Raw genomic sequence first — 138611 nt, forward strand, 5'->3', positions numbered from 1 at the left:
TGCAAAGAGAACAAGGCTGAGAGATGAAATATTTAATTACCACTAGGTCCACTTTTACGAAAATATATTTACCATTAATGGAAGTGTCACCCTAGGGTTTTAGGATATGACAGGGTTTTATGGTACCCTAAAATCTTAGGGTACCCTAGGATTTTAGGGTACCTTAAGATTTTAGGATTTAGAATACCCTAGGATTTAGGTTTAGGCGTTTTTATAGAGCCCTAGGATTTAGATTTAGACACTTTCACAGGAGCTCACTTGGAGTAAGAGGTGTACGTACCATGTACCTATTTCCTCCCTTGAAGTAGTTGCTCTTTGCTTGGGTACTCCTAATGATTTTGGCAATTGACAAGTTTAGTACCTGCTTATATGCATGCCAAGAAGCGTTCAAAACTTGTAGATCTAAGGAAATTGGCTTTGTTCAAGTCTTTGGGACTTTGGTAAACCCGTGTATCAAGCACAACTTGCACCCTTTGCTTGGGCTCGATCGGGGTAAGAAGATTTGAGCTCTATTTATATTAGGGGATGGAGCCTAACTATGAAAAGAGACCCTAATTACAATCAAATTAGAATCCATTACAAATAAATCGAATAGGTTGGGCTTGTCTCCTTGAACTTGTCCTCTTTGTTTGACTCTTCGCCCCGTTCGGCTAAATAAGTCAACTGGCTTATTTTTTATCCTTATTCAATTTTTTTCGTATTTGTTAGTTTTTCGTCAATTTTTTTGAGGGTTATTGCATCTTCGTAACAAGAGCAATTTAAAAAGTAAAAAATTACGATCGAAACCTAATTTTTTTGAATAAAGGCAAAAATAAGCCAATAAGCCAATTTTTTCGTCTTTATTAAAAAAAATTAGATTTCGATAATAATTTTTTACTTTTTAGATTTCTCTCATCATGACTATGCAATAATCCCAAAAAAATTGATGAAAAACTAATAAATACGAAAAAAAAAAAATGAATAAGGACAAAAACCGAACGGGACCTTTGTGGTGTGTTACTATAGGGTTTCTTTATGTATAGGAGAATCTTTTATTTTTGCTGATCGAAAAAAAATCAAGGAAATCATATAATTCATGATATGATTAAGATATGCTGTGTTTGGTTTGTATTATGAAATTTTTTTTGAAAAATAGTAGAGATAATAAGTGGAGAGAGATAGATAGAGAAATGTTGAAAGTATGGAGAATCTAGGGGGAATTTTGAAAAATTCTTTTCAAAAAGTAAAGAGAACAAGGCAATATGATTACGATATTCTAATACGGGCAATGGGAAGACCTGAAATTTAACATAAGAAGGACAAAAGCATTCAACATTGAGGGTGAGTACGGATAAAATTAATTTTTCCTAAGAAAAAAAGGAGATCACTGTCAGTTAGTGATTTTTATTAAGTAATTTTCTTCTAAATTTTTTTTAGAATAAATCATTCATGTCGACCAGGAAAATTAGAAAAATAAGGTTGTTTCGTCTTAATAAATTTTATAGGATTTTTAGTAATTTTATATATTTTTTAATTTTGTTTTTGCGACAAATTATTTAGATGGGGAGACTTTTGATACTATAGGTAGTCCAAAAATACTCGGAAGATTTCTCCCAGGGGAAAAAAAATACTATGGGGAAGAACCTTTGGTTAGGTGGCATACATATCCGGAAGTGTTCATGGCGGCTCGAGCAGAGGAAATCATGAAATTATCTAGGACTAACAAGTTTTTAAATTTGTAACAGTAAAATTTGCGGACGCGGACACAAAAATACACAAATTTAGAAACAGATGTATCCGTGCGATGTACGTGCTTCTAACACACATCGTATGGTATGTTTCATGTACGTGAATCCCAACAGTAAATGTCAGAATTGCACAGATCGTATAGTTCCAAACACCTTTGTGTCCGGAGGTATTCACTCCTGTGCGTGTACGTAATGGGGGAATATAAAGAGTTCGGATCGGGACAGCCTAAATCTAGATTATACATTAATTACAACTATGAACGATTTAAATTTAAAATGTCTCCTCGAGTCCAACTTATCCCATTCCAATATACAAAGTGCCGGATGCACTAGGTCCGCCACACGATGTACCGGGCTAGTTTTTCACATATGTTAAGGATACCAATCGAGTGATGTATATATTGTGTAAATTGTCGTGTTAATATTATGAATATTATGAACAAATTTTACACAAATAATCTAATCTGTTAATAAATTTTGGATTATGTTTCAATCAGCGACACAAAAAATCAGCTCAATTCAATTTAATATTATGAATACTTAATCCAACCTTTTTAACTTTTCATTCCTGATCGCCATCGGTACCAGTGGTCGGGCTGCTAATTTTTCCCCCGTATAATTTTAGGTAGCCCAAATATCCTCCACGCAATTCCGTATCGATTTTCTCCTCTCTTTCTCTCTCTCTCTCTCTCTCTCTCTCATCTCCGTCGTATTCGTATATCCAGCCACAGTACGTCGTCAATCGGTGCTAGTTCCTTCAATATTCAAAAGATTCATCAATAGACAAAACACACGCTGTCTGTAGAGATACATAAACACCACAGCATCCCGTGAACGGCGGGGAAAGAGGTTGTTGGAAAAGGAAACTTAAAATTGCCTTTTTAATACCCTTTGTGTGGTTGGTTCGATCCAGTTGATTGGTGGATGGCTGCGAGCGCGAACCCTTCTGGGAATAATCAACAAGAAAGCTCACGCAATGGGAACGGGGCCGCGGCCAACGACGGTGGTTCTGCGCCCCACGAGAATTCAGCTGTGGCGGCCACCCAGGCTGCCCTCCGCCACAACCCCGGTATCTCCGTCGAATGGACCGCCGACGAGCAGTCCCTTTTGGAGGAGTTGCTCACCAAGTCAGTAATTCTACCCCTCTCTCTATATATACATACATACTTCCGGGCACACGCAATACTACAACAATAATAACAAAATCCATCTAGTCTCCAAGGTGGAGAGGATTGAAGACAGACTTAACTTTTGGCAATATATGCACAAAGTGTATGCTCTCATAATACCATTGAAATAGTGGCCCCTACCTCCAAGAACAGAAGAGCTGAGGGACGATTTGCTGCGAAACCATGCCCCCAATACATAGCCCAAAGGATTGGGAGAGGGCAGGCTTAGAGACCCAAACCAATTTGTGTTAAGTGTGCAAATTGTACTTTGGGGGAACGAGGAAAATCTTTCAATTGAGAATAGTCTCTAATGAAATTTGAGATGTGAAAGTAGAAGAGAGTGAAAAGGAAATTAGGGTATCAAATTTTTTTCTTCTTGACAGTTCTTTTAGGCAGCTAAAAAGGTAGTTTAGGAAATTAAAAGTGTGAGCCCCAGCTTCGTAACCGCCATTCACACCAAGAGGGTGTTCCCTTTGTAATAGATAGATAAGAGATAATAGATGATGGATATGTATATTTTTTCCCAATAGTTATTCTAGGTACTATCGCATGCAAGGTAGGTTTAGCGGTTTTAGAACCATCAATGATTGGTGAACAAACAGATCCATTTGCAACCCCTTTGGAATATTACCTACACTAGCCTCTCGGGCACATGTGATGCGAGTGTAAATCGTATTATGCAAAAGCTAAAATGGCAAAAATATTGAATTGAGATTAGTTTGAAATCTGGGATGTGAAAGTAGGAAAAAGGGAGGAGAAAATTAGGTTTTTTTTGTGTCTCATCTTGGCAGTTTAAAGGGGTAGTTTGGTAAATTTAAAGTGCGAGCCAGCTTCATAACAACCGTTCCCACCAAGAAAGGTGTTCCTACGCACCCCCACTCTCACTCCCCACATATTTGCACTTGCACGCACGGAGTGAGTGCCCCCAACCCCTAGTTTATATTGAAAGGCTAATCAAATTTTTCCCGATCTTATTAATCTCCAACTTGCTATAGAAGAAAAGATTGAAGTAGATCTACATCAAGTTGGATTTGCTAATGAAACCATTATGCATAAGTGACACAAGATACAGGGATCCTTGTTTTACCCAACCAGTGAGCCCATGAAGCAGATCTATGATCAATCTTTATTGATTTACAGCCTCTATCATCTTTTTGCTAGCAAATGCTCAGTCTACAACATAATTCAGTTCAATGTTTGTGCAAATATCTCTTTCCTGCAAGCAACTTAATTGATTTGGGGCCTTCAGTATGCATCAAACGATTCTACTTCAGGTCCAACATTTTGGGACTTATAGTTGTGAGGTTTCTTTCAGAATAATTACGTTAATTTAAACACTGCAACCTTAAAGGTTCCAAGTATCAGCTTGTGCTCTATTACATGGTCAACTTGGTTTAGCAGCTAAAGAATTGAAGCCTTGTGTATGCCTTTCTTTTTCATTTTTTTCTAGTAGTTCTTAACTTCTTGTTGCTTCCTTTACTAATAATGCACGAGTGTTGTTAATTTATTGGTTTGGGGAATGCGTCCTGTGCAGATATGCTTCAGAGCGGAACATTGTACGGTATGCAAAAATTGCAATGGAGTTAAAAGATAAGACGGTTAGGGATGTGGCGCTTCGTTGTAGATGGATGAATGTAAGTTCTATTTCTGTTAGTTAGATCTTTTTGTTCTCTTGGTCCTTCTATCACTCCCTTTCTATTTTCTTTTCAATTTTTAGCTTCGTTGACATGGTTATTTAATTTTGTTATACCCTTTGGAACTCTTTAAGGCTAAATTGTAGCTATAACTTAAACTTTGTAACTCTTTGGTGATGGTTCTTGCCCCCCTCTCTCCTCTCTCCTTGGAGCTTGTCCATTCGTTGGGTGATTGCCCTAGGTTAAAAGTGTGCACCTTTTTTCCTTTTTTACTCTCTGTGGTTGATGTGGATTGTCTACCTTTCATTCATCTAGGAAGTCCTTGTATAGTTGTATTCAGCTAGTTCAGAAGAATTTATGAAAACCAAAAAAAAAATTGTTCTTAAGCAAGTGGAATGAAATTTAGTTAATATTTGTGCTTATCAGTTGCATCCTCTTCATTGCTTAATAGAGTAGCTTTTTCCTCGGAGTGGCCCCGGGCCTTCCATTTGAAATAAACTGTCCGATTGCATTGTCATATTTGCCCTGTTTTGTTTGTAACTTTCTGGCCAAACATGAGTGCAATAATATGTTGATTTTTCGATATTTTTAACTCTTAATTCAGTGTTGTCCTTACTAAGTTACCGGGTCCTAATCTCTTCTTCTAATGTTTTGATATTTCTTTGATTCGAACATTGTGATGCCAATTCTTTGGTTGATGAAGCACCAAATCCTGCATGTAACTTACCTTTTCGTGGGTACTCTATTCTATTTATTAAAAAGAAATTGGCCTATGCTTGGTGTCGACCGTGTCGTACTTCTAGGTTGTGATCATTGGTGATTTAGGAAACGCGAAAGGTGGTAGGACTGCAAACGAACAGGGCCGCTCGCCAGCGGCTGAAGCTCGGCTCGGCTGGACTTGCGACCTTAATAAACAAGCTCGAGCTAATGTGTCCAGCTCGTTTGTTTAACGAGCTGAGCTCGAGCCAGCCGGAGCTCGGCTCGAGTTGGCTCGCAAGCTAACCTTATAATATGTGATCTTAAATTTTTATATATTACCTCGATTACATTTGTATTTCCCAAGATCTGGACTCGAAATGATAAACTATGGGTAGATAAGGAGAGGAACAAAGGTGTACATAGCCTCCACCAGAGGTTTTATAGAGCTTTGGAAGCCTCTCCAACTTAAATCTGCCGACGTGGGACAAATGGGTAAGCTTCTCTTTCTCCTTTAGTTCCCTTGTTTTAGTCCCACATCGCTTCCTAAAGGAAAGGAGAAGTGCGAACTTCTCTATAAAGCTGGCTTCTGCTCCATCCTTCCCCGCAGCCAACGTGGCTTCTATTCTCGAGCTGTTTGCGAGTCTAGCTCGAGCTGAGGTCTTTTTCCTCGAGCCAAGCTCGAGCCCAGACTGTGCAGCTCGTCACGAGTTCGAGCCGAGCTCGAGCTGGGGTGTTTTCTTGCGAGCCGAGCTTGAACACTTTGAAGCTCGGCTCGACTCGGCTCGTTTGCAGCCCTGCAAGTAGGTAAGTTGCTTCTCATGATGGTGATCCTCGGTGTTGGTAAGTTGCCTCCAGAATTGTGGATTCCTGGATGATGAAATCCTTGTGTTAATAGTGAGTGCATGCTAGATTTGTCTTTTCCACTTTTTAGTGAGACCCAAGATTAGATCTTAACCAGGGGCTGATAACTGCCAAGAAGTAGGGACTGGGGAGAACTGAGGAGCTAGCCTGAACACTATATGTTTGGACTACTGGATTTGATTTGAGCTTTATATCATTTTTATTTAGGTCAAGACTTGAGCTTGGACATGAATCCTGGGCGTTGAGTTTAGTTGAGCTAGCTGTCCCAACTTTAATTGGTAACTTGCTAGTTCAACCTACCCTTAGAGGAAAACTTGGAGTAGCGAAGAGTTCTCTTTCTCTTCCTTTCTTGTGAGCTGTTTCTGCTTCTTCATTCATCTTCAGTGTTGCTTTTTGTTTTGTTGAATAAAAGCTTTTGGAATATAAGCCGTAACTTATCCCATTTGTGTCCAGAAAAAGGAAAATGGTAAGCGAAGGAAGGAGGACCATAGTTCTACAAGGAAAAACAAGGATAAAAAGGTATGCTCCACTGAAATTGCATTTCTTTGTTTTACGCATCTGTATGTCTAGGTTAGGCATGTGCAAATCTACAGTTGTTTGAACTTTGGCTTGTGATTGCTTCTCACTTTTTGGTAGTTGCCCTGTAAATTTCATTAGTACACATTCCAGAGAGCACTCCTTATGGTATTGTATACTTGTTTATGTGTGTGCCCTTGCGCAGAGGACCAGAGGTAACTTGTGCTGGGGGCATGACCCGCTGAATTCTATAATTGTATATGGAATACCAGTAATTGGGAACAAAAGATTCTGCTCCCGCCTCCAAAGGGAAATTTTTTTCCAGTTAGTGATAAGAAGTCAGTTAACTGAAATATGTAATCAGTCTTTTTTTTTTGCTCAGTGGAAGTCAAGATTGTTAGTTATAGATAGTGAGGTTTGAAGCCCTGTAAAATGCACGGGAGTTCATGGTGCATACTACTTGGCTACCACTCCACTTGATTGGTGGGCGACTGGGCGGTTTTTCAAAAGTACTGACGGTAAATTGCCGTGTACTTCTCTATTTGGGCTACTTTGTCATTCACTAGGATCGACAAAATATCTCGTTGTTGTCCACAGTGGGTGCTCCATTGTGATCTACAGACTTTTTTTTGTTTTTTGTTTAAGTTGGGTGGTGAATCATAGTAATGGTCATGTAACATCGACAAGCTTCCTAATAAGTCTTAAGGATTAAGTTATGTCTTAATATCTTGGACCAACTCAGCTATAGGGTGTGTTTCCAGTGTTGTTATTACCAGTCCACCTATTCAGTTTCTACAAGTTCTCTCTCCTAGAATTCTTGTACTACTAGAATTAAGTTTGCTCGTCATGGATAAGTTGCACAGATTGCATTTATGATATGAGCGTATTATGTTGAGCAAAATTTATTTGGTTATGTTAGCAAAGTTTAGTTGGTTATGTTGGATAAACTGCAAAAATTTAACCAAACTAGTCTTTTACAATTTTTGATAACTTTATTTCCAATTATTGCCGAAGATAATATATGTCAAAGTCGACAGTTTCAAGTTTCTATTTGTGCAGCTGAGCTTTGGAACTTCCTACCCTTTTTTCTGTACTTGATTGCACTTGTTTCAAGTTTCTTGCTTATTCAGGAATTTAGCAAATCCCTTTTCTTGTATTTGTTTAATATATATTTCATGATTGTTCATTGAACATAAGAATGTAACACATACACTCTGAGTAGCTAATTTGATTTTTATCATTGTTTTGTTAGGAAAAAGTTGCAGATCCGATGGCAAAGTCAGCACCTCATGCTACAAACCGTTCAAGTGGTCCTCCATATGCCCAACCTGTGATCTCTATGGATAGTGATGATGGGATCTCATACAAAGGTTGGCACACTCTTATCTAATCTAATTGCGGACAGAAGTCCAGGGCAGTTGGTGATGACTTTAGAGGCAACGTGTTATGTTAAAAGTTTAAAACTATATTTGTATGCATATCTGTTCACATTTTTCTGATTTGCAGAACTTCTGGATAAGATTGCAACTGCTATCTCCTTTATTTAAGTTCCCGGCATGTTGGCTTGTCGAGAAATAAAAACGTTCCTGACATGTCATTTCTGTTCTATGCTACTTTCTTTATAATGTTACATATAAACTTTACAAGGATACATTTACAAAATTATGATGTTCTATGCTGGTGTTCTCTGTTTGTGCCTTCTACATTTCCAAATGTGAAATTTGAAGAAATTTGGAATGGTAGTAAACTTGTAGATAATCTATAAACATATGAAAGTATAGGGTTCTGAATAGTAGATAATTTATAAACAGCGTGAGCTGATGAAGATAGAGACGACATTGAGATGAGAAATAAGTTAAGATGGTGTTTGGTAGTATACTCTTTTTTCAGCATGTTGGAGATCATTCAAAGGATATTTGCTCAAGAAAAAGGCATGACATGACTGGCAATATGCTATCATATGGCATCAACACTCTCATCCAAGAAATCATGTTGCTGATCATTTAAAAAACACTGGTGTATTATTCGAGAATATGTGCCAGATTTTTCTGCTTCTACTTGGTGTAGTTATTAATTTGACGAAGAATGGTAGAGTGGGGAGAGATCATAATTCTTTTACTAATAATTATTTCATTTTGATTGTGATGAACTTCCCCTCGCCCATCTTTGCCTTCCAATATCTGTTACTTGTTTAGTTTTTCGGTATGGCCTCAAGTACATATTGAAGTTATGTATCTATTTCCCTCACAGTCTTTCTGCTACTCCTATATAACTACGAAGTCCATTACGTTTGTGGTTTGCAGCCATTGGTGGTGTGACAGGAGAGCTTCTTGAGCAAAATGCCCATGCCTTAGATCAAATTTCTGCCAATTTTGCAGCTTTTAAGGTAACATAAAACTTATCAATAGACACAATGCTTTTCACTTCTGGCTGCATGGATGCAAATATTATAATGATTTGTTAGATGTTATTCGAAGATTTTATCTATTTGTGAATCCTATTTTTTGTGTTAAGCAATTGCATGATGGGAGCTTAATGCTCCATAACGAAATGAGAAGAATAGGCCTACTTTTTTCCCCTCAGAATAGTTTTTGAAGCCAATGCTTATGCAGTTAGCCAGATTTTGCATCAGTTAAGCATGTTTTGAAAGAGTTACAAATATTTCTTAATGAGAAAGTTTGCTTTTGATAATCTAGTGAATACTTTATTGCAGCGTTTGTTTATAATGGAAGTCCCATAAGATTTTTATGTATGACTATTAGTTCACGTGGATTGGTACATTGATATCTGTTCTATTTTTCAAAAATCCCTTAGATGTTTGTGAACGTCTCGTGGTTTCTAATCTTCATTGATGTTAAAATGATTGTCGAGAATTTATATATTCTAGGTGCTACATGTTTTAAAGTGGACAGTTATTGACGATTCATTATGTGAGGAATAATTGTATGCGACTATACAAGGTACCAAAAAATTGATTATATCATTATTGCTATTATTTTAGGCACTTTGAAGAAAATGAAATAGATCTGACCCACCATCTGGTCTGAAGTACTCTGTGTTGTTTGTGAGTCGTTCCAAAGGATTATAAAACGATCCTCACCTTCTAAGAAATTGGCTTCTTACTGCACAAAGCACAACAAACCTTTTATTATGAGCAGATTGATGATGCCTATGTTGTCTTGCTTCTTTCCTTGCAGATGCATGAAAACATCAATCTCTTCTGTCAAGCTCGAAATAACATCCTCACGATCTTGAATGAGTATGTTGGATGCTTTTATGTGCTCTGTAAATTTTGTTTTGTTTTTGTTTGCTTTTTTCATCATCAGCTTGATCTTTTATATGCTTTGCACGTTTGAATCTTTTTCCGAACCTTACTTGGCTGTTAGTATCATCAAGATGTTTATTTGCTGTCAGTGTCATCACCTTTGTCCAGTCTTGCAATATTTAGTCATACTGCTTTCCTGTCCAGTTTCCTCTTCTTTTTTTTGTTCTCTACATCTTCTGCACAGATAACTGTGGGAGCCAAAGAAGTATGAACTCTGTCTGTTTTCACTTCCATGAGATTCTTGAGGTGGTCATTTTCAACATTATTTTAAGATTTGAAGGGTGTGTTTTGCAACCTAAGGAAGACGGCGGACTGCATGCTACATAGCGATATTGAGCAGCTTCAAGGAGTGACGATTTGATTGTCTAAAACCGAACTTCATAGTTCATTGCAGTAAAATTCCATATGTATTTAGCTATTAAAATGCTTTAGTTGGAATGGAACTGAGCTTCTCGAAGCATCTTAATGGACCGTGAACCAGTAAAAAGCCACATGTTTTTTTCTTCTCTTAACGTGCTTTATTTGGAATGGAACTGGTCTTCACGAAACATCTTAATGGACCCTAAATGGCTATGGAGAATTTGTTCTTTATTGTTGATCAGAATTTGTATTTTGCATATTTAATGTCACAAATTTTGCCCAAGATGCACGCATCTTGCATTTGCATTTGTCCATAGCTTTACATTGATAAACCAGGTGATGTGTTTCTCGTTTGTGCTAATTTGAGCACTCTTAGATATTGCAGCTTGAATGACACGCCGGAGATAATGAAGCAGATGCCACCACTTCCGGTGAAGCTAAACGAAGAGCTCGCTAACTCCATCCTTCCTCGGTCATCCTTGCAGAAGAACTCATTATCCTAGCTTCTCAGTTGAGATCAGTTCGATGATGATCAGAAAGTAGCAATCGGACCCAGTTCTTTTTTCCAGTTTGAAATGGAGATTTAACGGTTCATTTCCTTTCTTTTCATCGTTTTGTTATTTTCAGGAAGTAGTTAATGTAAATACCTCTAGTGTAGGCCTGATTCTCGGTTCTGTAAGTTATTTGAAGCTGTTTATCTTAGGCTACCTTAGGCTTTATGTGAATAAGTTCAAATTGTCAACTCTCTGGGCACTCTTGATTCGTGACTTGGATACTTGTATTCTTTTAGCGGAAATTCTTAGAACAAACCTCTGGGGGGTTACCAACTTGGAGGGTTATACGTGAGAGATGTATGAAAATTTGTGAAAGTGCAACGGAATGCGCATAATGTACATCAAGAATCTCGTCTGTTTTGCAGTTTTTTACCTTATTCACGACGTGCTGTGCTATTTATGTCAAAGGCAATTCTTTTGAGAAAGACTGCTTATTTTTATTAAAAAATTGGTCTAGAATTCACTATAGGGAAAATAAGACAACCAAGAAAGATGTTGGCAATTGTAAAATGGGGAATTTTTAAGCTGGCCCTAAAAATTAGATTCGGATTTAATTTAGTCATGCACAATTATTTGTATTTTTTATTCCAATCATGCCGTGCATCAGCTACAGAACTAGATAGCATTTAGAATAGAAAAATTATCCAATGCTCCATGACCATTGGTGCACCATTAAAACATTGTTTAAATTTTAAAAAGTCATATTTTTTGTTGTAGATATTCATTTTTTAAATAAATTATATTTTTGGAATCTACTGGACGATATCTACTAAACAAGATCCATATTGAATATGAAATTATGTAAGATTAAAAAAACATCATTTGCTATGAGAACTCTCTATGAGAACTGTTTGTATGAGAATTGTCTCTATGAGAATTGTCCCTATGAGAACCATCTATGAAAAATATTTCTATGAGAACTGTCCCCATAAGAACTATCATTATGAGAATTGTTTCGGACAAAAATATTATTGTCTATGTGAACTGACTATGAGAACTGTCAATTCTCATAGTCAGTTCTATGAGAACTATGTGAAATGGCTATGTGAACTAAAAAATACACAGTTCAAATAGCCCCAGCATATACTAAAATACACAGTTCTCATAGAAAATACGTAGTTGTCATAGAAAATACACAGTTCTCATAAATAGTTGTCATGGACAATATATAGTTCTCATAGAAAAATACACAGTTCTCATAGAAAAATACACAGTTCTCATAAAAAATACAGTGTTCTCATAAAAAAATACATTGTTCTCATAGAAAATACACAGTTCTCATAGACAGTTCTCATATAAAATACACAATTCTCATAGACAGTTCTGTTAGAAAATACACGGTTCTCATGAAATATACATAGTTCTTATAGATAGTTCTCATGGACAAATACACAAATCTCATAGAAAAAACACAGTTCTCATAAGAAAAAACACAGTTCTCATAGAAAATACACATACAAACAAAAATTGATCAATTTTTGTTCAATTCTCATAGCCCCTCCACACAGTTCTCATAGCCTCACTACACAGTTCTCATAGCTCCACCACACAGTTCTCATAGCCTCACTGCGCACTAAAATACATAGTTCTCATAAATAGTTCACATAAGACTTTGAAAGTTCACGTAGACTCGCTACACACTTCACATAGTCCAACCACACAATTCTCATAGATCCATCACATAGTTATCATAACCCCACCGCACGCTAAAATACATAGTTCTCATAGACAGTTCACATAAGACTTTGAAAGTTCACATAGAGTACTCACTACACACTTCATATAGTTCAACCACACAGTTCTCATAGCCCCACCCATAGTTCAAATAGCCCCACCACACGCTAAAATACATAATTCACATAGTTCACATAAAGCTTTGACAGTTCATATAGACTCACTACACAATTCACATAACCCAACCACACAGTTCTCATAGCCTCACCACACAACATCCTTATAATATGGAGTACAATTTTTCTGTTGAATAGGAGAAAATCTGTACAAAGAGCTGAAATCTACAATAAAGCCTAGTCTCGAAAATTCTAAAATCAAAATACATAACAATGGGAATGATAAAAATAATACGATACTATAAAAATGTTGAGAGCCAATACATGAGTGGATAAAGCTTTGCCTTTTTCCTAGGTTAAAGATAACTTACAACTGTACAAAAATCTGAGCTACCGTGTACTCTTGTCTAGCCTCCTCAATTTTCTCTGTTTTCTTTTTCGAAATTTTCGAAACCCAGGCTAGAAGTTTGTGAAGGGGGAATAGTGGGAGAAGATGGGTCAGGGACTTAGGGGATCACTTCGAAGATGACGACGAGGTGTTTGGCGGCCACTTCGAAGACGATGATGTGTTCGGCCGCAGCAACACCGGCAGCATTGGCGGGAGGGGTTCTCAAGGCTGCGCTGGTCTGGGGAGGCGAGAGAGAGGTCCACGAAGACGGCGATGGTGAAGAGGGAGTTGTATCGTCGGGTGTAGCGCGATATCTATTGTAGAGAGAAAAAGAGTAGAGGAAATGTTCTCAACCTGTCGATTTGGGCAAAAAAGTCAAAATGCAACATAACCGAACCTAAATGGGCTCGGTAATAATATTTAGGATTGGGATCAAACCGAGGCTAAAAAATAGGGGCGGCCTCTAATTTAGTATTGTAAAATTGATCCAGATTTTAGCATTACCGTAACAAACTTTTTCATTTCAGAAATTCCAAAAAAATAGTTTAATTTCAAACAAAATAAAAGTTATTATGATTTCGTTTTATATAAACAAATAAAGAACATGACTTTTGATGATGGTCATCATATTCCAATGTTTATTTATTTTAGAGGTGGTAATCCCAATCCATATTTTTTGGCACCACTATTCGCACCCCTTTATTTTCTCCCATAACCCGTTAAAAATTTTCAATTATAGTCGACAGTTAGTTATCGAAATTGAGATAGATTTTCAGCATCTAATTACCGAAATATAATATTTTTTTCAACAGCTATTTATCGAAAATGTATGCTCGGCAGTTGTTTTCCGAAAGTTGAACATATTTTCGACATGTAGTTACCGAAATATAATCTTGTTTTTAACAGCTACTTACCGAAATGTTATGTATGATTTTCAACAACCATTTACCGAAATATAGTGGGCTATGGGAGAAAATAAAGGGCTGCGAATAGTAGCGCCCATATTTTTTAACTTGCTCAAATTTGTCCACTCATAATTCAACCCAATCCGCCCATATTATATAATGGGTTTAAATGGGTCGGAAATGGGTTCAATATGGGCTTTGTGGTTTTGTTGATTTTCTACGGTATGTAATGAACATGTACAGCAATTGAGATCGACAAGTACTGACCCAAACCGACAGCTCAAAGTAGGGAAATATATCCTAAGCCGTTATTTCCCCATCTTTATTTGCTTTGAATTTATTTACCCTACTTTGCAGAATCTGACAGTTCTCTGCAACAGATTCGAAGTAGAGCCAACCGAGGCAGTTGAAGAAGCACTTGCAAACGACGTTGCTGACGGCGTCCTTGCGCCATTGCTCAGGGTGGCAACCCTCTAAAGGTTATGCCAATCCACATAACTTGACCGTCAATCAATTTGGTGTTTTAATCTACACCATCCACTCCCAAATGGCCCCTTATATAAATGGACCCAAAATGGCTTGAAATGACCCAAATAAGGGTGGAAAAATGGCCCAACAGTCCATTGTTTTGAAAATGGCCCAACTAAGGCCTATTTCGGGGTGGACCGAAATCCCCGAACTCACCTCGAACCGAAATTAATACCGGTCGGGATCAGTCCCAAAATTATATACCCTGAACCTGATCGGTTTCCAGCAAAACCACCCCGAACCAAACCGAACCGACCGAATAACACCCCTAATCGTAAGTAAGAAGTTCCATTTTTTCATGTGATGATCATAACCCAAAGTTATAACAATTTCTGCTATCTTAAATTCTCCGATAAAAGTAGGCTGTCGGCACCATTCTTAAGAGGTTTTTTTTTTTTTTTTTTTAAAGAATGGTTTAGAGAGTGTGGATTCCTCACTTTCTAAGAGTTAGCGTGCCATAAAAAATGTGCTCTCTAAACTTACATTCCTCAAAGCCATTTGTTTCCTTTTTATAGGCACTAGAGGCATGGAAAACACTACGTGTATGCACACTTTTAGAATGGTTGTGGATAGAACTCATTCTTAATAGACGGCTAGGATAATCTTCATCAAACGACTCTCATACTCCCTCTAGAATTCTCGTTAAGAATACTATTTTCTACAAGCCTCCATAATATTCTATAGACAAGAAAAAATAAAGGATTGAAAATTAAGTTAATAGAATAAAATTGGATATATAATTTTGTAAAATAAAATTGACATATAACTGCTACACGAACTAAACTACTTGAGTTCTAGTTTGTGTTCGTCGGTAAAAGTTCTTTCAATATTTTTTGTTGCTTAAAAAAACCAAGTTTGAACCATTTTGAAGCTCATTAGACTTCAAACTAAGCTTTAATGAGTTAGTAGTCTGCTCATTCAATTTGAGATGTTTAAACAATTCAAGCTACTTGACATTTGTTCGTGATCAACTCAATTAAAACTGACAATGCTAGTTGGATAAGTTACCTGGTGTTTGAATTGATCTCATTCATTCATTTGTGTCCTCTCCGATATATGGAAAGATGCATACAATCGTATTAACATTAAGACAGTATCAAACCAATTAAGACTAAGAGTCTGCTATTCGATTTTTCAGGATGTTCTTTGTTGGATCTTTGGATGAATTATGCGTAAACTGAGGCATATGAATGTGTTCCCCACTTCCCACATTGATATCCTATTAATTTAGAAATCTTAGCTCATTCGCCATTTTAAGCATTTCCTCATTCTCCCAGACTAGCACCACAATTACCGCCTTCCGCCTTTATAGGTTGCTCAATCGTTTCCGCCATCTACAATCCTTATCCCTATCTGGGTGCACGGAACTACCCGATTCCGGCTTAACCCAACTGCAACATTACGGCTCAAAGTTGCACACTCTTCTCCTAGATGGTTGTTTCGGCATCACTGATAGTGGACTTTCTTTGGTTGCTTCCAGTTGTCCTTATTCGACACTTATCAGCCTCTACCGGTGCAACGTTACTAACGTGGGGTTATAACTCTTGGCTAAGTCTTGCTATGCTTTGAAAGATGTGAGCCTATGGTTCGCTTATTTCTAACAATGGAATAAGAGCTCTTTCGCAAAACTGTTGTTAACTTCGGGTGGTGAGAATATCTTGTTGTACAAGTGTTAGTGGTGTTGGTTTCCAAGGGGGTTTTGTGCCCCAACTTACTTGGATAGGTGCAGTCATATTTCTTCTACAGCGATGGAGATATTTAAATGTTTAAGGCATGATGTTGAGATCAAAGAAGAAGAAGTAATGTGCATTGCACCTAAACGAGCATTTTGATTGCGACAACAAGCGAAAAAGATCATCTGAGATGACCGAAGAATTTCAAATTCCATGGTTTGTTAAGGCTTGTTCCAAAGGGTTCTAGATTTCTTCAATTTGTGGTATGGTCTTGCTCATCTTAAAGCTTTGTTATGCGTCAATGAACATCCAATCTTTAATCTATAAAGGCGATGCACTTCACATAAGTATCTCTATATCAACTTTCAAGTTTTCTTCTGTTCAAGTAAACAAACTTGTCTCCTTATATCCGATTGTCATACATTATCTTCTCTTCTCTCCCTATTTTAGGTTGAGGACAGTTCCTCTAGGTACTTCTCTAGTTATGGCATGGGCAACAATGGCGTACTTTGATAAAGATGCAGAAAATTTAGAACCACTAATATTGAGAAGATTTATGTCAACGTAAATTAGATGGCTTGCTTCGATGCACCAAAAACTTCTTAGTGTGCTCTAATCAACCGACTCCTTTTGCCAATAAATTTGTCCGTAAGCCCAAGGTTAAACCATTTCTTAGATTTCAGGTTTGTCGTAAGGCTTTGCTTTCCCAGTACCCTAGATGTGTGCATGATCATTCACGTAATAAAGGTTAGGTTCTGTTTAATGCTAATTGACTACTCCAAGATATTGCTGCTTCAGTGACATGCCAGAGCGAATGAAGCAAATGCCACACCACTTCCGGTGAAGCTAAACGAAGAGCTCGCTGCCTCCATTCTTCCTCGTTCATCCTTGTAGAATTAACTCATTATCCTAGCTTCTCGGTTGGGATCCGTTTGATGATAATGAGAAAGCAGAAGAACTGGTTAGTTGGATCCAGTTCATTTTTTTTTTTCAGTGAGGAATGGATGAACTGCTCAAGTGTTGCCAATCTCCACATAAATGACTTACGTTTCAGGAAATAGTTTTGTGGAGTAGTGTATGAATCCGCTAGAGCAGGCATGATTCTTGGCTCTGTAAATGGTTTTAAAGCTGTTTATATTAGGCTACCTTATGCTTGCTATTAGGAGTAGTATTTAAGGAATAAGTTCAAAATTTCTTTCTCTTGGTACTGTGGATTTATGACTTGACATATATAATAAAAATTTGAACTGCAAATACAATAGTGAAATTGTAATCATTTGTGGTAGATTTGCATTTTATATCTTAGAAGTTTGAAGTTACGTTGCTGATAAAAAAAGCTTGAAGCTAAGTTCTATCCAATATTTATTATTGACTTTTGAACATTGGTGTCCATGCTCGATTTTTTTTTTTTTTCATGACGATGACGTGATAGATTTGTTATCACGTCGTTATAAAGAAAATGTCATTCTACGGAGTAACTTCAAGAATCAAGAGCACCAAAATTTAAGTCCGTACTTTGAAATTTCGAATGAGAAGAAAATAGAAGAGGCAGCAACGAAATGAAGTGATATAAGTGTTGTGAAACAAATGCCTTGCTTTTGGTTTGATTTTTGTAAATAAAAGAAAGTAAGTAGAAGGGAAATGGAGTAATTTTTCGCATTTTTTTTGCCGTGCCCCTCTTAAATGTGTCGCGTCTGTGCCAATCCGGTTATATCTGTTTGGTACCTCTAATTATCAACAAATTTTCGCATACCCCTAAAAAGGAGAATGAATTTGCCACTCTTTTTTTTTCTAAAGACACTTCACTTTGTATCTCTATTAAGTGATTTGTTTTGTAAAAGAAGAAAAATGCCGTTATAAAAAAGGAGGGTGACAAAATTAATTAAAAAAAAAAAAAAAAACTAACAAAGCAATCGAACTATTGGGGAATCTCGAAACATAATTGTTGTTTCCCTTTCCCATTAACCAAACTTCGAGTTCCAAAAACGCCCTTAGCCCTACACCCTTCCTCCGCCTAGGAGGGTATAAACTGCACTGAAAATGGCTGATCCGTACGCTACCTACTTCATTTCCGTTTGAAATCCTCAGAGAGAGAGAGAGAGAGAGAGAGAGAGGGTGATGGCGGAGACAGCAGTGTGTAGTTCGTCGGAGCCAACGCCGGACGTAGAGAAGGTAATGATTAGGGACATTTCCTTGGCTGCCGAAGCTCAGACCAAAGAAGGCGATACGTTTTACTTAATCACCCAAAGGTACTTGTACCGAGCCCCATTCCTCTATACATTCTTTCCTGTACATGAAAATCTGTTCAGATCGATGGTTGGAGACGTTGTTCTTCGATGTTTTTGAGGTTCGTCTCGTTGTTAGGTCTCCCGTAGAATAATCGTTATTTGAAGTTCCGACAGTAATTTTTTTTGTATCAATGGTTAGGGTTTTTAGCTATGGGGGCAATTCAGAGTATGTGACCCTTATCTGTTTGGAACTTGTGGAAAGTGAGGGAAGGGAAAATAATTAAGAAGGAAAATGTGAGAAAAGAAATGGGCAAATTTTACTATGCTTACTGCTTAGAACACTATTTTGCCATTTTCTCTTCTCTTTTCTCTCAAACCAAACAAGGGAAGGGAATTTTTTTAAACTTTCCCTTCTTTTGCCTGTACATTTAATGTGGATGAATGCAGGTTAAAATGCTGGCAACTTCCGTAGTTCTGTTTGAAGTGTTTTACCACATATTTGTCTCTGTTTCCTCTCTTCCCCCCCCCCGCCCCCCCCCCCCCGAGGCATTCGTTCTCATATGTGTTGAGTTTTGAACCAGACTGCACGAATAAAAGTAAGTGCAGATCCAGAGGTCTTGTGTTCAGCATGCGCCGAGAATGCCTCGAGTTACCCAGTACCAGTTGCTTGTATGTGGTTGCAGGTATCTAGAATTTACCCTGCACGGGTGTGTACAAAGTGGCCCTGCCTTAGGAGGTGTCCTCGTTACGATAAAAAGCAGTGTAAATGTCCATTCCATGCCCCCCTTACTGGCCTTTCTCAAAGGGTTACCAAGCTTAGACATTCTTGAATTGACAATGAATCAACTACGTAAGTTTGTGTTCCTTGCCTGGGTAGCCCGAATATTGCCTCTGGAATAAGTTGCAGTATCTGTTTTTTTTTTGACGCACTTCACAGTCATTTTAGCAACAGTGCATTGTTCCTGGTCATCAAAGTTACAGGTCATTTATCCAATTTTTTTAACATACAAAAAATAGCCGTGCCCCTATAATCCCCAATTGATGGAGGTGTGGGCGGGAGAGGCCTGAAGAAAAACATATCCTTTGGCAATGTAAGCACAAAGTGGCTGCTCACAAAATCCTTTATAGTCCAATGGACTGTAGGATTGGCTGGCTCTCACCTTCGACTATTCAGTTGCCAACTATCATCAGCAACGCTGGTTGGTGGAAAGTGGAACTTGGTTAGAGTAATGACTTTGTTGTTTAACCAATATTGTGTGCATTTTCATCATCGATTGGGTTCCCTAGGGTTCTTAACATTTTATAAAGTTGAAGTAAAGTCAAAATTAGCTGTAAGATTGATGAAACAGTAATTAGGTCATGATCTGCCCCCCTCAACATGGCTGATTGTTAAATGCTCAGTGAAGATGGAAGATAAACTTCATCTGCATTTCCAATGGTGGAACCCATAATGGCCCAGCCTCGTTGTAAGACAGAAGTTTGTACCTATCAACAAAATCAGAGTGGCTCTCAATGCGAAACCAAATGGGCAATGCTAGTTCCCTCAATCCAACTCCACTGAAATGGTCGTATGTCAATGGGACCTGGATCATGACTGACAGGAGCCAAAGTACTTGGTGTTTAAGTATGACACTCTAGGTCAAGTGTGTTAGAATCCTACTGAGAAAGCCAATAAACATGGCTGTTTTGCTTGTCATCCAAGAATCGATTTCCAACACAGGCTGCCAATTAGTTTGGCATTGCGAAAGTTTGAGACATCAACAGATATATGCTCCACAGCTCCAGTTTTAGTGAGATACTGGTTGGTCTCTGTCCCGCCCTTAGTTTCATGGGAGTAGTTTTAATACTCCTAGCATGAAGTTTTTCTAGACTGCTGGACTTCAACAAAAGTTTGTTATGCATGTTTGTGGACCCAGCTTTATTACCCTATTGGCTATAGAGTCAACTACTTCATTGGCTTTCCCGATAAGATCTCCTTAGCTTACCTAAATTGTTGAAGCTGCTCACGGAAGTTCCCTTTGTATAAAAAGCAACAACCATTTGTAAAGTTTACTAATTGAAGCTCTGCCCTGGGGTGATCCCTGTATTGTTGATCCAGCTAAGTTTTATCTGGGGTACTCAGATTCTATTTGTGAGAGCTCCTCTGACTTAGCTACTATCCCTTCCGTCTGGACTGTCTCCCATTGAGAGTTCATTGCTTCCAGTTCCTTTCCCAGCAAACCCTCCTCAAATCACCATGGAAATAATTTAGAATCAAGAATACACTTGGTTTCTGTTTCGCCAAATTTACGCAGAAATTTCCTCAGCTTGATGTTTCATCATATCATTTCTTGCAGCTGAAAGTAAATATCCAGAAACATTTTTGCAATTTTCCTCTAAAGATTTCTGGAGAATGATTATCGTTATCCAAGTGTCTAGTTGGTTGATGGTAGTTTCATCATGATGTATTAAGAAAAATAGTTCCTCCTGTTTGGGAGTTCAGATGAATTTCTTTAAGATGGGGCAAAAGGGATATGAAATGAATACTCTCTTACAAACTTCAATCCTATCGCGGACGTTCTTTTTCCTAATCTTGTAGATTCCTCTTCACTTTCCTTGCTCACTACTTCTGAATCTGTAACAAAACAATCCCCTGGCCTTGCACATTGTCCCAGGAATTCTTGGATGGAAGAAAACAGATTTTTTGTTTTATCTCCCCAGTAGTGAGTGGAGCAATCTTTGCCTGTATGTCTCACATGAACTTTAGGAGAAGGTTGGGAAAATCTAGCCAATTAAGTTGCAATTCCTTTCTGCATTTGCCTTGTTCTTGGCTGTTTGGAAAAATATTTTGGATAACATAGGCATGTCATTGTCCTGGTCATTTTTGCTGTAATTCAAGATTATGTGCACTCATTAGTAATGGTTTAGCTTTTTGATGGAAAATGAGTATTAAAGACCATGATTCTTTCTACTGTTTGATTACAGGTGGTGGCAAGATTGGCTGGAGTATGTCAACCAGAACCAGGCAACTATTACACTTGATGGTTCCTCTTCTGACCGGCCTGATTCTTGCGGCTTAACTAATTTAAAGAGGCCATCTGCTATTGATAACTCTGATTTGATATATGAAGCAGAATCAGAGGATTCCCCTATTGGTATTGATCTCCATGATACTTTAGTAGAAGGCACCGATTATATATTACTTCCGCAAGAAGTTTGGAATCGGTTATATGCATGGTAAGCTTGCACAATTTATATTTGTTATTTCCTGTTTCTTTTCATCTTTGGAATTCTTGTTTCAGTTCTCTAGTTTTGTGGTTTCTGTACTTTGTAGATTCTGCATGTTTTGAGGTACAGTGATGCAAGAGAGATGAGTTACAAATTTAAACATTGGGAACTCTTGGTAGGCATTGCTATATAAGGTAGCCAGTGTCTCTAGGACAGAGAAACTTTGTTTAGAGAGCTTACCTTTTGGTTTCTTTCACTTCTTTTTTCCTGGGGTTTGTTTGTATAATAATGTGTCAATATTGTACTAACAAAATTCTGAATAAGCTTAGACAACTGTAGCTTCGATTCCATTGTTAAGCATTCAAACTAGAGTTGTTTTAGTTAATGTTTTCTCCACACAAAAAAGAAAAAGAAAAAAGAAGTTTGAGTTGTTTTTTTCCTCTGGAGGGCCTAATTGGATTGTCTAATATGATATGCTCTTGGTTACTCACATCCAGTGTATCTTAGGAAATGGTTTCCTATCCGATAACCATTAGTCTTCTTGGTCTTATCCTTAAGGGCGAGGGGTGAGGGAAAACCCTTCCACAATGTCATTGTGAACACAAAGATGAGATGTTTATTTTTTCCCCCTAAGATGTGGAAGCTGAACACATGGATCAAGCAACTTATTTTTTATGTTCATTGGATTAGATACAAGGAGATCTGGATTTGAGGCAAGTGCTGCAGAAATCCTTGCTCATTTTGAATCAACATGTTCGAAGTTACAAAACTAGATATTGGCATATTTCAAGGGAGTAGGGTTTAAAAGTTCAGCTACATGTTGGTTGCCTCCTATTTCCTTGAAGTGCTCTCCCCTGTGTGTGTGTGTGTGTGTGTGTGTGTGTGTGTGAGAGTGAGTGAAGATGGTTATTTAGCATTTTGGACCATCTGTAGAGGTTGTTACACTACTCTTAAGGAGATCTACAGGTTATATTAAGAAATAAATCTTAATGTTTGTTGGGTTTAGGTATGGAGGGGGTCCCACGTTGGCTCGAAAAGTAATCAATTCTGGTGTATCTCAAACAGAATTAGCTGTAGAAGTCTATCCTTTACGCCTTCAGTTACATCTGATGCCAAAGGGTGACAACTCGAGCATAAGAATAAGCAAAAAGGTATGATGTTAGACTATTTTGTGATGGTGATACTAAATATGCTTCTTTTCCTTTAGATACTTCCTCCCCTTCTTCCCCTTTGCATATATGTGATGTAATTAACTGTTCTTTACAATTCTTTGCCAATTTAATAATTTGGACAGGAAACCATTGGAGAGCTTCACAGAAGAGCTTGTGAGATTTTTGATCTTAATTCAGAGCAAGTAAATAGCCATTTTAATACCTCATTTTTGTTATTATTGGGCTTAATTTCTAGAAAGGTTACTTTTGCTGCTTTGTGACAAGCTTATTTCTCTTAGTTGGTCATTATTTTTTCCCTCTGGTGCAGGTATGGATCTGGGACTATTATGGCCGCCGAAAGTATGCTTTGATGCAAGACATGGGTAAAACACTTGATGATGCCAACATACAAATGGATCAAGATGTGGGTCTTCTTTTGATGTGCTACCTATGGTCTTTCTATGAAATTCCATAGCAAAACAAGTTTAGCATATTAAAGCCAGTTTTACAATTAATAAGTTTTTTTTTTCTTTCTAAAATCTTGGATGCCGTGGCTGTATGCATATCTTATTTGCTGTTAAGAACCCTGTTATATGCTTTAAGCTTTTACCTGCGTTATTTCAATTCTAGGCCCGCATGACCAAAATTGTTAGGAGTTTTAGTTAACTTTGTAATAATCAAGTATTATAGAAGTATAAGCAGAGTAAAAAGCTTTTTTAAGACACTTATTATGCATTGTCACCCTTTAGTGCTCTGTTTTGGAGTTCTACTGGGTGATTCCCCTTCAACTATCATTGTATGCTGACCTTTTGGCATGTGTTAACAGTTACTGAGAAAAAGTCCACATGCTCTTATAATTTACATTTATCTGATTCCAAGAATTGTCGAACAGTACGTTTGGACCTTTGTGCTTCCTTGAACTTTAAATAATCTCTCTCTCTCTCTCTCTCTCTCTGCATGTGTGTGCTCTTAGAGCTATGGAGTATTGATGTTCCTCAATCTCACAAATCATTGCCTAATGGATTGGGTTGACACTTGATACCTGGGTGAAATTTAGAAATTTCATTTACGTCCATTGATGGTGTCATCTATCTTAGTAGTGATATTTTCATTGGCTGCTGCTTTTTTTTCCCCATGACCTTGGCGTCCCCATGCTTACCATTCCAGACTTTCTCTTTTTGTGTATTTCCTTGAAACAGATTTTGGTGGAGCTTGTTGATAATAGTAACTCTGCGTTAGGTGGTTGCATGAGTTCTGTTCTGGAGAATGGATCTGCTGACAAGGAAACCACCTCAGTTCTTGTAGAGCCTTCTAAGTCGGGCTTTTCAATTGCAGGAGGTTTTTCTGCTAGCAAAGGCTTATCAAGAAACTGCAATTCAGAGTCGTCACAATTTCAGAGCCTGACATCCCCTGGTAGAGAGTCAGATAACACCTATGGGATCAGTGGTGTTACCACAAGGGGGTCTTCTTGTGGTCTGACTGGATTGTTGAATCTTGGAAACACGTGCTTTATGAATAGTGCAATACAATGTCTTGTTCATACGCCCGAATTTGCTAGATATTTTCGCGAGGATTACCATAAAGAAATAAATTGGCAGAACCCTTTGGGCATGGTGGTAAGTTATATATTCTAGTATCAGTTAAGTGTTTACGTTTGTTATTGTCCCTGAAGCCTTAGAACAGTTTGGCCTAAAATCTGGAATCTAGTTGGCACGAGGACAATTAGTTCAACGACAGTTCTGGTGAAGTTGATTTAAATTCCTGTAAGCAGTAGAGTATATCCTCCATGGTTAATCAGCATTTTTCTTGAGCTGATTAGTAAGGAACGCATCTTAATTAGCTCAGATTCTTTATTACAAGAGGAACTCATTGTCAGCAATCTTGCTCTCAGCTAGATAGTACCGATGAGAACCAAGCCGAGCTTTCCTCTACCAAGTTTAAGACTGTTACTTTTAATTCTTTTCAACTAAGTGATCCATTTATAATCTTCTTTACCCTTATATGATTTATTACTGGTGTCTTCTTTGGACACAGATAGATGTGTCAAACATATAACTTGGTTGCAGTATTACATTTATCTTGTGATACTCCCTCCATCCCTTTTTAAGTGTCCAACTTCGTAATTTCAACTTATTAAGAACACATCATCATTACACCTTTCACATCAACTTTTACCTTTACTTTGCAAAATTATCCTTCACTTTTACTCATTAAGTCAATACCCATTAACTTTTGAAAAGGACAAAATGATAATTGTACAAACTTTTACTAATTAACTTTTCAAAATGGACACTTATTATGGAACAACCCAATATGGAATACTAGACTCTTATTTGGGACAGAGGGAGTATTTTTTTTTTTCCCAAGAAAGCTGGTGTGACTAAGACTAAAATAGGTGAGCCAGTTAGGTCTTGGTAATTTGATCATCCAGCAGTGAAAGGCAATGCTCACTTTCCACTTCTAACTAAAATCTCAGCCATGTGAACAAGGTTTACTATATATCGTTTGGATTTGTCAGTTTACAGTTAACACTATTCTGTCTGGTGTCACCTTGGCGAATGTGCACTGGTGAGAGTATTCACTAACTATGGAAAGCAACCAGAAGGTCTACAAAGGGCATAATTATCTGCACAAGTCTCGTCCTCTTACTAGATTGACTTCCGTTATGCATAAGTAGCTGTGAATAGACCTAAACTCAACCAATCCGTGTCAAATATACTACAGGAACTCAACCAATCTGTGCATATAAAGTTTTGTCTCCATTACCCCACATGCCACTATTTGCTTCACCTCCTCTACTGGTGTTCTTTCTTGCTATCCTGTCTTGGATAGTCCTTTCATCTTGCTTTTTTTTACCTTTAGCTTCTTGTGAATCCAATGAGAGAGTGTACCCGGTGCACAAGCTCTCGCTTAATTAAGATGCTATAGTTTTGGAGGTCTCTTTGTCTTTGTCATCACAACTTGAGCTGCAAGTGATTGTTAAGTGAATTCAAATAATAGGAAAAGAATTCAACCCTGAATTTCTTGTGATAACCTCTCTTATGTTTTTAAACTTATCCGAAGAAATTTGTTTTTTTCCTAAATCACTCTTTCACGTGTCTAGAGAGGAGGCAAGGGATTCCAAATTGATCAATTGGTCAACTATCATATGGAGTACTGAGGAAGCGATAAATTGTGTGATTAAATCGTGACTTGTCACTTGTATTCCAACAAATAGTAACAGAGCATTGAAGAGCATGTCTCAAGGATCTCTTTGCAGTGTGAAAATAAGATTTGTTAGAGCTTGTCCCACATTAATTAATTATAACCTCCGAACCTAGTATACGAGCTTGGGCGGCCTCTCTCCTCATTGCGAATTGGTTTTAAGTTGGATGCTTTAACATGGTATCAAAGCTAGGGTTTAGAAGGCTTTTGGACAAGACTCTCTTAATTGGTTTCCCGTTGTTTGTGCCATAAGTGCACCTTATTTCATTATGATATGATGTTATGGATCCTTTGTTTACCTCTCCACGTGTTGGCCATTGGTCGCATGTGCAGGGGAGTGTTAGAGCTTGTCCCACATTGGTTAATTATAACCGCCAAAACTAGTATGAGCCTGGGTGGCCTCTCCACTCATTGCCAATTGGTTTTGAGTTGGATGCTTTAACAAGAGTTATGAAGGATATCTAAGTAGATCTGAGTAGATAAAGGTAACAGATTTAGTGTTAGGTAATAAGTTAAAAGTGGGAAAAAAAATTCATTATAGTCGAGTTGCTATGGTACTCTAACTTTTATTTCTATAGGCAAACCACCAATTGTTGTGATTTATTTTAGAAGGTAAACCATAATCATTTGTTACTACTGGAGTTGTTTATTTCAGACAGGTGTTTTTTATTCCAGGATAGGACTATTTCTGTTTGCAATTTTGCATTGTTGAGGGTTGGGGGTTTATGCTAACTCTTTTCTGAGTTTTAAAATCGTCACCAACCACTTTTTGGAGACTGATGGGTCCTATGTTGCACATAGGGGGAGCTTGCTCTAGCGTTTGGTGAGTTACTTCGAAAATTGTGGGCACCTGGACGAACTCCAGTTGCTCCGCGGCCATTTAAGGCGAAGCTTGCTCGCTTTGCACCACAATTTAGTGGATACAATCAGCATGATTCTCAGGTCTGGTCTATCAAAGTAAGTTTCAGGCTGATGGTAGATTTAATGCAGTTGACAGCTAAATGGTTAACTATTTATTCAGGAACTCCTGGCTTTTCTGTTAGATGGGCTTCATGAAGATCTGAATCGTGTCAAACACAAACCATACGTAAAATCGAGAGATGCAGATGGAAGGCTTGATGAAGAGGTTGCTGATGAGTATTGGGCGAATCACATTTCTCGTAATGATTCCATAATTGTGGATGTTTGCCAAGTAAGCACTGCATGGACATCATTTAATTGTTATCATGTAGAAAATCAAACTTGATTTTTAGGGTCCTCATATTGAAATTTCTAGCTTCTGTTGAGATTAAGTTGAGTTACTAGATGCTGGAAAATACATGATGCTATCACCGATTCACCTTTTGCTGTTGTTAGCTGTCTCTAGCGTCCCTGGATGCTGCTTAGCCTTTGAGGTTCTGTGTTCTGTGTTCTTTATACTAGGTCTTCCTGAATGATATTGTTTACAGCTGTACTTGATTATGGATAGGAAAGGCATGGGTAACATGCATTTTTGTGCTTGAGATGTTCACCATGTTACTTGACGTAGTGTCTCAATGTCATGTGAGAAGACTTCACGGTCCTGATGAATCTATCATAATATTTTCGTGATATTGTACTCAACTTTCTATTTTTGGGTGATCCATAATGTACTTATGCTCCGTAGAAGTAGTGTGTTAGTATAATTGAATACAAACATACTGTAGAACAAGACTGGACTATGGCGTAGTGGCTTTTCCGACATACAATTAGGCATGGACTTCTCTGTAACATATACATACCAAAAACATTTTCCTCATATAGGGGACTATATGGGTTCTGTTGTTGTTGTTGTTGTGTGGGAAACATAACTTGGTTATTACTCTTTTCTACCATCTTAAAGTATCTTAAGGGATGTATGTAATACTGTCACTGATGCATATTTGATGAATATTTGTAGTATTGAGACTACTGTAATATAGAAAACCAATTTTATTTAGGTATTGCTTGGATTTAATCACCTGAGCTGGGCTAGATGTTGAAGACTTTCATGAGGAATGAAGATGTTCTGTTTTCCAATCTTATATAGAAATATCACTTTGGCATGTTTTCTGTTATCAATTATATGTGGTTGCGTATTGGTCGGCTAAGATTCTTCTTTATTTATTAGATTAGTAAATTGGCTAAGATATTGCAATCTCATAAGGTTGATGATCCTGGTTTGATGATTGATTTGATTCCTCTCATTTGTCGCTTAGGATCGCTGCAATATTTTTGCTTCTGTTTACTATTTTCCTTTTGGTATATCTGTTTGTTTCCCTTAATTATCTTTTGCTTATCGCCTCTAACGACTTAGCTTTGACCTGTACTGTTAGTTTATGTTTTTGCTTGTACTGCATCTTACAGGGCCAATACAAGTCAACTCTGGTTTGTCCTGCTTGTAATAAAATCTCAGTTACATTTGATCCCTTCATGTACCTTTCCTTGCCACTCCAGTCCACCACCACTCGTACTATGGCGGTGACAGTCTTTACTTGTGATGGAAGTGCACTACCAAATGCTTGCACCATAACTGTTCCAAAACAGGGGCGTTGTAGGGACTTGATCCAAGCCATTAGCAATGCTTGTTCCTTAAAGCATAATGAGAAACTTTTGCTTGCAGAGGTGACTAATTAGCAACTTTCCTGGTCATTAGTTGAGTTCTTTCTGAAGCAAATTCGTTATTGGATGGAAGTAGTGCATTTTTCTTCATTTCAATGGGGTTAAGTTGGTCTAGTGTTTTCTTCACAGATAAGGAGTCACTTGATTCACCGGTTCTTGGAAGATCCTCTAATATTATTGTCTTCAATAAAAGATGATGATCACCTTGCTGCTTACAAGATTCCAAAGTTTGTGAAGAATACAAAATTTCTACAGTTAATACACCGTCGTGAAGAACGGTATGCATCTCAAACCATACCAGTTGAGTGATTAGGGAAAGACAAAAATAGCCAGCTTCGTTCCAATTGGCTTAGTGCCACATCCCCCTTCTACTGCTTCTGATTGATAAGTTTCAGTTTAAACTCTTATACATATCTAAAACTTTCTTTTGAGCATTCCAAAGAGAACAGTTACACACTTACATTCTTTGTATGGGCTATTTGTTCAGGGGTTAGTTTTTTGGTGTCCTGCAATTTTTACTGTTCCTAGAATCCTATTGATCAGAACATGTTGGACATTGCTTGAACTTTATTGTGATAATACTGGACTCGGAGATTCTGGTACCAGTATAAGTCGATTGTTGGTTGTAGGATGGTTTCCTATATGAGCTCACATATTATTTCTAATAGTTTGTATCTTGTGCATCTTTTAGGGAGACTAGTAATGCCCAGAGCACAATTGGGTGGAAGCCATATGGAACCCCTCTCGTTTCACCAATCTCTTGTGACGAAGTTATTACAAGAGGTGACATACAGTCAATGGTTCACACAATGCTCTCTCCGATGCTAAGAACTGAGAGTGTGGGACATCCTGATATTTCTGATACTAACACCTTACTACCAGCTTCGGATCCATCTCAAACCACTAGTTCAAGTGCAGCGTGCAGAGACTCTAATGTAGAAGATTCAGTACAAAGGAATGGTGGCAGCTCAAAATCAGTGACCTTACCAAAACTGCCTCTGCAGTTGGTTGATGAAAACAATGCATGCATTGATCTATCAGTTGGAGAAGATAAAGCCGTTAAATTGTCCTCATCCTCAATGTCAATACTAGTATTTATTGACTGGTCAGGGAAGCTTTTGGAGAAATATGATGCATATTATTTGGAAAACTTGCCAGAAGTATTCAAAAATGGGCCCGTGACGAAGAAAGCTCGTACTGAACCTCTCTCGTTGTACACCTGCCTAGAAGCTTTTCTCCGTGAAGAGCCATTGGTTCCTGAAGACATGTGGTTAGTTTCTTATTTGTGTTTCTCTTTTCCACGGTCATCATGATAAATATATATCAATTTTTTATTCACTCAAAAGAGTGAGACATGTGGTGTTTTCTTGTTTTCAAGTTTTCTCACACTTCTGCAGTATGGTTTAGGACCTTTAGGTTAACTTTTCTAATGCACGGATGTTTAGGTACTGTCCTCAGTGCAAGGAACGAAGGCAAGCAAGCAAGAAGCTAGATCTTTGGAGGCTCCCAGAAGTGCTTGTTATCCATTTAAAGAGGTTCTCATACAGCAGGTCGATGAAGCACAAGCTGGAAACCTTTGTCAATTTTCCTATACACGACTTTGATTTGACGAACTATATAGCCAACAAAAATAATGCAAGCCGCCAACTCTATGAACTCTATGCCTTGACCAATCACTATGGCGGAATGGGAAGTGGGCACTATACTGCCCATATCAAGGTGAGGAAATCCAGTATACTTTCGTGTTTTGTGATCCTTTACTCTTTGATACAGATTTGGAACGTCAATTCTTATTTAGTACAGTCATTGTCTGTTAGGAATCTTGTGGTGGTAGTAGAGATAAACCTTGTGGGATATGATCTACGTGAAGGGAACTCTACTAGTTACCACTTTCTCGTTTGTTTGACATTGTTTTGGGCATTGACAACTCGTTCACGGTTCATGGTTGTCGTGGTCTCCATACTTGACAGACTTAAATGGAGACTTGAATAGTTTGACTATTATGAATAAGTGAATGTTAACTCATTTAACCGATTAATGGCGTGGTAGCTTAATCAAGAAATTATATCCTTAACATAAGTATTACTATTAGCATAAGCTTTCGTTTGAATAAATGATCTTACATAGTATTAGAACTTTTGGTTTTGGATTCAAGTCGCCCTCCTATGGTTGAATATTTTAGTAGAATTGAAGTTGTTATTGAACTCTGAACTCACTCAGTACTTGCATTTCAAAATACATACTACTTTTCTTTTTAATGCTGAAAGTATAAAAAGAAATTTTGATATTAAATTTTAGGTTTCTTTAATTTGCAGCTTCTAGATGAAAACAGGTGGTACAATTTTGACGACAGCCACATATCGCCCATAAACGAAGAAGATGTAAAGTCAGCTGCCGCTTACGTGCTTTTCTACCGGCGGGTGAAAACAGAGGATGCCTCGGTAAGCAATGGAGCACAGTCCTCTGTGGATCACATCATTTATTCACGAAAGTAATCTCTCGGGATTATGTACATTTGTTGTCTGTACATTTGTTTTCTACCTCTGTTTCTCGTCTGAAATATTTGGAAATACGAAGCCTCCAGCCGTATCAGGGGCATTTATAATGCTATTTGATGTCTTATTACTTGTGGGGTTTCTTTTTCCTTTTCCTTTTTTCTTCTTAACCCCAGGATTTGGCCAATTTTTGTCTGAAACCAATGGGCTACTTTCCCCGTTGGTAACTCCTTGTCCTCCCCATGTGGGGAGGCCAAGGTTCGAGCCCCGTCGCGGGCGTTTGGGATTCAGGGCTATGAATAGCCTCTGAAACATCTGTGGACTAACCTACTAATATCCCGCTGACCCCAGATGTATACAATATTGGCGCACAAAAAAAAAAAACTAACTAAATAGTTGATTTGGATGAAAAAAATATGTGAGGACAATGATTTTCGCACTCCAAAATTTACTATCTGCACTTTTGGAGTTCGAAAATCAATTTCCAACATGTAAAGCTCGGTCCAAACACAGTCCAGTTGAGTAAATTTGAGCAGAGGTGAGGTGGGTATGCCTAGAGATTAGATATGAGATGTTTTAAGGGACCCAATTTGAGTAGTGGTGGGTATTCCTTGTAGTGTATCTAATCCTACTAGAGAAATTGGTTGTGCATTCACCTCAGGAGTATCTGAGGGGGGGTTCTAGTGGATGCAGGTTTCGTTTTCATTTCCATTTTCTATTTTGCAGTCTTCAATTTTTTTTTCTGGGTTCGAGAGGCAGGTCAACCTGTAGACCCTTACCTTGATGATTGGTGTCTTTGAAATATTTTATTGTTTTCGAAACAGAAGAAACGAAAAACAAGCAATCCAATCCAAGGTGAATCTTAAGTTCCTGATCAGGTGGGATCGGCTACATAAACTCGTTTTCTCCGTTTCACACCCGTGACCAAAGAAACGAAGATTATCAAATGAGAAATGACTTATTCTTGCTTCCATTCGTTTTATATTCTTTCCTTACAGATGTACAACCCACGAGTTGACCACAACCACAACAACAACGAGCTTTGGCCGAAAATTGTAAACTTGTTTTCACTGTCTCATACTCTTGACCGGAAAAACGAAGATTATCAATGAGAAACGATTTATTCTTGCATCCATTTGTTTTCTATTCTTTCCTTACCGATATGCAACCCGCTAGTGGACAACGACTACAACAATGAGCTTTGGCCGGAAATTGTACTCCATAAAAGAGAAGGGAGCCATTGACATTCTTTTAGAGCTTAAATCAATTGAAGGTCATTGCTTTACAACTATTATTTTTGACTAACTCAATTCTCTGGATTCAAATCATCCTCCATGCCAGCTGCAACGAGGCACTTCACACGTTTGTTCATACATTGTCACAGATAATATTCCCTTCAATTATTCATTTGCTGTCTCTCTAACTAAACGTTTTATTTTGTAATTTTGGTATAAAAAATTGAACTGGGTCAACTCAACTGCTCCCTATAAGTAACTACTGCTTAGATAATCACCCCACCCACCTCCACTTCTTAGACCAGATATCTAGAGAGAGAGAGAGAGAGAGAGTGGAGATGAAGGCATTTTCCATAGTCATTGCGTTGTTCCTCATCTCCAGTTTATGTCCACAGTACGCAAATTCACAAACAGATTCATGTAGCTCTAATCTCGCGGCCGTCAACGGCGCCCAATTCCCATTCGACACTTCTTCTCTCAACTGCGACGCCGTTTGGACTGTTCAAGATTACATCCTCAGAGTAACTCTCTCTCTCTCTCTCTCTCTCTCCAAGTACATATTATGCATGGTGTTCGGACAAATAAGCCAAAGTGGCTTATTTTTTTGTCTTTATTCAAAAAAATTTCGTATCACTTGGCTTATCCTCATTTTTTTGGAGATTATTGCTTCTTCATGACGAGAGGAATCTAAAAAGTATAAAATTGTGATCGAAATCCAATATTTTTTGAATAAAAACGAAAAAAGTTGCTTATTGGCTTATTTTTATTTTTATGTGGGTTTGTTTGGCTTATTTTTGACGGGAAAGCCAATGGCTTTTGGCTTTTTTAGCCGAACAAGCCTTAATGCTGCATGAAATCAGGAATAGCAACAAAAAAGAATACCACTACAAGAGTTCCACCAACAAGATTAGAATCATAAAAAAAGAGGATGTTCTCTGGTCATCTAGATCATGTTGTTGAGTCATTTGTGGACTCTTTCCGAGCCCGCTTCAACGATTAGGATCATTTATATTTTTTTGTAAAAATTCGTTGGTAGCAAATAACACAAGACATCAAATCAGGTCCGGTCAATTCGATCGGACTAAACTGATTTTGAGAAAATATTTAATCTTCGTAACACAAATTTGCCCGCAAGATTGTGCTGCTTTTAGCAGCCCACGGTAAATATTCTGCAATTGCGTACTTATTAATATGCAATTAACATAACCTTAGCGAGCTCTAAAAGATAAACAATTGATACATCGAAGTTAACTCGAGGTGGTGGGCAAAAGACCATTTTGAGTGGAATTTTGGATTATTATCAATTCAGGGGGCGTTTTTACTAAATTATATATAAACCAAATAGGGCTCTTTTTCGAACTTAGAAAAAGAAGGAGAAGATGATTTAGAGGGAAATGAGAGGGAATGTCATAGGAAAATTAAGAGAAAAGTTGAAATTGCATATGGAATTTTTCTCTCTCTTTTTCTAGAACAAAACACGTGTAAGAATTTTTTTAAAATTTTCTCATTCCTTTTCACAAGTTCCAAACGTAACCTTGAAACTTTATTTTTATTTTTATGGAGTTTTATACTGATTATTCTCCTCACATATTGACATACATCAACTAAAATACACTACTATCATTTAGCGAAATAACTTAGCCATTGTCATTAGCCCGATGCAAAAGAAATATAACAGAAATACACCCTAATTGCAGTGTAAATGTGATTTGTTTACATGCAGTATGCACAAGCATCCTCAAACGTGTGGAGCTTCGTTCTCTCAGCTCCAAACATAGACTGTTACGTAGCCATGGGGTTTTCCCCCAGCGGCGAAATGGTGGGTTCGAGCGCGATCGTGGGTTGGGTCAACTCGGGCGTCGTCAGCGGCGTGAAACAGTACTACCTCGGCGGCCAAACGTCGGATCAGGTGCTGCTGAACCAAGGGAACCTTAATATAGTCGAGAATTCAACCTCTATGGTGTCCGTCAGCTCGACCATATACATGGGTTTCCAGCTGAACGCCTCCACGCCTTTGAACCAGCTGATTTATTCCGTCGGGCCCTCCGAAGTGCTCCCTTCTTCCCCGTTGTACCTGTTGACTAAGCACCAAAATATGATCGCCACTACCATTAATTATGTCACAGGTACATCTGATTTCTTTCAAAGAGTAAATCCGGGTCTCTCATGCGATGCACATAAGATTCACGCGCATTGAACGACTTTGATCGAGTCAAACAACGTTTGGACATACGTGTCTCTCAACGTTTTTTTTTTTTATTGTTTTTTTTTTCAATTTAGACAAACGCGTAACGTACAAAAGATCCAATACAAAAGATCGTTTAAAATGCAAGAATTTTGTCTAAAATGAAAGAGTCGGTTAAAAAAATTCAGGGTACTGCACTATTAAATTGGATTCGTAAACTAACCAGTTGACAATATTATTACCTCAAAGCTTGACGACATTTTACTTGCTCTTTGTTTTACTGTTATTCTATACAAATTGGGCGCAAATATTTGCATCCGCATTTTTATTATAACCCGATGTTCGGTTCAGCTTGCGTGCATCTCGACTTATTCCGAAGCCCTGAAAGTTAATGAACGAGCAAACCTTCTGTTGCTCCAAAGTTCGGAATGTTTGATTTTTGTAAAATTCAAACTTGCGACTTCTTGAGTGCAAGTTGCTCTCTAGTATATAATAATACCTACTAGTGTGAATATATAATAATACCTACTAGTGTGAATTGAACCGTTCCTATTTGTCTCAACTTTTCCGAGGTTTCTTAACAACTAATGTTTGTTTGGTCCTACCAAAAGTATAACCATATATCTATGTTAGTTGTCCGCCGGCAAACGTAGAGTGCAAACAGGGGAAGCTACCGTCTCTCTCTCTCTCTCTCTCTCCTCTCTCTCTCTCTCTCTCTCTCTCTCTCTCTTGTGGTGAATTCTATACTATCGTTTCATGTGATTATATATACGTACATATTGCTTGTGCATAAGTTGGTTCGGACAATCTGAGTCTTCAAAAATTACAGTATGTGTACATGTAGTGTGATTGTCAAATGTACACGAAGTTGTCTCACTTTGTCTTGTAATTCTTGCAATCCGATACCAAAAGCTAAACAGTGGCAGACGTAAGATTTCGCAAAACGAAACTTGTAAGCAATAAAAACTGTTTTTTCAACTTTGATTAACCTAACAGATGACTTTCTGAATTTTATTACTACTGATTGCGACAATAGACTCCCCAGGCAGATGTTTGAAGAAAGCTTTATTAATTGCCGCTTAAGCCTGTGTTTGTTTTCTAGGTTTATTTTTTTATTGGTACCATGGTGAATTGATTGATGAAGAGATACTCTATGCCCATTTGTTACCTCCTCCTAGCTAACATCTCTCCACTTCCGGTCAACGTCTTACCTACACACCAAAAGATTCTAAATGGAGTTGACAAAAAATTTGGAGAGAGAGACATTTGAAATAAGATATTGGATTATCTTCGGTTGTTAATTAAGACTGAAATCCGGGTCATACATTGGAATAATTAAGGGTTCGGAGTTAATCGGAGACTCCATAGAGAATCCAGACCTGTAAAAAAAAAAAAAAAAAAACCCATTATCTTGAGCCCCTTTGGATTGTGTGATTTTATGAGAAAAGAAAGGATTATGGTTTCTCACCAAATCTCATTATTTTATTTGAGAAATGGTGAGAAACAAAATAATCCTTTCATTTTTACACATTCCTCGCCATTTCTCATCCATTTAACAGTGGTGAGAATCTCTTCTCTATTCTTTTCTCCAATGAAATCCTTCAAAATATATTTTAGCCCTAAAAACACCTTTTTGACATTAATTCGTCCATTTTGGAGGAAAATAGAGTTTCTACCCATCTTCCATTTGAGAGGGTTGTACTTTCATCCTTTGTAGTCGGAGGACGAAAATAGTTCATACTCTATATTTGAAAGAATTGAGACAAAAAAAAAAGTATCTCGGAGCGAATGGGGGACGGTATTGTGCAGTGGTATGCGCAGCACCGTACTGCGCACCTCCGAACCGTCGGATCGTACATCTGACGGCTCAGATCGCATCTCGGCTATGAAGAGCTCTCAATCGTTGGTTGCCGAGATGAGATCCGAGCCGTCGAACCGAGATGAGACATCCGACGATTTGAAAGTGCGCAACACCAATCCGAAGTCCATCTTGAAGGATGAATTTTGAATAAATTGAGGAGGGATTGTTTTGGAGGATGAGTTGGAGCAACCCCATCCTCCCAAAAAAAACCTTTTTGGAGGGGTAAAAAGTGTTTTGGAGAATTGGTGGAGATGCCCTTTAAAAAGGCAAATTTCATAAAGTTCTTGATGATTTACCTTAATTTATGTCTTAACAGGTCAAACTCAAACGGTAAAAGCTCCATATTCAAATCTGAAAAAGAACCATGGGATCTTGAACATGCTGGGGTGGGGGATCCTACTGCCGATTGGCGCGATCGTCGCTCGTCACTGCAAGGAATGGGATCCAATCTGGTTTTACTCCCACGTCTCAATCCAATCACTTGGTTTTATCTTGGGGGTAGCAGGTATATCTTGTGGTTTTGTCTTGGAACACAAGCTCAGTACTGTCAATGTCAGCCACCACAAAGGCATTGGCATCTTCATTCTCGTACTAGGGTGCCTTCAGGTATATCTCAACTGTCATCAGTTTGATCTCATCTTGAGTATTGTTGTTGCATTCTTAGTACAATTCATCTCTAGTTGCCAAAAAAAATAAGTGAAAACGTTTACGAAAACAGAAATGTGAAATGTAGTCGAACTATATTGTGGGAAAACGGAAAGCAGTGAGAGATGGGAGATTGAACATATAGCACAATTACAAGAAATTTTCTAGGCACTTGATGCATATGTCAATGTTGCACTACCATCTATAGGAAGTAGTATTTTTAGATAAATTGTTGCTGTGAAACTAAATATAGTGCAGTAAAGTAGTAGAAACAATGGGAAGGGCATAGGAAGAAAACATTCATGCAACTTGTCCTAATAGAGTCTGGGTAAATTACATGTCATCAAATCCTACTTCAGCTCCCCAATGACAGATGGTAAATCGGCCCCTCCGCGCACTTTAGGTCAAGTGTTGCTGTGGCCATCTTGTGAGGAATTCTCATTCCTTAATACTTTCATAAGAATTTACTCTTGTTTAGGAAATGAGAATTTACCCTTGTAGATAGGAGACGATATTCAAGAATAATGATGGCGATGTTTGGTCTTATTCTTTACAGATGATGGCAGTTTTGGCTAGGCCTGATAAGGCCTCAAAGCATAGGAAATACTGGAACTGGTACCATCACAATGCGGGAAGGCTGTTGATACTTTTTGCGGTGGGGAATGTTTTCTATGGAATTCATCTGGGCTTGGCTGGGAGGGGATGGGATGTTGGTTATGGTATTGTTCTTGTAGGGTTGTTTATCATTGCTGTTGTTTTGGAGATTAGGATGTGGATGAGGAAATAGATAGATAGTTGTTTTCTGTACACGTAGTTGTATGTATGTTGCTTCCATGTATTTGGTCGTTATTTTTTTGGTGAGCGTTTTGTGCATATGTGAATCTCTCTCTCTCTCTCTCTCTCTCTCTCTCTCTCTCTCTCTCTCATACACAAACACTTTCTTTTTTAGTTGACAGGGAGGAGACGATTTTTTTTTTCTTCGGGAAAAGTCAATATTGTTAGAATAGTTAAATTAGCAGCTTGAAAAATGTGTTGATCAACTCTAGTCCCGACCTCCTTCTCGAAGAGCACCCATGATGCCTTGGGACCAAAGGCCTCGTGGCACGGTTTGTTGGAAAAATATTTTGGATATATTATTTATTTTAAGTGTGAATGGAAATTGGTTTGATTTGGAGTTGCATCTTTTCATTGGCACTTGTTCGTTATGGACGGACGGTACTTTACGAACAAATGTGTCCCTTTTCGTAGTTACTATTTCTAGAGTCACCAGTTGGTCTATATATATATTGCATCTTTCGTTCTTTTTGGGTGATGGATTTTTCCTCCTATTTGAGTTCATATATATGAGAGTACAAAACATGAAAAGGTTCATCAGACCCACCAATTTAGTATTACTTTCGGACGCGCGAGATTGAGCGTCATAAATCTTATTTACGGAAGGCTCCATAAATAAGTTTTTCTGTGGTATGAAACAATTCCTTTTGTGAGCCGTTAATTCCCATTGAGCATTTCATCCGGAATTCATTTCATAGGTAAAAGTCATACGACATCTACTTGATTTCCATCTAATACAAAGATAAGGAATAAACAATAAGCATAAAGAGGAAAACCAATGCCTAAACCCTAAAAACGAACACAAAACTCCCAACATGTTACTGCCGAAATAGACTAACCAGAGGGCGGCGTAGGTGAGGATAAGTGACCCGACATTTAGTCGCCTCAGAATAACATCCCTATCAGAGGCTTCAACATGTGCCAATGGAAATCCGACAAGAAAGCGAGCAGAGGCTACGAATCCATCTTTGGACCACAGTCTAATAAGCACGCCAGCCGGCTCTAAACAATGATACATAAGTCTGAGTCCTCAACTGAAGCAGTGGAGAACAACTCCAAGGCAAGCCCCCGCTAACACGGCAAGCTCCAAGCACACAGACCAAAGCATGAAATCCATAAAAGGCTAAATATCCGATCCTGCGATCACGGCAACCGGTGACTGAACCCTCCCCTCTGCTAAAACTTGTCAACAACGCAACTGGCCGCGGGCCAAGCCCAGGCCTTATACTCCCGCTGCCGTAGCCTCAGATCTAGGGGAACCTAGACCGGAAGCACACAGACACACCAACAAAGCAAAGAAATTACTATTTACCCACCACCTCGACCTCATCAGATCCGAGGAAAACCCGGAATGGTACAAAACCGGATGGGGGAAATCCAGCCGGTAAACAGAGACGGAAAAAACAAACACACACACACAAAAAAAACACCCCAACTCCACACGCCTCACCTTATTGATCACCAACCAACGACCACCATCGTGCAACTGTTTTGTTCACGTCTTTCTTGGTTTGTATTTTTATTTATATATATACAAACTGAACTGGGTATACAAAATTGAAGTGGGTCAACTCAACTGCTCCCTAGATAATCACCCCACCCACCTCCACTTGAGTACCCTTTTCTTTAGAACAGAGATCTACAGAGACAGAAACAGAGGAGAGAGAGAGAGAGAGAGAGAGAGAGAGAGAGAGATGAAGGCATTTTCCATATTCATTGCGTTGTTCCTCATCTCAGGTTCATGTCCAGAGTACGCAAATTCACAGACAGATTCATGTGGCTCCAATCTCACGGCCGTCAACGGCGCTCAATTCCTATTCGACACTTCTTCTCTCAACTGCGACGCCGTTTGGACTGCCCAGGATTACATCCTCAGAGTAACTCTCTCTCTCTCTCTCTCTCTCTCTCTCTCTCTCTCTCTCTCTCTCTCTCTCTCTCTCTCTCTCTCTCTCTCTCCAAGTACATTTGCTTATAAAATGCTGCATGAAAACCATTGTTTTCGTTTTTCAGAGACAGTTGAATACGGCATTGCAATGAGTAGAATATACTTAGATGTTTATGTTCCCACCTCCAAAATTGAAATCTTGGAATTTCTTTGTGTTAACTTTGAATGCTACACTGAATCTCGATGGTGTTTTAGATCGTGTAGTAGAAAATACAAGAGTACTTCCACCTCCAAAATTAGAATCATAATTAAAAAATAGGATGCTTTCTACTCATCTAGATCTTGTTGTTGCGTCATTTGTAAACTCTTTCTGAGCCCACCTCGAGGATCGGAATCATTTATCTTGTTTGTAAAAATTCATAGCAAATAACATACTGATTTCTAAAACGTTATTTAATTTCAAAACACAAATATGCCCACCGGAAGTATTCTGCAATTGCGTGCTTATTAATATGCAATTATCTTAACGAGCTTTAAAAGATGAACCATTAATACATCAAAGTTAACTCCAGGTGATGTACAAAAAGCCGAGTCGAGAGGAATTTTGGACCCTTACCAATTTACCATTGACTAAGTACTAATGGGTGGTTCCGCTAAACTATATTTTTACAAATTTTTAGGTAGGGTATTCTCCTCATATACATTGACTACAGGTAATACCATTTAACGAAATAACATGACTAATGGGATTAGCCTGAAACAAAAGAAATATAGCGGAAATGCACCCTAATTGCAGCATAAATATGATTTGTTTACAGTATGCACAAGCATCCCCGAACGTGTGGAGCTTCGTTCTCTCAGCTCCAAACATTGACTGTTACGTAGCCATGGGATTTTCCCCCAACGGCGACATGGTGGGTTCGAGCGCGATCGTGGGTTGGGTCGACTCCGACGGCGTCGGCGGTGTGAAACAGTACTACCTCGGGGGCCAAACGCCGGCCCAGGTGCTACCGGACCAAGGGAACCTCGTTATAATCGGGAATTCAACCTCTATCGTAGCTGTTGACTCGACTATATACATGGGTTTCCAGTTGAACGCCTCCACGCCGAGGAACCAGCTGATTTATTCCGTCGGACCCGCCGGGATATTACCTTCTTCGCCGTCGTACCGGTTGACTCAGCACCAAAATATGGTCACCACTACAATGAATTATCTCACAGGTACGTACGACCGCAGTAGAATAGAACTCAATTGCGTTTTCTATTTTTCATTTTTGTTGGTGTTTTTAGATTTTGTAGATCTGATTTCCTTGAAATACGGACAAGCTCGTTCAATGCATGCACGTGGGTTTGCATGTCGGATTCGGGATCGGATCCGGTCAAGTTTTTCCCGACTAGTTTTGTCCATTTTTTATATCTGGGTTGTCAAAAAGTAATTGGATGGTCCAGACAGGGCCGACTCTGAGATTCTTAGGGTCTAAGTCGAACTTGTAAAATAGGTCCTATGTTTTCTTTTAAAAAAAATAACCTCAAAAGGAAAATAAAATCATAAGAATGAAAAAAGGTAGCGAGCTGCTTGGTTGAGAATCGAACCTTACTTGAATCGAACCTTACTTCTGCTGTGTAGCAATACTTAGACTTACCACTTCGCCAACTACCTCCTTTGGTCGATGGAAGCACTAATTAAATATATATTACATACATAGGTATACATATTTGGGCCCCAATTTTTGGCCAAATTTCGGGGGCTTAAGTCCACCGCCTTGTCCGCCTTAGCTCAGGGCCGGCCCTGGGTCTAGATTTGTTCCGGGTGTTTTGAATATTTTTTAATAAAAATTTACCCAAACAAATCTGAGTCGCTCAAAAGACTTTTGGACGGCTCCGATTAAAAAATTGAACGAAACTAGTCGAGGAGAAACTTGATAGGATCCGACCCGTAGAATTCATAGGCATCCAACGACTTCAAGTATGGTACTATTTAGATTGAGTTTGTGTTTGGATATACATGTCTTGTGACATTTTTGTTTTTTCAATTTCGACTATGTTTCCATTGACAATTTTGTGTTACGACTTATTATATTTTGACTAGTCACATTTTGACTAGTCGTTCATATTAATCAACAAGTTTTGCATCTCATTGGTCAGCAAAAACAATTTAACAATTTTCAACTCTCTCTCTCTCTCTCTCTCTCTCTCTCTCTCAACAACCTTGAAGTTTTTCAACAACTTATTGATTAGTGGGAATAATTTAACATTTTTCAATAACAAGTGATCCGTAGGTTGTTGGCTACCGGAAACATCGTACCCTAGATGAAATTGTAAAGTACATGTGTTTGGAACACTTTTTGAAAATATTAGTAGGGTAATCAGTGAAGAGAGATAAAGAGAGAAATGATTGGAGGTAGGAGGAATCTTTTCAAAAAGTGTTCCAAACAAGACAAGAAACCAGAAGATCGAATACAAAAGTTTGTTTAAATTTTTACCATAAATTACAAAAATGCAAATATTCTGACGAAAATGAAAAGGTCGATTGAACAAATCCAGGCTTTAGATACCTTAAACGCACGATTGGTTAATTAAGCCTTAAGCCTAAGGGGTCGGCTCACTCATTAAGATTCAAGACTTAGAGTTTACTCCTCTTATCTAAAGTTCGAGATATTTGAGTGCTGTCACTTTTTTCGGGTGCAAATTTTTTTTATAACCGGATGCCCGGGTCAGCTTCCGCACTGCCGCACACATCGACTAATTCTGGAGTCCTGAAGTTAACGACCAGACAAACTTCAACTAGTCCTAAGGTGTGGAATATTTGGCTTTCGTGGGATTTCGAACTTGCTTTTTATTCACATTTGATACTACGTCTTATATTTGTTTATTCTAGTGTAATACGTGGTGTGCATACATACGCATGTAAATACTTTTTGAAATGTCTCACTCTCAGCTGGTCTGAACTTTTCTAAAGTTTATTAACAACTGCTGTTGGTTTGGTCCTACCAAAAGTATATATAACTATATATTGTTCGTGTAATACTATATGCGATTATATATATATATATATATATATATATATGTATATATTGCTTGTGCGTAATCGGTTCATACAAATCTGAGTTATCAAAAGTATATGTACATGTAGCGTCACTGTCAAATGTGACAAGATTGTCCCTAAGTTTTGTAATTTTCGCAACCCAGTACCAAAAAGCTAAAAGAGAAACAGTGGCGGACGTAAAAAAATTTCAAAAGAAAACTTGTATGAGAACTATTTAATATTTTCGGTTGATTGTATAAAAAAATTTCAAAAGAAAACTTATTATGCCTTTAGCTTTTTTTGGGAATAGGGAAGGCAATTAACAAATGTTTTTCAACTTTCATTAACCTAACTGATGACTTTCTGAATTTTATTTCTACTGATTAAGACAATAGACTCCCCTGGCAGACGTTTGAAGAAGGCTTTAATTACTGCTTAAGCCTTTGTTTGTTTTTTTGGATATATTTTTCGAAAAATCTATGAGTACCGACCATTGGGGGAGAGAAAACGTACCGACGGCCGCCGGCGGGCCGTCTCCGGCCACCGGACGGCCGATCCGAGCCGTTCAAAAATTCTAAAAAATAAAACCGAGGGGGTCAACGCGGGAATCAAGGGCATCCGAGGTGTTTAGGGTGCTTGATCAAAGCACCCTTTTTTCGTGTATATATGTACACACACATATATACACGAAAAAAGGGTGCTTTGATCAAGCACCCTAAACACCTCGGATGCCCTTGATTCCCGCGCTGACCCCCTCGGTTTTATTTTTTAGAATTTTTGAACGGCTCGGATCGGCCGTCCGGTGGCCGGAGACGGCCCGCCGGCGGCCGTCGGTACGTTTTCCCTCCCCGTGGTCGGTACATATAGCCTATATTTTTATTGGGACCAAAGTGAATTGATTAATGAAGAGATACTTACTCTCTGTCCATTCTTGTTACCTCCACCTAACATGTCTCCACCTCCAGTCAACGTCTCACCTACACCCCAAAAGATTCTAAATGGAGTTGAAATTTTTTGGAGAGGGATTAAAATCCGGATCATACATTTGAATAATTAATGGCTCGAAGTTAATCAGAGACTTCTCGAGTCCAAACTTGAACTACAGAAAATCTCATCGTTATGAGAAAAAAAGAAAGAGTTATAGTTGCTCACCAAATCTCATCGTTTTATTTGATAAATGGTGAAAAACAAAATAATCCTTTCATTTATACACATTCCCAAGGACGGAACCAGGATTTTACCCTAGCAGTGGCGAAATGTATACTAAAAAAACTTAGTGGTGGCGAAACTATATAAGTTGGGCATAAATTTTTTTTTTACATATAATAATTGCATTTTTTAAAATTCTTGTCGTGGCGGACGCCGCTACTAGACCCCCCCTGATCCCATCCTTGCACATTCCTCATCATTTCTCACCCATTTATCTAAATAGTGCTGAGAATCTCTATTCTTTTCTTTTCTGACCAAATCCCTCAAAAGTTTGCTTAGCAAAAAAATAAATCCCTCAAAAGTTAATTACCTTATCATAGTTGCTGGCTGAGCAAATACATGTGTAAAACGGCCCGCTGGCCCATCAGAAGTCTGCCTCAACATATTGGGCCCAGCTCAGACCACCCCAAATTTGGACCAACTCTGGCCCAGCCCATTACCATGGGTTTTATCTGGGCCACATTAATTATCAAAATACGTCTTTGGCCGTCATTTTCCCTTTCTCTTTTAGTCTGTTATTGGTTCGGGCCAATCATCTTTTTGGGCCTGTTTTTTTGGAGATTTCTTATAAAAATTATGGTTTTCGGACATAATTTTCTACTTTTCCTATTTCCCTCATGGAGATGAAACAATAATCCACACGTTTAGAGCAAAACTAACAAATGAGAAAAAAAAATTAAATTAAAAAACAACGAAGTGGATTTTTTAAACTAACAAATGGAAAAAAAATTGAATTTAAAAAAAAAAAAACAAAGCGGATTTTTTAGGAAAACTTTGCCTAACCTCCAAAATACTTTGCCCTCCAAAACACCTTTTTGACATTAATTTTTATTTTGGAGGGAAATAGTGCTTCTACCCATCCTCCATTTGAGAGGATTGTACTTTCATCCTTGTCAGAGGATGAAAATAGTTCATACTCTATATTTGGAGGAATTGAGACAAAAAGGGAATTTTGAAGGATGAATTTTGAATGAATTGAGAAAAAAAAATGTTTTGGAAGATGAGTCGGAGCAACTCCATTCTCCCAAAAAAACCTTTTTGGAGGGCAAAAAAGTGTTTGGGAGGATTGGTGGATATGCCCTTAAAAAAAGCAGACTTCACAAAGTTCTTGATGATTTCCCTTATTTTTTTGTCTTTTTTCTTAACAGGTCAAACTCAAACGGTAAAAGCTCCATACTCAAACCTGAAAAAGAACCATGGGATCTTGAACATGTTGGGGTGGGGGATCCTACTGCCGATTGGCGCGATCGTCGCTCGTCACTGCAAGGAATGGGATCCAATCTGGTTTTACTCCCACATCTCAATCCAATCACTTGGTTTTATTTTGGGTTTAGCAGGTATATCTTGTGGTTTTGTCTTGGAACACAAGCTCAGTGCCATTGTCAGCCACCACAAAGGCATTGGCATCTTCATTCTCATACTAGGGTGCCTTCAGGTATATATGTCAACTGTCATCATTTTAATCTCATCTCAAGTATTTTTGTTGCATTCTTAGTCCAATTCATCTCTAGTTGCCAATATACATTTCATTCTTACTAATCTCCGAATGATTCCTTTTTTGCTTTCCTTGAAAGATGCTCTACTATTTTTAGTACACAGAATTGAAGTGCGGTATCCCGTCACCTCTGCTAGGGAGTATTGCTTCGTCACACTACAACAGTATCTGTAGGGGACCCTACCGCACCCACGTCGGGCCAAAGCTAAGGTCCCACCACGCATGGGTAGTGTTAGTAGTATATTTAGCCTCAATGAGAGGCTATAAGAATTTGAACCTGGGCTTGTCCAACCAAGTCCAAGTTCCTACCCACTGAACCAACCCCTCATTGGTGCGTGATACTTATAGCTCAATTACTTGTTAGTCATGGTAGATATTAGAGAAGTGATTTATCACGTCAATACTGACTAAACTGTTTGTTGTGGATATTATTTTTCCAAGTTTTTATGCACTTGACACTGTGAAAGGACTAAGAAAATAATGATGTCAATGTTTGCTCTTATTCCTTACAGATGATGGCAATTTTGGCTAGGCCTGATAAGGCCTCCAAGCGTAGAAAATACTGGAACTGGTACCATCACAATGTGGGAAGGCTAATGATATTTTTTGCAGTAGTGAATGTTTTCTATGGAATTCATCTGGGCTTGGCTGGGAGAGGATGGGATGTTGGTTATGGTATTGTTCTTGTAGGGTTGTTCATCATTGCTGCTGTTTTGGAGGTTAGGATGTGGATGAGGAAATAGATTGTTTGATGTACACATAATTGTATGTTGCTTCATGTATTTTGATCGCTATTGTTTTGGTGAAAGTTTTTTGCATATGTGAAAATCTATCTCTCTCTCTCTCTCATCATTGCTGCTGTTTTGGAGGTTAGGATGTGGATGAGGAAATAGATAGTGTAGTTGTTTGATGTACACATAATTGTATGTTGCTTCATGTATTTTGATCGCTATTGTTTTGGTGAACGTTTTTGCATATGGGAAAATCTCTCTCTCTCTCTCTCTCTCTCTCTCTCTCTCTCTCTCTCTCTCTCTCTCTCTCTCTTTTAGTTAAATTAGCACCTTGAATGAATGAGTTGAGCTCATGATTTTTCCTTATACCTAAGGGCATCTTTGATGCTGTCAAGCCAAAGGTCTCTTGGTACAGTCACCTTGGAAGAGGAGACCGTCTAAGTTTGAGAGATAAATCTGCTTTGTTTGGTTTGGTTTTTGAAAAAATACGAGTATTTCCCAAACTCAAAAAACATTTATTATTCCTATTTTTAATTATTACTTTTACTTTCATTTCTCTCTTCATTCTTCAATCATTATTCTCATTTCTCTCTATCTCTTCATTCATTATCTTTATCTCCAATCATTACCGTATTTCTCTCTCCACTCATTATCCCAAAAATCAAACTCAAAAATTCTAAAAAATTCATCCAAATACTGCATTGATCATTCAAGATCACAGCCAAACACCCGAGTTCAAATCCTCTGTACCGAAATCTATATAGCGGTTATTTCAATAAATTTCCGGTCTTTAGATTTGGTATGAACTTCTCCTCCCTCTGGATTTAAGATTCTCACTTGATCCAATATTAAACTGCACAGAAACGATAGTACAAAAATATCGGCGAGGACAATTTGAGCGTCCACCAACCAACATTTCACAATTTGGAACACTGTCATTATGAAAGTTCAAATCGTGCATTGATTACCTAGGAGGGGACATCTGACCAAATTGAAACAAATTTTTATAAATTCTTCCTATATTTTCTGTCTATTGAGGAATGGGTATCGTAACCCATCCAAAAAAATTTACGGATCGGATCTAATGGTTGTACATGATACCTGAGCCAGGCTTATTTCAGCCAACATTTTAAGAAAGTTCAATACGCAGCAAAAAGAATGCACAGTGACAAATTAAAAAAGAGGTTACACGTGATATACCCCAAACGAGGTTGCACGTGAGGGGATGTTAAGAATGCAATCGGCAATCTCACATTGGTTGGTATAGAAGGGGTGATCATTTAATCAAGCGTTTAGACTTCTTCACCTAATAATTTAAGCTTTTCTTTTCTTTTTTTTATCGGAAGCTTTTGAGTTGGATCCAAAATTTCTTACATTAGTTTGAGACCCATTTTAACTCTTATTTTGACAAAATCGTTTGTATTGTAAGGGGGAGAGAGAGTAATCTGCAAATCGCAGATCTAGAATTGAATCTAGAGTAGTTGATTGGGGCATGATAGGAGAGGGAAAAAAAATTATAGTAGTTGAATGGCATTGGACTTGAAGAGTAGGCCGTTAGAGAATTGGCCAGGAAAGAATTCCTAAGGATTAGAAGCAACCTTTGCAACTTGAAAATGAGGAGACTTCAATCACACCTTAAACTTTAAAGCTCTGTATACTATGGAGTTATAATCGCCCAATTTCTTCTCTTGTGTGTTCCTGTCGAGTGTGGAATACCGTCTAGTCTGCTTCAGTTCGGCATTTGCAGGCCCTTTTCGGGCCTACAACAATTATCAGAACCGTTCATCTCTTAGAGCTTGTCATGAATATCAGCCTCCAAAAGAAAACAGGTTGATCGGATACCATTTCATATGATTTTGAAATGAATTAAACTTGGAAAAAAAATGCACAACACTAGATTGCAACCCATCTAACACATTTATCTTATGCTTAATGCATTTAAAAATCATATCAAACGGTATTCGATCAACATGATTTTTTACATGATCGATGTTGTCGACGAGCTCTAAAAGGTGAATGATTCTAATCATTATTATGGACCTGAGAAAGACCCACAACCACAAATGCCGAGCTGGACGGTATTCCACGCTGGACGGAAATTGTATATATATATATATATATATATATATATATTTACGGATCGATTGACTTTTTGATGAAAGACTGGTAGAATTTAATTACAGTAAAATACTACCATTGAAACGCGTAAATCATTCCATGAACCCCGACATGGTCTTTTATTAGTTTGCAGATCCTATATAAATAATACCTTGAAGGCAACGGTTATTGCCGGCTGCACGGCACACATTCAATACGTGTATACCATTCCACTGGTTTTTACTTTTCGCCTTTGTTGTTATTACTTCTTTCTATTGAAAATGATTGTGATGTAATTGTATCTTTGCTTGGGGCCCTCTCCAAAACGGAGAATTTGTGTGACATGTTTACTAGAGATTTTGTAATTTATTTTCTCATTTTTTTATTTTTCGAGAGAATGTTGGATGGACTCGTTGGTATTTCTCAGAAAGTCTACTGTTTCCGACCAAAGGGATACCGATCGGTTCCCAACCGTGCGCCGGGCCCACTCCGGCCACCGGACGGTCGATTTGAACCGTCCAAAAATTTTTAAAAAAAACCAAGTGGACCTATGCGATAATCACGGCTTCCGATTTTATATATATATACAAAAATATTGAGTGTTGAATCGAGCACCTACACACATCGGATACTGTTGATTTTCGCAATGGCCCACACATTTTTTTTTTTAGAATTTTTGGACTGCTCGGATTGGCAGTCTGGTGGCCGGAGTGGGCCCGGCATGCCGTCGGGAACCGATCGGTATCCTTTTCCGGTCGGGAATTGTAGCACCGATGGGTATTAATGAAGTACCAAAAATGTAGTCTTCATATATTCACGTAAAAAATAAGCTTGATCAGACATTAATAGGTATATTAAAAATCAAATTTCGATTTAGGAAATGGACAAACGTGGATAGTTTAACTTCAAAATCTATGACTATTCATTATGTAAACCAAAATTCAAGTTTTGATATGCCTATCGATATCCAATCAAACTGATTTTTTTATGAATATACTACTCTACTTACCTTACAAAATGAGTGGTTTATATTTTAACAAAAATAGTTTTGTAGGGTCCATGGGCAGTGGTGAAAACCATCAGATTTCCACCTATGGTGGATATAATTTACTTTCTTTTATGAGTTCACTTTTCACACATTAAGAGGCAATTGAGTAAATTCATATCAAATAAAGACAAATAAGGAAGTGTATATGGTAAAAAAAAGGGAGCGTAATAAACATTTCCCAATAATTTTTGTACTTTACCTATCATTTTTACGTGAATATATTATTCTGCAGGCCTTACAAAATGAACGATTCAGATTATAACAAAAAATGTCCGATGGAGCCCGTAACGGGCAGTGGTGGAAAACTGAAAGAATTTTATCTCCTCAAAAAAAGATAAAAAAGTAAATTCACATAAATTTAAACAAAAAAAAAGAGCGTATGTGATAAAATGGAGAATGCGAAAATCATTTTCCAAATAATAAATAGCTAATTTATCTATTCATTGCTGCACCTGCTAATACCGGTACTCCGTATAAATTAAGGGAATTGATTTTGCCACTTTTCTTTTTGTTATTAATGCCACTTCTTTTTTCTTACAAAATAAATTATCTAAAAATACATAAAGCGGAATGATATTAATAAAAATGAGAGTGACAAAATCGCTCCAAAAAAATTATCCTCAAGTTTTACTACTCTAGCGCGTAAAATAGGACTTTCACGGGAAAAAAAATATCCGAGTCAAATAGTAAGAGGCAGCAAAATGTAGAACCAGGGACAAGGGACAAACAGAGAACAGAGAGGAGGAGGGAGAAGAAGAAGAGCGAGAAGAGAGAAAGACAATCACAGAGAGAGAGAGAGAGAGAGAGAGAGAGAGAGAGAGGAGCAGTCCGGCATTCACATCTACCGGAGACTTTCCGTCTCCCCATTCCATGTACGATTCTGTATCCATACACAAACATATACATACATATACACATACATATATTTTTCCAATTCCCTCTTATTCTCCTTATCCAACCCTAATAAAATACCGTCCTCCTCGTTTCCCCCTTTCCTTGATCTCAATCACCCTCCTACCGCACAGCCTGATCTCGCCAGATCTGATTCTGACCTAAACTCTTCAAGAAACACTAATTTCCAAAAATTGAAAGATTTATTAGGGGCCGTCGAAATGGATGACTTTGGCATGTTTCCCAGAGACCTAGGGTTCAGACCCCAAGGCAAATCGGCTCCCATGGCTCCTCCCAAAGGATCGAGATCATCTTCTTCTTCGTTCGCCGACGATCAGTTCAGCGACGTCTTCGGTGGCCCTCCTAAGTACACGAGTTCCAGCAACAACAAAACGACGTCGTCGCTTTCGGATTTGGATTACAATTCGATTTTCAAAAGCTCCTCGAGTTCCGCGACTAACGATTCGAAGATTAGGTCGTCTTCGCCCGTGTACGATAAGCCAGTTTACGACGAGGACATCTTCGACGGGCTGCCTGGGTTGAAGAGTAAATCGACGTCGGCCTCTTCTAGGGTTGGTTTCGACAGTGATGCCTTCGAGAGCATTTCGAACCAGAATCAGAGGCAGAGTGCTGCGTTTGATGATCTTCTTGGGAATTTTTGGCGGAATGACAAGGCCGGAGGAAAAAGTACTACGAGCTCCAGAGGGCTAGTAGATGATTTGATTCCTGGGTTTGGTGGTAGCAGTAGTCCCCCCAAAAGCAGCAGGTACTGTGTATGGTTAATGTAATCCCATTGGTTTATTATGCTCGAATGGCTTATCCAATGTAGTTGTTTGGTTTAGCATTGTATTGATATTGTCGCTGTGGTTGGATGGCCGTAATGCGTTCATTGGTTTATTATGCTCGAATGGCTTTTCCAATGTAGTCGTTTGGTTTAGCAGTGTGTTGGATATTGTGTCACTGGTTGGATGGCCGTAATATTGAGGGTTTTTCCGTTTTGGGAGAGGGGAAACTATAATTGCAAGGAATCAGATAGCTATGATATTTGTTCGAGTTGAGATTTCGTTTGATTAAGGCAAGCCTGAAATTTACAAGTACTGTGTGAGAGGGTTAGGAGCAGATTCTTCTTAATTTGGGACTGTGACTCCAGATTAGTATGTAATCAATAATCATGAATCATTTTCCTGTTCTTGTCGATTCTGAGTTGAGGAATATAGGAGTCTGGAACCACTGTCATTCCCAACCAAGATTCTTGCCATTCGAACTCAGCTTTTATGTTAAATGCTTGGCATTGGGTTGTATCGTTTTGGGAGAGAGTTGTTAGTCATTGTTTACGATAAGTTTGGTGAGAATTTTTTCGAATCAATCTATTTCGGGATTGACTTAGGAGAGAGGGCCAAGATACTTCGATTTTGTGTTTTTGTAAACATCATCATATCTTACGCGGCAAATAGACTAATTGGAATTAATTGATGAATATTAGAATTTATATAAATGCTATTTATTCAACAAATTTGATTGGTTAATACGAGTTGATTTTCTGTTACGACAAATTGAGGAAACAATAGCCAGTCCAATAGCCACTTCAGCGGCTTTTTCTAAGTTACTGTACAACTACTAATAGATATAATGACTAGTGTGGCTGGCCTTCCTTTGGAACTTTTCCGTACATGAGTGCCGTGATTAGCTGGCCTTCCTTGAGAACTTTTTCATACACGAGCGACGCGATTGACAGATGCATGAAATGTTAGACATACTTGAACTCTAAGTTGTTATTTCAGTAGTAACTTTGTGTTGTCATAAATAACGATGCTTTGCTTAGCCCCAAAAAAAAAAAAAAAAAATGATGGTTTGTAAATAAAACATGACAGATCTCGATTACCCTACCAGACACCTATTAATGGCAGTAACTGAGTGTTGCGCTTTATGTCAAAAGAGAACTTGCATCCAAGAAGCTTGGCAAAATTGCCAGCTCTTTGAACACCGGTTGGTTAGTATCTTAGCTCCATTTTCATGTTTATTTGACAGGCCACTTTCAGAGCCTGATCGAGCGCAGAATGCTAGTTCAACCACCAAACCAACATATGATGTGATGGAAGACCCCTTTGCTGTTTTAGAATCAAATTCAACCCCTTCAGCTTCATCCCCCGGCCTGTTCACTGATCCACTTGAAGAGATCAGTAAGATTGGAAACTCTGGGAACACTAAAGTCAGTGATTCATCAGTTAGTGGGAGGGCATTTGATGTAGATCCCCTTGATGGTTTTGGCCAATCTGTTCCTGCACTTTCCTCTGAGATGAATAGCAGAGTGAAGGAGGGGAGCCCTTCAATGACAGGATCAAGCATGGGTAAAGTACAAACTTCTGTTAATAGTGAAGCATTTGGGAGTTCGTCTTTCAGGGATTATGAGATTGACTCGCAGAAGTTGTATGCTGACAATTTCCAGGAATCTCATCAAACTATGTCTGATATACCAAGTGTTTCAACAGATTCTCGTACTTCTGTTGGTCAAAATCCCTTTGACATACACGCTGATCATGGTGAGATGAATGCCCAGGTAGACAAATCTCCAGAATCAGAAGAGTATGTCGATCCATCTGATGAAGTTTGGCTCACAGTATCAGAGGTCCCTCTTTTTACCCAACCCACGGGTGCTCCACCACCTTCGAGACCCCCTCCTCCAATACCCACTTGGGGTTCAAAGTCAGAAGCAGGCTTTTTTGATTCAAATGCAAGAAAGAAGGGTAATGAGTTCTCTCCTTCACCAAATTCCGGTCAATACTCTCAAACTGCTATGCCAACCCGTTCTCATGTGAAGAGCGGTGCGGTGTCTCAAATAGATGAACTTGAGGATTTCGCCATGGGTAGGGGTGGAAATTATGTTGATGAGGATGCTGAAGAAATGAACACAAACTCCTCTGCTGCTGCTGCTTCTGCAGCTGCCATGAAGGATGCTATGGATAAAGCCGAGGCTAAGTTTAGGCATGCAAAGGAAGTAAGGGAAAGAGAGTACGCAAAGACTGCCAGAAGTAGAGAAGCTGTGCAGCTGGAAAAAGATGAACACGTCATACAAGATGAGGAGGAGGGAGAATTCAAGGAAAACCAGGAGAGATTAGATTGTGAGCGGAGACAAAGGGAGGAGGAAGAGAAAGAGCGGAGGAGACTTGAGAAGGAGAGGGAGAGAGCCAGACAAGCTGTGGAAAGGGCCACTAGGGAAGCACGCGAAAGAGCAGCTGCTGATGCACGTGAAAGAGCAGCTGCTGAAACTCGCCTAAAAGCCGAGAGAGCTGCTGTTGGGAGGGTACAAGCTGAAGCTAGAGAACGTGCTGAAAGGGCTGCAGTTCAGAGAGTACAAGCTGAAGCGCGTGACAGGGCAGCAGCAGAGGCAAGAGAGAGAGCAGAAAAGGCTGCGGCAGAAGCTAAGGAAAGAGCAAATGCAGAAGCAAGGGAAAAAGCTGCTGCTGCTGCTAAAGCAGAAGCTGAAGCAAGACGTAAAGCAGAAAGGGCTGCCGTAGAGAGGGCTGCCGCAGAGGCTAGAGAAAGAGCTGCTGCTGAAGCTAGGGAAAAGGCTGCTGCTGCTGCAAGAATGAACCAACAGAGGAATGATAACGATCTTGAATCCTTTTTCAGCATGGGTTCTAGACCTACCAGTGCTCCGCGGCCACGTGCAAATTCTTATGTGAGTTACCTGAAGCTGGAACATCTGGAGTACAACAGTTTGACCTTTTTGGTCTCCATGTAGATGTATAGTGTTAATTCCTTATTGTTTTGTCTGTTCTGCTTGAAATTTCAGGACCCTATGGCAGACCCCCAGTTTCAGAGTAAGGGAGGACCAGAAGGGGCAAGGACATCCGTTAGTTCCTCATCCAATATGAGAAAAGCATCTTCGACTACTAATATTGTTGATGATCTTACTTCAATTTTCGGAGGTAATATATAGTTCCGAACCGTAATCCTTTGCATTGAGTTGCCTCTTCTTCCTTCTTCTTACTGATATTGCTAATTTACTGAGATGTTTTTGGTTGCAAAGCTTCCCCTTCAGCTGGAGAATTCCAGGATGTTGAAGGAGAAACTGAGGAAAGGAGGAGGGCTAGATTGGAACGCCACCAAAGGACACAGGAGCGTGCGGTATGTGTTCTCTGCCCGAAGACATATCTGATTAGGTCATCGCTGTTGCCAAAGCAAAATAGGCTTTTGTTAAAGCATGGCTAGTTGTGCATTCTAGTTTGTTTGCATTGCTTTGGTAAATGCCAAAGCTACTTCGGCAGTAGCCATGGCCATCTAATTTGTTGCTCTGTTTGGAGACGCAGTTTAGATTTTCAGTTTTTCATTGTTGATTATACATGTTCAGGCTAAAGCACTGGCTGAAAAAAATCAGCGGGATCTTCAAACTCTGAGGGATCAAGAAGAAAGATATGTAAGTTCCCTTTTTTGTAGGTAAAAAGACAGGTAAGTACCTTCTCCGTCGGCAGCATCGCATGCTATGTATATGTGTATGGCAATGCATTGGTTTTGGAACGATGTTAGGTATGCTCCAGTGTTTGAATAGTAAGAAGACTGGTCCTTGTTCCGCAACTTATTCATGAGGTTCAAAAGTGTGTATAGCAATGCAATAGTTTACTGCCTTGTGATGAGGCCTTCTATTATAGTAGTATGAGATCAAGCCAAATAGGGCGTTTCTTGTACTACTTACAACTATGACAAACATTCCACTATGAAATTTTATTGGCAACGTCAAAAACTATGACAAGCATTCTTACCCTCTTGCCCTTGAAACAATGGTTAATTAACTGCAAGTTGTCCGGTGGCACATGTTTGTTGTGAAAAATAGTATAAAGACAGATGTTATCAAATATAAATCATGTCTTTTTTCCTCTAGTTGTGCAGTGTAATTTGATTCTTAATCACAATCGAAGTTTCTCATCCATGTTTTATAGTCATTCTTTCATAGATCTTCAAGAATTCAGATATTTGATATGGGTGCCTTACTGTAATGGATTAAAAGGTTTTGCCCCTTGGCTACAGCCTACATTAAACTTGCTTGGCTTCAACTTATATTGTTCCATATTTTTTCTTTTTTATTTGCAGAGGGTCGCCGAAACATTAGATGTGGAGATCAAGCGGTGGGCTGCAGGGAAAGAGGGAAATTTGCGTGCACTGTTATCAACCATGCAATATGTGAGTTTGATCATCCGCCTTCTTGAAAAGCAGTTGCATGACATTTAACGGCATTCTGATTGCTGCATTCTTTTATAACATTTGTTTTCTAGTATTCAAAAGTAGCCCTTTCCTTGCTGGTGTATCTTTTGCAGTTTTATAGCTCCTTTTCTCTCTGATTCTGTTCTCTCCTGTGGTAGAAGTTATTGGTCTAGTTCTATTTCACGTTCCACCCTCTGCTTATCATATCTGACAACGATTTAAGTCTTATAATGACGGTTGCAAAACCGTTACAATAGAACTCATACTTAGTGTCTGATTATCTTGTCAATACCATGTTCCGTTGCTGGTCTAGAAATTCTCAGAACAAAGGATGTGGTATCTTTAGGCGTTTGAGAACTGTGAAGGTTTTGATACATCCTTTAATCTTTTGTTGTAAATTTGCCAGCTGTTATATTCTAATGTTGAATGGTGATCAGGTGCTATGGCCTGGATGTGGTTGGCAGCCTGTTTCTTTGACTGATTTGATCACTGGTGCATCAGTCAAAAAAGTTTATAGGAAGGCAACTCTGTGCATCCATCCTGATAAGGTGCAACAAAAAGGTGCCACACTTCAGCAAAAATATGTTGCTGAGAAGGTGTTTGACCTTCTTAAGGTACTTGTCTCATGATCTGAGCAATTTTATTTGTTAATTTGTTCCTGATAATGTGTCATACAACATTGGTTTTATTGTCTTCCATAATTGAATGACCAATTTGAAGAAGATTTATTGAATTCAATTGGATGAAGTTTTATTTGCCTCCATCTCATGTCTCATTTTCCTGTAGTTAGAATGCATTCATTTTTAAGGTACTTTTTGCAATTTTTTTGACTTCCCTTTATTTCCCCCTCGAAACAAAATAGCATGACACTAAGAAGGCAATTTTTAGAAAATATAGGACATTACATGCCTGGGATTTTATGTATTAAATCTTTAGAGATTATTATATGCATGAATATGTATGAATAGTTTTTATGCAAAGGTAATGTGAAAAGATGAGGTGTAAGGGCTTGTTTGATAACTTAAATTCAGCACTTAAAACTGAATCAATTAAGTAATAAGTGATTTAGTAGGTTTGATACCTACATTTTACATTGCTTAACAAATTAAGTACCACTTAAAATATAGGCTAAAAAGTTGAAAAAAATTAAGTAGCTTTGAGCTACTTAATTCTGGCTGAATTTTTGTGAACTTACATTCAACCATCATACCACCACAACCACCACCACCACCACCACCACAACTCTACCACCACCACTACCACCACTCCACCACCACCACTACCATCGCTACACCACCACCACCACCACTACACCACTTCCACCACCTACACCACTCCACCACCACCACTCCACCACCACCACCACCACTACCACTACCATCACTACACCACCACCATCGTTCCTACCACCACTCCACCACCACCATCGTTCCTACCTCCACTACCATCACTACACCGCCACCGCCACTCCCACGTACCACTCCACCACACCACTCCACCACCACCATCTCCACCACTCCTCCACCATTACAATAAGTATATTATGACTGTTAGTAAATTAAAAGAGAATTGGAACAAAATTAATTCATCATTTTTTTAATTCAATACTTAATATATTTATCAAACAGCTTTTCAGCTTAAAAATTTCAGCATTCAGTTTTCAGTACTTAATTTTTCAGCTTTCAGTTTCAGTTTTATCAAACAGCCCCTAAGTGTTTTAGATACTATTCTGAGTGACAAAATCTATAGCTGAACATTGTAAATCATATGAGATATTCATCTTATAAATGATTTGAAATGCAGAATATTGGTTTGTTGTGTTCCAAAGAATGCAGAACATTCTTGCTATAAAGAGACATTACATAGGTCTTGTACGGAGGGTTCAGTAAGTGAAGTGTCCGCCAATTGTTGGTCAAAAAACTAATAAGGACACGTTGAGCGTCTGACATGCTCTAGGAGTGTCCAAGGTGACACTTGACACTCCTTAAGCATCCGTGTGTCTTAGCCTGGCGATGATAGTTGTTTTATTTTGGTGGAGATTTTTCTAATCTTGCTTTACTAGAGCCGGCTCTCAATCTATGTCACCTAAATGCGTTTAATTATCTTCACTCTAGGCAAATTCTATTTTATTGATGTGCCAAAAAAGTTACGATGTTTCATTGCTATATTGGCTTTTCTCTCATCTCTATTTTGATGTGATAAATAGGAGGCTTGGAACAAGTTTAATTCAGAGGAACTCTTTTGAATTTCGCCCCGGTCCTTTTGCATAATATGAAGAGTACCATTTATCGGGAGAAAGTCTTCGAGCTGTTCCAGCAGACATATTCCTCAGCTGCTACCGTGCACAGGTTTGGCTAATGTGGTTTGAATGTTTGATAATGGAAATATCCACCGGTGCTGAGATGCCTGAATGGCAAGGGCATGCTCCTGCTGCTGTAAACTGATGTGAATGCCATAGATATATAAGTATGTGGAATGATTGGTCGGTGTAGAGTTGTATTGTCAATCGTCACCCTGCACATCTTTGTCGAATTTAATCATCCTATCTCATCTTTATGGGATAATTTTTCTCCTCGTGATTCTTTTTTTTTTCCCCCTTATTATTTCTTTTGTTTCTGGTGGGGCTTGATGTGGTCGTGCCAGAAATGCCACGAGCCATTGTATTTGTGTTGAGATGAAAGTTTTTGTGGTGGACTTTCAAGATATACGGATATATATGTGTCTTGGATTTCAGCTTTTGGTCTGGAAATCCAATCATAATGGTTTTGTCAGTTTCTTTTCCTTCTCTGTTCGATTTCTTTGTTTATTTGAACTTCATTACTATCGACCTCAGATATACCATGTATACAGATATATTTCTTCTGTACGTGCTCATGCCAATGTCCATTAGAATGAAAATGTTGGATCAATACGTAGTGTGTGCACTTCTTCTATCGCGGACCAACGATTGAGAATTATCCAGGTGAAATATGGAATGAAACAGTTATTTTGGTAGTTTATGGGCTCGTTTTGCCCTCATGTTGCATACGGCACTATAAAGAGGCTATAAACGTACCCTTTATTCGTACATGAAGGTTATTGTCTGCATATTCTCATTTGTTTTCTAGGGCTGTATAGTTCTTACCGCGTTTAAATTTTTTGATTCTGGGTCGGTGTTTTGTTCCTTCATGTGTTCTGGGCACAGCCAGTGATGGCTGGTACATGGTTCTCACTTCTTAGCTTCTCTTTTGATGATGTATGTGTATTAAGATCTGCTGTTAGAATTCAACTGCCTGAGTTAGAGTGTCCACAGTAGCACTATTTATGGGCTTCGGAACTAAACGCCACACTGCCGATTTAAATAAAAACTAAACTAAACTCCATACTCATCCATACTTTGGGATGATGTATTGTATTGTAATGTTCATTGCTGAAAGAAAGGTTAAAAGAAGCAACCAGATATTTTTTTGGTAACAACGGGATGTTTGAATATATGTTTAAGCATGAAATTTCTTGAAGGTCTGGAGAAAAAAAAAGGTCACTCAAGGCCAAGTACTCCACTGAAAATATTCTGTTTGAAATTTTGGGACTTTCAATACGTTCTCTCTACCTCAGTTGTGAAAAGTCCTAAAGATCCTTTACAATGTCCACAATTCCAAACATTGACAAGGAATAGAAGCACAAAAACAAACATCTGCACTTAAAAATATACACAAACAGATTGGCTATTGTTCATCCACTCGAACGCTTTGCTGTGGCTACTTGATGGGAGCTTTCGAGTTAAGGAATTTTATTGAATTGAGCTTCTCATTCTAACAACGAAGAAGGGAATACTTCGCTGGGCATTTACACGTAAGATTGAGGTTCTCAGTAAGCAGTCAATATCTGGATGGATGTTTGATAAGTAGGTGAACACCCTGTTTACGGTTTGATCAGCATGGCTTTTGATACCTATTCCAATTGGGTTAAGAGAGGGAGAGAGCTAGTGTTCTGTGGTGGCAGTGATGGAGGAAGCAAAATGCAAAATTCAATTTTACAATCTAACAATAATAGAAAATCAGTTATTCTGTTAGCGAAGATGTTTCCGAATATATGATCGTAGCTTTTCTGTCACTGTATAAACAAATGTCTTCTGAATGCAATATTTGATATCAACACTTGCATACCTATATAGACAGAAAAAGCTACATCTTCATCAATCAAACCAAAAATTGATAAATGAACTATTAGTTTGAATTGGAAACCTGACAACTAACTTATTCTTTCCACACTGGAATTATTCCTTGAGCTGCCAAACGCTTCTCAACCCAGAAGACAACATGTTTTGCTGTTATTTTCTTCTCAAGAATGAGGAAAGGCTCAACAGTGCTCACTCCTGATCCGTACGAGGAAAGAGAAAACCCTTTTGGACCTATATAAGGAAGGAGAAGGATAATTTATGTGCATTGAGGTAGCAATACGGGTATAGTTTTCAATTTGCCAACCGAAGACATACCAATGAGATCTCCATTGGGGAAGAAGGCCCAAAACGAGAATGGAATGCCCTTCTTCTCAAAGAAACCTTCAAGCTGTTATAAGGTAATGAAACACCAGTTCAGATAACCGATAATTAGCATCTATATATGTATCAATTTTTGTTTTTGTCTTTAGAACTTTTTGGAAGATTTTCTGAGAGCAATTTATTTCTCAAGAACAAGATGTTACAACAAATTTCTGTTTGCTGTTCACAAAAACCTATTTTCCATGGCTTGGATATGCTAGTCGGTCAAGGTGCATGTCCAGGGTCGGGACTCGGGTTCATACCCTCAACACTGTATAGTATTCCTAGACAACATGTTTTAATTAACTACAACCCTACTTGGGAGTTGGAATGAAATGGAATAAAGGAATCTATGGAATTTCTATGTCCCGTGACTCCGTCCATGTGAGAGGTAAGAAGGGTTTCTTTTCTAACTAATCCAAACATCTTGTTCTTCAAGTACAACAAATTAGAGGGTCCGAGTGTATAACTTGCTAGGGTGTTGGACACATATCCCATGCCCTCACCAAATCATCATGTGTTCTACAAAGGTACTTACATATAGTCAAAAAGATCATATAACCCGAAAACACAAACACAATACAATAAGTGTGGCCTTACAGTTTGTATCATAGCCAACCTTGGAATGGGAATCTAATGACAACTTTGAACAGCTGAAATTACTGGAAACATAGGACTTACTCTGTTGTCCCCAAAAGATAACTCAAGCCCAGAGATATCATCTTGAGCTTCAAGAACTGCTCTCAGTGAAGGGATTACATCCTCCTCCATTAGCTCAGGTAGCGGCTTAGCAGGAACTTTTGCCGGGCGTTTTGGCTTCGAAGGAAGTGCTTCATCAGCTGTCTTCACTTCCTTTGTCTCCTTTTCCTTTGTCTCCTTTGTTTCAGTAGCAACTAATTTCAACAACAAAGTAATGACGACAATATAAGAAGGAAAGTACCTGTATAAACAAACAAACAAAAAAGTACCCGTATAAACTCATTTCAACACAGTACTAATTCCTAGCCGGACACATCGGAAAGGGGGAAACAAAGGCATACCTGTAGGTGTAGACGATTCTTGCACAGCGGAGAAGGCAACAGTTGGGCGGAAAGCAACTGATTTACCAACCGTCTGCAGAAACCGGAAATATCAAACATCAAACCCTTAAAAAAAAAAAAAGAAGTTAGCATCATCCATGTTTGCATCATAATTTCAGAGGAATGAAACAAGAAAACCACAATGTTGCTATTACTAAGATGCCAAAACTCATCTCCCTGAGCTTTCCTAGTCTATTGGAAACAATTCGGACATGCTCTTTAACTTGTTTTCAGGATCACACAACTTCTCTTAACTGAATGATACACAGTTCGCAATCTTCCGGAAGGTTTCTCCTAAATAGTGTCATTCAGTAGACGTTTACCAATTTTTTTTTCTTTTTCTTTTTTTGGGTGGGTTTCTCTGATTAGTTCTTCAACCTTGGAATTGGAATCTTCTACTCTTTCTTCCAGTTAGGATAATTGGGGTTCCAACTTCCAACTTCTATCAATTGCAGGTCTCCGAAATAACCCTATAATCCACCATTTTACTTGCATCAGCATCCGAGTCTTCTCCAGAAAGCCAGTTGAAGAAACCTAAATAACTTCAATAATAAGCGCACACACACTGAAGTTCTAAACAAACACACAGATGCATGAATATACATTCGTGAATAGTACATACAGATGCTACATATTTGCATAGACAATTGCATACTGGAGGATCTGGTTTTGCAAATACCGTTAGGAGAGTGGAGGAGCAGTTATTAGCTTTACGGCTGAAGTACGAAGAGGAAGGAAAGCTCGAAATGGCTATCGATCCTCCTACTGTTGTCGCCATTTTGTAGAGATAGAACTACAACTTCGGGAACTACTTGCTCTTTTCTTCTAATGGTCCGTCTCTACAGTCACTCGGTCATGGTTTGCTTTCTTTATCTGTGTGTGTATGTGTGTGTGTGTGTGAGAGAGAGAGAGAGAGGGAGAGAGAGAGGGAGGATGAATTGGGAGCAGAGATCATCATAAGAAGCAGAGGAGCGCAAGAGCCAGCAACGAGCCATTTTGATCCACACAATGCTTCGAGCAATCCATGCCACTAGTTTTTCAAGAGTCAAGAATTTATTACCAGCCCCAGAGGGGTCCGATCTCCATGTCCGGAAAATTCTTGTGCGGAAAGGTTTTTCGGCTGTTGATTTTAAAGGCTGCTGATTTTGTCACTTCTTTTTTGTTAACGTCACTCCCCTGTAAGTGTATTTTTGCACCAAAAATACACTTGCAGGGGAGTGGCGTTAACAAAAAAAGGAGTGGCAAAATCATTTCCCATTTTAAAACATTCAATGGCCAAAAAATCCTTCGGTATAGAAGTACAGGAATTTTTGGCACAAAAGATCCTGTCTCTCCTCATAGTGGGTGGATTTACAACAATATAGTGTCCAAATAAGCTATAGTTTGCTTTAACGCACACGCTCCCTCTCTCAATCTTTGCTTTTGCCTTGCGTATTTAGGCCCCGTTCCGAAACTCAATATAAGTACTTATTTTTTAAGAAGGCAATTTCAAGCTAAAAAATAATGTGTTTACGCAAATAATTTTTCTATCAATATGGATCTAATTTGATAAATCTCATCGAGATCTTTTATACGGTGCAAAAAAAAATTAAAAATTATTTTCCATTTACATTATTTTTAAATTTAAAAATATGAAATAAGTACTTATTTTTTAAGAAGGTGTTCTGGAACGGGACCTTATTCCTCATTAACGCTAATTTTAATTTGAAATGTTATCAAAAGACATTTTTTTTATGTTCACACTCTCGCTCACACACGCACATATGCATTATGCGACTTTGAGAGAAAAGAGAATCGAATTCTTTTCCGGTACTATGGTTGAAAGTTTTTACTGCCTGGCCTTAATAATTTTATCTCTCTTATGTTGCATCAGATATTTCTTCCATACGGATAAAAAAGAAGAATATATTTCTTCCATAATCGTATGTGTGTTTTCATAATGAACAAAATCCACAAGCAAGTTTTGGAAACGAAACAAGTATTTCTGACAATTTTAATTGTTTTCTTTCTTTTTTGTGTGTGTGAAAGCAAAACTAATGATCAGTGATGTCCTCCTTTTGCAACTTCAAGGAACTTTGGTAGGGAGGGAAATCAAGAACGAGTAGGGAAGAAAACACACTACACACTCATAGACCAAACTTCTTAAACCACAACTCCTGTTTCGTGTGTGTGCGCGAGAGAGAGAGAGAGATTACAATTGCATGCCGCGAAGTCTATAACTCACGTCTTGTTGCAACATAATCTCCAATATCAACAACAACATTAGCAATAACGTTAGATTACAATTAGTTTACAAGTCCAATAAACTGCAACGCGGCATTGGAGCTGACAGACGTCGTTAAAATTGCCCAAAGGTTGACCGGTGACAAGTAGCAAAAGTTTAAATAGATAGTCAAATAATTAACGGGCCACTTTCTCATGGTCAAGGCATATTCCTTCATTTGCATAGAAATTGGAGAACTGACGCCAATTTTGCTGAGGAAGAGCACAGCAAAATTGTCATTAAACATGCAGTCTAATGACTTAATCATGTGCTAAGCACCCCCCCGCCCTTCAAAAAAAAAAAAGGAAAAGAAAAAAAAAAGACTTGTCCATAACTTCTCAATTTGCCAGTAAATCTTGTTCGAGATAGAATGTTGCTTACCAAATGGTGCAGTGTTCTCTGGAAGAGAGACTTGAAGCTATCTACAGAATATCTTCAAGATTGACTTTAGAGGTCAAGAACTCTTTAGTTCACTGCACCACCAAAACTTTTTGAGTTCATGATGTCATTTTCTTTGTTGCTTTTCCATTGATGGGTTTTGATTTGTCTTGCTTGAACTTCTGAATCATAGAGTAAACCTGCATACAGAAGATAAATTATGAGATCAAACAGAATGATAATGTAAATACAGATTGGTAGACATATGCAACTCGAATACAAAGATAAGGACATCAAACCATGATTTTACTGCATCTTACTTCATCAAAAATTAAAAAAGAATAGTATTGGCATTCCATATTTCCACCATGAAAATGATGGATAAATTTGTAAATCACAGTTTTGATGACGCTCAACTTTGCATGTCATGGGGTTGAATTTCGTACTCGAGGACTGAGGGACCATTGCTTGAGGAATAGGAAAAGTATAAGCAGGTAAGACCAAGAACGTGAACATTAAACAGCCACCTGGTACAAATATTGCCAGAGCTTAATTCGCTCAGTCCGCCTTAACCGGTCATGTATATGATCCAAAACAAGCAGGCTGCCAAAACCCAGTTTTTACCGACAAGCTAATAGCGTGCATCTTAAGAACGGATAAAAGTTCAAATCAGAAATACTAGCCAACTGTAATATTAAGCATTTTTCCGTTTGAGATGCCATTGGAAAGTGGAAATACCCTTCAAATGGGGACCTTAACACAGAAATCTAGATTGAAGGATTGCCAACTTTGTCTGTTACCTTCCTGACTCCAGATGTTAATCCCATGCTTGAAAGGGCCTTGCCATCCACAGACTTCCATGCCATAGTTTTGCTGTCAGGTTTTCCGTGCAAAACATGCTTCCCGCCTTCATGCCAGCAGAAGCAAAGAAGAATTTTAGCGCAGTATGGGACACCAACTCATGAGTATCTGTGTGTGCGCGCGCATCAACAGACAACAGCATGTGCATGGTGTTGGCATGCATATGGTGTCTCCCACATGCATGTGCACGGCAGCACGTGTACATGTATGTGAAAGGGGGAGAGGTGAGAGGAGAACCAAACCTTTTAGACGTATAACCAGCAACTCCACAAACATCTTAAGACGAATGTGACTGAACACATGGACGTATTCTCCAATATCTTCCCTCGAAACTACAGAACAAGACTTTTTGACGTCTAATTTGAAAGACTTCTTCAAGAACTGATCAATAGCATGTCTTCTTGTGGCCAAATCAGCCTCGACCTCCACCAGGACAGATGGAAACTCCCAGAGGCCAGCAAGTAAACCTTCTTCTGGCCTCTTTACTAGAAGAAATCTACCATCAAGTTGAAATTCCTCTTTAGTATCTTGGCCTTCCAATATCTCCACGACAGTGACAGCAGCAAAGTCATGTCTCTGTTTGGACTTTACAACCTTTATAGGATAATCTGTAACTTGTGCTGATCTCTGTTTCGTGGCCAGAGATAATGCACAACAGTGGGCTGAGACAGGACAAACAGAGCAGCTTGGGCTCAAGGGAGTGCATACTGTAGCACCAAATTCCATTAGAGCCTGGTTGAAATCTCCAGGCCTAGAAGGATCAACTAATTGCCCTGATAGCTTCCTGGCCAAAATATATCCGAAATCCAAATAAGACATGATAGCCAAAAACTCTTGGAAAACATTTTCAAAAATCCTAGTTAGAGGAGACAACAAAACGTTCACTGACAGGATTATGACAGTTACATCATTCCTTTCCTCTAATTCCGAGTATCATCACTGAAGGAAATAGTGTTTTACCTGGATACGTGTTACCTGAGCATTAATAGCAAAACAGCAACGTTTTATCCCTTCTCACCCTATATTGAATCAAATTCTGGAATAAATGACACTTACCAAAAGTTCTTGATTGTGACCGAATGTTTGGGATTAGCAGAAATAGCCTTTAGTCTGGCAACCACCCTAACTACATTTCCATCAACCACTGGCACTGCCTAAAACACAAAAATTTGAAATAATGAAATGGACGAAGATGCTCCTTTCATGACTGGAATAGGAAGTAACACAGGTACCCACCTCCTTGAATGCAATGGAGGCAATTGCACCTGCTGTATAATCTCCTATACCTGGGACCTTCCGAAGAGCTGCAACTGTTTTAGGAAAGATGTCTCCTCCTTCAACAATCTTTTTTGCTCCCTAACAGGTCATGGGAGAGGCAAAAAGGGAGTCACAGAATTAAGTACAGTATGCTGAAATGTTAAGACAAAGATTTCAATCCATTTACAAAAAATAAAATGGTCTTATAGCATGATAATCACTGTAAGTATCATTGTTTTCCTAAACTCACTTGCTCTTCTAAAGATGGAAGATATGACCAATTTATTTAGTGTTTTCAAACAACAGAGGACCAACTTTCTCAGCCGATTTGAGCAGCTCATTTATTCCAACACCCAAATGGCTAAGAATGTCACGATGAGGTATTGAGTTCACCCAACGAAGTAGGCACGGATAGAGAAATACATGCTGCTGTGTCCATTCCCCAAAGTCACCCACCTACTCAGGAATGGCATTTTTTCATGGAAGCTTGCTATAAGCTTCTCAGATGAGGAGCTCTCTCACTTGTAATTTGCTAGACCCTATAACTCCACGATTACTGGCAAGGTGGACCAGTTATCCTCATTTGAGTATAGATAAAGGAGTACCTTCGTCAACCCAAAGGTCAATCTGGAATATGCAAAATAATCATCTTGCTATGAATCTTGAAACAACAACAATTTATCAGCAGGTTTGGCTAGAGGAATTGTAGCACTTAACCAATGTGTGCAAAAGTGCAAATCGTCTGAATCCTCCCGTTACAGTAGATTATCAAAAACTCCCGATATTGTTGAAATATTATCTCGAATAGTACACTTTGAAAATACCAAACAGAACCCAAGAAAAAAAGAAGATTCATATCAAAAAGTTTAAGAAATATCCAGCTGCACAAGGAACTAAGCTATGTAAATAAGTGCAAACATGAAAAACAGCGGCGTAGGAATTTCTCACCTCTAGCAGATACCGTGCTCGTCTGTAATACCCCAAACCCGCCCACATCTCATTCACCTCCTGCACAAACCATAGCAATAAAAACTCTCAAAAAAAAAAAAATTTTAATATCCTTCACAAAATTAACAACACGAGTTCAATCGATAACACAAAGAAAGAGGCGCAAAAAACCTCGAGAGAAGCGCGAGCGAGATGACCAAGAGTAGGCCATTTCTGCATCCACCGGTTAAAGTAACCGATTACGGCCTGAACCCTAGTCTGCTGAAGCATTACTTCAGAAACCCACACAGCATAAGCCCTTCTCTCACTTTCCTCTTCGTCGTTACCATCCTTGCCTTCAACGCTGCAGCTGCTGATTCTTCGCCAAGGGAGGTCCCTCTGGTTGAGGTCGTACCACTCCAGGAGGGAAGCCCTGATTTCTAGGGTTTCGTTTCTGCTGAAACCCAAGTCTTCAATGTCCGACACTGTCGGTGCCTCTTCTTCCTCGTTGTCGTTGTATTTAGGTTTCGTGCGAGTGATCCGTCGTGGTCTCTTTCTGGTGGTGGTGGTCGCGGCCGCAGCCGCCGCTGCATTCGTCTTCTTCTTCGAGCCCATGGATAATAACGGCGAATATTTCGAAGAGCAGAGTATTCCCCGCCAAGCGATTTGTTTGAAAATATTACTACTAGTTCGGGTTGGCTGTGAGTGGCATGGCATGTCAAGCTAAGCTGATTTGTTTTTTGGAATATTTTTTGGTTTCTGGTGAATTTTCCAGCAATTTATTAGCTTATTGTTCACACCCGAGCGATTCCGCGCTCACATCCGCTTTGGATTCGATAAATACATTACTTGTGAAGTATGTATTGATCACATATGTACTAGTACATACAAATTCAAAGAAAAATAAAAAAGACCAAGCGGCAAAAATTTCGATCCATTTGGTTAAATTTATGGATCCTCTAGTCAAAATGAACCAGAAAAATTAAACATAAACCTAAAAAAAAAGACTTCCCATACGGTCTAAAAGTCTGGGAGTTGTTTTTCTTGTTTATGCTTGTTGTAATCTGTTTTTTAGACTTGTAGTAATCTTTTAGTTAATTTGACTGGCTTTTGTTCATTGGGGTTGTAATATGCTAACTCATGTATTGACTCTTTATCTTTTTATGAAGTTCTTTTGTGTGCCCAAAAAAATAAAAATAAAAAAGATTTCCCAATTCCCAATAGATGGACTCTTCTGATAAGTAGCGTTTTAGACATTTTTGAACACCACCATGATTTATGCTGCAAAAAACACCCACTAATCCTGGACAAGGATTGACTCATCTGGAAAAGATACCCAGATACTCATCGCTACTCAAAGGGAAAACTGAAATTTAAAGCACTTTTGGAAGAACCAGACATCTGCATTTTATAATCGACTTGATAAACAAGTAGACGATTCACTACATGGTCTCAGCAAATACCGATTCGGTCCAATAAGAAAGTTGTGCTCCATGATCTAACCCCCATAATAGATTTTACACAAGTGACGAGACCTTCAGCATTTCAGGCATGTTTGATAAACCGTTACAGTTTTGGGAGATCAGTAATGAGGTCAGGACGGTACTTCAACCCGAAATCCGCCTTCACTTCTTTTGCTTTGATGGTTTAAATATATTCGCCTTGAGGTATTTCAGTTCAGCTATGCTTTCCCTGATGTCATCCATTGCTCTATGCTTGTTTTCCTTGGCAGGAGCTTTCCTGTTCTCTAGCAGTAAGTCATGGCGGTTGAACACGAAACGAAGCCAAATTGTCAGAAACTACAACAAATCCAGTCAGAGCTTTATGAAGTTTGGAGGAATGACCCTACGTACGGAATTCAAATAAACGAACATTTTCACAAAGATCCAACATGAAGCAGAGAAAGACGTACCCATTTGAACTGGAAAAGAAAATTAATAACTATTACCTTTAGGGTACCACCGAAAGCACAGGGCCCTGACACTGCTAACGTCAACGATTACATGGTAGAAAAGACTGGCCAAATCTGGCATATACTTCTGCAAAAAAAGGAAATTGGGGAATATAGCAAAACAACTTCAGATGTCGAATTGTACTTGAAAAAATGAAAAGGGACAAACAACTACCAAGAAGGCATTTGGAGGAAATCATGCTAATGAAAAAAATATGTTCAAAATTCGCAGTTAAAAACATCTGCTAGAATGGCTAAGATGACAGTAAGTAAACCCTTCTTTCTTATTTGAAGATAGTGAAAACAGAGTCCTGGTTTCTTTTCTCCACAGTAACAAAACACGGCCATTAATCAGAATGACTCCCAATCAGAAATGTTAATGTATATAACTTGAGAGTAATGGCAGACCATCAGAGATTACAAGGACAAATCAACAGGTTTTCAGTCAACCAAGGAAAACGCACTTACCAGTTACCAAGATAAAATTGCTAAAAATAAACATAGAAAAAACCCTCCTACCTTCAAAAACAGAAAATCCGTGTAAACTGAATTTCCGGCAAGAAGAGGTGTATACGTGCCTACGTATCTCTTTACAAACTCAATAACCTAGAACAAGGAAAAACATGTCAGTGAAGATTAGATTGAACAACGGAATTGAAAACCAAGCTGCAGAAAAATGTATATTATCAAGCATCGTCATCCAGGTTATGTGAATGGTAACCACCCAAACCCAACTAAACCTTGTGGCCCAATCAATTCGGATCGGCTATGTGGAATCTTGTTCGCTCATGTGGATGCTAAAAATTCTCTCTAAAATAGCTTTTGAATTTAAAGAAATAATCGTTACCGTGAGAACTACAAGAATGTAAATACGACGATGTGATACTATTTCAAATACTTATGGAAGTCATACTATTTCAAGGCTATCGTACGTGTCAATCTGTTACATGCTGGCTCTCTGCATAAGCGAAAAAGGTGACAATGAGAAGTGCATTACATGCTGCTTCACCAAAGTTCATAATACCAAGCAATCCAAATAGGATATACTCCACATGGTGCCCCAAAAGAAAAGTTTGCAAACCAACTTATCAGGACATTGTTCTCTAAAAATGCCACAAACTTTATGGAGGAGATACTACCCCGTAGAACAGTTATTGCATCCTTGAAGGGTTTGGACTTAATTTACCAAGGGTGTGCTATTGAAAAGCTCAAACTAAACTTACCCAGTGAAAAATTCACAAGCAAGTTATAGACGATAGATTCTTTGATCTCATATTGAAGTACTGTAGTACTCACTATGCATTTCTACATTGAAGAATTAGCCATTCCCAAATATGAACTTTAAGCCTTACCAGTACAAGACACAGCCAAAAAGAAAGGTTAGCAACTAAAAAGATTACCTGCTTTTCAGCCTCCTGTTCACCAGTTGTACTTTGGAGCACCTTTTCTGTCAACCCTGAGTTCAACTTAAAATGATTAAGCTTACACAAGCCTTGCTAAGGCAAGAAGACCCATCTTAAATGCACCTATATGCATGCAAGGAACATAATGGTGGAACATAATAGCATATACAATCAAGGTGACAGCAATAGCACTCATAGCCTAAGATTTCCAAATTGCTTACCACTTGCTGCATGATGAGTTTGACACCATTCTCCCATTCTATCCAAACATTCCTTACTTTGATAGATTACCAAATCAGGACCCTGAATAGAGTACGAAAAGATTCAGTTTGCAATAAACGGAGAATCACTTCAGAGGCTACCGTTAATGGGTTTTCATGCATAAGATCTACTAACACAAACAAGTGAGAGAGCACTTCAAGGTCCAAGTCATGAGATTTAATCGTGCAAGTGATAAAATTAATCAATGATCAATGAAAAACAAAATAAAATGCAACCAGAAAGCGGAACCATTAATTAGAGTACTTATATTTTCTTTTCCCTGATTTCATTTAATACAGTCATCTGAAGTTTGCCTCAAGTCAAGCAGAAAGAAGTATAATAAATCACAGAGAGGCATACGGTAGAGAATCTACTGACGAATCAGGATCATATCGCAGAGCGCAACTGATTGTGAATATAGTATCACCTCCTTAATACTCGTTAAACCGTTTAACACATGTGTGGGCACGCATAGTAACTAAATTTCTTTGATTTCAACAATGGCGTTGAATGTCGACACAGATACAAGATGTTTGACATGGAGAACTCTAGTAATAAAGGCACAGGATGCAAAATACAAATGAATAGTCTATATATGTATAAAACTTATGTGCATACTACCCTTTAGCACATCCGCCTGAAGTCTCCAGTATTGTCAAGTATGACATCACCGATTGTTGTGATCTTAAATAAAGACAAAAATCAGAAAGGTTGGGAACGGCAACATACGGAAATAGACTCTACGAAAAGGATAATAACCTAGAAAAAATGTTGTAACGAGCACATAAGTGAACAACACCAATTCTTTGGAATCATGGTGTCCAGAGAGAGAGAGAGACCTCAATCGATTTGGACAAATTGCCATCTGTGACTACACAAGCAATCTCCAGTATTCTGTCAACTTCCACATTTAGACCTGCGTAGGTAACAAAAAACCTATATAACAGCCAATATGAATGCAAAGAACAGCCGACTATGAGAACATTTCTAACCAAGAAAATCATATCAATTTAAACAGGATAATTTCAAGGCATGATTTTCCAAGAACCTAATCATAGTCATCTTTCTTGTATCACTGGAGTCTTACTTTATCTTTATCTAGTATAACTAACAATCTGGCTTGGTAATACATTTTCTACTGTTTCGTATGATGGTGGTATTTAGTCAATATTATGTATTTCTAGACATGGGCTGTAATTCTCCCATGAGCTTGTGAGTCCAGTCATGTAATTTTGAACTTATAAGAAGAGTCTTATTCAGGCTCATGTAGGATTTGGCAGACATTTTGGCCAGCGTCGGGGTCCAAGCTGAGGAGGACAGGGAAGTGTTCCAGAACGTATCTCATAAGTGGATCATGGATGATATAACGCAGTGGGTCTAGAGAAGAGTGTTTAGTCTGTTTTTCTTTCCTACTTATCCAAAAAGATAAGAGGTTTTGGCCCATTTGGCAAATATAAGAAGTTAAATCCTGCTAGGAAGAGTTTATCTGTTGTATCCAAAGAAGACCTTGAGACAGCTATACGTTTTTTACATATCAAAGCAATTCCAGGCAATATACTGCCATTCACTTCACTGACATGTTTGATGTTGCAAATTTTGTACAACCATATATTCCGTATGAGAATCCTCTTTTCTTGCCCCAGCCAAGGAACTGAGTGCTAGTTGAATGAATTAAAACAATACATACCTGTCATTTCCAAATCAATCCAAACAAGCGGCAACTTATACTCTCCTGAAACCATTTCTACGGGTTGTTGACACCCACTGTCACTCTTGGTAAGTATCGTTTCTCCTGAGCTGTCACCCTTTTCCTCGCCCCTAGCTGCATCATGGACACACTTTAGTGGCATCAAATAGACACTGAAAACAGAAATGTGAAGTTAATTGGCAAGGAGTAATCAGCACAATAAAATTAAAAATCTTGAGGATTCATCTCCCAACCAAGTATTACAGATTAGCAGTTTTATGATACCGTAGCTATGAATCTCATTTTCCCATCACATGTGACTACATTAGAAAAATATGCCGCCATTCTAACCACGATGTCTATCAAAGTTCAAGGTCAATAACGATTCAAAGGTCAGATTAGACCCCCAAAATCGATCCCTTGTAGAGTTGAGTTCATCTGAGTTTTAGTGCACAAGGAAAATAGAAGTAACAGTAATACATAACACACGAAAAAAAGGGATAAAGATGGCAGATTTATGTGCAGTTTAACCTCTTTCATTAGCATTTTCCTGATGAACAGTAGGTACTGCAGAGTCTGTCTGTTCTCTGTCATCTGCAACATCCACTTCAAGCAAGGAAAATGCATTTGCAAACTGATTCATTTGCTATTTTTCAATCGTTCACCTCCTGCCATGTGGATTTATTAGAAAGTTATCGTTGGAGGCAAAAGTTCACTAGCAAGTCATGCTCCAAAGAGAGTAAACTTGTCAAAATGAAACCTTAGAACCAGATAGTCCAAAAAACAAAAAACAAAAAAATAATGTTACAGAACAATTTCTGGAATCATTCAACTGGACATCCAAACCAAAGAAAGTAAGCGGGTCGACATCCAATTAAAACAAGGAACGTGGAGCAGATTAGAACATTTTGGCAGGGCAAAATTCTCTTGTGAATGCCAGCCCCACCTCTCTGAGAAGAGTTGGGGGAAAAGGTCATTGTCACTAAAAGAAATGATCATCCTTGTTGCGGTTGGCGACTCCATGCAAGCCACCCCCTGCGGAGGTGTTGTGCACGCCATAAGTTGGAAGCATTGTTGGGTTTTATCCACGAATTTAAGTGAGGAACATAGAATTTGGTTTGCCCAAATACTCTAAGAAAAGCCACATACATTCCCAACATTTAGAAAATCCTAAAAACCTGTAAGAAAGAACTGCTTAATTATTAGCCCAATCGCTTGTACCCCTTGGTTTTCAAGGGGCTGGGGTACTTGACATCGAACGCCCACAAGTAGTAGTCTTAACAACAAGCAAACATCATATTACCTGTAGTCTGTAGATAAATAAAGGCATGACCCGTACAGTGTGTGTGCGTGTGTGTGTGTGTGCAGCATTACAGATTTGCTCAACAAATCAAGTAAAATCACTTGTTATGCTTTTCCACCAATGGGGCATCTAGTTTTCTAAATCAAACAAAGGCTCCTAATTCAATTCATTTAAAATCCCAACAAAAATTAATAATTACCACACACACACACACACATTGGCGCACACACTTATGAGTTCAAGCTCCTTGTAAAGATCGTTTCCTCCACGGGTATGTTCACCTACACCGCGAAATACAGATACACCTCCATGAGATTTGGAAATATTAATCAGTTCCATATTTGAGAACTTTTACCCACCCCTAATAACTCGATTTTTCCTCCACAGCGATAAGGGCTTAAAAGCTACTACTTTAATTCCTGTTTTCAAAATAGATAACAGAGCAAAAGAAAACAAAGGGGGAAAAAATATAAACACAACCCTAATGCAAATATCACTACATGAAGAAAACAACAATAAGCCTTAAGTGGGGACGCATGCCAAACAGAAGCAACCTAAGCAAACAATATTTTGTGCATACCCAAAGAAACAGACAGTGTTTCGAGGTAAATAAGTTGCCATCAAAGAGAGGCAACCTAAGTTGTCGCAGAGATCGTCCAAACAAAGGAAGACATAATAAAGAGATGAGTGGGGATTAATGTAAAAACAAACCCAACAATAACAGCAACACACGAGTAGTGATGACTTGGTAATGAAGTTGGAAATCAATGGCGGAATCGAGAATATGGCATGAAAGCGACTCCTCTACGGGATCCTCATCCTACCGAGTTCAAACTCCAGCAGTTGGAGAAGATGGCTGCTTTTTACCATGTCGACTGTCTTTGATCGAAGAGAAAGTGGTGCCTCGGTTGAGTTTGGTTAAGAGTTTAGTTTAGTTTAGTTTTGGACATTTGGTAGTGGGTGAAAAGAGAAATAGAGTAATGATTGAAAATAAGAGTAATGATTAGAGAGAGATAGAGAGATGTGAAAGTAATAATTAGAAAAATAAGATAGTGATTGAAAAAAGAAGTAAGGTAATGATTGAAAAACAAAACTAAAATGGCAAACGAACAAAGACTCTTTTATCTGATGAAAAAAAGAAAGTCTCGCATTTCACACTAACTACACAAATCAGCTCCCACGTGTCACCAAAGTCTCACATTTCATTTCAACACATATTATATGTGTTTGCTTCAAAAAAAAGTAAGAATTGCTTGATTACTGTAGTATTTTATTTACAGACCTAATTCCTAGTATTTTATTTATGGACCTAATAATTTCAAGTTTATTCTTGTTCTGCGTGCTACTTAGCTTGTGGGCTTTCGATCGATGTTTTCTATCGCGATACATACAACATTAACAAAAATAAGTAACAAATATGTATAATAATAACATTAATGACTAACCTGATCAGTCGTAAATTCTGTTGTGTAATCACGCCCAACGTAGGATCGAGCTGCTCTCCCCACAAGGAACATCATTCGCAATATCGTTCCCAATTCACCAACTTTCCGAAAATGAAAAATTGTACTGATTCATAATGTTCTTTTATGAATTATGAAAATGAAATCAAAATAGAGGAAAATTGTGATGATGTGGTGAATGAAAGTAAGTATGAATATATAGACCAAGGCATATAGAAGCGAATATATAGGCAACTGAATATATAGGCCAACGTTCTGTCGAATTGTTGCAATATGCAACAATCCTATCAATGTTGCAAATTCAACTTTGAACCAAGTACCTGCAACCTTGAAGCAATCACCAGCTTAAGTTGCAGAACCAATCACCTGCAACCTTGAAGCAATCACCTGCAAGAAACGTTGAAGCAATCACCTGCAACTTAAGTTGCAGAACCAATTATCCGAGTTTTTTTTTTTGCTTTATTTAATTAATAATGTCTATACTCTTTATTTTTTTATTTTTTATTTATATAAAATTATTTAAATGTTTCGATTTTCAATCCGATTGAATCGGTAGAAAGATCTTTTTTTTTTATCATTTTATCTTCAATGGTCATAATGAATTTTTGGCCTCGCAGAATCAAATATCTCTTAGGGCTAATCAACGAGAGCTTTAGAGTTAAAATTTAATTATTGCTATTTAGGATAAAATGATAAGGAAACTAAAATCTTTTCACCGGTTCAAATGAATTGAAATTTGGAACACTTAATTTTTTTAATCTTTTTAAGCAGTTTATATATTAAAAATATAGTTAAAAATTAAGTGTTCCAAATTTCAATCTGTTTGAACTTTGAACCGGTGGAGAGATTTTAGTTTCCTGATCATTTTATCCTAAATGGCCATAATTAAATTTTGACTTTAGGGCTCTCGTTGATTAATCCTAAGAGATATTTGATTCTACGACTTTCTTAGGCCTAATTAACGAAAGCCTTAAAGTCAAAATTTAATTATGACCATTTAGGATAAAATAAAATAAAAACTAAAATCTTTCCATCAGTTCAAATGGATTGAAATTTGAAACACTTAATTTTTTTAACCTTTTTAGACAGTTTATATATTTAAAAATATAGTTAAAAAGTTAAGTGTTCAAAATTTCAATTTGTTTGAACATGTGAAAAGATTTTAGTTTTCTGATCATTTTATTCTAAATGGCCATAATTAAATTTTGACTTTAGGGCTCTTGTTGGTTAGCCCTAAAAGATATTTGATTCTACGAGATCAAAATTTTATTATGACCATTAAAGATAAAATGATAAAAAAAAGGGATCTTTTCTCCGATTCAACCGGATTGAAAATCGGAACACTAAAATAATTTTAAGTAAATAAAAAAGTAAAAAGGATACAGATTATAAACATTATTAATTAAATAAAAAAATAATAGAAAATGAGTTCGGATATATTTGGGCCATTTTCGGTTTAAGGGGGTGGTGGGGTCGGGGGTAAAAAGGAGAAGAGGTAACTCGTGTCGGGGGGTTGTCTGACACGGGGGATTAGTAATTCGCCACTTAGACGAGCTCACGTTGTATCCGAACAAGTCATCCGGGTTGTTCAAAAGAATTTAAATGTTGAACGGTCCAAATCGAAAGAGTCTCTCTTCTCTCCCCTACCACCCTCTTTCTTCTTCTGTTTTTCTCTTTAAATCTGAGTCATTCAAAATTGAAATGAACAGCTCGAATATAGTAATGTTCGGACACCACATGGTGCACCCAAAATTTTTTGAAAGTGGTAAATGCAACGGCTTCAGTGCAGTAGTACTTTGGTAAGAGTAGACATCAGTCATAACTCGTAATCTCAAAAGTCAAGCTACCCAACTTTAAAATAAAATTTCGGACACAATTCAGAGTTGTTGATGCATGTGTGTCTGGAATCGTTAATGCACGCGTATGCATCTAACAGTTACAGATACAATTGTATGCGGAATTGTGTTTTAAAATTTTGCAGGTAGTATTATTACGTCATTTGCAGGGGGGAGAGAAAAGTGGTTCGACATCTTACTGTGGAGGTCCGAACAATAATGGACCGAGAGGATCGGTTTCGCCGAGGGTGCGGGCTAAAATATTATTTAAAAAAAACTAATTGAGATGTAAAAACAAAATCTATACTATTACACAGTATCAATTAAAAAATAGGGAAAATTTTCAAAAAAACCTTTCAACTATCACTGCAATGTTTTATAGACCTTCAAACTTCATTAAATGTTAATTAGACCCCTGAACTTTACCAAATTTTTTCAATTACACTCATGCCGTCAATATCCGTCAATTTCTTAACGAAAGATGCTTACATGGCATCAAGGCTCTGCCGGCGGTGGGAAATTAGAACTATTGGAGCAGTGATTGTAAAAAAAAAAATACACAAAAGAAACAAAAGTCAAAAAATAAACCCTTCTCTCTCTCCCACACACACGCACAAATTGAATTGAAACCCAAACCCACTCAAATCCTTGTCCAAAATAAAGAACTTCCTGTTATTCAACCTTCAAATACAATTCCCACTAACCCCCTTAAACATTGTCGGTCCGCAACCCCCTTCCCCCACCATGCAAATATCTCTTTTGTACGCTAGTCGTCAAACCCAACCACCTATTTTGCAAACTACCAATTAACAGAGCCACCAACATCGTGAGGACCGTATTGGCGGAGTAGTCAGACAACCCGGTAGCCAAATGCCGTTACGAAGCGTCAAAATTATAAGAATTGTAATTCATTTTGGTAAAATATTTTTCCTGAAATTTTTTTATTTTTGTCACATAATCACATCCCCGTTGTTTTGGTTTGATGATAAGGAAACAGATTAGGGGGCATTTGGGAGCCAGGCATGGATTTTGTGTATGCAAATGGGTTTATCAATGGGGTATGGATTTTCTTTAAAACTAGGCAAGTGGAGAAGATGATAGCGCGATTGTGATGTCTTCGGAGGGGTGCCGATCGTGTCATAATACAGAAAGCTGTATGGTGCTATTGGCTGTGTCCTGTGTGGATCAATCACCCGTGGTGACGCTATTGGAGTTGGACCAGAGGGAGAAAAGTGTGTGCGCGCGCGTGAGAGAGAGAGAGAGAGGGATTTGGTGGAGGAGCACCCAATAATTTTTCTAGAAGGAGAGAGAGAAACGTTTGTTTATTTGGGGTTATAATGAGGGTCCCCACCCAGGTGACTTAGCATTGACTTAGCATTCCACATAGGCATCGATCTTCCGTTAAGAATTGACAGAAATAAACGGCATGGGTGTAACAGAAAAAATGTTGTAAAGTTCAGAGGTCTAATTAACATTTAATGAAGTTTGGAGGTTTATGTTGACATTGCAGTGATAGTTCAGAGGTTTTTTTGAAATTTTTTCTAAAAAATACAATAATTTTTATATCCAGTTATGATAGAACGAGGAACAAAAAATAGAGACGCATGAAGTATTAATTTTGTAAGATACAAATATATTAATTAAAGAGTTATATGCACATGGAGATTAAAATCCTCATCATCTCAAACAGAGAATCCTCCTCAAGTTTTATATTTAAATGACCAAATTTCATCCTCTCAAAATATAGTTTGGAGTCCCTTGTAGGGGCCCATACTATCAAGTGGAGCTTTTATAGCTCGTTTGGATGGATTGATATAGAGAGAGAAGAAAGGAAATGGAGGGAATATGTATCTCCCCTTTATTTGGATACCCAAAAAGGTGAGAGAAGGAGGGAGAGGATGAGATTCAGGAACCCTAACAACCCCTAATTTATTTTTTACCAAAGTTGGCGTGATTCCATGAGGAAGGGAGATTCAGGTGTTCAAAATTTTGAGGTTTCCAATTTGACCCCTGCTACATCCCTTACCTTCCCGCCACCGCCGCACCACCACTTCATGTCCTCAACCTTCCATTGATGCTGCAACCCAGAGAGAGAGAGACTGCTTTTGCTAGGGCTACAAGTAAGACACTTGGTTTGGGGGATCAAATTGTTTATCTTCTTTAGGTTTGGTTTGGGTTCAACAACAGGTTATGAGGAGAGAGAGTGTGTGTGTGATTCCACACGTCTGATTCTATCGAGTGATGGAGACGAGTAGTTCTCTAAAATCAGGTTAGGTCTAGAATAAAATGGGAGGATATTTTGGTAAAAGTACATTTGGAACTCTCTTTTCTTTTCTCACATATATTTTGTCCATCCAAATGAGATGGTAAGAAACCATACTATTTTCTTTTTTTTTCTCGCTAATAATGGAAGACGACACCCATTTATTTTCTTTTCTCACCTATGTTGCCAAATGGGCTACTAGGGTCTGGGTTGGAGATGCTTGAGCATCTCATACTCCATTTTTTGGTAAATTATCAAAATCACCAAAACAAATTATCCCCCATCGCATAACAAATTACGCCCTGTCATGACATAGTTGCTAGGAAATTCAACGGAATTTCTCTTTTTATGTAGCATGTGCAAAGATATGTTCACACCTCAGCAACCTTTCGCAAGCAACAAGAGGATAGTGTGCGAGGATGATGTGGTCGAATTTCCCCAAGGCTACATCATGACCAAGGTTGTTTTACGCTACAGAAGATAATTTGACTTTCTCAAATGCGAGGGAAAATATACAATTTATAGAAACCTTAGATGTATTTTTTGTAATTTATTCATTTTAAAATCCTCAAACTCAATATTCGAGTAAAACCACTTAAAATTTTCTCAAATGCATACCATTTTGAGTTTTATCCCTTTTTTTATCCAAATAATAATCTTACGTAGACATCCACCGACCACAATTTTACGTAGCATCCATTGACGATAGATTTAACAACACAACTCTCACATACACATGAATTCAACATCCATTGACCATAGATCTAACAACACAACTCTCACATACACATGAATCCTATAAGTGGAGCTCACTTGCATCTGAGAGTGGTGTGTTGAATTTTGTGATCTATAGGTGTATACCTAACATATTCCTTTACTTAAATGGGGGGAGACACAAATTTCATATCCTTGATTTTTACTCGTATTGAGGAATGTGAAAATCAATTCCGTAATTATTATTTATTTGTTTATATGAAATTAAGCATTAAATTGGGCTAGTCAGTCCAAAAGCTGCCAAATTTAATGCTACTCAAAGTAGGAAACGAGTTGGGCTTTAACCAAACAGGCCCCCTGAGATTTTCGACATTTGGGGGAAGGGTTTTTGCTTCGGCTTCAGCTCTCTTCACAAAAACCAGTGAACAGCTCCATCCTACAGTCTCTGTAGCCGCACCAGTCGTCGAAGAAGAAGAAGAAGAAACAGAGCAACTTCTTCTTCTTCTTCTTTATTCGTAGTCGAACTTCTATCCGGTCCGAACCGGATCGATAGATAAAACCGAACAATGGCCACACTCGTCCCTCCCATGGCCGCGCCGCCGCCGCCCGTGATCCAGCCGGAGAAAGTCGATTACCTGAACCTACCCTGCCCTATTCCATACGAAGAAATCCAACGCGAAGCTCTCAGTAAGTCCATTCAATCGACGTATTACGTCACCGGTTTTTACTTCTTGCTATTTCCCTTTACTGCTAGTGATTGGCTGTATTTGATGGCAATCAGTCGAAATCAAAAGGTTATCTAAATAATGCATGACTGTTAAAATTGCATGCGTGTAAAACCCTAAAATGGAATGTGCATGTTATTTTGGGAATCAGAAGTTTTTATCAGTCGTCTGTTATTGGATTTCTTCTTAAGAGAAAGAATGCCAGCTATTCATTTATGTGGATATGCACGTACTTGACGTGTGGGCCAAAGCAATGCGTGTGAAAATCGTATTATGCAAAAGAGGAAAAGTGAAAAATCTTCAATTGAGATTAATTTATTGTGAAATCTGAGATTTGAAAAAGATGAGGGGAGAAGAAAATCAGGATGACAATCTCCCCCACCCCCCCTCCCCTCCCCTCCCCCTTCTAATTGACAGTTTCTTTGAATAGTTAAAGGGCTAGTTTGGGAAATTAAAAGTGTGATCCGGCTTCGTAGGAGTGTTCCCTTGATGATAGGAGCAGATAGAATGCATGCGCACATAATTAAAGTGAAGGAAGCGAGTTTAATGTGATCTCCTGGTTAGTGTCGGGGAAGAACTTCTGTTCGGGAGAGTTAGGCCAAAATGAAAAGCAGCTAAGGTTCATGATAATTCCTCGGGCTACTGGATTGTTACTCCATTTGTGGTTTGATACTTCAGACCTGGGGATGCTATGGTGAAATTTGCAAGTAAAACAAGTGTGTTGCTCGAGGGATCGGGCCTTGGGTTATATTCTCATTTAATATTAGATGGTAATGATTATCTCAAAATGGTTTTGCAGTCTCCTTAAAGCCAGAACTGTTCGAGGGGATGCGCTTTGATTTTACCAAAGGACTCAGTCCGAGATTCTCACTAAGTCACAGGTGGCTTCACATTTTCAATTAGTTGTTCAATACATATGCATGCGCGCACACATGTATGCTACACACATGTGTAATACTTGGTAATATTTCTAATGGAATTGTTATTTCCGTCTCCTTATCCTTGCTTATTGATTTTGTTGTTTTATGGCTTGTTTCCACCACCCATCAGTGTATTCATGGGACCTACTGAGATTCCTTCTCAGTCTCCTGAGGCCATTAAGATTCCAACTGCTCACTATGAATTTGGTGCTAACTTCATGGACCCAAAGGTATGTGAGTGCCAGAATCAGTGTATTTTACTTAATGTGTATCTAACCATAAAATCATTGGATGTTGTCCACAGTTAATGCTTTTTGGGAGAATAATGACAGATGGGAGGCTGAATGCACGATTGAAGTGTGATTTGTCTGAAAATTTAACTCTGAAGGCAAATGCTCAAGTAAGTATCTTAACTGTTTGCCTCTGTTCTTTTCTTTCTTTCTTTTTTTCTGTTTTTGTTGTGCTAATGACACGTTAATACCCTGTAAGCTAGGAAGTAACTTTCTCATGTTTCTTTCTCCAGCTTACAAATGAGCCACATATGTCGCATGGCATGTTCAATTTTGATTACAAGGTAAATTGCTTGTACTTGTTAACGTTAATACCATATTTGTGTTAGTAATTTGAGAAGGCTTTGTTTCATTACTTCTTTCAGTTGCAATGCTGTGGAGAGTCCTGAGTTATTTTCTTACATACAGGGCAAAGACTATAGGACTCAATTTCAACTAGGGAATGGTGCCTTATTTGGAGCCAGTTACATACAGGTAAACACTCTGTGTGCGTGTGTGTACACCCCCAGGCGTACAGTATTTTATAACCTGTGTTCATGCATATATAAAGAAACACAACATCTAAGCTGTGGGATGGATAATGATTCAGACTATGCAAGACTTATGCGCATAATGACTCTAACTGAAAGTCGTCTGTTTTTCTTTTGCTTATCAAACTGAGTTGGATATGTGGCTAATGTTGGCAATGTCTTCTTCATGATTTTATTGTGATCAAAGCTATTTCCCAGTTCTACAAAGCCTTTCTCAGGTCCTTGCACACTCTAGAAGGTAGATAGTTGAGAAAGGGAAGTACATAAATTCTCAAATTATTATTGAAGGTGATGACGAAGGAAATTTGCTATTCATAAGCAAAGTGAAGTAGTAAGAGGAATGATATGAGAAGTGCCTTTCTGTGGAACATTCTTTGGACCAGATGTATTGACATTTTACTATGTTCTTTCTTAAGTTCTAATCACCTTTTTGTGCCTTATTTCCGTTGGACTACTTGTCACAGTAAGGATTTTCCTGTAATCAGATACTGAAAATTGCAGCCCTCGCCCGTGATCTCCGAGGGGAAATCTATGTCATGATCTGTATGGTTTTAGTCCCATCTCTCAGTATAAGAGTGTTTTTTCTTTGTTTGCAGAGTGTGACCCCGCATTTATCTTTGGGTGGTGAAGTATTTTGGGCTGGTCAGCACAGGAAGTCGGGTATTGGTTATGCTGCTCGATACAACACAGATAAGATGGTACTACATGCCTGACTGTCGTGCTATGTTTATTTCATTTATTTCCTCATCTCTACTTGCATTTTTGTGTAATAGCAAATAGTACCGATCAGTGATCAGTAAGATCACTTTTCCCCCTGACTTGCCAATTCTCCAAAAGGCATATGATGGTTTGCTATGTAACATCCAATGTTGTGGAACTTGGACTGGACTGCATTATAATGTTTAAGCTAGCTTTTAATGTGAAATGTATGTAAGCATTTGTTGCAAGACACACACGATGGGATGGCGTGAGGAATGTTGAGACCAGGTTTCATCTGCTATCGAACTCCCTCAATATGCTCTATGGACGTTGTTTTGACCAAATCTTAACTTTATATTGCTTTTACAGTTTCTCGTAGGCTGTTCTCTGGGGTAAGCGTCATTTTCCTATCCTATATTGCTCTTACAGATGTACTCCTAGGCTGTTTTCTGGACTTGGCATCATCTTCCTATCCTTAATGTTTCTGTTTGGGAGCCAAATTGATAACGGTCTACGAGGCATCATTTTCTGGTGATTTGGGTTTTTCTTGCCCGTGGTGGAATGATAATACCTGTCCATGCATGTTTCTTGTTGTGATTCATAGTTTCCTATCTAATGTTTGAGGTGTCCTGATGATCTAAAGATAAACTCTGGGTGTATAAATTTTGTGAAAGAACTCACCCTATTCTTATCTTTTCTACCTTTGTTTCTTTGTATAGTAGGTGCATACCTTCTAGACTGCTATTTTTTGATGGTTGTGTATTTCATTTAAAATGTCTATTCTTAGGATTTTATGAAATCAGTTTTACCTATTTGATTGTCCCACAAGGTTTCTGTGTGTCCTTCCTTTTTTGAGACCTAAAATGGAAATTGGTAGCGCATTCTGTTAATTAAATGACTCGTGGTAAAGACAAGATTGACCAGACGTGCTCGGAATCTTTTTTGCCTTTTCCTTTGTTGGGACCAGTGATTGACAAAAGGATTTTGATGTAATGAGATATAATTTACGTTTTTGCTGCAGGTTTCCACTGCGCAAGTTGCAAGCACTGGAATGGTTGCCTTGAGCTATGTTCAAAAAGTATCCGAAAAGGTAATATAGTTGACTGATTTTGTGTGTTTGTTATTAGTGCACATTTATCCATTTGTTTTCTTCCATTCAGGTTTCTTTGGCATCAGAATTCATGTACAACTACCTGTCAAGGGATGTCACGTCAAGCTTTGGCTATGATTACATTCTCCGACAGGTGACTTCTGTGAATGCAAATTTCTAATATGTGTCATGTATTTGATGGGGCGCATCTCTCGTTTATTCATTTCTGTACGTTCCATTTTTGGCTCAAATGTTCTCTTTTTGGAAAACGTGAATTTACTCCTGAAGGATTAGTAGTCCAAAACTGACAACCCTTGCTATTTTTCAATCATAGAAATATTAGTTTAACAAGATTTTCTCTTTGGATGAAGCCTGTATTTGCACTTCCCATAAAGTCTTATGTTGGGATTTTTCATAACCACTTACCAAGAAACATTATCTTCTCCAAATTACCGCCCAAACTCAACCATTCCCCAGCTAACCAAATGATCCTTCTTGCCTTTTCCACTGCCCTCCCCCAGAAGATCCCTCATCATTCTCCATCTTATTCGAAACCCCACATGGAACTCTGAACCAGGAAAGGTAGTAAGCTGAAAGATTCTACGTGCGTTAGATGCCCTGTTATTGGCTGTGATGGAATAGATTAATAGATGTTTTGAGATGATGATTACATGGAAATAGATGCATTGAGAAGTGGATTTTGTTTTTTCCCAGCTTCTTGTAGACTTGTCATGCATAATGCTTCTGCAGTCGGTGATTTTTGCATCCAGTTATCTCTTAGCTGCTTAACTTCGTTATGCAAGTTGCGGTAAAAGTTGTTGGTCTTCAAATCAATTGACAGGACTCTTGCCATGATTTTATGAGAGTCTCTTGTCCTTATAATTTTATAGTCTTTAGGCTTGCCCTCTTTGATGCCTTCTGGCTTTGATTTGGGGACGTGTTTCCATGACAGTGTCCCTTGAGTTCCTCAATTTTTTAAGTTATAGGGGGACACTATTTCAGTGGTAAAACTTTTTGAAAGCAGCCACTTTGTGCATATATTGCCAAAGTTTTGGTGCGTCTCCGGTTCTCTCCCGACCATAGCCCCACTTATTGGGGATTACATGGGTAGTGGTGTTGTTGTTGTTGTTGTTGTTGTTCTATGCTAATGGTGTTGAGGCAGTGCATACCCAAGATTCCTTTTTTTTGTTGTGTAAGTAAATAGATTTTGAACTAGTTACCATTGTCATTGACTTATTTCATCTTGTTGACAGTGCCGTCTTAGGGGAAAGATTGATTCCAATGGCTGCACATCTGCTTTTCTGGAAGAGCGGTTGAACATGGGTCTTAATTTTATTCTTTCTGCTGAGGTGAGAATCATATTTTCCAGCCAATATTTTCTACTAAACTTCCCTTTCCTTCTCCGGGGGCCTAGCAGGGCTGGGTTTTTTTGGTGGAGGTGTTGGTCTTGCTCCCTGTTCTGCACAAACCATTTCAATGACTAAAAGAAACTCGCTGTATAAGTTTAAATTTGGGAAGTAAGGTTTGGCTTCAAATTCGCTGCCCGTAGTAAAGCACCAGATTGAATGATAAATGCATGAAAACCACATATCCTCCATTTGGTTAGAAGTTTTGCAGCTTGATCCCGCAAAAATGGGATAATACAGCGAGTTTCTTTTAGTTTGATGATTCTGATGGGATTACTTGTATATGATAATACGTTCCTTCACTCTTGGTCCAATCAAACAAACAAGGCCTTAGTGACTATTCTTGACAAATCTTGAACATTTCGCCACGCAGATAGATCACAGGAAGAAAGACTATAAATTTGGGTTTGGGTTGACAGTTGGAGAATAGGATAGAAGGCTGGAATGCTATTCTCAATTGGATTAAAGCTCATCAATGTAAGTCACTCTGCACTGCATTGAGTGTTGATTATTTTGTTCTGATGTAGATCAAAGAACCAGTTTTTTATTTTATCTGGAGTTGTCATTATTTGTGGGGCAGTACCAGCTGCTGCGACAATTTTTAGCATCCCTACAAGCTTTTTTTTTTTGCAACTTGGAACTTCTATTTGTTTTCCCCATTCAAGGCTGTAGAATTCGTTAGAATGGAAATTGAGCTATTTATAATTGATGTCGGTTGCATCATTGTTAGGCCAGTTTACCATCAGTAGCATGTATGAAATGTCAATAGTGGTGGAAGAAAGATGTGGGAAACTAGAAATTGCAACACTAATAAATTACCAGTCTCTGGCTGTTTCCCTGATGGTGCCCTTGATTAGCACTTGTGTTCTCTCTCTCTCTCTCTCTCTCTCTCTCTCTCTCATCGGAAATTTATCATGTAGAGCGCTTATGGTGAACTCATCAATCGGTGCGATCTACATTCATAGATTTACTCCAGATTTTGAGTTGTGCACTCGTGGACCGCACTGTGTCTTGTTGTGGGCTTGTGCTTACTCATATTGATGTGTAAACATTCTAGGTTCACTTTTTTCTTTGGGAGAATTAGTCGCATGGACAATAAAATAGTTTTCATTTAAAGGCAGGACGCAAGCAAAATACTAGTAGTTTTCAACGGAGGTTCTTCAACTTTTGAATTTTTTGTAGCCATAAGGCCAAAACATGTTTAGATAGTTTTATAGGATTTTAGGGTGCACTTTCCTATTATTAGAATTTTTGTAGTTTAGGTACTTTCATAGGGTACTCCAGGGTTTTAGGCACTTTTATATATAGGAAACCCTAGGATATTAGACACTTTTATAGGGTACCCTAGGATTTTAAGCACTTTCATAGGTTGGGTACCCCAGGGTTTTAGGCACTTTCATATATAGGATATCCTAGGATATTAGACACTTTTATAGGGTACCCTAGGATTTTAAGCACTTTCATAGGTTGGGTACCCCAGGGTTTTGGGCACTTTCATATATAGGATATCCTAGGATATTAGACACTTTTATAGGGTACCCTAGGATTTTAAGCACTTTCATAGGTTACCCTATGGGTTTAGGCACTTTAATAGACACATTTGTCCTTATGTTTGATTGTAAAAGATGTTTATCCTTGAGTTAAAAAATGTAAATATGAGAATTTTTTTGTTAAGTCTCCCATTTTCTTTTTGTTGACAAGGGTGTTCGTTTCAACTATTCCACATCACTTGGAAAGTTACTCCATTGCTGCAAAAGTTTCATTATTATGATCGAAAAGGGATAATTTCTTTGCCGTCTCCGTGATGGGGTTAGAAAGGCTTTTGGAGGCGTTTGCTAGTTGTTTATTCCGGATCCCATCACGGAGATGGCAAAAAAAATTATCCGGACCTTTCTGACATTTGTTTACGTTTGGGCTTCACTGTCCAAGGTGATTCAACTGATTTTTCATTTTATTCAACTCAAAAATTTATCTATTCGTAGAAGTTGACTAATCAAATTCTATATGGTATAGATTGTGACTGTTCATCTTTTACAGTATTTTAAGTCTTTCTATTGCTATTTAATTAACTTAATTTACTTGTTAAGAGGATATCCTCAACCTCGGGGTTGGCCTTGGCGCCCGCGGTCAGAGCCTAGGGCTTAGCGGTTTGCTTTATCTTAAGGTTTCGAATTTAAAACTTTTTAGATGTTATCAACTCTTTTGATTCCAGTCCATAAAAAGTTTTGCTTTGGCTTTAAATGAGTTCGGTTAGTGGACGGTGGGATTGGTTTCTCATACTTAGTTGAGATATGCATAACCTGGTCCGGGCATCTTATTACAAAAGAAAATAAAGCTTCAATCGCAAACGTGGAGCTTTGATAAGCTGCAGATTGGAATTTCCCAAACCCTTTATATAGTTGGATGTTAGTATCAAAAGCCAAAACTCTCTGTTCAATGAAATGGATTGTTACAGAAAAATTATTGAGTGCTTATCAGGCAACGCCACGTGTTAACTGTTTCTATCTGTTAACTGTTTCTATCGTCACAGATTCTTATGGTTTCATGAAATGAATCGCAAATGTAGTGCAGTGGAAGATGTTGAGGCAGCACGTGACGTGCTCCAACATTTCACTAAATAATTTACTCATTATCATTTGACAAAAAAACCTAATATTTCGATGATATGTCGCATTTTGTGGGGGCGTTGAGTGTGACATGAATTGACTTGTAGTACCAAATAGCAACAACTTGAAGTAAACAAAAATAGTAGAAAGCATATCAAAAAAGAGTCCAACTGGGGTACACCATTTGGTGTATACTAAAATATACACTATGATATTTATTTTTTGGTCTCACACTATTGAGCGGAGCCATACAATTTGTTTACAATACTATCTTAAGGATTCCAGTAAAAAAATCAGTTATTTGAACTATCAGTAAGGGATTAATCAATTCATTCACTTTAATCAATTCATTCACTTTTCTGTCCGTGCAAATTCAATAATGAAAATCGATTAATTCCTTGAAAACATGCTTAAAAATATGTTTTAAGCAAATTGAACGGTTCCGATTATTTGTGAGGGACTCTCCCAAGATGGGTTCCACACCAGTCTCACACAATCTGATGTACATTTTGTGTATTCCAAATGTTGTACCCACATTTTCTTCCCATCAAAGAGTGGGTCCCTTGACCTACGTATGATTTTGGTCCACTTGTACATGTGTCTAGGGGATCTTGGTATAAAAATAAAAAATATTATTGTGATCTTATCCAAAACTCCTACTATGTCCTTGTCATCACTCCACTAGTAATCTGGTATCCCCACGTTCGCTGCTTTTTCTACTTTTGTCATTTGGAATTTGGATCAGATGCATGCACCCCACTGTATCGGTATCAGCACTAGTATATAAGTAATCATTCACCAAATTGACAACAAATCTAATCTAAAATGTACCTGTTCCGCGGGAGGTATGGTCAGAGAATTACATGTCTCGTAAATCAAAAAATAAGTATTTAAAAAATAAAAATTTTAACAGAACGGGGTCTAATACAAATTTAGATTACTGAAGATGATAGTGGGGAATTTTTAATAGCAACATTCTTTTAGAGGATCCGGTGCTCATGAATCTTCAAAATAGGAGCATATTCAGAAGATATACATTTGAATTGACTTTAATTTCTTTTCTTTGTTAGAAAAATTTAAAATTATTTAATTAAATTTTTTGAACTTTTTAGATTTGTCAACTGGTCTTTTATGGGAATGTGCTACTGTTATTGAGGATATTCGGTCTTTATCTTCCTCTCTTAATTGCATTTTTTTTTCCAGGCGTTACTAGAAGTTGTAATAGAGTAGCTCATTGGGTGGTGTCATCATATCATATAGTCGTTATTCCCGCTCTCTAAGATATATTGTGGTGATGTTTTTGGGAGTTACTAGCTAAAGAAAAATTTATTGCAATTTAAAAGAAATAGAACATCCCCTTTCATTGGAAAGAAATTAACCTTTGTTTAATGAATTCCAATTTTTTTTGACTTTCTTTAATACTTGAGGCTATCTTCAATGCTTAAATCGGTTATGAATTTGTTGACACTCGTGGCAAAGCTCTAGTTAATAGAAACACACAAATTAGTAAAATATAGGTTAAAATTTAGAAATGGTCCCCCTAGTTTTAACCTAGTCTCAAGTTCTGTCTTTTTAGTATCAATCGCAACGCTTTAAACCCCAAAATTTGGTTAATGTACCTAGAGGGTCCAATGGATAACGTTTGCTTCCCAAATTGACAGAAAAATGACTAAGGAGTTGAATTGACAAACATGAGGAAAAGGCTTGAAATGTCAAAATTGCCCTTCATTAGGCACTTTTCTATAAGTTTTGAAAGCAAATGTTATTATTGGACCTAGTAAACAAGTAGGGGAATGAACCAGGGACTTGGTTAAAATTAGGGCCCCGTTTAATAACAGTGATAGATGGTTGAGATTCGTAAAGAGATGATATTAGAATTGAGATTAGTAATGAGAATGGATTAGTAATGAGATGAGATTGATGATTAGTATGTTTGTTTGTTTGAGATGAGATTAGATTATGAGATTATTAATATTATGTTTATTTCACACGGGATAGGATTGAATTGATGGTATACATTTCTGTTTTTGCCCTTCACATGAGACAGGATTCGTAAGAAGATAGGATTAGTGAAGGCTATTTTCGTATTTGTGCATTGGCAATGAGGGGATTGGATTGTTGATACCAAGTGGGAGAGGCTCTTTTCAATCCTCCCTAATATCCACCTTGCTAGTCCTAAGGACTAATAATTCCAACCCATTTTGAGTTACCAAACACAGTATTAATAATCCCTTAAGATTGATAATCCAATCCGAACCCCCTGAAGGTTTATCAAACGGGCCCGGGGATCATTTCTAAAATTTACCCTAAAATATGGAGTATTAAATTGGCATGTATTTTTAAGGGAACAAGAATCGGAATGAGACCAGGCTAGTGCAGAGTCCATCCACTTGGATTGTCATTGATAATTCTCGAACCCAATTTTGTAAAAATAGGCAAAATAACTGAGGATGAAGAATGAATCATGTGAAAAGCTTATAATTTTAGGTACAACATTTTTCGTAAGTACAAGAATCTCGTGACTAAACTTGATATTTGTTCGGGACACCATCCACTTTTAAAAGGAGTGTTCGTTCAGTTTATGACATTTGTAGATTCTTTTATGGCTCGGTTAAAATAGTTTATTTTTAAAATTCATTTAGAACATCATTCACCTTAAAAAACTAAAAACCACGTTGACCTGATATCATAACAAATCTGTATTGAGAAAAATGAATTTTGATCGACTATTAGAATCTTTTCTCTGACATCCATGTTTACTAAAAAATATTTCTAAGATATTCAATCGGTAAAATTTTGACGTGTTAGATGTTCTCAATAAACTCTAAATTAAGAAATATTCTCACCATCAAAGTAGATCCGAATAAAACTAGAAAGAACCTAACAAAACGGCCTACTTCCTTTTTAGGTCCTTACAAAATTGGAGAGGGGCTTAGAGGGCCTCTCGCCATACTCTTTCCAAATTTTTTGACACGGTCTTTTTTATTGTATTTTTTTTAATTTTCATATTAGATTCTTTTATTATTGTGCATACCGATGCTCTGGACTATCAAAGGAGAAAATATGGTAATGTGCACATAAATTGAATTGGGTCTCTAGGTCTACCCTTTCTGATATCATTAGGCTTTGATTTGGGGGCATGGATCCGCAGCACCGCAGTACAACAGGTATAGGGGGCCACTGTTTCAGTTGTGTTTTGAGAGCAGCCACTTTGTACATATTATAAAAAGTTAGATCTGTCTCAAATCCTCCCCGCCCAGGCCTCTAATGATTGGGGATAATATGGGTTCTGTTGTTGTTGTTTTTGATGATGTTGTATTCTTACATCATAATCATATTTTTTCGTTACGATCAGGGAATCATCAAAAAGTATAATGTATATCAAAGTTGAAAAAAATTCATATAAAACGACGAAAAGGAAAAAAAAAAAAATCTCCCATTGAAACGGAGGTAAAATTTAACCTAAATTAAAAATTTAATTAAACAATAAAAAAAATATTAGATAAAAAAAAATTTACCCCGAAAGTCCAATAGTTCAAGAAAACTTTGGAAAAGGGTCCGTTAATCCTTCTTAAAGTGACATTTGGACAAAAATTGTACTATTTGCATTTGGAGGATAACTCGGGATTCGAGAGTCAGGAGTCTATATGTGAGGAAATAGAGACACTTGCTAGTTACTCTCTCTCCTCTTCTCTCTCTCTCTCTCTCTCTCTCTGTGCACTCTGATACTGGACTGTGTGGAGATTTCAGATCAGGTAAACAAACTCCTCCTAATTTCATCGAATTATTGTACGTATACATCATCATATGATACATACACGAGTTAATTTTTGTCCAAAACACCAAGATGGATCTTTCTGCAGGGATCAAATTTGTACTATATGTTCACGTACATACATCTGTATAGACTGTATTGGTGTATGGATTTTGGTTTTTATGAGGATCCGGCTTCTCTGCGGTCCGTTTTTGGACTGCATAGGGCAGTCCTTGCAATGGTTTAGATTTGTTGACAGATCCTTACCCGTGAGAAAAGTATCTATCTTAGCGGTAAGGTTTTTTGAATTTTTTTCTCGAATTTGGATGATTAATTGTTGAGATGGACGGTTGAGATGGGGCAGGTTGGGTCCTTTTGACTATTGTTTGATGGGGCCTATTTAGATTTGGTTTTTCGGTTGAATAATTTGAGAAGTGTTGGATAAATGGTTTTGGAAAGTTGATAGTAGTTTGAAGGATGAGAAAGACGTCTTGAGAGTTGAGAGATTCTTAGAATAATGATAACAGACCATTTTTTGTGGTCTTAATTTTACTTTAAGCGTCTTTACTCTTTAGTAATGATCTTTTGTGATCTTAATCAAGGCTTCTTTTGTAGGTTCTCTTTGCGCGATCTTGATTTGGAAAAAGAAACAGAAGAGGAAAAAAGAGAGAGTAGTACTTTTCTAATGGTGTACCCAAATTGTTGAACACAAACTGCTTTTGAAAATAAAATTGAAAAATCAATTGATTTCATATCCCAGTTATTTTGAGCGGAAATGGTTTTCATGAAATCAAGAACATGTCCTTAAAAGTGGTAGTATTTGTATTCAAAAAAATATTGGCAGAGCACAAGTTTAGAAAACTGTCAACCGAACAAGTTTTTGGAAGTTTGCAAAAATGATTCTGACAACAACCCCATAGAGCCTCAGAATTGCAAATCAGAATCATGTTGATTCACTTCTTGAATGTAGTTTCTCTCGTCAAAACGCTTATGTATCAAATCTGCAATTCGTGTACCATAACCAACAGTTTTTTGTTTGTTTAAAAAAAAAATTCATTTTCTGAAGAATTTCATAGCATTTTTTATTGCATTTCATAGTAGGCAAATTAGAGCAGTTATTGTGTACACGGGGCTCTTGGTTCTTTAGTTGGAAAGCTAGAACCATTCAGTAGGTGAACGGAGAACAATACCATTGCCCTTCATTTATTTGACGACTAATTGTCATGAAACAGGTGCAAAATGCAAGGGGGAATCCAGAAAGTGCTGTCACATGGGGGAGTCCTAAAGAATGCAGTCCTGCAACACATTCGTTTGGTGAATCCGGTTGTGCGCCCCCTTTTGTTTCCTCGCTACGAGTCTGTTGCCTCAGCTCGCATGGAAGAGCATGGTTTTGAAAGCACCACCATTGCGGACATCTTGAAAGCCAAAGGTAAAAGTGCCGATGGCTCCTGGCTTTGGTGTGCTACAGAGGACACTGTTTATGATGCCGTGAAATCGGTATGTAACATCTTGCTTTACATTTCCCAAGTATGCCCATTCTTTTATTCTGCTATATGCAGAAATGCGTCCTTCTGGTATGTAACATCTTGCTTTACATTGATCTTCTTTTGTGTCTACTCTCGCTTACATGAGAAGCATTTGATGTTAAGAGCATCTAAATCTTAACCATTGCAGATGACGCAACACAATGTTGGAGCCTTGGTTGTCGTGAAGCCTGGGGAGCAAAAGTCGATTGCTGGGATCATCACGGAGAGAGGTAATTGAAAAGTACTTTATCTACTCTCAGAATCCATGGTTATGTTTGAAGCATAGTATCTACTCTCAGAATCCATGGTTATGTTTGAAGCATAGTGTCCACCCTGTTGGGATGGTTGGAGTTGCTTTCCCCTGGATTACAACTACAGAAAGTGAAATATGGGGTTTCCAGATCTCGACTCGTCAAGATCCCAACTGTAGTTTAAGAACTGATGGTAACTTTGTGGGCAGAAGTACAGCTTCTCGCACAAAATTCTAAACCGTCCTGAGTATTATGCTGCCTGTGTGATTTTTTCAGTTTGAGTTGGTTTTGGACCAAAGTGCCTCAGTACTTTTTTTCCTTTCTGAGAAGTAAAGTGCATCACCATAGTGATGCATGTTCTGGAATGCTGAGAAGTTATTTCTAGATGGAATTGTTTTGCATATGTTTTGCTGTAATTGTGTATATATCAGCACTTGGATGCAATGTACATAATCGATGTCATAAAATGCAATTTGTGATGTAATGGCTGTCTAATGCGGTAATCTTAATCCAGATTATCTCAGGAAGATCATAGTACAGGGAAGATCTTCCAAGTCGACCAAAGTCGGGGACATCATGACTGAAGAGGTATTAAGTTCTACCATGGTTACCATAGTTTTGTGTGTCCATCTTATCTATTTGATCTCTTCTTTGTACAATCTGTAAATTAGTGACGGCAAATGTTCTTGCATTACGTGGTGCTTGCAGAACAAGCTCATCACTGTCACACCTGACACCAAGGTTCTGAAGGCGATGCAACTCATGACAGGTAGGAGATACCCCATTATCGACTTTCTCCATGACTTAATAATTTGTGATCAATGTAGTCTAATGTAACCTGGTATGACTTCTCGTTGGTTAACAGATAACCGCATCAGGCACATTCCGGTGATCGATGATAAGGAAATGATTGGCATGGTGTCAATTGGAGATGTAGTTCGGGCGGTGGTGAGTGAGCATAGGGAGGAGTTGGACCGCTTGAATGCATACATTCACGGTGGCTACTAGATGATGATGAAAACGATCAAAATAAGCTGTTAGGCTGTCGGACAGTACTTTACGGTACAAAAACCGCTGAGCTGACTCTGCTTTTGTAAATATAGTGTTTTCCTGCTTTGTGCATCTTCCAAACGTTCTGGTCCTCCATGTGCTGGTGTTGGATTTTGCCAGAATCAGCATGAGAACTGCGAGGTTAATAATAAGCACTTCTGAGCCACCTGATACTTGCTTCTTACTTTTGGTTGTGGTGTTGATGTTTTTCTGGTTAGCCCTGCTTCCAATTGCTGAGGCAAATGAGCCTTCCAAGTAGTTATGTCCATCTACAAGTACTTCTCACGCTCTATCTTTCAGAGGCACTAGGGTAACTATAAAGACCCAGTTTGGTTAATTACGTATCTGCCCCCTTTTCGAGTGAGAAAGCTTAATAGCTCTATCCCATATTTCAGAGTACTTATGAAGGACCACACTGTTCATCTCTCTCTCGGCATTGGCCGGTTTTTTAGGTTTGAACACATGCATCTAATTGTCGAATTATTTTGTTCAAGATAGAGGAGGTTACATGACTTCTGCATGATCTGCCGATTCTTGTCGATTGTCCCAGGCCAATTTTTCATTCAGCCAAGGAATATTCCCTTTTGGATTTGATACGGTGGCATGGCCAATGATGTTAAAGTTTCAAATCTTTAAAACTGATTGACTCTCCCTTACCAGTCTCTCTCCCATTTGTGTGTGAGTTCTCAGTAGGACAAATGAGGACTAAATTTTCAGCTTCTTGGAGTCTCAAAAATATTTTCCATTCATCATTTGATTTATTGATTCCACTCTCAAGAAGTGGACAAAGACTTCAACTCTGTCTTCATCCCTAAACCTATCCTGATTGATTACCAATGCTCTGGCAGAAAGTAGAAAGCAGAGATGGTCCATCTTTTCTTGAACATGCATCTGTGGCTGTTTTGTTAAGATTCCCTGCTGCATCATTTTCTGCACATTTGTTAGCAAGCAGAAAAATACAGATGGTGAAAAAGGCAGCCCCCTAGTTTAACTTTTCATTTTGGAAGTTTTTGTTATATTGGCAAGATAGTGATATGCGTTCTTGTAAACTTACAAGTCTAAAACTTACTTCGATGTTTTTTACTTTTTGTAACTTTTTATTTAACTTGTCATCGTAATTTTTGGGATTAATCGTTCATCTAGACCAGACAAATCGGAAAAGTAAAAAAAATGACAAATATTGAAAAAGTTCAAAATAAGACGGCACTTAAGACAAATAAGACAGTTGGTTGATACTTTTTTCGTCTTTAGTAATTTTGATTTTGGTCATAATTGTTTTTGATTTTGGTAATAATTTTGTACTTTTTAGATTGCTCTTGTCGAGACGAATAATTAATTCAAAAAAATATCACGCAAATTTAACAAAAATTCAGAACAGACGAATAAAATAAACAAAACGAAAAAGTAAGTTAAGTTTAAAAAAACCCACCCTTAAAAGTGCCTGACTGCAGATAATAAAAGATATTGTATATTAATACAGGTGGTAGGCGGTGAGCGGCGTTTGAAGTCATTTTGGAAATTTAGATAAATAAACAAGATAATGTACTTAAACGTGCCTAATTGTCGTCCTAAAGATAATATTTTATTCCAAAGATCAAGACAGAAAATTTGACGGCAAGATGAACTAAACGAGTCAGGTCACTTGCTATAAATCCCTAGAACAAGAACACAGAGTATAGACTCTAGCTGTGGGTGTCGGAACACAACCAAAGGGCTTGCCCCCAAGAAGTCGCAAGTTCGAATTCCACTAAGTCCAAGCATTCCAAACCTTGAAACTACGGGAGGTTTGCCCGATCGTTAAGTTCAGGACCCTAAATTAGTCAAGTTGCACCCAAGTGGCGGGATATCCGGTTATAAAAAAAAAGTGTAGATCTTATCAAATCAATCTTTTGAAATTAACTCAAAGCCAGCAACAAAACAGAAAACAGGCATCTTCGAATTTCCACATCATCTCAATGGAATTTTACGACTGGAGAAATAGACCATGTGTAATTACGCCGAGAAAGTATATAATCTTGAAACAGGAAAATAATGCATTACAAACTGTTACAATTCAGAGACGAGAGAAGTCTGATACTCTCCTAAAAGGTCCATATCTCCAAAAAGATCAGAGAAGTTCCTATCAGTGTATAACCGAACAAAGGGAAATCAGCAGCACAACTTACTTTGGGTTGGATGATTTCTGCTTGGCCTTTTCAATAAGAGGTCTCAACTGCTTCTTCTCAGCAAGAATCTTGAGGAAGTTAAATAAGAAGGGTATGTAATTGTGTTTTCTCCGAATATTCTCCGTCCTCCACTTCTTAAATTTCTCCTCTTCCATTAGGATTTTCTCCGTAGCACCCTCGATCCCAGAATTCACTTCCGAAAGCTGCTTATTAAGAGCTTCCACACGACTGGTATCCACTAGTCTCTCCGTCTGCAATCCCGCCAGCTGCTGCAAGATCCGTTCCCTCCCCCTCTGAAGCTCTTTTAATTCAGCAGTATACATTTCTTTCCTGTTTTTGATTATGGCCATTAGATTGAATCTTATTTCGCTTTGGGAATACCTCTCAATCCGTTCCTGAATCACTGGTTGCACCATTCGTAGCCAATCCATATCACCTTGCCCACCCGGGCACTGTCCTAGGCTAATGGGTCCCTCCTTCAATCCGTCAAGTTCATAGAGCACACCGTCGACGGGTATATAGCTTATGAAATGGTACACGTCATCATCTTTTCCAGCAGACTTTTGCTCCTCTGGAACAAAAGGCTCAGGTCTTGCAAAACTGTTGTGGGCTGCGCGAATGGCTTCACTGTTATTGATGGCCAAACCTTTAAGCTCAGGTGGAAAGTTTCTTGTGAATTCTTTCAGGGCAGATAACTCGGGCCCAATATCGACATCTGGACAGTTCATGAGAATGGACAGGATAGCTTGGGTTGCACATGCATTATTAATAACCTGCGCAAGAACTATAGCTGGTTTATACAGTTTAATATTTACTGAGATGAGATCTAGGAAGAAAATACTAGATAGAATGGAAACTGACCTGGCTAGCAAAGAACAAGTTTGGATTGGGATCCTTGATTACAAGACGGTCATCTTTTTCCCCCGGACGCCATTTAAAAAGGAATATCAACCCATATACTGGCCTGTAAATTTGGGGAAGAAAAACAAAGGTGACTAGTTAGAGTCATGCCAAGAAGATGGAAGGTGAAGTACAGTTTAAACAATAAATTACCTTAGATTATTCAGAGAATCAAGGTCCAAAGAATACAACTCCTCAACCTGCTTAAACATATGAATGCAGAATGATCCCGTACGATAAATAGAAGAGGAAGAAGCCAAAGCGAAATGATGAATCTTTTGGAAACAGGAGGTCAGGTGACCAGCGAGTATCTTAAAATGAAATTATGATAGAGGCAGAATATCAAGACTCTTCTATTTGAAATTCAACTTCAGTAACAACGTAGCTCACAACTATGCAGAACAAGAATCAGAGTACGCAAGACAAATAGTGGTCCTGAGCCTTCCTGACTCTCTTGAGGAGACCATTGCAGCACCTAATATATTCTATATATGGAAACAGGGTAAAGACACGAAATTAGAAGAACTCGTACCAAACAGCTTGAACTGTCACTCTTAATGACATAGCCTCACTGGAATACTTTCTATTCTACAGTTCCATATCTACATATACAGATCTGAGACAATGTCATGCCCCTATAATTTTAATCCAAAGTTCCAAACCCTTGATTGTCAGACAAATTCCAGAGCACAAACACAGATATACGTCCTTAAACTGACAACATAAAAGCCTCGCATAAACTAAGAAGAATTTCTCAAACAACTGTGCACAACAAGCATGGCAAAAAGAAAATGAAGTATTTCCAGATTTTACCTGCACGCCTTTTACTTGCATCTGCTGTATAAGTTCTGTAAAAACACCTGAAATGCGAACCAAGAGTCTCAACAATCAAAACGGATCAATGAAACAGATCATCAGCACATTTAAACCCAGATAAAAAATAATTTGTACGTCAAATTAAAGTATGGATACTGATAGGAAACAAAACAAAACCAATGTCTTGTTTATATTCTCCTCAATTAGCCCAGCTAGCACATAATGGATGACAAAACATAACAATTTGGAATATAGTAACCACCACATTTGCATACAAAAATATCATTAAAACCAAGACAACTAAGCCTTGAATCCAAGAAATTGAGGTTGGGGACATGTATCCTTTTCTGAAAATCTTAAGAGGATTAATCACAAATGTGGTCATTTGCCATGGTCTTACAATCCAGTAAATGCAAGTGAAATACGAAGATTTTAGAGAAAAACCCGGATTGCAAGGGGCAAACCTTTAGAGATTTTTTCCGAATAAATTCACATTATCATGATCTCCCTAAAAATCATGCCACGTATCTCCTGTCACTAAGGACGAGGAAGAATATACGGTTTCACAACATTAACTCTTGCCAAAACTTGAAAGCAACAAGGGCAAGTACTCAGATGCTTACCTCCATTATTGTTCTTTCGCCATATATTGCATCCATTGGATATGAAATATGAAATATATGGCATAATTTTTCCTCTTACTATCACAAGGGAAAACATTATCCACTTAAGTACCTTGACTAATTCACCTCCCCAATCAGAAGGATCTTTTATAAAAAACATACCTAATCTTATAAGTTATATCGAACAAACGACAAGTGTAACAAATATATAAACTACGTGTAGACAGTTTAAAGAGGTGAAAATTGAAGCTAACAAGATTAATGTAAACCATACCGGGATCAGATTCGATCGTGCACCATGACATGATGCCAATGTTATGCTGCCACAAGACAATAAAGTCATTAAGAATCTATAGACATAAACACTAGTTGAAACGACTTGGAACATTTGTAATAAACTATGCCATAATATGCCAATTATAGACAATGTCACTGACTAATCACAAAATAGACTAAAAAAACCCTACAAAAGCCCACAAGTACGTTGTACAGAAGGGAAGTTTTTTCCTTAATTTTCTCATTGGATTGTTGCCAAAAGAATATGGCTACAAAAACAAGCTGTTTGGGTTAAATAATCAAGGTTTTTTTTTGTTTCTTTGTGTGTGTGTGGCTCTCAGAAAGAAACTACAATGTTTGGACTAGAAGGTCAAGCTTTTGGGTTAAGCTAGAGAAGGCAAACAAGTGTTTTTTTTCCGGTGCTCTTTAGCCAAAAATCCGGCTGACTGAGACTTCCCAAACAGAGCCGTAGGGCTGTAGATGAGCCAACAAAACGTTGCTCACCGCTGAGAGAGAGAGAGAGAGAGAGAGAGAGAAGTACGTCTTATTACCGTCGCCGGAGCTGCAGAGCTTCGTCCGATTTGAAGATTTTGGTGGGGGTTGTTGCAGAGATTCTGATCTATTAGCAATTTAGGGCTCACCCATATATATACATTCTTAAATTTCACAAAACTTACCCTACGACTTCTATATACTACATATTTACCCTACCCAAAAGTTACTAACGTTTTTGTCTCGCCAATAACCCATTTTTCCGAACGGAAATGATTTTAATACTCCCTTTCGTTTCATTGATATTTCATTTTTTATTTTCATTCATAAAAAAATTACAAATTTACCATTCATATAAAAAAGTGCCTCAAAAGGTAAGAGTAATTTATTAGTTTCACTTGAAAAAAGACAAAAAATAGAATGTCAATTAATAAAAGAAGAGTGTGAAAATTATTTTTCTTTTTTAAATTCTTATGATCTGTTTGGCAGAAGAAGGGAGAGCATAGGCAAGTTAATTCGGACCCCTCTTATTAGGTATTTGGTTCCTTCTTTGCACCTAGACCCTTATAAGGCCCTCATATTATTGTTTTATTCGTCCATTTTAATCCATCCATTTCAACAACCAAACAAAACTCTTCATAAATTAATTGTGACTAGCTTAGTGGGCTTGCTTCTGATTTGATATAATTATAATGCTTGTATTCTCCTATTGCATGTTATAAAAATACAAAAAATATTTCTTAGTTAATCCCTCCTTATTTAATTTCCTTTATAACATATATCATATACGTCATTTTTTCTTATCCAAAAACTTGGCCAATTATTAGGTATTTCCGGGGTACCATGTAATTTTGACATGTGGTATTCTTTGCAAAAAAAAGTTTGACATCAAACAATGTGGGCCATTGCTTGTCTTTCAAGTTTCAACCACCGAAAAAAAGAATTATAATGTTCCTATGGAATAATTTAGTACTACATAAATGGATCGGAATATCTAAACAATGCCACATGATACTCCGAAAATGCAAAAATAATTATTCTAAAAGCTTTGTCCACGCACTAAACGAGAAGTAATTATTCTATGCCCCTGGATGTCACTTGGCGGTGCCCTAACTCTTCTCTTTATCACACATTTATTTGGGCTACCCACATCTTGCGACGAAAACCGCACAAACGTTTGGAAGAAAAACAGTTTGGGGCACCATGTCGTGGTGGTCAGATGGATTGAATAAAATTTTCCTTTTGACATTTTCCCACCCTCTCTCCCCCTCCAAAATCCCAACTACCATTCTTCTACCCGTCTGAAAGAAACAACAGTCTCGAGATGAACGACCCTCAAAGCAAACACAAACTTTTAAGCAATGCAGATACAGGAAAAAGCGAAAACATATGCATATAGATATAGTGAGAGAAAGTTAGTACTGTAATTCTTACACTTACTTGGGTGGATGATGTGGAGGAGACCGTCGTTTATTTCACTCAAACAGAGCCTGTCGGTGGCTGTTCGCTACAAGCCGAAGCCGCCACTGGCGTTAAGGACGTCGCTCTGCTCATTATCACCTGACGTCAGTCCCGGCGCCGTCGACATTGACGGCGGCGGCGGAGGAGACAGCATATCGGTAGTGGAGGCGAAGAAGCTGATGAGACTGGTGAATGTGGCGGAGCTGAAGATGGAGTTGTTGGAGGGAGGGAAGGAGGCGATGGGGTACTCGGAGCTGCTTAAAACCTGCGAGAGTGTTGGAGTTGCCAAGTCGCAGGAAGAGGCGGCGGCGTTTGCGCGAGTTTTGGATGAGGCGGGCGTTGTTCTGATCTTCAGAGATAAAGTCTATCTTCATCCAGATAAGGTATTGCACTGGGCTTGATCTCTCCTAATATCTTGTCATGTGAACGATAGTAGAAATACGAATTACGAAATCAATAAGTCTACGTACACTTCTACCTAACCTACCGACCGCTCCTTTTGCCATCCTGCGTAAGAAAATTACACAGGAAACAGACGTACATGGGAATAGGTGTCCTTTCCTGTACAAGGTGGTGGAAGGTCGATTTGTTGCTGAAACCAGTAGTCGTCATCGTGGTAAATTTGTCGGAAAATTTGTGATCTGATTCATTTTTGCTCTGTTTGTGTGTCTTTTGTGGGGTCTTTGTCTGGGGTTGGGCTTTTCCTGGAAAAAAAGATATTCACTTCAGCAATGGAACAAGATTCTCCCTCTAAGAGCATATTCGCCCCTCACTATTATTTTCACTCAATTTCAATTGACATGTAGCACTTTAATAGGCAAATGCAAATCGAAGCATAAGTTTGTGTTAAAAACTTCATCGATGGTGAAGTTGAAATTGGAGATGGAGGAAATAACCTTCCAAAATTGGAGTAAAATTACTAGTTTTTCTTGACTTGGTCCATATTTGAGTTGAGTAACAATAATGATTCACACACATGTGTTTTTGCACATATCTTGCACATACATTTTTGTGGGGCCCATATCGGGGTTCCACAAAATATATTCAAAAACATATGTGCAAGTAGCATGGTTGAGGGTGGAGTGAGCGTTTTGGCTTTTGAGTCAAACAAAGGGGTAAGGGCCGGAGATGCTCCAAGATCACGTATTCTCCCATGGTTTCTCAAACTCAAAGCCGACAGTGGAAAAAAAGTGCCATGTTGCTCAAGTGTTTGAAGAGAGATTGTGGGATCTGGCTCGAGCCATTTTTTGGGTACCATTAGGCACACATCTGGGGTTAAATGTGGCACAAGATTTGGCTAGTCTATGATCTGGATTAGGATTTGATATGGTTTTTATGTGATTGTGACAAATTATGCCTCTGGCGAAGAAAAATGGCTATGGGTTGGAGATCCTCTAATTTTTTCTCTTCACTCTTTTAAGGAAGTTAAGTTTGAAACGCACAAGTACCGTTCAGAATTGGAGATCCTCTTCTCTCTCCCTTGCGCTCTTATAGTTAAATTGAGTTTGAAGTGCACGAGTACCATTTCTCTCCACCGGATATTTCCAAGTCTCCATATTGGTGGAGACATTGTGGCCTGCGTTGAGAATTAGAGCCAACAACTGGTTGTCGGCTCTTATGAAAAATTTCATTGCAAGTTGCTTCGTGGTAACTGGTAAGAATGTAGAAAAAGGATTATGTGTTGTATGGTAGGTCAGCCTTTTTGAAACTTTCTTGGTATTGAAAAACATATGTAAAATGCTGTAGGTTTATTGCTTTTAGCAGCCCCGTCCTCTTTCCACAAGGTGGTGTTTGGTTGTACTTCATAGACTTCTAAATGAAGCATTTCGTGGGTGCTTGGTGTGTTTGTCTTTCGTATATTATCTTAATTCACTGTCTCTATTGCTCAGTTTGACTGCCTTATTCCAAATGAGAATAAAGGTTTTGCGTTATGGTCCTTATGGATCAGATAAGTGCTGGCATTTGAGTGAGTCTGAAGAAGTTTTTTTAGTTCACTTCAGTTTCTTCTGGATAGAAGCTTTATATGTTTGACACTGTAGGGAGTGGTGGCCACTCATCAATGCGTGTGCAATGTTTAACGATTTCACATTTTTTCCCTTCGAAATGCATCCATGACTAAAAACATTTTGATCTCTATGTATATCTTCCCCAGCTTGAATTGTTTCCTCCTATTCTTTCTTCTATAGTACTTTCTAAGGGCTCTTCACCATCTCTTAGAGGGCCATGATTGGCATAGAGGACTGAGTAAAAGACCGTACTCAGTTCTTCAGATTGCGCTATGTAGGTAATTCGTAGTTTACTTGGTTGTATGTTTCTATCCTTAGGCATGATATGCTTGTCATATAACCTCAATAGGAGCCCATCCATCAAAACAGATGACAATGTGCCCATCCAGGCTATATATAATCAAATTAACTTGCACGTGGCGTGGTTCTTCTTTTCATGTCTATTTAATCCTCAAGCTTGTTGCATGGACTTAACTTGGTTTTCCAGATGAGATTGATTGTTTTGAGTTATGGACAAGTTGTGAAATGGCATTTGAGTGAGAGCCACGGGTCATTTTTCTGTTATTAGAAGCCTTACATATTTGAGATTAAATCCAAAACTCATACTACGGATTTTTTTGCTCTTTTTCTCCATTTTTCGTTTATATGTTCAGGTGGTGGATCTGGTTAGAAGAGCAGTGCCCCAAGCTCTGACTTCTGAAGATATCTCCGGAATGGATGAACTGAAGAGGCTTCAGAATAAGAAAGAAGAGATCGACAGGCTGGCACATAAGCAAGTCCGGTGCATCCTCTGGTCAGGGTTAGGGTTAGCTGTTATACAGGTTGGGCTCTTCTTCCGTCTAACATTCTGGGAATTCTCGTGGGATATTATGGAACCGGTTACATTTTTCACAACAAGCACCGGCATAGTCATTGGGTACGCCTACTTTCTGTTTACTTCAAGAGACCCCACTTACCAAGACCTAATGACAAGTCTTTTTCTATCAAGGCAGCGAAAGCTGATCAAGAAGCATAATTTTGATGTCAAACGATTAATTGAGTTACAGAAGGAATGCCGCTATCTGCTAGATACCCCTGGTTTTTCCAAAAACCGATAGGGGTAGAACTGGAATCTCACGATGCTTTTCACTAAGCATAAGCCCAAGTTTGTCTTTGACATCTTTCTAAGACTTTATACTATTATCACCATCCAGGCCTTCTACTTTTTTGAGGCTTGGAATGTATGTCTAACTATTACCGGTTTCCTGACCCGACTTTTCATGTGACGCTTCGTTTCACAAAGATCTTTCTTTCCCCCTCATTAGAAAGGACTCAAGCAGGTTAAAAATGCTTGCTTACGTTAACCAAGTTGGTTACATCCTTTTCTAAGCCTGTAATCAATGTTGTAATAGTAAACTGGTTTTGTTGTTTGTTGTTTGTTGTTTAACAAAATTTCAGTTACCTGGCATGTGATGTGTCCAACATTAATTGTGGTAGAAGACACTGTACATAATCAGAACTGCAGGTGCAAAATTTGTTGATGGTAGCCAGGCGATGTGCAAGCATCTTTGAACCTTGAGCAGTAGCCTGCAGTGGATCCGAGCGTCACCGATTTTGTAATCCTAAGAGGTCTATCATCAACTTAACCTTCTTTATGTTTTAAAATGCTTTATGGAAATTCGAACTGTCAAGATTGAACAGTGGTACAAGAGTTCCCATGCAACAAAGAAAGAAAAAGAAAGGCAAATCCAATCACTTCTTTGGGTGAATAAAAGAGGTGAGAAATGGTGGACTTTCATTGGTCAATTTCTGTTTCTGTGGTGAGATTTGGTGAGAAACCCCAATCCTTTCTTTTCTCACTATCCAAAGGGGCTCTCAAGGCATGGGATCTTCTATCCCCAGAATTTCCTTCCCCCATGTCCCACTCCATTCCCAGAAACAAGATTACGCCTCAAGATCCCTTTGTTTTGAGATTCTTGCAGCATCTTGTGGTTGGGAGTGTATTAGACATGTGGACAGGGCCTCCAACAGTTGGGCTCTTAGAACCATTGCCTCCGCTAGAGCCGCATTCAACTCAGACTGCAAGTGGGACACCTGGCGCTGTAGAGATGCTACGAAGGCCACGCAACCGTAGACGGGGTCTGCAAGCCGAGCCTTGGCTTCGTAAACCATGCTGGTCACTGCATCTTCTCTGTCAGCAATGGGAATCTCCTGTTTCAAATATCAGGTCACATGGAACATGATAGAACCAGTTAACTTAATGCGTGAAATGATTGACATCAATTACTTTGATTTCAGGTCAGGTTTTACTTGCAGCATTTTGCAGACGTTGCTGGCACCGAAGACCCGGTGCACGGCTACGAATTTCTCTGGTTCAATGGGTGGAAAGTGCGGCAAAAGGATGCAGTCCTTCATGCATCGCCAACGGAGGATTCTGCAAGCAGCACAAGGCATTTTAATCCTGGCTGCAGCTGATTCCATTGCTGTGCGCACAGCCGGAGGGATAGTTTTTCAACACTGGGTGGTGTTTTTCTGAACTCATTGGCTTGGTATTTATTAGCCAGTAAGGATGATCTAGATACTCAGTAATTTTGTTCTTAGAAATATCTAATTAGGTACGGCTGGATTTCTGAAGTGGGAGGCAATCTGCGATTTCACTGGCTGCAAGTTGCAATTATCTTTTTTTTTTCTTTTCTTTTCGAAATTGAAGCTTGGAATTTTTTAGAAAGTGCTAGAGGTAGATTTATTTATCAGTTTTGGAATAGTTCTATCACTATTCTTTGGATTATGTTACTTCTTTTTTTATTTTTATTTTTATTTTTTTATAGGTATGAAAATTTGAAATTTTTGGAGGGGTTGAAATTTGTGGAGGGGTGCAGGAACAAAACTGCTTCAGATGCTTACTTTGTAGAATCTAATAATTCCCAATTTGTGTTTATAATCATTGTTTATGTCAACAGTCGACTTTTTATTGTCAAAAAGATGAAACAGGAGACCATCTGTAGAACATGCAAGGTGAAACCATGCGTGAGTATCAAGCTCGGGCACAAGATTATTTTGAAAGAACTTTTTAGCAGAGCTGTTGAGGGGTAAGGAAATTGTTACAAGACCAGAATCAAGTTTGATACTATTATCAAGCGCCCATTTGGTTGGTCTCATTGAAGACAAATTGGACTGCAAAAGTGGTGAAAATTGTAATTTTTGGCGTTTGAATGGACCAATTAGTGGAAGGGATCACAAAGCGCTCGAGGGTCAATCTCACGTAACATGACAGATAAAATACACAGTTGAATTTGGTAGGTATTGAGTTTACTTATCCTGTGGGGTTCTCAGTCCTATCCAACTGAACATTGCCAATTATCATCGATGTAGAGGGGTGTAAGCAATGACCACAACCACTGGACTGCATGCCAAATAGCCATTTCTAAGGATACCTTAACCCACTGGTGAAGGCTTACTACTAGTAGTAGCTGGTGGATGGATTCAAGCTGCGGAAATCACCTCCTTAGACATACTTGGAGTGAGGCTGCATTGCATCACCACCCTTACGAACCTCACTTTACCATGAGCCTCGTGCATTGGATTGGTCTTTTCTGGACATTTTATCGGATTGGTCTTTTCTGGACGTTGCTATCTATTTCATCCAGAAGACCACACTATCTGGACATGGGATACTGCTTTCCTTGTCATTCTTATGCAGTTATGAGAGAGAGAGAGAGAGAGAGAGAGAGAGAGAGAGAGAGAGAGAGAGAGAGAGAGCAATTTGCCATAAGAAGAGTCATGTACATCCATTAGACTTTAAACGGGTTGTACTAGCTACCGAAAATTCTCCTTTTCAAACAACATGAAGTCCAATTCTTGACGAACCAAGCATAGATATGTTACAAAAGTATATACATGTTATTCTTCTTAAATATCATAAACTCACTTTCAAGGCAGCTCAGCAGTTCAAGCACAGACTCTTCTGCAGATCCATAGAAGTGCTTCAAAATATCAGAAAGTGAAACCTGCATATTGCAAACATTATCGTCCATTTAAGCTTTCCTAGTCCGCAAGGAAAACAATAGGCAATAAGGACTCATTGATCATTTAAAAGTTATAGTGGACTAAATCACTCACTCCTTGATCGTAGTTCTTAATCCAGTTTAACAATGAACTCTCTGTTGCCCCCACTGCAAGAGGGTCTTCTTCTGCTGCATTCACCTTTTGGCGTTTGCTTAGTGAAAGCAGATCATCGTCATAGACCAGCGGAGCAGAGTCTGCTCCGTTACAGTTACCCAGAAAATTATGACCAGCAAAGTTTCCAGCTGGTCTTTTAGATTCACAAGGTCCTTCCACGTGGCATGGATGACTGGATTTCTGTAGTAAATCCGATGTCTCATTACTTCTGCAGCTAGAGAGGTGACCAGGTGGAATTACTTCTTCTGGCGACATCCCCAAATCTTGCATTGCCAAACATGCCTTGATATGTGCATAAGTTATCTGGCAACATTAAGCATAGTTACCATTATCAAATTAGAGGAAATAACAGGTGAAACCAGGCCTGTGTATCATATCGAAACCAAATATTTCCTATCAAGAAATGAAACTGTATGGTTCAGGTGCAAATAAAGGCCATAATTAGTCCATGTCTTGCCCTTGACTCAAATGTTTACTCACTTGAGCAACTGAGTAACTATATGAGTGGAAGCTTTATTTAAATAAGGTAGATTTCAGAGATGCTGTTGAAAAGGCACTACGTATATGTAACACAGTGGTTCTTAATTCATACTGCTCACCTCTTCTGGTAACTCATCTTTGATAGGCTTCAACTTGTCTTTTGAACCAACTTTTAGGATGGCGGTCTGTATATGTCCATAAATCTCACATGTTAGTCCCATTTCCTCAAGGAGTCTGGCCCAATCAATTGGATATCCTTCTAGGGCAGCATCAACAACATATCCGGCAACGGTTCCTTCTTTTATTGGAGCTGGTCTACTAGGAACATTCTACAACCCCAAAAAAAATGCAGAAAAAGAATTAAAACAATTAATGAAAAGAGCATTAAAATTAATCACATAAACTGTGGGTCGCCGTTGGCTACTTACAGCAATTTTTTGAAACGAGAGACCGTCCTCATGCCACATTTTCCAAGCTTCATATTTGGCTGGTGTTATTTTTCTGTCCGGCTTTGGTACTGCATGCATTGTTGATTTTGCAATAGTAGGTTGTATTTCCGTGATCCCGTCTAACGAAAGGTTTAAACGTTCCGATAGAGATTTAACACTTTGAATGAAACGATCCCCATACTTCGTCAAAAGGTGCTGCAGTATCATTCAGCCTTTGGTTCAGATACAGTTTAGAAAACTTGTTGCTGAAGTATTGGGGGGGAAAACCCATTAAAATCTAGGGTTCCTAAAATGAATTTTCTCACCATCAAGAGCAAAAGGTTCTGCTCCAATACTAATATAGTTGCCACTTATTTCTTCCTTCTACAGGTTGCTGTTTTTCCAACAAACAATTGTGGCTAAAACCATCTCTTTCAACTCAAATCCAAAAGGTGTTCAACATCCTTGTGCTGCATCCAGGTCAACGGGATGTTCAGCAGGTTCTTTTGTCATTTTCCCAGTTCAACGTGTCCTAGTGAAAATTTATTCTTGAAACCTTGGGACATGAAAATGTATGCCCTCCATCCTTAATAGTGAATCAAACTACTAGTTAAGGATACAACATGATTGCACTTGAAAATCTATAACTTTCCAAAAGTACCCTTTAGATACCCATGGTGAGTTTGAAATTTGGATTTCAAATTCACAAGGGTAAGACGGGAATAATGTCAAAAATTGTCTTATTGACATTACAGAACGACCAAGTAAATGGAATAATGGACTAAAACTGAGGGATGGAAGGAGCATGTGAGTTAGACTTATCAGGATGTCTCCCCACATCAGAATGCATGGAAGTGAGTAAATCTTTAAAAGTGAGTTAATCGCTCAGCCAATCAACTGAATATATACAAGATACATAATGTTAATGATTGACTAAGCAACCCGCACAAGAAATTTGCGGGGAGAAAACAAAACAAAATATGGGCGAGCACAACATGATCAAAGACAATAAACTAGGAGGAAAATAAAATGAAGAATGTAGATATGGTATACCTGGTTGACACCATCAATGTTTGCCAGCCTCGCTTTAGTAGATGGCCTCGTCAATGCTATCTTTTTCAATGTTTGATCACCGCATAAAGCATAACTGCAAGTGGAAATATTCAACAGCAGGAACAAAAATAGTTGCTTTCCTACAAAGCAGTTAGGAGTAGCCACTGTTGATTTATTACGAGAACTTACGGAGCAGTTCCAACAGCTCTTGCAAGCTTCATTCTCTCTTCCAAGAGCATGTTATAGAGTTGTCCCTCAGCCTGAATCAGGAAAGAATGATTACCTCAATCGTAGTATGTTAGAGAGGAATGCAAAATAATCTTGTTAAAAGTCATAGAAGTTGAGTAAATATTGCCAAGCTATCATAAGATCGATCTCTTAGTTTAAATCTTATTCAAAGAAAAACTAAGTCATTAGTCAAAGGTAGCTTAACCAAATGAAATCTATGAAAAGGAATTGTGAGAGAAGAAAGCGCATCTTTGGTCAATCTCTTAACACTAATTTGAGATAATATGTGCAGCAATCAAACATAAAGAAACTAACAAGAAACTTACATGCGATTTCCACAATAGCAACGCGACAACCAGAAAGAATGAAAAAGAGAAGGTTATGGTCGAAAAAGCACAAGAAAACAAGTCTACCTTTTTCCTACTTAAAATACTCTACAATCTATTCATTCCCTTTAGCAGGTTGGAAGCACAAACCTCTGACAGACCCTCATATTTTGAAGGAGCCAAACCATTGACCTCTCCAAATTCACTAAATTTGTTTCTGTGTTCCTCATCACCAGACATTTCACTAGTCACCGGCAGAACCAACATAGGTTGATCATCAGGTTTGGAAGATCTCAGAAACTGCAATCCTTTAGGACTGACACTGGTCCACAGAAAATACGTTTATTTCAGCACTCTCATTGCGTGTTCGATCAGAAAGATGCCTTGTTAGCTGCAAAGCTTAAGAATCATTAACTATTTAACTGATACCAGATGGCATGCTGATGCTCAAAAGCTACATTGACGACAAGAGGTGACAAAGATTTATATAAATGAATGCAATTAAATTAATAAATGAATTTCTGCGAGTTCATTGCTCACACGGTAAATAAATATTGGGGAAAAAATTACCTTACAATCTTAAATGTGTCTCTAATTGTCTCGGTCAAATAACCTGCACACATTGCAGATTCTGCTAAGAAGCAGTCAAATAGAAATTATAAATGGAAAACTTAGAAACCTGGTTAGCCCTGCATTGCTTACAGAAAAAGTCTCCACTCTCCACATACATACCATGAGAAATTAATTGGTAAGCTAGAGCTTTCCACCAATTTGCTGATAACTCTTTCCCAAGCCCATGAAGTGGAAGCTTGTCAAACTGAGCATTGATAATTTTCTTGGCCTGTGATGTGATGCACAAAGAACAGATGGAATCAGGAAAATAATTAGCAGAACAGCCATATGAGACAAAGCAAACAGTGATGAAGATAATAAGATATTCATAAACCAAAAGACTGTCATTAACAACTAGATAGATAACTTTCTACAGATCCAAAATAGTTGAAAATTTCCTGTTCATCATCAAGATGTGGGAGAGTTATTTTGTGTTTCGTAGAACACCAGCACCAAATATAGTGAGGTGTACCCAAACTCTGTGAGACATTGAAAAACTCTGAGAGTTATTTTATTTTTGATCGACGCACAAAAATAAAACGAATTGCCTTCCCTTAAAAAATCCTATAGAAGTACCGAAAATTCCCTAAATTTTGGGCAAGAGGTCACTGTTACCAGGACCACCATAAAGTTGGATTGGCAACATGAGCTGCCTGTTGTACAACACCAATCTACCTCCACACTACTTAACAATATATTGCCAAGACAATATCTATATGAAGCCGTTCAAGACACTGCATCCAACCATTTCAGGCTTTACTAGAGAGATGAAAGTGACCAACATTCAAGAGCATCAGTGATGGTAAAAATTCAAAAAGAAAACCATCCTTATCTGTATCTGAGGCAATAGTTAAATAGTTCCTCATGTCACAAGCTACCACATTTAGTCAAGGGTTTGGAAAAAAGAGTACCCAAGAGATCAAGTTGCATAGCAATCAAAATCTCATAAAATATGAAGATTATGAGCTTCCTGTTGGTCCATGATTGAGTTATTAGTAGTAAATTCAAATATTTCAGCATCCTCAAAACCCACGTGCATGTCTACATGCAACGTTGGTGGACCGGTTCATACTATACAAAAATGTTTTATTCTTAAAGGTGATTTGAAAATCTGTGGGGTGTTATCTACATAAAAGTGAAAGGTACAATTCAGTATCAGAAAAGCATTAAAGGTTACGAGTGATAAAAGAAAGGTGAACAACAAATAAAGCACAAAAATGAAAAGCTGTTTCCACCAAGATCAAGCACTTAATGAACTTCCAATCTTAAGGTAATTGAATGGTCAAGAATCTGAAGTTTATATTGTCTAAGAGACTGACTTCAGACACACCCCACAAAAAATAGAACAATGATTCAACTGCCCAGACATGCACACGAGCTATTTCAAAAAATGCAAATTATGCTGACAAAGCTTACTCGAGATCCACGAAGAACATCTATAGGCATATTGAGGCCCCAATTACCCCCACAAGACTGAATGCTTGAAATTAGAAGAAATGCTTCTCTAGACATGTCACTTTCCTTCCTTGAGGTGGTGCAGTTATCACAAGTTCCTGCAAACACGTATGAAGTAACAATCAAAGATTCATTTAGTAACAAATACCGGTTACAGTGTGGCATTCTTTGGAGATCTTTGTTAGCAAATTCAGTATGGAAAGGAGTCCTAGGTATGAAAACGTTATCAACTACATTCTCACTGTCCCCACAGCTAAAGATGACAAGATCCCAGACGAAATGACGAGTTCAATGACAATAGTTATGGTATGTGTGGAAGTTCGAGCTCTACCAACAAGATTCAACCAATATGCTATCATATGGATATGATAGCATACGACATCATTTAAACATATTAACCATGTCCTTCATGTGACATCTCCCTATGGGGGAAGTATAGTTATATTATTATTATTCTGTTCCTGACATTTTTCCTTCTTCCCTTGAGATCTAGTTTTTCCTCTTGACATCTCACTGATAAAGCTCTCACCTGCATGGACAGTAAAGGAAGCAAGTAGCCTTATATTGCAGGTGGCACAATGAATGGGACAACCACATTTCTTTTCTTTTCTTTTTTTGATAAGTAATTATATTAGAAAGAAGGCATTAAGATAATGCCACGTATGTGAAAAAAGGCCACAGATAAAAGGCCCTATACACTGAAAAACCACATTTCTACAACAGAGTACCTGAGCTATGTGCAGCACTCACTTTTCTAGCACTCCGAACATCACCGTCCCCAATATATTTTGACACATTTTTGCCTTGTTTAGATGAGTTTTTGAAAAATTTTGGGTTTGGATTTTAGATAATGAGTGGAGAAAGGAATTAGAGTAATAATTGAAGATAGGAGTAATGAGTGGAGAGAGATAAAGAGAGAAATGAGAATAATGATTGAAGAGCAGAGAGAGAAATAAGAATAAAGATTAGAAGTAGGGGTAATGAGTGTTTGTTGAGTTCGAATTTTTTTTTCAAGTTTGAATCCAAGCAAGGCATTTCCCTTTCAAACAATCTGACTGAAAGTGCTGATTATATGCCAATTATCAACTTTACTACCATATGGTAAATAATTGGTGCTCATTATAACCCCGTTAACTATATTAAAAGAAACAACAAATATCCCACCATTGTAATATAAATTATATTTAACAGGATTTCCTAAATCTTCAATAAAAAATATATAACTAGATTTACTTTCTCTTGTATGTGAAAAGCTCTACTTGACAATACAAAAACCATTACCCATCCGTCATCTAAATATCCAGCAGAAAAAAAAAAAGGTTCAGGTTCATTCTCGAAAGATGATCCCCATCAAATGATAGTAGCAACCCCAAGCCACTGCTAACAAGCTATATCCACCAATCAAATAAATACAAGTTTGATAAAGAAATACTGACCAGAAATTACTTAAATTAAAAATCTCAAAAAGAAACAGATGCAAAGTAAAATGCAAACCACATTTGTCAGGTGCATTTTTTTCCCCAAAATAGTCCAGCAAAAATTTTCTTCTGCAAGTTGTAAGCATGCAATAACGTTTTGCAGCCATAAACGACTCCATAATAGCTGTTCTTTGACTTTCCTGGTGAAGAAAGACCAAATAGCAAATAAAAATGCAGTTTAATCCGAATCATGCAACAACGTTTGGGAAACGCCTGAATTGACACTTGAAAATTAAATTGGAAAAAAAATTTGAGAAATAATAGCGAAAAAATTTCACTAAACTAAGCAACATCATTAGCAGAAAAGTAGTTACCGAGCTTGCTTCTCCACAATAGAAGTCAGCTTTTCCAAAGTCGCCTCCCGTATAATAAAGCCAACACATAGAAGCAATGCCATCTCGACCACATCGCCCACTTTCTTGGTAATAGGACTCTAAACTCTTTGGGCAGCCATAATGCATGACATTCCTTATGTTTGGCTTATCAATACCCATGCCAAAGGCAATAGTGGCAACCATGACATCAAATTCATCTCTGATAAATGATCTGCAACGGGAGGTGGAAGGATCAGTTGTACGTACAGATATATTGATCTTCCAACGAGCGGTATGGCGGAATTTTGAACAGATGGAAGTATACACCAAAATCATATCCTTTTGGGATAAAAAAAATGATGGCATTTTATGCTTGCAAAATATAAAACTCGAATAAAATGTCCTTGCGAACACTCAAAAACCATGTTATAACTTTGCAGGCTACCACTATAGCTAGTTGATAGAACCATCAGTGGGAAAGGTGGAAAACCTGTGTGACTCCTCGCGAGCTTTATTACCCATTTGACCATGATACATTCCAACTTTAATTCCTGCCTTGAGAAGTGACTCGAAAATCTAACAAACACATGATGAAAAAAAGTCACAAATAGACAAAAATTGTTTAGAAAGACATGACTCCATTGCAAGAGCCAATAATGAAATATAGTAGTTTCAGCCCCTTAATTTGAATCAGAATGTGTGATGATCGAGCCGGGTTTTTGGTTCATGAATATCTTCCAACATGACGTACAAACCATGAAGCACATCACCAGGGTCCAATAAGATATTGTTATTGCTACAGTTGTTGCTTGTTTCCCCATTGACATCATTTGATTTCAGGACAAAGAGATCAATATGTAACAGGCAAAGAATGAAAGCCTTTATACTAAAATAATTGCGATGGCAAGGAAGCTATGAGTTGTGTTCACAATTCTAAGTCAATATGCACAGTGCCAGCACACAAACAAGTAGGTATTGAGACCCTCTGATCAACCAGATTCAACAAGTAAATAGAAGATGGTATAAGAGGGTAGGATTCCCCACCAATAAAACAAAACAACTAAGTCAGACCACTTAAGCCCTGTAACCCTTGCTAGATGCCCAAATTGTATTCTTAGGGGGTTTTCCTTCATGTCTATTTTGACATAAATTTAGTCATTGCTTAAGCCATCATCACCGGAAAAAACTTTTTTGGCCCGAGGCCTTTGACTTTCTAGTTAACCAGCAGACAAAGTACAAGGCAACTTTCCCTTTGCATTTGCATTGAAGAAAATCATTTGACAAAGTACAGTCAATATAATACTCTAACCTTGGAATGCAAAGGAAATGAAATATTCTCTGCAGGGATCTTCTAGAACGTGCACATGTATTTGTGCTCATTTGGAGTATACACAGACAGTATTAAAGCACATGGGAATGCATTACAAACAATACTCAATTGATGTAAAACCATATCTTTGCACGTTTCTGTTTTCTTCTACCATATAAAAGACAGTCCCTTCTGTCCTTCCCAAAAAGGGATACCATGCACCCAATTACACAAATGGAATTATTTGAATTGTATGCTGTCAAAAATAATAAAAACTAAAGACAAAGACGTTGGGAGAATGACCTGTTGAACATCTTTGATGGTTGTACAGTATATAATAGTTGATCCAGCAGTTGCCACACATTTAGAGACTTCTCCAACAAGCTCATCCACAAATAAAGCACCACGACTGAAAGATTTGACTCCATAGAAAAGATTCTTGCGATCAAAGGAGCCAATAGTAACACAAGGATCTCTCATCTTAAGTGAATTCATAATATCCTTCCTAACCCTGGAATAGTGAGAGGGAAAGACAAATAAATCTGCATCAAATCCTCAAGCACACCAAGTACGAGCAAACTTGTGCAAAATATGTGAGAGACAGACACGCAAAAACCTAATAACATGTTGGAACATTGATGTATATTGCTCATGAATTCATGCACCTGCACCTGCACCTGCACCTGCACCTGCACCTGCACCTGCACCTGCAGGCCACACACACAGGCTCCTTCCCTCCCTCTCTTCAAATATGTTTATACTCATCCATATGAAGTAAAGGCAGAAATGAATTCATATTTGCGGATGGGGTTCTAGTTTTGTCCAAAATAAGTAACTTTAGGACATTGTCATATCATGTAGCAGTAATATGGCAGAATAAAAGCGCCATCAAGTTTGAAGAAATTAACCTAGGATACACTAAGATTGAAGAAATTAACCTAGGATACACTATTCATCTTTATCATATGACAGTAGCCTGTAGGTATCTGGAGGGCCTGCAGTACCCGAGAAATATTCAAGAGCAAACCCTTTGCCACATCTTGTAGTATTCAAGAAGTGTCTGATATTTCTTTGAAATGACTGGACAAAATTGAATTATAAGTGGGGGTGTTTCTAGAAAATATTGGATATGTATCCTAAAGTATCGAAGAAGTACCAATATGTAGTAAGGATGTGAAGTGGCAAAACTAACTTCCAAAATATCTAGTGCTTTCATAAGAAATCATCCTTGTAGTCTATTTGCAATTTTACATACACACTCCTAGAGTTTGAAGATGTTTTCACTGAGATCAGTATAGCATTCATATATTAAGTTAAATGAATGACCACCATAGAATAACCCACGACAGTGTTAAATATGAGAGAAGAGACGTTTTATTGAATTCGATAAATAACATGTACATAGGGTCTTGTATTTATACAAGAGTAGAATGCTAAACTATAGAAACAAAATCAAATTCTATATTATGAAAAGGTAATCAAATCCTTGATCCTAATCAACTATAATCAATCACAATATTTTCATTATTCTAACATCCCCCTCAAACTCAAGTAGGTCTACCAACTTGAGTTTGAAAAAGCCCAGAGCAATCAAGAACAACAAAGCCAAGCCAAGCCAAGAGAAGCCAAGAGAGAGAGAAACCCAGAACAACCAAGCCAAGCCAAGAGAAGCCAGGAGAGAGAAACGGTTAGGAGAGCCAAAAGCCGAGAGCCAAGTACCAGGAGAATAGCCAAGAAGAAAACTAGGAGAAACCAAGAAAAGCCAAAAACGAAGAAGCCAGTAATCGAAAAGCCACAAGCGCTGGTGGTGCTGGTGGTGAAGAGGCATAGTGGGTACAGGCAACCAGAAAGCGTGAAGGAGATTGACAAAGTAACTAAGTGTCTGGCGGACGACAGCGAGGCTTAGGCCGCCCGCCAGGAGCGAATATCCATAGGGCCTAGATTTTATAGCTCTGATACCATGTTAAATATTAGAGAATAGATATTTTATTGAATTCGATAAATAACATGTACATAGGGTCTTGTATTTATACAAGAGCGGAATGCTAAACTATAGAAACAAAATCAAATCCTATACTATGGAAAGGTAATCAAATCCTTGATCCTAATCAATTATAATCAATCACAATATTTTCATTATTCTAATAGACAGTACCAAAAATTGGTATCAACTTGCACCCTAGCACATAAGTAGAAATGCATACTTTTCAGTCGCAGTTGCTGTTAATCCAACAAATGGAACATTTGGAAGAGTACTGCGTAACTTGCATAGCTGTTTGTATTCCACCCTGTGAAAACAGAAAGTCCTCGTGATGAAAAGGCATAGGAGATGAATGGATCCAAATAACAAATGCATTATACAAGAAAAATGCAAAAAAGAGTGAATGATTTATACAAGCTTATTACTACCAAGATATGTGTCCTCATTTCTAGTTTGCTTTTGTAGTAATATTTTCCTTTGTCCCAATCACAAAACATATTTCTGGGGTTGGGACAATATACTCATGGAAGAAAAGGACAAAGGATGATTGAAAGCAAAACTGAAGATGCACCCAGATACTCAAGCTCAACTGGGGATTTACTCAACTGTAGGTTGTTAACCATCACCTCAGTGTAGAATAATCCAACCTCAGTTTGACTCAGAGGTCCACAACTAACAAATTGGAGTTAAGCACTCTACACTGAGGTTGCAAGATGATTTGAGCCACTCACCGCTCACAAAAAGATTGGCTAGAAAAGGAGAAACATTGGTGAAATGAAGAGAACACCTGTTCTACTACAAAAGCTAATGATTTCCAAACCAAGTGTGCGTGCCCTTTCCTTCTCTTGGCTAGTCTTTTTTACAAGCGTAAGAGTGGAAAACATGAACTGGACTGAATGGCATAAAAGTATAACAATCATTTGGAAAGGACTAACGAATTCAGGATTCTATTTTCTTAAGTAAACTGTAAAGATGCCAATGGCCAAGGAACACTAACAACCAGAAGAAACAAAACTCCAGAAAGTACAAAATAAAGACAAGTACTAAATAGGGTGTCTTCATTGGTAGGTAAGGGGAAGGTGCTAGAATGAAGCATCAGTCCCTGCACCAAATAAATCAATGCAATGCAAGGTTAATCATGTCAAGAGCAGCCTTACAGTCACAAAATACTAGAGCTAATATCTAATCCTATCAATGCCTTGTGCAACCATCGCACCTATTTTTTATCGTCACCACAGTAAAACTTGTCAAGGAAGTGATATATGTCAAAAGCACACAAACTTCATATGAGTAACTACAAGATCTGTTAAGCACCTAACCTGAAATCATGGCCCCACTCTGAAATGCAATGCGCTTCATCAACAGCCAATAGACAAATTCCCCTGTCTAGCAAATTCGACCAAAAACTGCCATGAAAGAAACCAAACATCAGGAAAAATTCAATTACGAACATTTAAACAGAGGTTAAATGAACTCTGGCATAGAAAACACAACAAAGAAACTTTACAAGCCATGTGTTTGTGCACACAAACTGACATGTGAATGCGTGAAACCAAGGGTCTAGATTCAGTTGATTTATGCAGGCATTCGGAATTCCTAAGCATGCATCTTATCAAATTTTCGATAAAAAATGTTAAAAAAGATGATGCCCTCCCAACCTCATCCAACCAACTTGATGTGCCTAATGCCCTAAATGAGATCTGCGGCCAAAATACAGTGTTCCAATGCATCTTATAGCCATGTGCAAAAAAGTATACATCATGCCAAACTTAAATCACCCTTAAAATAACCAGTTCATACAAAACTAGAGAAGCAACTCCCTTGTGGCATTGTACAAAATAAGCAACAACAGTGAAACATAAAAATTAATCTGACCCTTTCTTTTAGAAAAAAAACATACGAAAGCCATACTCACCTGTTAGAAATTGAACACGCCTTTTCTGGAGTCATGTACAGAATATCAAATTGACCACTCTCAGCACTACGTTGCACGCTAGAGTCAGTTTGAGCACTGGAGAGATGTTCGGCCTTAATGCCTCGCTGTCTTAAAGCCATAACCTATACCAATACAAACAGTTTAATAAACCCATGGTATTCACGAGGAAGAGTGGGGTAATGGTTATTGCTGACAAACCTGATCTTGCATCAGAGATAAAAGAGGGCTTATGACTACAGCTGTTTTCTTCACAATCAGTGGCGGAACCTGATAGCTTTATTACATTATTCAAGACAAGGGTCGTTAGCAAACTAGTTTTCAAACCTTTAGAATTAAAATTAAGCGGAAAAGAAGGCAGAAACTAAATCAAACTAATCAATTACCCCCAAAAAAGGAAGTTATGGAAAGAAGGCTAATCTTACCACAATGACTTCCCACTTCCGGTGGCCATGACAACCAAGCTATCCTTTCCCTCCAGAATTGTCTCAATGATCTCTTTTTGGTACGGGCGGAAGGTCGAGTATCCAAAAAATTTCTGCAACATATATTGAAAAAAAAAAAATTAGTCTTTAATAGTACACTACTAAAAAGTTTCTGCAACAGCAATAAGAAGAAACAACACAATGCTCAACGTAACATGAAAATATGTGTGTATACTCTTATTTTTAACCACTGATTCTTCTGGCCTAGGGATCCTAAACTTCAACCTCTTCTTTTTTTTTGGTAATGCAGAGTGTCCCGGGCCCACTTGTTCGCACCTCGTACTAATCCCTACAGCCCCTCTCACAGCCGATTCACACACCATAGGTGGGGGTGAGATGACCCCAAGAGTTGTTGGTAAGGAGAATCAAACATGCGACCTTAGGATGGAGCAAACACCTAAATTTCAAGCCAAGACCACTTGGCCAACCCCTTAGGGTTCTAAACTTGAACTTCTATTCAAGACAACTTGGGTTTCAAAACGTGAATTCGAATGAGCAGATCAAGAGTCCTCGCTTAGATCACTAGCAACAGAACAAGCAATCGCGTATATCTATGAGTCTAATAAGGCTACTGTAACTCTGAGAGGCAATCTAATCTCTTGAGAAAAAGGAAAAGAAGAGAAACCTTAAGAGCGAACTCCATTTTGTTCGCTTCGCCGTCGAGAGAAAACGCCGAGGGCTGGAGGCGTCGGCGGGGAAGAGGAAAAACCTATCAAGGGCGAAAAATGGGGACGATGATCGAGACAGGAAGGTAAAGTATAGCTTGGTTTCCCGCGCTTCTCCAATGGGGCAAGATGATCAAAAAAATCTCAATTTCGTCCCTGTAATTATGATTGTATCAATGTAAACCGTGTAATTGATATGTAGTCTCAATTTCGTTCATCTCGCCGACACAGTGATTCGAACTGACGAAATTGAGATTTTATGAAAGCTAGTTTCCAATTTTGAGAGTAACTTTAAACTCTCGGCACAATTTTCAATAAATTTTTTTTTCTATCTCTCTCCATTCATTACCATTCAACTCTCAAAAATAACTTTCTAAAACTTAAACCAAACAAAGTCATAGGAATTGATTTCTACCTTCTTCTTTTTTATAATCACACCATCTTTTTTGGATTTTAGTATTGAAAGTGTATTTATATTTTTTGATTTCTACATTCCTTTTTTGATAATCACACCTTCTTTTTTAAATTTTTGTGTTGAAAGTGTATCTATATTTTTTGCTAAAAAACAAAAAAATGAGTGTGAATATAAAAAAAAAAAAAGTGTAAAAATCAATTCCCAGAAATTATTTCTAAACTTTACCTTTTACTTTTAGTGAATGCTAATGTCGAGAAAGTTTAGAATTTTGATGTTGTTATATATTAAGAAATTCAAAAAGCAACTCCTTTATTAAATGTCTTCCTATCATGTTTCTTTTTCAATAGCTTTATCTTATTTTCTACTCCATAATTTCCTCATTTTCTTTTTACCCGTTTAATTTTTAAAAAATTATTCCTAGACTGTTTAGTACTAATTAGTGGTGCACTATTGAATATATTTAAACAACTGAACACAATTTTCCGTTTGACCGAAAAAAAAACAACTAAACACACTTCTGATTTTGGAATGATGCTTTAAGCTAGCTCATAGCTCCGATGCTACTAGCTTATACTGACCTGATCTGAAGTCTATTTTATTTGTATGATCCAAACCTTTTTTTACTGGTGTGCTATTCATCGGGAATATGACAGTCCAGGACGTGTTTTGATAATTAATACTCACCAAGGACATGCCGAGAACATTTTTTAATACTGAAAATGTCCTTGACAGGTATTAATTATCAAAACATGTCATTGGTCGTCATTTTCCCTTGTTCATTCCTTCTCCAGCTTGTTGAACCCTTTTTTCTCATTTCCTTACAAATGCTCTAGGTTATTATTGTTACTTTTATTGTTAATCGCTTGTATGTGTTTTCTGTTTTCCTCTACAATCGATGATTTTGATACCTTAAATTTGATCTTTACAATGTGGAATTTTATTGTAGAGTGTCGAATAGTGGACTGTTCTTGTAAGTACTTTGCATTTGTGTTTATGAATTGTTGATTTCAGTTTCCTTCATATTTGATCTTTAATTCATTTGTCTATTATGTATTTGCTATTTTTTGTCGACAACGTGTACGGGGCTTCAATGAAGCCCAAGCCTCACTTTGCGCCTATTGGGCCACGGTGAGAGACTCACTTTGCGCCTCTCGCCATGACCCAATAAACTTTTATGCTTTAACGAATATTACTAGGCAACTAGACCTAGAGTGACTGCTTAAATTTGCCCGCTGTTTTTGCTACCATTCAATCTGCATTCTAAATGGTTTTTCAATCTCCTTATTGAGTTCTATTTGCAGAATTCACCAGCTTCAAAACCCGCCAAAACGCAAGTGGAGTCCTTATACTCTCAAGCACATGGGTAGGATTCGATTCCCGTAAGTACCCATCTTCTTTCCAAATCCCTTAGAATAGAATATATTAGGATTAACGAATGGCAAAAAAAAAAAACACTAAAGAGATTGACAACAGGAGCCGATTGTTGCAAATCTATGCCGTGAGGCACGGCCAGGAAAGTCCCAAAACTAAAATAGGCCCCTAGACCAGCGAGGAGCACTGCTGCGCGGCGCCCTTACCACCCAACAACTGATTCATGGCCGAATCTGTACCACTAGGGCTTGGGCTATGAAGAAGTGGGTGGACAAGATGATCGCGTTAGCCAAGGACGGATCGCTCCGCAAGAGGCGACAAGCTCTTGGCTTCATTTATGACAAGCAAATTGTCCATGCATTGTTCTCCTATTGGACCTATTCCGAAGAAAGGTAGGGACAGGAATGGAGGATATACCACAATTATCATAACCCCGCCTAGGCGAGGGGCACCCATGGCTTCTATTGAACTTGTGTAGCTACACAAAAATAAAAAATAAAAAATGCTCGTTTTCTGTATTCGCGTATTTTGCATTTTTATGTTGTCGTGGAATTTTGAAGCAAGCTGAAGATTGTTGAAAATCTTTTCCCCATTGGAATCTTTCATGGGTGATAGACCATATAAGTATATTTTTTCAGCTGGATTTCGAGGTTGCAACCTTATTTCCATAACCAAGAGGATGTTATAAAGAGTGTCTTTTTTGGTCTAAATATATATTCCAATCAAAAATAGTAATATCCACTAGTGGCATTAGGCAACCTTGCACAGTACCAAACAAACAATATCTTATCAGAAATCCTATTGGTACCGACGGTACCCATAGGGAAAATGCACCGACGGCCACCGGACGGCCGTCTCCGGTCACCGGACGGCCGATCCGAGCCGTCCAAAAATTTTAAAAAATAAAACCGAGTGGCCTTACGCGAGAATCAATGGCATCCGAGGTGTGTAGGGTACTTGATCCGAGCACCCATTTTTCGTGTATATTTGTATATATATACACGAAAAATGGGTGCTCGGATCAAGTACCCTACACACCTCGGATGCCATTGATTCTCGCGTAAGGCCACTCGGTTTTATTTTTTAAAATTTTTGGACGGCTCGGATCGGCCGTCCGGTGACCGGAGACGGCCGTCCGGTGGCCGTCGGTGCATTTTCCCTATGGGTACCGTCGGTACCCATAGCAGTACTCTGAATTCTGATTCAAATAATGTGGAATAAGGGGTGAAGAAAGGAAACTAGTTTCCGTTTTTTTTTTTAATCAGAAAAATAAATTTCATTAACTCATGAAAGAGATAATAGGGGCTTGGGTATACCGACCTGACCATTCAAGACTCTCTTCTCCAAAATACACGGAGGAACTAATTTAGGCCCAACAGGCCGAACCCAAACCAGGGGAAGAACTCTAAAAAACCACACGGTTGGTAAAAAACCAACCCAACCCTAAACAAAAGGAACCCAGCCCAAACAAATGGGCTAGGCCCAAAACACCCAAAAACAAACTAGCCCAAACCAAACTCCTAAACCCTAAGCAGCCTCAACCACGCGACCACCGCCTCTGCTCCTCCGCCGTCCAAGACCCAACCACAAAGCCCCTCCATCAGCAGCCACCAAAGCAGAAAAAGCAGCGATGCACGCTCTCGCCCTCCATCCAACAGCCAAAGACACGAGACGAACACAAAAACAGAGACGGCAACAATAAGAGGAGAAACCACCACACCTCCGATACAAACAAGATGAGGTAAAACCAGCATATATTAGCACTCAAATATTGATGTGATTGCCACTGATTGATTCGTCTCTACTAGTTTCTGAATCCGAATAAAAATGAACCTTGATTATTTCCAGAGAGCATTCTGCCAAGAGTCTCTATATGTCCAAGTTACATAACACCACAGCCAAAATTAGCAAGTGCACCTCAAGGAAAAAAAACGGCCATTTTCTATGATAATCTTTGTCAATGATACATCAATAACAAAAAATAGATGCATACTTGGTTCTTTTGACCAGAACAGAACGAAGGACCACTACGGCAGATACTAATTTATCGCGTCTTCTACATTGGTGAGCAATCTTCAGCAAATGCTTGGATAGAACGTAGACGACATCTTGAAGGCTGTGAGATCTTCAATAAGCTGCACAGATGTTGGTTGCATGTTGGCTTCTTTCCAATCAGCATTGCAACCCCATACACGAGCCTCCGACACTTGGGTGATGACTGTCTCAAATAAGTATTGTGCCAGTCAATAACATCATTCTCTTGTATGCGTCTTGAGTTCCTCTGCTTCCTTCTCAGATAGATCAAACATGTACCTGGAAAAGTCATGACTGTCTCAAATAAGGTAACACTTTTGCTAGGGATTACAACAAACGACAAGAAACGATTTTCCATTAGAAGAGTCATGTACATCCATAAGACTTTAAACGGGTTGTACTAGCTACCGAAACTTTCTCCTTTTCAAACAACACGAGGTCCAATTCTCGACAAACCAAGCATAGATATCTTACATAGTTATTCTTCTTAAATATCATAAACACACTTTCAAGGCAGCTCAGCAGTTCAAGCACAGACTCTTCTGCAGATCCATACATAGAAGTGCTCCAAAATATCAGAAAGTGAAACCTGCATATTGCAACGTCCATTTAAGCTTTCCTAGTCCAGAAAACAATAGGCAATAAAGACTCATTGATCTTTTAAAGGTTATATGGTGGACTAAATCACTCAATCCTTGATCGAAGTTTCTAAATCCAGTTTAACAATGAAACGAACTCTCCGTGTTCCTCATCGCCAGACATTTCACTAGTCCCCGGCTGAACCAACATAGGTTGATCATCAGGTTTGGAAGAGCTCAGAAACTGCAATCCTTCAGGACTGACACTGGAAACAGAAAATACATTTATTTCAGCACTCTCATTGCGGGTTCGATCAGAAAGATGCCTTGTTATAGCTGCAAAGCTTAAGAATCACTAACTATTTAACTGATACCAGACGACATGCTGATGCTCAAGAGCTACATTGATGACAAGAGGTGACAAAAGTTCTGTAAGTTCATTGCCCATACAGTGAAGTAATATTGGGGAAAAAAATTACCTTACAATCTTAAACGTGTCTCTAATTGTCTCGGTCAAATAACCTGCACACATTGCAGATTCTGCTGAGAAGCAGTCAAATAGCAAGTGTAAATGGAAAACATTGTCAACTGTCAAGTACTATTAAGAGGGACGAAATTAGAATTTTATGCAAATTATAAGGGACAATTTCTAAACATTGTCCCCTGTCAAGTACTATTAAATTCATAAATTGTGCAATCATCAATTGACATTTTTCGAGGTTATCCCGCCTGGCATTAATAAAAAAAAAACCAGTGGTGCTACACCCACTGCTCTTTTTCATCGTCTGTATTGGCAATTCATGGTCCGGATAAACTCTTCCTTGAAATTTTTTTAAAAATCTGAACCATCGAAAACACTTTTGGATGGTGAAATTGGGAGCTGTGGAGAGAGCAGTAAAAGTTGAGCGGGGAGTGTAGACTTTTGAAAAAAACAAAAACAAAGAGGTTAACCCGGCTGGCTCTATCGGGTTCAGGACGTCAAAATGTCAAAATTACGGGTAAACGGTGACGGAAAGAAAATAAAGATTGTCGAGAGAAAATATTAGAACTGAACTAAAATATGGGGGCTAATTTATAATTATCCAGGAACCATATCCATTCCCGTCGAGACTCAGCAACGTAACACCAAGTTGAAACCAGAGAGAGAGAGAAGCAGAAGCTTTCAATCGCCAAAAATGGCCGCCTTCACGAGCACTTGGTCCAGCACTACTACATGGAGCATGTCTTCTCTCCGATCATCCCTCCCTTCTTCGTCTTCATACACCGTACAACCGCCGCGTCATCTTCCTTCACACCGCCTCAGGATTTCCCTTCCTGAACCCAACCCGATTCCCTCTTTCCTCGGTCTCGCTCCTCTAAACCCGCTTCTCTCTCTTACATCCGTAGGTAAGATTCACCTTATCCCACTTTCATACGGAGTATTTGTTCTACGCCGCTGTGTACTTGTGTGTGCGTGTGTATGCGTTGTTTAGGTTTCTGAATTGGGTTTGATTCACATACGTACAGTGCACATTCGGTTCGTTTGAGGTTCATTGCGTAACTTTTGTAGCCATCCATGCGCCTTTTTTACTTTGTGCTGAATATTGGTAATTGATTGTGGTATTTATTTTTCGAAATTGATTTTATCCATCGTGCTACTTATGCCTTTCCCGGTGGTACATTTGGGTTTCTTTTTCAGCATTAGTATTAGACTATTAGCAATGGATGTTCTGATTTAATTCCATTTTCACCCTTTTGTGCTTAGCTTTTGGCTGTTAATAGCTGATCAAGCAGTGGGTATAATGTGTTCATTAGGTTTCTTAATTGTTTTGAGTTTGACATGCATAAAATGCACCTTCCCGTTTGTTCAAGGTAATTGCAATTGGGGTTGTATGTGCCTTTTCTATTTTGCTGCTGAACATTGTTAAGTCATTGCGATTGTGTACAATTTTCCAACTTGAATTTAGCAATCGTGCTACTTATGCCTGTCCTGGTGATACATTTGGGTTTATTTGTTAGCAATGAATGTTATACGAATTTCATTTTCACTCATTTTTGCTCACTGTTTTATTGTTAAGTAGTTGTTGTTGGACTCCTTGCAAAACATGGAACTGGGAATTTTTGTCCTTGGTTAAGTGGAACTCTGGGCCCTTGACCTCATGGATTTGAGAAGCTGGATGTAATTGGGCTAGGCTTTTTGAGGCGTTGAGTACAGGTTCATATTGTGTAAGATTGCATTTCGTGGACTTGAATTGTTTTAACCATTACATTGTGTCTTGGGTTTTCCTTATGGGTTGATGTTCTAAGTAAGCCCATTTTTGGAGGGTTTCCTTGTCATTGGGGAAAAAGAAGAAGTAAACATCTTGTTGTATCACGACGTGTTAAGGCTATGCCAACATCTATTTTTGTATTTTTGTTCGGGACAATTGTCATCTACTTTGTGTGCTAGGTATTGCAACCATAATGACGAACTTGGGATAGCTTTCAGTTGACAGTGGGTACAAGGATTGCTCCAAGGAATATAGATAAAAACAGATTAAAGAATAGCAGAGTGTGGAACACATGCAACTTACATTGTTATTTTACACTGCAATATTTGGGGAGTTTATGGTGTACTAACTTTAACTTTGAAATGAGTTGCAACATAGCTGTCAAAAGTGCAAACGTAGCCCTGAGGTGCCGCAACAACTACTTAACCTTCTGTTGTTTTTTGGTTCTTTTTTCCTGCTTCGGTAATTATTTATATGCTCTTCCTCCGCTCTTCTTTTGCATTCCTTTTCCGAGCTTGCTGAACCCTTTTTCTCGTTTCCTACGAATGCTCTAGGTAATTATTGGTACTTTTATTGTTAATAGCTCATCTGAGTTTTCTGTTTTCGTCTACAATCGATCATTGATACCTTTATTTGATCTTTACATCATGGAATTTGACTGTAGAGTGTAGAATAGTAGACGCTTCTTATAATGCTTTGGATTTGTGTTTATAAACTGTTGGTTTCAATTTCCTTATATATGATCTTTAATTCATTTGTCTATGAAGTATTTGCTATTCTTTGTTGACAACATGCATTGGGCTTCAATGAAGCCCTAGCCTTGCTTTGCGCCTCTCACTAAGGCCCAATAGACTTTTATGGGCATATCATCACCTTTAACAATTAGTGTTCGGGAAGGACTTGAGTTACTTAAAAAAACAAAAGAGTGTCTTCTGGATAATTTGAGATCTGTCACATAACTTGCATGACTTGAATTTGGTTGTCTTATAATGCTGACAGCAACTAGACCTAGAGTAGAGTGACTGCTTAAATTTACCCCTGTTTTTGCTACCGTTCACTCTGCATTCTAAATGATTTTTCAATCTCCTTATTGTATTATATTTGCAGAATTCACCAGCTTCAAACCCGGCAAAAAGATTGACAATGGGGGCCGATTGTTGCAAATCTATGCCATGAGGCACGGGAGGAAAGTTCCCAAACTAAATAGGCCACCAGACCAGCGACGAGCACTGTTGCGTGGCCTCACCACCCAGCTACTGACTCATGGTCGGATCTGTACCACTAGGGCTAGGGCTCGAGCTATGAGGAAGTGGGTGGACAAGATGATCACGTTAGCCAAGGACGGATCGCTCCACAAGAGGCGACAAGCTCTTAGCTTCATTTATGACAAGCAAACTGTCCATGCATTGTTCGCCGAGGTTGATGAAAGGTTTGGGGACAGGAACGGAGGCTATACGAGAATTATCAGAACCCTACCGAGGCGAGGGGACAATGCACCCATGGCTTTTATTGAGCTTGTTTGCTAAAAAAACTTGCTCATTCTTTTTATTCGCGTATCGTGCATGTTTCTGATGTAGTGGAATTTTAAGCAAACTCAAGATTGTTGAAATTTTTTGCTCCTTTGGAATCTCTCAATGGGTGACCATTTTTTTCCAGATGGGTTTCAGAAATATTTCCTCCTTTTCAATAAAGATTGGATGAGAAACCAAGCTTATCAAGTTCGTTGTCTTATTTCTCTCTCCAGTGATGACCTGAGTTCGAGTCCCACAGGGAGCAGGTTTGGGGTTCAAGGCTATGGATAGCCTCTAAATCCTTTGTTGACTAACCTACTAACATCCCGCCAACTCCCGTTGAAGTATAACGTATGACAAAAAAAAAAAAAGATTGGATATTCCAATTAGCTGCAATTTTAATTCTCTTGCCAGATTATGGCACTCTCTTTATTCCTCAAATGAGCTTCAATGTTGCAAGTTGCAACCTTATATCCATAACCAAGTGGTTACTATCTCAATTGCCTTGTGGGTATGTATTTGGATGTGGTGTTAGAATTATTGATACAACAATAACGCAATGGTAGTAACGGAGAACAGGCGGTTTAATTAGAAAGTTTTTGGATTCCTCTAGCACAGAGTGCGATTGATTCTTCAAATTAATCGGTCAACTGAACCCAATATCGAGTTACTATCATAGATAGGGATGGCAATGGGGAGGGTCAGGGGTGGATACCACTATCCCTGTCCCCGATTCCCGAACCCAAATCCCTCCCCATCCCCACCGGGGATTTATTTTTACCCTGCATCCCCGCCCCAAACGGGGAACGGGGATCCCTGTGGAGAATCGGGGATCCAAAGATTCCAAAACTTTTATTAAAAAAAAAAGTCACCTGCCATTAGAATTTAGAAAATACAAACCATGGAACTAAATTCAAAAAAAAAAAAAAAAAACAATCTAGGCTACCATTACAAACCAAATGCCAAGGAAAACAGCCACAGTTGCTGCCATAGTGCCAGTACAAACCAAATCGAAATGAAAACAGTCACATCTGCTGCCGTAGTGCCATTACAAACCAAATTTAAATTAAAACAATCACATAGCTGATGTCATAGTGCATTACAAACCCAATTGAAATAAAAACAGTTTCAAACAAACAAGACCAGTAGAGCATTGGGAACTCTAAAAAACGGAGCACAAACAATCGATTCCCAGCATATGCAGTTACCTAACTTAAAACTTGAAGTACCTATACAGTAGAAACAAGTAGAAACTTGAAGTGCCTATACGCAAACATCGGGAACCCTAACTTATATATATATAATTATATATAGTAGGCTAGTGGGGCGGGGATCGGGGCGGGGCGGGGCGGGGCGGGGATCGGGCGGGTACTAACTCATATCCACCCCCTATCCATTCCACACTTTTTTTTAAAATTTATCCCCATACCCTACCCAATCCCCAAATAATCCCCAAATTCCCTACCCATTTGGGGCGGGGGAATGGATCGGGTTGGGTCGGATTGACCGAAATTGCCATCCCTAATCATAGAAGAAAAAACGGTAGAACAATTTGATTATTCCTTCTTCCTTTTTTCTTTTCTGGTGAACTGGAAAGGAAAAGAAGAAACAAAACCAGATATGGAACTGTAGTGGGCCGGCCCATTCGAACAGCTGGAGTCAAACCAGTCCAATACATAGACTATGAGTTAGGCCCTCCATGCCATGCAGAGTCTAAAATTCTCAGGAAAATACAAATATTCCTTTTTCTTTTTTTGACTGGTAATACAAATATTCTTCTCCTCGACTTTTCTGGAGGCACTTGGTTGTTCTTGCGTTATTGAATGGTCAGAACTGGTTGTAGTGATTATCAGATAAAGACCTTCATAATTTTCTGGCTTGTTTTGTTTGTAGGTCCAGAATTGTGGGAAGATCTTTCAGCATTTCTTGTTCAATCAGCTTTTGGATGCATATGATTTTTCCAATAAACACGGCTCGGAAATTCGCGACACTTCGGTTTGGTCGTGAAGGAGAACGAAAAGTGGAAGGGAGGGAAATGGAAAATGAAAAATGAAAACAGACACAGAAAAAACCCCTAATAACTCGTGAATAGTAACTTTTATGGAAAATTATGGGTTTGAAAGTGATATGGTGAATCTATAGTTAATACTAATTAAGAAGTGCTACAATACACACCCCTTATTTGTGTGTGTCTCATATGCACCCTCTTTAATTACCATTAGATGCTTAAAAAATAATCTGAACCCTTTAAAATGTATGTTACGATAGGTTACTAACAAAAAACCTGTTACCAGTACTACAGGTAGACCCTGTGAATTAACCAAAATGGAAAGAAAATCCCACCCCTCACTTTCTTCCCAACCAGCGTATATCTTTCTTTTCCTTCGACGAAACAAGCCCAATTTTATTTTTGATAATTAATTTATGTTAAAAATAATAATTTTATTTTTTAATAACTTTGAAGCTAAAATTATTTCAAGTGGAAATAATTTACTTCATTAAAATAGTTCTCGATAATTACTAAAGGAAAAATATACTATCATTATCATAATGTAATAAAAAGTCAAGGTATTTTTTACAGAATTATTAAAGTGTTTCATATTTGTAGTCTTTTTTTTTTGAATTTTTTTGAAATATTATGATGTTTAATATTTTTTACAATATCTTTAATTGCATAGTGAATTTTCACATAAATAGTCCAACTAAATAGAATAGCGAAGTCGATCATCTATATTAATAAGTAAGAAACACTAACAAAAAAGTTAATGGGTGATCAAGAGAGATAGTGACGAGATAAATTTACCAATACATTTTAGGTTACATGTAAAAGACAACAATCTTTAGGACGTGCTATTTATTTTTTGGTCAATAGACGTACTTTTAGTATTTTGTGAATTAGTGCAAGCATCCGAATTATAAATAACTAATACTCGTATTTGATAATGTAATCGATTACAAGTGTTATCAATACCAATCAATTACGTAATTGAAACCGCATAGAAATATAATCGATCATGTAATCAATTATTTGTGTTATTCAAAACAATTGATTTTTAAATCTATTGCAATGTTGTTTTTAACTTATTTCGCACTTGATTAGAGGACTTACTGAGGCCCATCAATTAGCAAATCGATTGAGTAATTGACTTCACATTGTTACCCAATCATACTCAATTCAATTGCAAAATTAATTATATTGTCTAATCGATTACATAATTGAACATAATAGAATTGATTACATATTCGATTATGATGTCTAATCGAATATGTAATCAATTTCAAAATCAATTACTATATATTTATTATAATATCTAATCAATTGAAAATTTAATTATAAAGTCTAATCGATTATGGAATTGAACATTCACATAATAGATTACATATTTGATTACCTACCATTCAAAAAAAATTGATTAAGTAATCGATTGCATAATTGATTATAGAAAAGTTATGAAATAGACTAAAATGTTACGATTCCGTAGTGAAAATGTTACGAACTGAAAATGTTACGATTTTTTTTATAAAGTTATGAAACACACCAAAATGTTATGAATCTGTTGCTAAAAAGTTACGATTCATTCCTAAAAGTTACGATATGCACTAAAAGGTTATAATTTGTAAGAAAAATGTTATCAATCAAAAGTTATGAATTTTTGGTATAAAAGTTAAGATAGACCTAAAATGTTATGAATGACTGGTTCAGCAGGTAATTTTTTATGAGGTGGCACAATAAGGACCACTCAATAGGTGCATATGATATGCACTTTAAAGGGGTGTGTATTGTAGATTTCTCCATTTTAGCCATTTAGGTGTCAAGAGTTGGGAGTTTAATTATACTGTGGAGTACAATTAGTTAGTTCTCTATGTTGATATTATAGGTATGTTTGTTAGTTCTTTATGTTATGTTACTCTAATGGGTGGATGATTTATATGGTTGACCAATTTTTATTTTTTTCTTCTATTCTTAAACAGAAATACTAAAGTTTTAGCAAAAGGGATTAGAAAATTATTTGTTCTTTATTTGCTGATTTAAGTTAAACAGGTCAATGTATATGCTTAGGTTATTGTTTTTTGCATAGTTGGATTCGTTGAATAGGAGTTGATATATTGCATGTGAGTTCATAATTTATTTGCATGTGTTGATCGTTTGAGCCGTGCCTTCAGGCACGGGCATTCGCTAGTAATTATATATAGTAGGCTAGTGGGGCGGGGATCGGGCGGGTACTAACTCATATCCACCCCCTACCCATTCCCTACTTTTTTTTAAAATTTATCCCCATACCCTACCCAATCCCCAAATAATCCCCAAATCCCCTACCCATTTGGGGCAGAAAACGGATCGGGTTGGGTCGGATTGGCCGAAATTGCCATCCCTAATCATAGAAGAAAAAACGGTAGAACAATTAAAAAATTGGCCTAAGGTCCATTATACCACGTTTCAAACCCACTAAGTCCATTGATCAAGTTTCTAACCCACTAAGTCCACTAATAGGTATTTGATAAGGCATAAGGTCCGTTTCATTTAAAAGAGAGATAATCCCTGACTGATTTACCCTTCCATTCAAATCCCTTATTTTTAGCCCATTATCCCCCCATTATCCCCTGACGTTTGAATCCAATTTTTTTACGTTACAATAGAGAGTCAGAGAGAAATAGCGTGAAATCAGGAAGATAGTGCTTGTTCTTGAGATCATCTACTATTACTCATTCGTTAATCTCGATTCTTATTCTGGTTTTGGTGATCTTCTGTTCTTTCTCCGGTGATCACGAATATTTCCTTTTCCCAGACGAGTCATTCCAAGAAATCCAGGCCCTAGTCTCGTCTCCCTCCCTCTCTGGTAACTCTATCTCTCTATTGATCTGTTGCTTTTGATTTCGTTTCTGACATTGATTTTGGTGTATTTGAAGTTGTTATTATACATATGAGAATTGCAAGTTATAACTGTATAAGAGTCGTATCTGACTTTGTACATAACGTTACTGTTGTTATATAACGTTATATAACGTTAATATTCTCCTTTTCAGATTCGCTGTATATTACGTTATTGTATTTATATAACGTTATATTTTGTGTTTGTAACATTGTAACGTTGTATGGTTTTTGATATATAACCCCGTTTTCAGTTTTTTGAATTGCAAGTTATAACTGGATAAAAGTCGTATCTGACATTGTACATAACGTTACTGTTGTTATATAACGTTATATAACAACAGTATAATCCTTTTCATATTCGTTGTATATAACGTTATTGTATTTATATAACGTTATATTTTGTGTTTGTAACGTTGTATGGTTTTTGATATATAATCACGTTTTTCAGTTTTTTGATTTTTTCGTTTTGTTGTGTGTTGTTATGTGTGCAGTTGTCATGGATTCAACAATCATGTTTCTTTGTAAGTATGGGTTGCAGATTCTTCCGGTGATGTTATCGGGTGGTGGTAGGTTGAAGGATGTCTTAAGCAGTATTCGTAATAGGTGGGAAAATCTGTCTGTTGGTGGGTTTTCTGTTTCATATGCTTATGAGGATGGATATTGTGCTCTTCATAATGAAACTGATTTTGAGAGCATGCTTTTCTTGTTTAGTAATTGTGATCGCATAAACGCGAAGGTTGATGAGAATAAACATAGTAGCAGGTTAATTGTTGGTAGTACTATTAATGAAGTGGGTAATGTTGATGAAGTGGTTGATGATGAGTTAGAATATGTGGATAGAATGGACCCCGCGGAAAAGTATTGTAAACATGCTGAGCCTAGGTATTTGACTGAAGCTTGGGCTCATTTGATAGAGGGTGTTGGACAGGAATTTCCATTAGGTGTGAAGGAGTTCAGGCAGGATCTGGCTAAATATGCGATTGAGAATGGCTTTATGTACCGTTTGGTGAAAAATGACAATATTAGGGTGATAGCTGTTTGTGTTATTGTAGGGTGTGGATGGTACGTGCATGCTATTTTAAATAGAACCAATGGAGTATTTCATATTACAAAGTGTCATAATGAGCATAATTGTGGTTCAACGTACCGAACCAATAAGCATAAGCGTGTCTCATCCCGTTTGGTTACGAATGAGATAGCTGGGATTGTCGAGAAGAAACCCAAGACTTCACCTATCGAGATGATGGATATGTTTACGGACAAGTATGGTCTTGATCTGTGCTATCATAGTGCTTGGTTAGGTGTTGAAAAGGCAAGAGGGGGATTATATGGAGATTATGAAGGTTCATTCGATAGGCTTCGGTGGTACGTTGAAGCTGCAAGGGCTACGAATCCGGGGAGCGTTTTGAGGCTTGAATCTGATCCTGTAACAAAGGAGTTTTCGCGACTGTTTGTGTCTTTTGACGCTTGTATCAAGGGGTTCAACTACTGTCGGCCTTTTTTGTGTCTTGATGCGACCCATCTGAAAGGTAGATTCAAAGGATCACTCCTTGCCGCAACAGGGAAAGATGCAAATCAATGTATGTTTGTGTACGGTTCTTTATATTTTTACCTTATATATTAGATTTCATTTGTACAGTTTTGAATATATAACATTGTATGTTTTATTATGAGAAGCTACACATGACAAAAGTTTGCATATGATGTAATATTTTATCATTCATGTGCAGGTCTATTCCCCGTAGCTTATGCAATTTGTGATGCTGAAAATGAAGCTAATTGGACTTGGTTTCTTGGCCTTTTAAAGAGTACAATGTCCACTCGTCCTATTACCTTTATTACTGATCGTAATGCAGGTCTTGTCAACAACATTCCTGTTATGTTCCCCAGTTGTCATCATGCATACTATCTCTATCACATACAGTTTAACTTGAAGGATCACTTCCCGGGACGGTTTAGAAAAGGTTTTTGGAACAGGCTCGTTGAATTGTTCAACAAATGTGCATATGCTTCATCGGTGTCGGTTTACAAAGCTGCTGAGGAAGATTTTTACCAATTTGGCGGAGATAAAGCTAGGACCTTTATTGCGAGTGTCCCCAAAGAGCATTGGAGTAACGCGTATTTCGAAGGTCAACGGTATGGTGAGATGAGCTCTAGTGCTGTGGAGTCGTTTAATAATTGGATTCTTAAAGCTCGGAAAATGCCTGTATTTTATTTAGTTGATGAGCTTCGTCGCAAAATTATGAGGCAAATGGCTGCTAAGAGAGTAAAGTCGATGAAATGGAATTCAGTGATTTGTCCGAAGATGGATAAGAAGTTAGCTCACTTTATCAAGAAAGGAAGGTCGTGGAGGATCATTATGTCAAAGGGTGGTTTGTACGAGGTACGCTGTTGTATCCCAAAGGTAGTATCTGTTGAGGAAATGACTTGCTCTTGTGGTAATTGGCAATCTACCGGTTTCATGTGTAGGCATGCTGCAACGGTTATTATAAAAGTTTGTGGAGGGGAAGGAAATTTGGTGGACCATATGGATCCGTTATACCTTTTTGATGCGTATCGGCGTACATATGAAGAACCCATATATCCGGTTGTAGAGAGTGACATTCCCGATTTTACGAAGGAAAGTGACCGGGTTATAAACCCTCCACGGAATAGGCGGCCAGCGGGTAGGCCCAAAGTTAAACGCATTCGTTCAAGGGGTGAAGAGTCATATACCAGGCCTAATAAATGTGGGAGGTGCCACAAGGCCACAAAGCACAATCGAAGAACATGCAAGGAGCCAAGCGATATATGATGCAAACAGGACAAATATGAGAATAAAGGAGAGATTAGGATGGAGAATAGAATAAAGTTGGGGCTTTGTTTTTTTTTCATTTTTTTCAGTATTCATGCCTAAATATTGAAATTGTTTCTTTTGGATTATGGATAAATAAAGAGTTTAATATTTTGTAGACATGAGTTGTGCACATTTTTAGATATTAACGTTATATAACATTATATAAAGTTATCCCTTCTCCTTAACAGGTGCACATCAGTTCTGTACAGTTTGATAAAGTTATGTTATATAACGTTATATAACATTTTATATTCTGCTGTCCAGGAACACTGTATATATCGTATATGTACTTGTATAACATTATATATTCTCCTTTTATTTTTTAGTTACATATGACATATTTTAAAAAATGGCCATAAATGTTCGTAAATTAGTAAGAGGGAAGGAAACGTCTTAAAGACACCAACAAAAGATAACAGAATAACATTAAGCTTATTCTACTAACATTAGCAACAAAACACTTCAAATACTAGACAGAGGCAGTGTGTGTCATTATAAGGATCAACTGTGTTTGCCATTGTTGACCATTCCGGCAGCAGTTCTGGACAGCATCAGCTTGTAGCTGAACAGAACAACAGTAGTCTGCAATAGCAAACAGCAGTAGAAGGAGCTACATAGTTGATATATCACAGTTGGAGCCACTATTAATTAAACCAAGGATTCATCATATTCCACACATAACAGCATCAATCAAAGGACAGACAATACCCAATATGGAGCAGAACAGAACAGTAGTAGAAAACAACAGAACAGTAGTGTGAAAAGCAAATCAGAACATTACAACTGTTGCAAGAAACATAACAGCAGCAATATCTTAATTCCAACAACTTTTATATAACCATATATACGAACTAAAACATGTCAAAAATCTGATACAGAACTGTGGCAAATATCAGATTGCTGTCGTATAAGTTAAAGTTTGTTCGAAATGAGCCATCAGAGAATTTTGTACCATCTCCTTCCAAAAAAAAACTTTCATCTATCCTTACAAAAAAATTAAAACCACATTTGTCCCGAGGACACCATCTCACTCCCCATATTACAATCTCACCATCATATCACTCTCCATATCACAAACGGTCATTGCGACCCCTTCCCCATCCTTCTAGCTTCCCATTTCTTGATCGTCCAGCTTCTACCTTCATCGTTTAAAATCCGAGAGACTAAACCAGCTCTAAACTGATCAATTTCTGTCTTCGTCAGTGATTTTGGGATTGGTTCAAGGTGCGCCAATAGTTCCATGAGTATGCAGACGATAACCCCACAATCAACCCTACATAGTTTCGAGGCCAATAAGAATGATAAGTTTATTTGAAGTTCTTTTCAAACTACTGTATGTACGAGTTTTATGGAGTTTCGAAGCTTACGATGTATTTTCTTTTTGTGGAGCATTTTGAGGTGAGCATATTGGAGCATCGAAATTTTGTTCTTGAAAGAGTATCTCTGTACCGGTACTTTTGTTCTTCAGCTCATCATGCCTGTCCTTAATGTAGTTCTCCACGTATTTTTTCTACATTTAGGAAGGACAACATTAGTGGTGTTGATATTGTTCGTGAATGGATTTATGACTATTTGCATATATGAAATTACTAAGTGTACCACAAAGGTAGCGTCTTTCAGAATTGGATCTCTGCCGTCTCTCTTCTTCAACGAATTGTAGTGTATCCATTTCTTTTTCCTAACATCATAGAAAAGAATGGTCCAATGGTACGGACTAAATTTTAGCGGTTTGTCCCCGCTGCCATTCATAGGGAATACTAAGTACCAATAATATGTAGTCCCATGTTGCCGAACGTTTTCAAACACACTATGGAGCTTTTCGTCGAGCAGAACTGTTCTCATGTCGCTTTTCACGTTGTGCAGTATAGTCTGTTGCATTGAAAAAGGTTTTAAGGACATTAGACAAATGATCATATATAACCTTAAATAAGCAGACAATTACGAAAGTAAAATATATGTTTCTTACCCAGATGGTGCATGGGAAATATGCAACGTTACCATGGTTAAGCTTATCTTTTTCCAACTGGATTGTTAACATACGAGCGAGACCGTCGATAATCTGCATTAGTTTCCATATTTAGTTAACAATAGAATCGACCAATACCCAGTCTGATTTGTATATAAGATATGATTGCCATACCCAATTTGAGACGTCCCCTCCTTGCAAGAGTTTTATTACGTCTTCCAGGGGTATAACTTCTCTCGTCACATCACTGGTCCAGACGGTGCAACTGTTATCGCACGTTTTCCAAAAAAATTTCAACAATTACTTGAGATCAGATCAGAGGAAAAAATATATGTAATGCAAAAAAAAAAAAAAGAGGTTATATGCCCAAAAAACAATATGTTAAAGTAACAAAAAACTTGCATAAGGTTGCCACTGACGAGATTGCATGGAAACATGCAACATGCAACGAAAAACCAATATCATGTAATCATTTGAGAATTCAGTATTAGCATTATCATTCAATAGTGGCAGTAGCTTTCTGTTGATATGAAAGCCTAAAACTGCTTCTAGGAATCATCAAAATGTTGATGTCTGATAATGTGTCTGCACTCCCATATCATGTTTTGCCTTTTCCACTACTAGGATTGTAGAGGGAACACAGTGTACTATGTGTACTAAGTTGTGGTACACTAGGAGTATGCTTCTATATATTTCAGATTATCATAATTATATTTTTTTCACTTATATTCTGTAAGTATATCGTTTGGG

At 38.1% G+C, this 138611-nt stretch overlaps 16 protein-coding genes and 1 non-coding gene across 28 annotated transcripts; 11 read left to right on the forward strand and 6 right to left on the reverse strand.

Moving 5' to 3' along the window:
- The first annotated feature begins 2296 nt into the window (after positions 1 to 2296).
- LOC131313679 (uncharacterized) lies at positions 2297 to 11210 on the forward strand. 2 transcript variants are annotated; one of them, XM_058342120.1, is made up of 7 exons: positions 2297 to 2854; positions 4431 to 4530; positions 6544 to 6609; positions 7859 to 7976; positions 8910 to 8992; positions 9804 to 9865; positions 10668 to 11210. In XM_058342120.1, exons 1-7 carry the CDS (start codon positions 2652 to 2654, stop codon positions 10792 to 10794), a joined length of 759 nt encoding a protein of 252 aa, XP_058198103.1. In that variant the 5' UTR covers positions 2297 to 2651; the 3' UTR covers positions 10795 to 11210. The 2 variants fall into 2 exon arrangements, with proteins under 2 accessions (XP_058198103.1, XP_058198104.1); XM_058342121.1 differs by having other exon boundaries at positions 10677 to 11210.
- A 6879-nt stretch (positions 11211 to 18089) lies between these two features.
- Positions 18090 to 31163, forward strand: LOC131314883 (ubiquitin carboxyl-terminal hydrolase 5). Of its 2 annotated transcripts, XM_058343802.1 has the most exons (14): positions 18090 to 18378; positions 21322 to 21573; positions 22571 to 22715; positions 22859 to 22918; positions 23044 to 23139; positions 23915 to 23954; positions 24051 to 24331; positions 26721 to 26861; positions 26941 to 27111; positions 28284 to 28541; positions 28668 to 28816; positions 29230 to 29808; positions 29984 to 30257; positions 30854 to 31163. In XM_058343802.1, the coding sequence occupies exons 1-14, from the start codon at positions 18248 to 18250 to the stop codon at positions 31031 to 31033; spliced, it is 2757 nt and encodes a 918-aa protein (XP_058199785.1). In that variant the 5' UTR covers positions 18090 to 18247; the 3' UTR covers positions 31034 to 31163. The 2 variants fall into 2 exon arrangements, with proteins under 2 accessions (XP_058199785.1, XP_058199784.1); XM_058343801.1 differs by having other exon boundaries at positions 23915 to 24331.
- Positions 31164 to 32555: 1392 nt separating this feature from the next.
- On the forward strand, positions 32556 to 37852 carry LOC131314884 (cytochrome b561 and DOMON domain-containing protein At3g07570-like). The gene is made up of 4 exons (XM_058343803.1): positions 32556 to 32789; positions 33992 to 34394; positions 36631 to 36920; positions 37516 to 37852. The coding sequence occupies exons 1-4, from the start codon at positions 32607 to 32609 to the stop codon at positions 37744 to 37746; spliced, it is 1107 nt and encodes a 368-aa protein (XP_058199786.1). The 5' UTR covers positions 32556 to 32606; the 3' UTR covers positions 37747 to 37852.
- Positions 37853 to 38836: 984 nt separating this feature from the next.
- Positions 38837 to 46384, forward strand: LOC131314885 (cytochrome b561 and DOMON domain-containing protein At3g07570-like). 2 transcript variants are annotated; one of them, XM_058343805.1, is made up of 5 exons: positions 38837 to 39670; positions 40497 to 40899; positions 45061 to 45347; positions 45920 to 46126; positions 46277 to 46384. In XM_058343805.1, exons 1-5 carry the CDS (start codon positions 39488 to 39490, stop codon positions 46298 to 46300), a joined length of 1104 nt encoding a protein of 367 aa, XP_058199788.1. In that variant the 5' UTR covers positions 38837 to 39487; the 3' UTR covers positions 46301 to 46384. The 2 variants fall into 2 exon arrangements, with proteins under 2 accessions (XP_058199788.1, XP_058199787.1); XM_058343804.1 differs by having other exon boundaries at positions 45920 to 46384.
- Positions 46385 to 49964: 3580 nt separating this feature from the next.
- LOC131314886 (auxilin-related protein 2-like) lies at positions 49965 to 58133 on the forward strand. Its single transcript, XM_058343806.1, has 8 exons — positions 49965 to 50940; positions 52203 to 53853; positions 53968 to 54103; positions 54205 to 54302; positions 54526 to 54591; positions 55263 to 55352; positions 55811 to 55987; positions 57580 to 58133. The coding sequence occupies exons 1-8, from the start codon at positions 50396 to 50398 to the stop codon at positions 57616 to 57618; spliced, it is 2802 nt and encodes a 933-aa protein (XP_058199789.1). The 5' UTR covers positions 49965 to 50395; the 3' UTR covers positions 57619 to 58133.
- A 1266-nt stretch (positions 58134 to 59399) lies between these two features.
- Positions 59400 to 62038, reverse strand: LOC131314198 (uncharacterized). 2 transcript variants are annotated; one of them, XM_058342703.1, is made up of 6 exons: positions 61651 to 61992; positions 60933 to 61005; positions 60574 to 60785; positions 59848 to 59920; positions 59609 to 59763; positions 59400 to 59518 (listed from the first exon to the last, which is right to left on the reverse strand). In XM_058342703.1, exons 1-5 carry the CDS (start codon positions 61747 to 61749, stop codon positions 59609 to 59611), a joined length of 612 nt encoding a protein of 203 aa, XP_058198686.1. In that variant the 5' UTR covers positions 61750 to 61992; the 3' UTR covers positions 59400 to 59518. The 2 variants fall into 2 exon arrangements, with proteins under 2 accessions (XP_058198686.1, XP_058198687.1); XM_058342704.1 differs by having other exon boundaries at positions 59400 to 59763; positions 61651 to 62038.
- Positions 62039 to 63142: 1104 nt separating this feature from the next.
- Positions 63143 to 67382, reverse strand: LOC131313263 (adenine DNA glycosylase). Of its 2 annotated transcripts, none has more exons than XM_058341479.1 (8): positions 66850 to 67382; positions 66679 to 66738; positions 65706 to 65829; positions 65530 to 65623; positions 64716 to 65257; positions 64413 to 64519; positions 63616 to 63812; positions 63143 to 63446 (listed from the first exon to the last, which is right to left on the reverse strand). In XM_058341479.1, exons 1-7 carry the CDS (start codon positions 67372 to 67374, stop codon positions 63732 to 63734), a joined length of 1533 nt encoding a protein of 510 aa, XP_058197462.1. In that variant the 5' UTR covers positions 67375 to 67382; the 3' UTR covers positions 63143 to 63446; positions 63616 to 63731. The 2 variants fall into 2 exon arrangements, with proteins under 2 accessions (XP_058197462.1, XP_058197461.1); XM_058341478.1 differs by having other exon boundaries at positions 63144 to 63446; positions 65530 to 65627; positions 65710 to 65829.
- Positions 67383 to 68039: 657 nt separating this feature from the next.
- LOC131313722 (oligoribonuclease-like) lies at positions 68040 to 74167 on the reverse strand. 5 transcript variants are annotated; one of them, XM_058342190.1, is made up of 9 exons: positions 74087 to 74167; positions 72491 to 72627; positions 71960 to 72094; positions 71112 to 71188; positions 70233 to 70314; positions 70009 to 70064; positions 69128 to 69214; positions 68606 to 68696; positions 68040 to 68404 (listed from the first exon to the last, which is right to left on the reverse strand). In XM_058342190.1, exons 2-9 carry the CDS (start codon positions 72600 to 72602, stop codon positions 68283 to 68285), a joined length of 762 nt encoding a protein of 253 aa, XP_058198173.1. In that variant the 5' UTR covers positions 72603 to 72627; positions 74087 to 74167; the 3' UTR covers positions 68040 to 68282. The 5 variants fall into 5 exon arrangements, with proteins under 5 accessions (XP_058198173.1, XP_058198171.1, XP_058198172.1 ...); XM_058342188.1 differs by having other exon boundaries at positions 73974 to 74158; XM_058342189.1 differs by lacking the exon at positions 74087 to 74167 and adding an exon at positions 73843 to 73969.
- A 5677-nt stretch (positions 74168 to 79844) lies between these two features.
- LOC131313678 (mitochondrial import receptor subunit TOM40-1-like) lies at positions 79845 to 86038 on the forward strand. The gene is made up of 11 exons (XM_058342119.1): positions 79845 to 80224; positions 81062 to 81143; positions 81313 to 81412; positions 81487 to 81582; positions 81706 to 81756; positions 81881 to 81946; positions 82599 to 82700; positions 83723 to 83791; positions 83862 to 83945; positions 85045 to 85140; positions 85571 to 86038. Exons 1-11 carry the CDS (start codon positions 80104 to 80106, stop codon positions 85625 to 85627), a joined length of 924 nt encoding a protein of 307 aa, XP_058198102.1. The 5' UTR covers positions 79845 to 80103; the 3' UTR covers positions 85628 to 86038.
- A 4815-nt stretch (positions 86039 to 90853) lies between these two features.
- LOC131315401 (small nucleolar RNA snoR100) lies at positions 90854 to 90961 on the forward strand. The gene has a single exon (XR_009196733.1). It is a non-coding gene; the product is annotated as a small nucleolar RNA snoR100 (small nucleolar RNA).
- Positions 90962 to 91335: 374 nt separating this feature from the next.
- LOC131313787 (CBS domain-containing protein CBSX3, mitochondrial) lies at positions 91336 to 94550 on the forward strand. The gene is made up of 6 exons (XM_058342297.1): positions 91336 to 91558; positions 92790 to 93054; positions 93232 to 93313; positions 93849 to 93922; positions 94043 to 94103; positions 94200 to 94550. Exons 2-6 carry the CDS (start codon positions 92797 to 92799, stop codon positions 94340 to 94342), a joined length of 618 nt encoding a protein of 205 aa, XP_058198280.1. The 5' UTR covers positions 91336 to 91558; positions 92790 to 92796; the 3' UTR covers positions 94343 to 94550.
- A 1804-nt stretch (positions 94551 to 96354) lies between these two features.
- On the reverse strand, positions 96355 to 101236 carry LOC131313789 (ubiquitin carboxyl-terminal hydrolase 2). 3 transcript variants are annotated; one of them, XM_058342302.1, is made up of 6 exons: positions 101097 to 101236; positions 99163 to 99208; positions 98263 to 98309; positions 97603 to 97649; positions 97411 to 97513; positions 96355 to 97322 (listed from the first exon to the last, which is right to left on the reverse strand). In XM_058342302.1, the coding sequence occupies exons 2-6, from the start codon at positions 99191 to 99193 to the stop codon at positions 96546 to 96548; spliced, it is 1005 nt and encodes a 334-aa protein (XP_058198285.1). In that variant the 5' UTR covers positions 99194 to 99208; positions 101097 to 101236; the 3' UTR covers positions 96355 to 96545. The 3 variants fall into 3 exon arrangements, with proteins under 3 accessions (XP_058198285.1, XP_058198284.1, XP_058198283.1); XM_058342301.1 differs by lacking the exon at positions 101097 to 101236 and adding an exon at positions 99706 to 99834; XM_058342300.1 differs by lacking the exon at positions 101097 to 101236 and adding an exon at positions 99716 to 99824.
- Positions 101105 to 105876, forward strand: LOC131313790 (calcium uniporter protein 5, mitochondrial-like). Its single transcript, XM_058342303.1, has 2 exons — positions 101105 to 101500; positions 103777 to 105876. Exons 1-2 carry the CDS (start codon positions 101105 to 101107, stop codon positions 104218 to 104220), a joined length of 840 nt encoding a protein of 279 aa, XP_058198286.1. The 3' UTR covers positions 104221 to 105876.
- On the reverse strand, positions 105047 to 105583 carry LOC131313813 (LOB domain-containing protein 4-like). Its single transcript, XM_058342320.1, has 2 exons — positions 105413 to 105583; positions 105047 to 105313 (listed from the first exon to the last, which is right to left on the reverse strand). Exons 1-2 carry the CDS (start codon positions 105581 to 105583, stop codon positions 105047 to 105049), a joined length of 438 nt encoding a protein of 145 aa, XP_058198303.1.
- Positions 105877 to 106852: 976 nt separating the features above from the next.
- LOC131313788 (uncharacterized) lies at positions 106853 to 120241 on the reverse strand. Its single transcript, XM_058342299.1, has 20 exons — positions 119989 to 120241; positions 119304 to 119416; positions 119080 to 119155; positions 118861 to 119003; positions 118265 to 118351; positions 117169 to 117252; positions 115268 to 115475; positions 114146 to 114231; positions 113656 to 113887; positions 113358 to 113481; positions 111825 to 111961; positions 110529 to 110637; positions 110367 to 110409; positions 109947 to 110118; positions 109432 to 109502; positions 109243 to 109336; positions 108190 to 108405; positions 107881 to 108090; positions 107222 to 107584; positions 106853 to 107109 (listed from the first exon to the last, which is right to left on the reverse strand). Exons 1-20 carry the CDS (start codon positions 120004 to 120006, stop codon positions 106984 to 106986), a joined length of 2712 nt encoding a protein of 903 aa, XP_058198282.1. The 5' UTR covers positions 120007 to 120241; the 3' UTR covers positions 106853 to 106983.
- A 5275-nt stretch (positions 120242 to 125516) lies between these two features.
- LOC131313791 (large ribosomal subunit protein bL17c) lies at positions 125517 to 128326 on the forward strand. Its single transcript, XM_058342304.1, has 2 exons — positions 125517 to 125812; positions 127783 to 128326. The coding sequence occupies exons 1-2, from the start codon at positions 125602 to 125604 to the stop codon at positions 128199 to 128201; spliced, it is 630 nt and encodes a 209-aa protein (XP_058198287.1). The 5' UTR covers positions 125517 to 125601; the 3' UTR covers positions 128202 to 128326.
- A 4626-nt stretch (positions 128327 to 132952) lies between these two features.
- Positions 132953 to 135853, forward strand: LOC131313814 (uncharacterized). Its single transcript, XM_058342321.1, has 3 exons — positions 132953 to 133024; positions 133551 to 134639; positions 134790 to 135853. The coding sequence occupies exons 2-3, from the start codon at positions 133556 to 133558 to the stop codon at positions 135851 to 135853; spliced, it is 2148 nt and encodes a 715-aa protein (XP_058198304.1). The 5' UTR covers positions 132953 to 133024; positions 133551 to 133555.
- Positions 135854 to 138611: the final 2758 nt, after the last annotated feature.

The sequence above is a fragment of the Rhododendron vialii genome, chromosome 13a (genome assembly GCF_030253575.1).
Source record: "Rhododendron vialii isolate Sample 1 chromosome 13a, ASM3025357v1".
Classification (NCBI taxonomy): domain Eukaryota; kingdom Viridiplantae; phylum Streptophyta; class Magnoliopsida; order Ericales; family Ericaceae; genus Rhododendron; species Rhododendron vialii.

Coding starts and splice junctions, on each gene's coding strand:
- LOC131313814 (XM_058342321.1), top strand. CDS start 133,556: ATGGATTCAACAATCATGTTTCTTTGTAAGTATGGGTTGCAGATTCTT. Junction 134,640..134,789: donor AGGGAAAGATGCAAATCAAT/GTATGTTTGTGT, acceptor ATTCATGTGCAG/GTCTATTCCCCGTAGCTTAT.
- LOC131313679 (XM_058342120.1), top strand. CDS start 2,652: ATGGCTGCGAGCGCGAACCCTTCTGGGAATAATCAACAAGAAAGCTCA. Junction 6,610..7,858: donor GGAAAAACAAGGATAAAAAG/GTATGCTCCACT, acceptor TTGTTTTGTTAG/GAAAAAGTTGCAGATCCGAT. Junction 8,993..9,803: donor CCAATTTTGCAGCTTTTAAG/GTAACATAAAAC, acceptor CTTTCCTTGCAG/ATGCATGAAAACATCAATCT.
- LOC131313813 (XM_058342320.1), bottom strand. CDS start 105,583: ATGGAATCAGCTGCAGCCAGGATTAAAATGCCTTGTGCTGCTTGCAGA. Junction 105,314..105,412: donor ACGTCTGCAAAATGCTGCAA/GTAAAACCTGAC, acceptor TATTTGAAACAG/GAGATTCCCATTGCTGACAG.
- LOC131314886 (XM_058343806.1), top strand. CDS start 50,396: ATGGATGACTTTGGCATGTTTCCCAGAGACCTAGGGTTCAGACCCCAA. Junction 53,854..53,967: donor GGCCACGTGCAAATTCTTAT/GTGAGTTACCTG, acceptor TTGAAATTTCAG/GACCCTATGGCAGACCCCCA. Junction 54,592..55,262: donor GGGATCAAGAAGAAAGATAT/GTAAGTTCCCTT, acceptor TTTTATTTGCAG/AGGGTCGCCGAAACATTAGA.
- LOC131313788 (XM_058342299.1), bottom strand. Junction 114,232..115,267: donor CCATCAAAGATGTTCAACAG/GTCATTCTCCCA, acceptor TGTGTTTGTTAG/ATTTTCGAGTCACTTCTCAA. Junction 107,110..107,221: donor TTAAGAACTACGATCAAGGA/GTGAGTGATTTA, acceptor TGCAATATGCAG/GTTTCACTTTCTGATATTTT.
- LOC131313263 (XM_058341479.1), bottom strand. CDS start 67,374: ATGCCATGCCACTCACAGCCAACCCGAACTAGTAGTAATATTTTCAAA. Junction 65,624..65,705: donor CATTGCATTCAAGGAGGTGG/GTACCTGTGTTA, acceptor TGTTTTAGGCAG/TGCCAGTGGTTGATGGAAAT. Junction 63,813..64,412: donor TAACATCTGGAGTCAGGAAG/GTAACAGACAAA, acceptor TTCTGTATGCAG/GTTTACTCTATGATTCAGAA.
- LOC131313787 (XM_058342297.1), top strand. CDS start 92,797: ATGCAAGGGGGAATCCAGAAAGTGCTGTCACATGGGGGAGTCCTAAAG. Junction 93,055..93,231: donor TTTATGATGCCGTGAAATCG/GTATGTAACATC, acceptor TAACCATTGCAG/ATGACGCAACACAATGTTGG. Junction 94,104..94,199: donor GGCGATGCAACTCATGACAG/GTAGGAGATACC, acceptor GTTGGTTAACAG/ATAACCGCATCAGGCACATT.
- LOC131314884 (XM_058343803.1), top strand. CDS start 32,607: ATGAAGGCATTTTCCATAGTCATTGCGTTGTTCCTCATCTCCAGTTTA. Junction 32,790..33,991: donor TTCAAGATTACATCCTCAGA/GTAACTCTCTCT, acceptor GTTTACATGCAG/TATGCACAAGCATCCTCAAA. Junction 34,395..36,630: donor TACCATTAATTATGTCACAG/GTACATCTGATT, acceptor ATGTCTTAACAG/GTCAAACTCAAACGGTAAAA.
- LOC131314883 (XM_058343801.1), top strand. CDS start 18,248: ATGGCGGAGACAGCAGTGTGTAGTTCGTCGGAGCCAACGCCGGACGTA. Junction 26,862..26,940: donor ACAATCAGCATGATTCTCAG/GTCTGGTCTATC, acceptor CTATTTATTCAG/GAACTCCTGGCTTTTCTGTT. Junction 28,542..28,667: donor AGAAACTTTTGCTTGCAGAG/GTGACTAATTAG, acceptor TTTTCTTCACAG/ATAAGGAGTCACTTGATTCA.
- LOC131314885 (XM_058343804.1), top strand. CDS start 39,488: ATGAAGGCATTTTCCATATTCATTGCGTTGTTCCTCATCTCAGGTTCA. Junction 40,900..45,060: donor TACAATGAATTATCTCACAG/GTACGTACGACC, acceptor TTTTCTTAACAG/GTCAAACTCAAACGGTAAAA. Junction 45,348..45,919: donor TCATACTAGGGTGCCTTCAG/GTATATATGTCA, acceptor TATTCCTTACAG/ATGATGGCAATTTTGGCTAG.
- LOC131314198 (XM_058342704.1), bottom strand. CDS start 61,749: ATGGCGACAACAGTAGGAGGATCGATAGCCATTTCGAGCTTTCCTTCC. Junction 60,786..60,932: donor AGAATCGTCTACACCTACAG/GTATGCCTTTGT, acceptor TGTTGAAATTAG/TTGCTACTGAAACAAAGGAG. Junction 59,921..60,573: donor TATCTTTTGGGGACAACAGA/GTAAGTCCTATG, acceptor ACCTTATAACAG/CTTGAAGGTTTCTTTGAGAA.
- LOC131313789 (XM_058342302.1), bottom strand. CDS start 99,193: ATGTCATGGTGCACGATCGAATCTGATCCCG. Junction 98,310..99,162: donor CACGATCGAATCTGATCCCG/GTATGGTTTACA, acceptor TTCGCATTTCAG/GTGTTTTTACAGAACTTATA. Junction 97,514..97,602: donor GATTCTCTGAATAATCTAAG/GTAATTTATTGT, acceptor CCAAATTTACAG/GCCAGTATATGGGTTGATAT.
- LOC131313722 (XM_058342190.1), bottom strand. CDS start 72,602: ATGAATCAGTTTGCAAATGCATTTTCCTTGCTTGAAGTGGATGTTGCA. Junction 70,065..70,232: donor AACTCATCATGCAGCAAGTG/GTAAGCAATTTG, acceptor AGTTGAACTCAG/GGTTGACAGAAAAGGTGCTC. Junction 68,697..69,127: donor CGGATTTTCTGTTTTTGAAG/GTAGGAGGGTTT, acceptor CTTTTTTTGCAG/AAGTATATGCCAGATTTGGC.
- LOC131313790 (XM_058342303.1), top strand. CDS start 101,105: ATGATGTGGAGGAGACCGTCGTTTATTTCACTCAAACAGAGCCTGTCG. Junction 101,501..103,776: donor TCTATCTTCATCCAGATAAG/GTATTGCACTGG, acceptor TTATATGTTCAG/GTGGTGGATCTGGTTAGAAG.
- LOC131313678 (XM_058342119.1), top strand. CDS start 80,104: ATGGCCACACTCGTCCCTCCCATGGCCGCGCCGCCGCCGCCCGTGATC. Junction 80,225..81,061: donor AATCCAACGCGAAGCTCTCA/GTAAGTCCATTC, acceptor ATGGTTTTGCAG/TCTCCTTAAAGCCAGAACTG. Junction 82,701..83,722: donor GATACAACACAGATAAGATG/GTACTACATGCC, acceptor TTTTTGCTGCAG/GTTTCCACTGCGCAAGTTGC.
- LOC131313791 (XM_058342304.1), top strand. CDS start 125,602: ATGGCCGCCTTCACGAGCACTTGGTCCAGCACTACTACATGGAGCATG. Junction 125,813..127,782: donor TCTCTCTCTTACATCCGTAG/GTAAGATTCACC, acceptor TTATATTTGCAG/AATTCACCAGCTTCAAACCC.